The sequence below is a fragment of the Drosophila arizonae genome, chromosome 2 (assembly GCF_054131065.1).
Source record: "Drosophila arizonae isolate 15081-1271.41 chromosome 2, UAZ_ARI_1.0, whole genome shotgun sequence".
Taxonomy (NCBI): Eukaryota; Metazoa; Arthropoda; class Insecta; order Diptera; family Drosophilidae; genus Drosophila; species Drosophila arizonae.
The window spans coordinates 17,961,073-18,078,246 of record NC_142922.1 but is presented as its reverse complement, the minus strand read 5'-3'; the positions used below and the strand labels follow the sequence as shown (position 1 = coordinate 18,078,246).

General features: G+C 41.8%; 13 protein-coding genes, 5 long non-coding RNA genes and 2 other non-coding genes across 27 annotated transcripts; 6 read left to right on the top strand and 14 right to left on the bottom strand.

The window, feature by feature from the left end:
• Nucleotides 1–10,397: 10,397 nt before the first annotated feature.
• Nucleotides 10,398–10,801, bottom strand: LOC108621036 (uncharacterized). Its single transcript, XM_018018129.2, has one exon. The coding sequence runs from the start codon at nucleotides 10,718–10,720 to the stop codon at nucleotides 10,430–10,432; it is 291 nt and encodes a 96-aa protein (XP_017873618.1). The 5' UTR covers nucleotides 10,721–10,801; the 3' UTR covers nucleotides 10,398–10,429.
• A 17,491-nt stretch (nucleotides 10,802–28,292) lies between these two features.
• On the bottom strand, nucleotides 28,293–32,028 carry LOC149270478 (uncharacterized). Its single transcript, XR_016268493.1, has 4 exons — nucleotides 29,242–32,028; nucleotides 29,061–29,182; nucleotides 28,775–28,994; nucleotides 28,293–28,723 (listed from the first exon to the last, which is right to left on the bottom strand). It is a non-coding gene; the product is annotated as an uncharacterized LOC149270478 (long non-coding RNA).
• Nucleotides 32,029–44,001: 11,973 nt separating this feature from the next.
• LOC149270477 (uncharacterized) lies at nucleotides 44,002–45,183 on the bottom strand. The gene is made up of 2 exons (XR_016271273.1): nucleotides 44,643–45,183; nucleotides 44,002–44,564 (listed from the first exon to the last, which is right to left on the bottom strand). It is a non-coding gene; the product is annotated as an uncharacterized LOC149270477 (long non-coding RNA).
• Nucleotides 45,184–52,825: 7,642 nt separating this feature from the next.
• LOC108621027 (chymotrypsin-1) lies at nucleotides 52,826–54,042 on the top strand. Its single transcript, XM_018018117.2, has 2 exons — nucleotides 52,826–53,549; nucleotides 53,604–54,042. Exons 1-2 carry the CDS (start codon nucleotides 52,863–52,865, stop codon nucleotides 53,781–53,783), a joined length of 867 nt encoding a protein of 288 aa, XP_017873606.1. The 5' UTR covers nucleotides 52,826–52,862; the 3' UTR covers nucleotides 53,784–54,042.
• A 1,859-nt stretch (nucleotides 54,043–55,901) lies between these two features.
• Pglym87 (Phosphoglyceromutase 87) lies at nucleotides 55,902–57,281 on the bottom strand. The gene has a single exon (XM_018000084.2). It carries the CDS (start codon nucleotides 56,999–57,001, stop codon nucleotides 56,120–56,122), a length of 882 nt encoding a protein of 293 aa, XP_017855573.1. The 5' UTR covers nucleotides 57,002–57,281; the 3' UTR covers nucleotides 55,902–56,119.
• Nucleotides 57,282–59,255: 1,974 nt separating this feature from the next.
• On the bottom strand, nucleotides 59,256–61,280 carry LOC149270476 (uncharacterized). 2 transcript variants are annotated; one of them, XR_016270577.1, is made up of 3 exons: nucleotides 60,590–61,280; nucleotides 59,974–60,503; nucleotides 59,256–59,849 (listed from the first exon to the last, which is right to left on the bottom strand). It is a non-coding gene; the product is annotated as an uncharacterized LOC149270476 (long non-coding RNA). The 2 variants fall into 2 exon arrangements; XR_016270576.1 differs by having other exon boundaries at nucleotides 59,974–61,280.
• Nucleotides 61,281–64,746: 3,466 nt separating this feature from the next.
• On the top strand, nucleotides 64,747–65,859 carry LOC108608624 (chymotrypsin-1). Its single transcript, XM_018000085.2, has 3 exons — nucleotides 64,747–64,918; nucleotides 64,977–65,578; nucleotides 65,638–65,859. Exons 1-3 carry the CDS (start codon nucleotides 64,828–64,830, stop codon nucleotides 65,791–65,793), a joined length of 849 nt encoding a protein of 282 aa, XP_017855574.1. The 5' UTR covers nucleotides 64,747–64,827; the 3' UTR covers nucleotides 65,794–65,859.
• Nucleotides 65,860–65,964: 105 nt separating this feature from the next.
• On the bottom strand, nucleotides 65,965–68,937 carry LOC149270475 (uncharacterized). The gene is made up of 3 exons (XM_089476457.1): nucleotides 68,663–68,937; nucleotides 68,300–68,599; nucleotides 65,965–68,243 (listed from the first exon to the last, which is right to left on the bottom strand). The coding sequence occupies exons 1-3, from the start codon at nucleotides 68,691–68,693 to the stop codon at nucleotides 66,037–66,039; spliced, it is 2,538 nt and encodes an 845-aa protein (XP_089332583.1). The 5' UTR covers nucleotides 68,694–68,937; the 3' UTR covers nucleotides 65,965–66,036.
• A 1,373-nt stretch (nucleotides 68,938–70,310) lies between these two features.
• LOC108621011 (uncharacterized) lies at nucleotides 70,311–73,905 on the bottom strand. Of its 2 annotated transcripts, XR_016268556.1 has the most exons (3): nucleotides 72,624–73,905; nucleotides 71,037–72,567; nucleotides 70,844–70,980 (listed from the first exon to the last, which is right to left on the bottom strand). XR_016268556.1 is itself a non-coding variant. In XM_089462124.1 (2 exons), exons 1-2 carry the CDS (start codon nucleotides 71,107–71,109, stop codon nucleotides 70,343–70,345), a joined length of 711 nt encoding a protein of 236 aa, XP_089318250.1. In that variant the 5' UTR covers nucleotides 71,110–71,488; the 3' UTR covers nucleotides 70,311–70,342. The 2 variants fall into 2 exon arrangements, 1 of the variants encoding a protein (XP_089318250.1); XM_089462124.1 differs by lacking the exon at nucleotides 72,624–73,905 and having other exon boundaries at nucleotides 70,311–70,980; nucleotides 71,037–71,488.
• On the top strand, nucleotides 73,586–74,736 carry LOC108621004 (chymotrypsin-1). Its single transcript, XM_018018080.2, has 3 exons — nucleotides 73,586–73,702; nucleotides 73,761–74,353; nucleotides 74,414–74,736. The coding sequence occupies exons 1-3, from the start codon at nucleotides 73,612–73,614 to the stop codon at nucleotides 74,576–74,578; spliced, it is 849 nt and encodes a 282-aa protein (XP_017873569.2). The 5' UTR covers nucleotides 73,586–73,611; the 3' UTR covers nucleotides 74,579–74,736.
• Rsbp15 (Radial spoke binding protein 15) lies at nucleotides 74,608–76,311 on the bottom strand. The gene is made up of 4 exons (XM_018000083.2): nucleotides 75,953–76,311; nucleotides 75,334–75,893; nucleotides 75,252–75,269; nucleotides 74,608–75,196 (listed from the first exon to the last, which is right to left on the bottom strand). Exons 1-4 carry the CDS (start codon nucleotides 76,134–76,136, stop codon nucleotides 74,801–74,803), a joined length of 1,158 nt encoding a protein of 385 aa, XP_017855572.1. The 5' UTR covers nucleotides 76,137–76,311; the 3' UTR covers nucleotides 74,608–74,800.
• An 807-nt stretch (nucleotides 76,312–77,118) lies between these two features.
• LOC108608621 (short-chain specific acyl-CoA dehydrogenase, mitochondrial) lies at nucleotides 77,119–78,732 on the top strand. Of its 2 annotated transcripts, none has more exons than XM_089462095.1 (3): nucleotides 77,119–77,379; nucleotides 77,441–77,656; nucleotides 77,718–78,732. In XM_089462095.1, the coding sequence occupies exons 1-3, from the start codon at nucleotides 77,346–77,348 to the stop codon at nucleotides 78,689–78,691; spliced, it is 1,224 nt and encodes a 407-aa protein (XP_089318221.1). In that variant the 5' UTR covers nucleotides 77,119–77,345; the 3' UTR covers nucleotides 78,692–78,732. The 2 variants fall into 2 exon arrangements, with proteins under 2 accessions (XP_089318221.1, XP_089318218.1); XM_089462092.1 differs by having other exon boundaries at nucleotides 77,124–77,379; nucleotides 77,438–77,656.
• A 108-nt stretch (nucleotides 78,733–78,840) lies between these two features.
• Nucleotides 78,841–83,375, top strand: Cog1 (conserved oligomeric Golgi complex subunit 1). 2 transcript variants are annotated; one of them, XM_089462088.1, is made up of 6 exons: nucleotides 78,841–79,061; nucleotides 79,140–79,831; nucleotides 79,893–80,950; nucleotides 81,010–81,669; nucleotides 82,052–82,103; nucleotides 82,924–83,375. In XM_089462088.1, the coding sequence occupies exons 1-5, from the start codon at nucleotides 78,928–78,930 to the stop codon at nucleotides 82,067–82,069; spliced, it is 2,562 nt and encodes an 853-aa protein (XP_089318214.1). In that variant the 5' UTR covers nucleotides 78,841–78,927; the 3' UTR covers nucleotides 82,070–82,103; nucleotides 82,924–83,375. The 2 variants fall into 2 exon arrangements, with proteins under 2 accessions (XP_089318214.1, XP_017855567.1); XM_018000078.2 differs by lacking the exon at nucleotides 82,052–82,103 and having other exon boundaries at nucleotides 78,842–79,061.
• On the bottom strand, nucleotides 83,269–84,651 carry LOC149270474 (uncharacterized). Its single transcript, XM_089462132.1, has 2 exons — nucleotides 84,415–84,651; nucleotides 83,269–83,555 (listed from the first exon to the last, which is right to left on the bottom strand). The coding sequence occupies exons 1-2, from the start codon at nucleotides 84,493–84,495 to the stop codon at nucleotides 83,412–83,414; spliced, it is 225 nt and encodes a 74-aa protein (XP_089318258.1). The 5' UTR covers nucleotides 84,496–84,651; the 3' UTR covers nucleotides 83,269–83,411.
• A 5,073-nt stretch (nucleotides 84,652–89,724) lies between these two features.
• Nucleotides 89,725–89,796, bottom strand: TRNAT-UGU (transfer RNA threonine (anticodon UGU)). The gene has a single exon. It is a non-coding gene; the product is annotated as a tRNA-Thr (tRNA).
• A 1,076-nt stretch (nucleotides 89,797–90,872) lies between these two features.
• Nucleotides 90,873–91,503, bottom strand: LOC149270473 (uncharacterized). Its single transcript, XR_016268558.1, has 2 exons — nucleotides 91,355–91,503; nucleotides 90,873–91,288 (listed from the first exon to the last, which is right to left on the bottom strand). It is a non-coding gene; the product is annotated as an uncharacterized LOC149270473 (long non-coding RNA).
• A 7,768-nt stretch (nucleotides 91,504–99,271) lies between these two features.
• Adk1 (Adenosine kinase 1) lies at nucleotides 99,272–100,859 on the bottom strand. The gene has a single exon (XM_018000081.2). It carries the CDS (start codon nucleotides 100,682–100,684, stop codon nucleotides 99,449–99,451), a length of 1,236 nt encoding a protein of 411 aa, XP_017855570.1. The 5' UTR covers nucleotides 100,685–100,859; the 3' UTR covers nucleotides 99,272–99,448.
• A 2,028-nt stretch (nucleotides 100,860–102,887) lies between these two features.
• LOC149270472 (uncharacterized) lies at nucleotides 102,888–107,369 on the bottom strand. 4 transcript variants are annotated; one of them, XR_016269760.1, is made up of 5 exons: nucleotides 107,311–107,327; nucleotides 104,583–105,007; nucleotides 103,986–104,528; nucleotides 103,779–103,934; nucleotides 102,888–103,724 (listed from the first exon to the last, which is right to left on the bottom strand). It is a non-coding gene; the product is annotated as an uncharacterized LOC149270472 (long non-coding RNA). The 4 variants fall into 4 exon arrangements; XR_016269756.1 differs by having other exon boundaries at nucleotides 107,218–107,326; XR_016269759.1 differs by having other exon boundaries at nucleotides 107,231–107,326.
• On the top strand, nucleotides 104,915–106,975 carry eIF3d2 (eukaryotic translation initiation factor 3 subunit d2). Its single transcript, XM_018000079.2, has 2 exons — nucleotides 104,915–106,530; nucleotides 106,596–106,975. Exons 1-2 carry the CDS (start codon nucleotides 105,147–105,149, stop codon nucleotides 106,874–106,876), a joined length of 1,665 nt encoding a protein of 554 aa, XP_017855568.1. The 5' UTR covers nucleotides 104,915–105,146; the 3' UTR covers nucleotides 106,877–106,975.
• A 3,442-nt stretch (nucleotides 107,370–110,811) lies between the features above and the next one.
• On the bottom strand, nucleotides 110,812–110,883 carry TRNAT-UGU (transfer RNA threonine (anticodon UGU)). The gene has a single exon. It is a non-coding gene; the product is annotated as a tRNA-Thr (tRNA).
• Nucleotides 110,884–117,174: the final 6,291 nt, after the last annotated feature.

Genomic DNA, 117,174 nt, shown 5'->3' with positions numbered 1-117,174 from the left:
AAATGAAAGCAATAAATGATGTTTAATAATAAGAGTTTGGATATGTTTTATATAATAAATATAAATGATAAATTATAAACGACTTCAATTCACTCAAAAAATTATATTTATACCAAGGTGAATAGTTTAATTGCTTAAAAGAATTTAAAAGAGTTAGTTAGGTTTGAATACATAGAGCAGGGTGAGTTAGCTGATATAACGAAACAGTTATATTGTATCTACTTATATGTAGTATTCCGAGACAGATGGTACAAATTTCTAGACTCCTAAAGTTTGACTTGTTTTTAGGGGCTCTTCATGTTTGCATTTAGTTCTGCTGCACAAATAGGTATAGGAGTGTTAGGAATATATGCGCCAAGGACTCGAGCAGAAAGTGCACTTATATAACTCATATATGCATGCACACAGACACACACGCACACACACACACAGGCACATAGATACATGCAGATTTCAGACAAAAGAACTTGGCTTACAGCAGCCAACTGGCATATAATTTACATTGTTGCTTGTTTCCTCTTTGCCACGCCCTCAACTGCCCAATCGCCCCGCCAGCCCCGCCCATTGCGCTGTGCTGCAAACTTTTACATTGATAAATTTTAGTAATTCCTCTTTTCGCGTCGCTTTTGCTTGTCTCCTTTTTTTCTGCTTTTCAGTTTGCCGTTGTTTTCTCTTTTCTGTTCTCTGCTTTGTCTCGTTTTCCACGTTTTGGGGCAAGTTGTGGGTGCGCGAGGACTTTATGAATAAGTGCTAAAATGCCAGAGTCCAGGACCGCAATGGACCGGGCCATGTCATCCTGGTTAAACTGACGAGCAGAAGCATGCCATCTGCAAGGCTCCACCCAACCAGCCCGTTTTTTGTTGCCTTTTGTTGTTGTTATTGTTGTTGTTGTTGTTGCTGCTGCTCAGCCTGATGATTCATTGTGGAAAGTGGAGCCACAGCCGCCGCCGTCGCCAAATGAACAATATGTATTCGCTACCGCGTACACACACACACACACACACATCCACTCACACACAGAGACTTTGTCAACTCAATATATGAGATGTCTGCTCGTCCTGTTGATGAATTCCTTCTGCGATTTTTTCATGGCGATGCTAAAATTTTCATTAGTTAGTTTATTTAGTTTAAAGTCGAGTTTCTAGTTAGCTCTTGAGGTCTTTGAATTATTTATTTGAGCTGTGAGTTAAGCACGCCTTAAACCTTAAAGGAATTCGATTTACATGTCTTAGTCATACCATATATATTTAACTTTTGGTATACATTCATAGGCTGCTAGTATCTTTCGATGTAGTTATTAATCAACTTCAATGGATGTATCATACTTATAAGTATGATATTACTAACTAGATTTATATGCAGAAAGAGTCAATGCTAAGAAGAAATTTGTTGATATATTTTATTCTATATTATCTTATATCATATATTACATATATACCAGATAGACGCTTTGAATGTTATAGAGTTTATTTAGATAAAATGGAATTCGATATACATTTATATAATATATGAATTGACTGGATAAAAATGTGTGTAACATATTCACTACTTTTATCTTACAGCTCAAATAAGACCTGAGAGCAGGTTTCACTTCGCAGTTTTCATTACTATAAAGACTTTTCGCACTATATGATTTATACAAAAATCTCGATAATAAACTCAGAAGCAGACCAATAACATTTGCGTGGCAATTTCATTATGGAAGTCGTTAAATGCATTAAACCCAATCAAATGCAGCACATGCAACCAGATAGGCGATAAATTTAAGGGTTTGAAATGCCATATACCATATATAGAAACCATACGTATATATTTTTCTGTGTTTGTGTGTGTGTACTCCCTCAACATATAGCTCTATATATGAGAACTGTTTAACTGAAAACGCACTCACAAATGTATTTGTGCTCCACTCGAAATGTATTTCGAGCGCGCATGTCAAAAGGTCACCTGAACGAGAGTGAGTGTGTGTGAGTATGTGTGCATGTGTGTGAGGGTTAGTGTATGTGTGTGCGCTGTGCTTGGCTGTAATTACATGCGAGCCTCCCCTTTTTAGTATGAGCAACTAAAACGCCCAATTTTATTTATGTGTCTCGACCAAGCCCAAGTCCAACCCCATATAAAGCAAGGCTGCACTTAGAGAAAAGATTTTGATTAAAAAAAAAAAACATATTTTTGTTATATAAATTTACTACATCTTTAGAACAATTGGGAAATAAAATAAAAAATGATTTTAGCATTAAAATTCTGTAATTAATTATTTTATTTAGTTTTTTACGCTTTACCCATTTACATTTGGTTCAATTGGCTTTTCGCTAAGTGTATCTTTGTTTAACTTTCTCTCTCTCTTTCTATCTCTCTCTTGCTCTCTCTCAGTGCTCTGAGTGCATTGTCCAAGGCCCCATGAATTAAACATGTGCGATAAAAGGCTGACTGTTTGGAACTGCAACTGCAGAACATGTCACAAATCATTAGCACATATTCAAATCGGGTGCCAGAGGTCAGTCAAAGTGGGGCGTAGCTACCCCAGAAGCACATATACATATACTTAAATACACATGCAGATATACATATATAAGAAGCGCTTGAAGTCCCAGGCAACAATCAGAGCATTTCGCAAGCGAGGCGAAGAATACGAAAAAATTAATGCAAAATATTCAAATGCGAAATTTTGACCTTAAAAATGTTGCCTAATTGCGGCCACAGGCAGCAAGGTCAGAGGTCGCAGGCTGTACAATAGCCAAGAGATGCGAGCATTCAAATTGCAAACTATTTTTGCGGATGCTGCTCAGGTAAATTTCTGAAGATTCGAGTGTCCAGCTGACCCCGAGCTATAAGAAAATTAACCTTTGTGTCGCCGAGGATAAGCCTCACGGCGCATTCGCTGACAAGTTCAACCCCCTGGCTGGATCCTACCACGGCTACCCACTGGTCAGCTAGCAATCAATTTTTCCTTTTTGCGTAAATTTTCTGCTTGATTTTCTTGAAATTGTCCACAAATACTTCCAAAGGGTTCCTCTGGCTGCCACTCTACCTGGGAGAGCTAAGCGCCTCGTCTTGGGGTTGCTTTTGGCTTTGGTTCTGATTGTGATTTTGGGCCAATTTTATACGCATTGCCATCTGAATGTTTTTGCATACGCCGAGATTTGTTAGCGTGGGAATCACACCAGAAGGACCATTTGTCCAGTCTGAATATTTGTCAGCTTGCAACGGACTTTAATCCAATTTTAATGAAGCGCAACGCTTTGCGGTCTGCTGCACTTTTCTTATTCGCTCAGTTTCTGCTCCTTACTTATGCCTCACAATTTTCTCGATTTCATTTTGTGGAAAACTATTTTAAAAATATATTTTCCTTATGGCTCTTCGGCACATTCATATGTTGAGACGCAAGATTTTTTCGATAGCCAGAGTTTGTGAGTTTTTATCAGGGAAAAATTTAGTTTTGATGAAATGTGACCGAGCTGTGAGGAAATCAGTTATAATGTCACCGTTTACCGCTTGGTGATGTGAAATAAATTGTGAATTGATATTGTGAAACCCTACTATAAGCATAAATCATAAGAAAACTCTAGGTGGAGTTGCAAAGAGAGAGAGAGAGAGAGAGAGAGAGAGAGAGAGAGAGAGGAAGTGATGTCGACAAACTGCAGATATTACGCAATATTAGAATATCTAGCGTTTATGCATAGCTTTCCGACTAAGAGCTTATGTAAAATAATACGAACACACTTCCTAGAGCTCTAAATGAGTTTTTCTATGTTAATTCTTAACCGTCAGCTACCTACCCAAGGTGAGCCCAGCCAAGTCGCATAATGACTGCTATTTATGTTATGTAAAAGAACTCGAAAAGGTTAAGCATTGTAGACGAATCGAACGCATTTCACACATGGGCGCTAATGAATTTAATGAAGTCATTTTTCTTAAACCGATTAACAAAACTACTTACAACAACGGCGACTGCTCAGCGCCCCAACGATTCCTGGCTGACGTTGGCTGTGCCGCTGCCCCAAGCCTTTGCCACACGTCACTTAGAACAAGCGAGTTCATAATTTCGCATCATTAATCAAGCCGTAACAAAGAGATCTCGGCCTCTGAGGGTAAACTGATGCGCCGATTGACAGCTACCAAAGTGCCCGGACGAAAGTAATTGGAGAGCTCGTATTGAAGTTGGAGTCGGAGTTGGAGCTGGTGTTGGAGGTTTTGAGATTTGCTGCTGCGGTATTAAAAAACAATTGTTAATTATTAAATTTTAAATTTTACACACTTTGCCGCAAATGAGGCTCATCAGTGCATGGGGCAAAACAGCAGCAACAACAACAACAACAACTGTGGCACAACTTGCGGCCCAATCATCGACTGTGTTGTGGCCGACACCTCGCTGATGAGATCATTCATCAAACTTCCAGCTCCAGCTGGAAACATGAAACGAGCGGGTGAAATGAGTTGCCATTGTTGATTGAGAGCTGCCTGCCGAGACAACAGAAACACATTCGCCTCCAGTTGGAGACTCTTTTTGTTTTGCCTGCTTTAGTCTCTCCAGTGTGTGGCTCCCAACGCTTGACTTTGACTGCTTAATTATGGCAGTCAACGGTGGCTGCAACAACAACAACAACAGCAGCAGCAGCAAAGGCATCAAATGACTGCTTCAACTCTAAAGAGATCTACTGAGCCTTGAATGGCTTATGAATGTTTATTTAACAGTCAAGTCAAAACTTGAAGCTTGGGATAAAAATAGGCAATTTAATTATTGCTATAAAAATCTTTTGGGGATAATGCGCGAATGTATGTGATTTGTGTTTGAGTGAGTTAAAGCAAATATCTTACGATCAAAAGCCAATTTTGTAAGAGCAAAGTATTGACAATTTGAAAATTGTTTGAATAGATGTAGTGAATGCATTTCAGAATAAGTCTTAGCAGGTATTTGTTTGAGTCGGTCTAGTAAAGGTATTCCAATTGGCACTATAGAGCATTTATTTTTCTTTAACCTTTCATCTTTTGCAGAAGCCATGAAAGAAGCTATATAATGTATAACCAGAACAATGAAGTTCGATTTTGTCTGAAAATCTTAAGAAATCAAAAAATTTCATGGGAAAATATCATTTTGTAGCCATTATGGATATCCATTACTTTTGTTGTATGGAATTTCAAAAATATTATTATTTATTTATTTATTTTTTTTTTTTTTTTTTTTTTTTTTTTTTTTTTTTTTTAGCATTTAAACCAAGAGCCAAGGTAAATATTTAACTATGTTAATGTAAATTGTTAATATTTTTATTTATCCTCTCACATATTTAATGCCTGCAATAGAAGACATTTTATTCAAAAGATAAAATTAAATCTTGTTATAGAGGATAATATTTTTAGCAATAATAAAAGTCGAACTGAAATACAATACAATTCATATATAAATATGCTTCAATTCAATTCACTTATAAACTATTTAAAGCTTTCCCTCAATTTGACATTAGTAGGTCGATTATTGTTAAAAGGTAGGTCAGTCATTGTCTTAACATATTTGGTGTACTAATATTGTTCACTTTTCAACATAATTTCAGTTTCAATTTGTACTTAAAGCCCATTTAAAATCACTTATACTCTGGCAAAATCTGTGCTCTTTAGTTTCAATCAAGTCGGATTAGGCTAGCCACACACATTTGCTCCATTTTGAGGCACACTGCACACCGCTCACCCACACATTGGACGCAGCTCAAATGCCTGGCGAGTGCTAGGAGTGGAAATCTAATCGCAACAATGATTTCCTTGGCTTATGGCTATTTGCGTTGAGCATGGGAAAATCAATATGCAGTTGGCCAGGAAAATGTCTGAGCTGTCTGTTTGAGGCTGAGGCTGAGACTGAGACTGGGTCTCGAGTGCGCCGCAAAGACGGATTTACGTGAAGCGAGCTGAGAAGCTGGACATGGACCATAAGTCATCCGCATTGATAGCCATCAATCGCAGGCCGTTTTCCGTTTACGCGGCGCGAAGTGTAACTACAATTAGTCGGGGGCTGCAGAGACTGCTGCCAGCCTGCAGTGGAGCTCTCTGTTGGCCAAGTTGCCTTTTGGCTAACACATATGAAAATCTGTTTTGTGGGCTCGTTACTCCAACGCATTTTCCAAAACTTGGTCATTTTTCTTAGACACTGCACACCATGTGCAGGCGGCTGCCTAGGTAACCGCAGACTCAGTTCGCCCCAGTCCCCTCCGCCGCTTTCCTCACTCTGCCAACGTCGCTTTGTCAGTTTGTCAGTTTGGAGCTCCGTTCGGGTCTCCGCTCGTTGTCTTGTGCGCTGCTCAGAAGTCTGCGGCTCGTTGAACCTTTTTAACCGTTGCTTGGTCAAGACTTGTTAACCATATTAAAGTGTTCAATGATTAATTACACGCGTCCAAGATTAATTGAAATCAATCAAAGCTGAAGTTAACTAATGGCAACACGTTTGTAATCTCTTCCCCTTGCCTGCCCCACCAATGTCTCCCCCCCCCCCCCCCCTCTCAACCATGTGCACGCCTGGAATTTCATGCACGACTCCTACTCCCTGGCCAACACATTCGGTTTCATAGCCATTTTATTGGCCACATATGTATTTAGTTGGCTCTCTTCTAGCTTCGATTCCCATGCTTAATTACAATTAGAGGTCTGTGGGTTAGGCGTCTAATAGCACTCGGGCTGCCTTTGAGTCGAAACCTCGGCTATATTTCAACAAAAAGTAAAAGTAATGAACAGAATGAACTCGAATTTATGAATATAAATATATATAAAACAAGTAAGAACGTTGCAGTCGGGCGTTACCGACTGCGGAATACTCATTCACATCCCATCAACAATTTAGTAGTTAAGTTTCGTTCTAATACTGTAGAATATACAGGTTTTTCCGATTTGCCACGCCCCAACTGGGCGTAGACACCTCATTTTTGGTCAGTTTTTAGAAAGAGATAACGTTACCCTAACTGCAAAGTTTGAATGCTTACCCTAAAAAAATGTGAAAATTACAGGGTATTTTTCGATATGCCACGCCCCTAAAGAGGCGTAAAAATTATTTTTGGGGAATCGATAGAGGAGGCTACCAGTAACTCAACTATCCAAATTTGAAGCTTCTAGCTATTATACTTTAGGAGATATAAACTTTTGCGGTTTGCCACGCCCCCTGTGGGCGGACATATATCCGACAAAACTTTTTGGTCTTGGGTGATCAGTCCGAGTATATGTACAAAATTTGAGGTCTCTGCCATCAATAGTGTCCAAAATATAGGAGAATTTAAAAAATCACCATATCTTCATGTCCGATTTGCCACGCCCCCAACGGGCGTAGACTTATAATTTATCTTCAGACTTTATAGAATCATACCATTAGCTGACGTGCAAAATTTCAGCATTCTAGGTTTACAACTTTAGGAGATACAGTTTTATCCGATTTGCCACGCCCCCAATGGGCGTAGATATATCCGCCATAGCTCGTGATCTTGGGTGGTCAACGCGGATCTACATACCAAGTTTCAGCTTTCTAGCTCTTCAACAAACATGATTTCTGGTATATCGGAAAATGCATTTTCCGATTTGCCACGCCCCTAGTGGGCGGGAAAATTTTAACACTTTATAAATCGGAGATATACACGAGTATGTGTTCCAAATTTCAAGTCTCTAGCTTCAATAGCGCCGAAATAGATTGCGTTCATACGGACAGACGGACAGACGGACGGACGGACAGACGGACAGACGGACGGACAGCAAGACGGACATTGCACAAAACCAATATATGAATGAGTATAATGATTGAAATTCAAATAGGGCATACAAGACTTTATATAAGACAAGCTCTAACCTATCCACTTATTATTTATTTTATTTTATTTAGTAAACATCATCTATTGACTGAAATCTTATTTGCATTGAAAATACATAAGCTTTTAGTTCTTCCCATAATTATACAAAACTTTATTATTGCATATATGACTAGAATTATTTCATTTGCACACCTCTCTCTCTCTCTCTCTCTCTCTTTCTCTCTCTCTGTCACTCTTTTACCGTACACAACAACCGCAATGTAACACGTGTTCCACACACAAAAGCCTAAGCTCCAAAATCCTGTACTAATTAAATTTAATATTTTTGAGCTTAATCATGTGACACACACACACACACACACACACACACTCATTTACTAAGGTACAATCGGATGAGGGCAAGGCAATATCAATTGGCTGACAGTATGGTAAATTATGGATGATGCCCCTGGGGCGACAATCCGCATATCGGTTACCATGTGCCCGCACAGCGCACAGGGCACACGTGACACAGGAGCAGCGAGTGGCGGGCGCATCCTGGCCCAGTCCTGTGGCAGCCATAACCGATTCGCTTCCTTCCGCCAGCACGCCTCGGCACAAAAGGCGTCGCAGATGAGCGAAAGGCGAGCGGAAGCAGTCGGAGGACACGTTGAACCAGGACCCCGCACCCGCTACCCCTTTCTCGTCGGTGGCTCAAACCCACATGTGGTTAATTATAATTACGCAATTTTAATATCAAAACAAGCCACGGCACGAAAGTCAGGTTGTGGCCACCGGGCTTCGGGTTCAGGTTGAGCTCAGAGACAACCTACCTTTAACTAACTGCCGGCCGTAGTGGAGGGTTGTTGTTGGCGTTGAAAAGGCGCAAAATGATGAATGAAATGGGACGATATTCAATGACAACAACGACAAGCAACCCCCAATGGCACAAGCAACTCGACAGGTTCGGGCCGACCACCCCAGCCCCGCGCCCCCAGCCCACACCACCCGCCCCTGCTCACACCTCACGCATACTTTGAGCTTTGATTGAGCATATCCGGTGGGATTAATGTGGGGTAGATGCTTGCGGTTATTTATGCCCACAAGTCAACTCCTGCTACGCCTCGTCCAGCCAACCGCAAAATATTAGCTTTTATGATATTGATAGAAGCCGATGTCTATTGACAATTAAACAATAGCCAAAACAGGGGCCGGCACGCCCATTCGCTTCTTGTTGCCACAACAAGGCAGCAATATGAATACGAATCCGGGCACAAGCACCCATATGCCACACAGGGCAACTTGATAACCATCTAACATATAGAACGCCCGAATTGATGCAGAAATTAATATGCGCGACTCGACTCGGGTTTGGGTTTGGGCTTGGCTCTTGCCGCTTGCGGGATTTTTATTTGCGTTGATTTTTATGTTTATTAGCGGGATTAATACGTCGTTAATCTAATCAGCAGATATTCGCTCCATTGATGGGCATAATTTGTGCGTGGCTTGGGCTTAACGCATATGCTGCAAATTTAATTGCCAAACTGTCTCTATTTGAGTGAACCAGCTTGTCGCTCCGTTGGTTGGCAATACAGAGAACAATTGGGAGTGGGAACTTTAAGTGATGTTGAGGAGAGACAATTGATATATGTACATATTGCATGTATTAATATGAGTGGTAAGGGATTTGATATTGAAGAAAGCTGTATTCCCTGATATTTAGACTCCACTCATTCCAAATCTTCCTTGTCAAGCCCTGCGTTTGGAACGATCAGACATGTAAATATATATCGAATATTTATACATATATGTATGGATCAGGGGCAGAGGGAATGCGTATATGAAAATTTTCTATATGTATGTGGTTTAGGTCATTAGGGTTTAGCCCAAAGGTAATTTATGCGAAACACGCTGTTTACTTGAAGCAACAAACAAATTCATTTAAATACATATTTTGTTTGGAGGAGAACAGCACGCAATTGCTGGCAGAGCATCACAGAAATAACAAACAAAGGTGACAGCAAGACACAGTCAGAGGGAGAATGAGAGAGAGAGAGAGAGAGAGAGAGAGAAAGAGAGGGGGAGCTGAGAGCCAAAGGTCATCTAATATAAATTCAAATGATAATTATGACAATCGTACGTGATAATTGCAGAAAGTCAGAGAACTCCCACTCACACACAAGCGCCTCAACACACACCCACACACACACACACACATGCATACTTATTCATGCACTCTCCAGCACTCTCCGATAGCTCCCTAGATGATGGTCTGTCGTGTCTGCAAATGGTTTACAAAAAAGAACACAAAAAATAGAAGCTGCCGACGTGTGACAGCTCTGAAACATAAACAAACAGACGGCGGACAAAAATCATCTAATTAGCAGGCAGCGCGGCTGGGGACGGACTGCAGCCAGAGATTAATAAATAAATGGAGATTTGCTGTTATTTATTTTTAAACATATTCGGGAGCAGACAGCGCGGCAACAGGCACGCACAGCCGAAACCGGGTCAGCTGCAGCCCACGAGCGAGGTCAAGTTTGGCCAGCCAAATGGGGAATTTCACTTTCGAGAGATCGAAACTCAATAATTTAATTAGCAGCTCCTATTTTCGTAATGGATTGAGTAAAAAACACTTTCAACTTCGCTCAGTCTTCGTTTATTCAATGCACAATTTAACCGTAGAAGGGTCCTCCGAATCCACCAAAGCCGCCATAGCCGCCATAGCGCTGTCCATAGCCGTAGCGACCAAAGCCGCCTCCATAGCCTCCATAGCCTCCATAGCCTCCGTAGCCACCGTAGCGACCGAAGCCGCCGTAGCCGCCATAAGGACCACCAAAGCCTCCGAAGGGTCCGCCGAAGCCGAATTGACGCTTCTGACGCAGCTGCTCCTGCTCCTGGTCCTCGGCAAAGGCCAGTGATAGCAGGACTCCCAGAATGACGGCGAACAGGATAACCGCACGCATTTTAAGTTTTTGTTTTCGACTAACTTGTGTTTGAGACAAATTGAAAGATCGAACTGTGTCTAGATATGGGGCTGGTATACGCTTTTATAGGCTGCGCTTCTATCGTTTATCGCCTCGATATTAATGAAATTCAAGAACAATCTACAAAGAATTCCCCCAAACTGTTTACCGAAAATATAAAAACAAAAACAAACTTGTTTTTTACTTAACTCAACAACAACAAAAATAAAAAAAATAATAACAAATAAAAAACAAAAACAATCCACTTAATCTTTGCGGTTTTTTGTGATTTTAGTTTTGACAAGCATTGTGACGAAATAGATGAGTTTGAAAAAAAAAAAACGAGTTTGAGCTCGATTTCGATTTAAAGTCAGTGCCCAAAGTCAATGAGCTGATATTTATATTTGATTTCATTTCGGATTATGCAAACTAACCCATAATCAAAAACACCAAATACATTATAATGTGATAGATTTCTATATATACATATATAAGTGGTATATATAGATATATAGATTCTTTTGTTTTTTTTTGTTTTTTTTTTTTTGTTTGGCTTTTTAGGGGATTTTTTTGTAAGTTGTAGGGTAGTAATTTCTCAGCTGTCAATGGGCATGATATATATTATTTAATTAACTAAAATTGTGATATACTAATGTATATTAATGTACACAACTGAGAATTTTCCATTCTGATATCAGTTTATATATTGTTAACCAATTCTGAGGCTGCTCTGTCCCCGTTTACGCCAAGCCTCTAACTCGTTCTCCGAATATTAAGTTTCGTAAATGTAAATAAGTTCGAACCCTGTTTAAAATATATACATGCTTAAATAAGACATTAATTGGCGCTATAAATAATAATCGAATGGAAATTTCTAAGCAAATTTTGTGTGCACAGTTTATTCAAATTTGGGTGGAGAATCATCTAGCGAAACAAATCTGGGACAAAGGCCATTTCCTATGGAAATAGCAAGCAGCTTTGACTATCGTCATTGGGTAGTTCAAATAGATTGCAAATTATGAGTTTTTAAAAATTATTTGAAAAAAAAAAAAAAAAATTAAATAAATAAAAAAAAAATTAAAATAATAATAAATAAATAAAAAAATAAAATAAAATAAATAATAATAAAAATAAATTGAAATATTTTGTTGAAAATATTATAAATTATTTTATTTTAATTATTATTAATTTAAATTTAATTAATATTATAATAATTAATATATTAACTAGAATTTGAAGTGCTGATCAAACGTGCTTGAACTTTCATAAATAGCGCTAATTAATAGAATAGAGTATTTGCTCTTGAGATCAAACAGGTGTGAAATGTTGTTGCTGAGTGTAAAACAAAGTTGAGTTTTATTGCGGAAGCTGGACAGTTGTGTTAGGGAGGCAAAAACAAATTTATGTTTATCGCTGGAAATGCCCAGAATGATCAATGATAAGGCGGCAAGCAAAAGCATATTGGATTACCACAACTATAAGAAGAAGATAAAATAAAAGAAACCCCAATGAGTTTTAAAAGTTATTTCCTTTCCAATTTGGTTTTGATCTGCTTTGATCTTTAAATTTGTTTTTATTTGTAATTTTTTATTCTTTGCATTTGAGTTGTGGGTAGGCAAAACAAACTTCGAACTTGTAGAAAAATCGAATTCGCGCCATAAATCAGCAAAAGTTGGCGCGACGCAGCGGAAGCATCGATCGATTGTATTGTCAACGGAGCGACAGAGCAGATCATCATCATTATATTATCATCATGATCGTGCACATTAACAGCGTCTGGCTCTGACTTGCTGTGGCTTCCAAGTTCCACCCAGTGGCACATGTGCGCCGCAGACTTTGACTTCGACAACGCAATTTTCTTCTGGCGAGTTTTCACTTCGATTTCCAATATATATATGTGTGTGTGTGTGTGTGGTTGTGTGTGTTGTCATGTGATTTAAGGGTACCCGTAAATCACGACGCTTGTCTAATTTCGTCTCGCTTGAAATTCTCCGCATACTTGCCAGCTCAATGGAATTATTTCTTCATTTCGAGCCTGTCAAGTGCCTCCAGCACTCTGTCCCACATTTTCGCACATGATCGTCGCACTCTATGTGTGTATCTGCCATTCTCTCTCTCTCTCTCTCTCTCTCTTTCTCTCTGTCTCCATCTGTCTCCCTGTGTGTCTTTCCATGTATGCATATCGATACGGCTTGGTTTTGGCGCACCATTTATCGCATCTTTATCTGTCGCCTGCATTTGTATCTGTAACTGCATCTCCATCTGTGTCTGTGTCTGTGTTTGCTGATCGTACAACTGTTGGTTACTTACTTTGCATGCTCAAAGCTCAACCCCTCCACACCGCTCCTCTGTCAACAGTTGCCTCATTCGCTTATTGCAAGCGAGCGATCGATGATGCATGTTTTGCCGATCCTCGATCGAGCATAACATTTACAGACATATCAGCCAGATCAAGTCGCACACTAGCTCTGGCTCATGCCCAAGTTGTTGTTGCCGTCTTGTTGAAACCACCAAGCGATCGCTTGTCGATCGTCGAGTAAGCTGACAGAGCTACCAACTTGCTTGGACAAGTTCTGCGACAACTGAGACAAACTACGCCGCAGACGCGAAAAGTGAAAGTAGTTGATTACCCAGTCACTCAAATATTTTGATATTTTTGTTCTAACAATATCAAAATATAATACAATATTATAATAATAATATATAATAATAAGCATTAGGTTAGCTCGTTGTTTATTGTTCACTTTTACACTGTCAATCTATGGTTAATAACCTTCGCTGAACTCTATAAATATATAACTATTTATTACAGCAATCATATATGAACTATTTATGGCTTTGGCTCCAGGCGAGCTGTAAATTTGTGATTATTTTTCCCTTGCGGATGGCGCCACTTGCCCGACACGCCCCACGGCCAAGCCCACAGAGAGCCACACCTGAACAATAGGTGAAAATCCGAACCTGTCGTTACGCTGAAAGGGGCGCTGACAGGTAAAATGTCATGCGGACATCGAGCCATAAACCGTTTGGCATGTCATCAAAACAATGGGAGGCACCTGAAATCACGCAATGCGCACAGAAATTGAAGTTCCAATTTCATATTCTATCACGGTTTGTTTGCATGCATGTGTATGGGTTCAAGTATTACCTTTTCTGTGCTCTGTCGAGAGTTAATTTGGGAATGTCACGAGTTTGACAGGCATTCGAATGTGCTTTAACTAAGTTTTATGACACCAATTATTTGATTAAAGCTGGACTAGTTGACATTTCCAACTGTCAGTTACTAAGCAAATTAATTACCTTCAAGCGGAACTAGCTCACGCTTGAACTTATGCTAGTAGAGCTTGTATATGTCTGAATTTCTTGGCAACAGATTGAGGAACTCCTTCGAGCAATGCGCATTACGTACACTTTATTTGCTTTTATTTGGAGTTTATTTTTTGAACTAGTTCATTTTGCTTGATATTGTACTAGAGTTTATATGTGTGAATTTTCTCGTAAATTCTTAGGAAAAATTCTTGTCGTTTTCATTGCCTTTGTTCCGTCCGAAATGAAGATTTATGCATATTCCTTTAGGTAAATGCGAATTGCAAACATTTCGATACGCAAATAAACAAAACTGCGAATCATTTGAATTCTGAATTTCGCTGTCTTTGTTCGATCGCAAACTTTAATTTGGAAATTTCATTAGGATTATGGGGTAGATTTTCGCACATGCCCAACGCTGACCTACATAAACGCTCTACTTGGTCCGTCCACACAATAGACTCGATCCAGCGTCGGGCGCTGTGCCTCTCAGGTAACTCCTATGCAAACGCAGCTGGACACGAACTGGACTCATTCTTTGGGTGGTTGCGCTCCAGATCTTGTAGATCTCAACCGAAATGCATTTGGTGTGATTTTAGGGTCAGTTTTCGTGAGTTTGCGAATATTTGATGATCGGTTTCTTGTATGCAAAACATTGTTACAAATTTTTTAAGATTATCAAAGACTTTTTTGTGGGGTAAGAAACTGTTTTCCGTTTCTTTTTTTGTGCACGCAGTCATAATAAGGCGTAACGTGTTGTAAGGAATAGAAGCTGGGGTCGAAATAACCTCAATTAGGTCATGTTGACCTCTTGAGTATGTGTTCTGGGAAAAAGAAAACTCAAGAATAATAGCAAGGCAATAAAAAATTGAATTACAGGGATTTGTATATATATGATGTGTATATAAGAGAATGGACAATATTTGATTAAAAGTTTGAATTGAATTAAATTAGAGCATGATTTATTTTCATGTATCTCTATAGACTATCTGAATTATTATACATATTACATATAATTTGTACATGTTATTATAAGAATAGTAACATATTATTAAAGTTCTTATTTTATATTCCATATAGCTCAATAATCAAGTAAATTTTATTTTTTTGTGATTTGAGTTCTTTCTTAAATTTCTTATATGGCTAAATTTTTTCGTACACCTGGCCCTCGTGCTCTACATTTTGCCGCCAAAAATAAATTGCAGAGCTGACAGCTAAAAGAAAACCCCAAAATCCGTATTCAAATGCCGACTTCACGCCTAATCAGCGTCTAAGGCGCTGGACAAAGGCGACTCAGCATAATTTTTGAGACCAAAGGAAGAAAATTCGAAAATCCGAGCACAAAATGTAAAATTGTCAGGCAATCTTTTGGGTTGAAACTTCCCTTAGAAACATGAACTCTGTCAACAGTGATCTTTGACCTTTACGCCTGAGCAGCCAAATCGCCAGACATGCAAAATAATGCATATGAGAGCAGAACGGACTTCAGGGGTGCAACTGGACGAAGGGCGCGCGGCTGCAGAGTAAAGGCACAAAGAGAAAGTGATATGCATATATACATATATGCTCTGAAAGTAAAGTACAGTTTATATAGTTGCTATCTGTGGAGCAATATCAAATTTATTACGAATTTCCATCAGTTGGCCATAAAAATGATATCAAAGGGTAATTTCGAAAACCATTTCAATGAATTGCTGCCACGAACTAAGGGAAACTTTTCAACTAACCTCAGGTGATAGAGCTCATAAAAATAACACTTGAGATCTATCAATATTTATGGGCACCAGCCCTGAACCCTTTTAGCGTGGAGCTCCTGTGGATGGACGCCCCATATAGAAATCGCCACCTCAATAGGCGCGACTCAAGTGGAGTATGCCTGGCATTTTGGGCCGTAGAACTTCATAGATCTGTTGACAGAATACTTAGGGCACTGGCGTGGGCGTGGGCGTGGTCGTGGACGCTGTCTGGAAGCACGCGCCATCGACAGTTGCAGGCTGGGCCATAACTTTTCCAAGTTGTCAGAGCGTTTAGCTACTTAAGCACTTGAGATATCATTTTTGGACGTCTGCTCATTCTCTCTCTCTCTCTCAATCACTCGCTCTCTCTCTCTCTCTCTCTCTCTCTCCCTCTCTCCATCTTTCTTCTGCTCAGTCTTAATTGCATTGCTTTGATGCCACACATGTCACACACTCGAGAGTCAAGTTGGCGCTTCATTTCATTTTCGAAGGGAGTTTCGCTCTTGTTCTTCTCCTCGTTCTCAGCGTGTTAATTTTTGGTATTAGTAAATTTATTTGGTTTTTGGCAGAGATTTCGTCGCTGGAAAATTTATTAGCACATTAAGATAAAAATGTAGTCGTTTATGTCTTTGGCTCCATGGTTTGGATGCCTCTTCAGTTGCGGCACTCGTGCCGCTCGCTCCGCTTGCATTTGACATTAAATTTTATTGCCTTTTTTGCTGAACGTGGAAGGGCGAGAGGCGCGGGCGGGGCGTGGGGCGTGGGGCGAGGGCCGGCTCTGTGCCTAGGGGCTGGGCGTGGCATTATCGCATCATTTGCTCGTCATCTGCTCCTCCTCAAGCATTTGTGGAATCTTGTAGTTCCGTATTTTGAATAATGTCAAGCATCTTTATGCTAGATTTATTTGGGGCTTACAGCATTTTGGGCGCGTTCTGTGGGCCCAAAGTTGGATTGGCAGGTGCGGTTCGTCTGCGGCTATAGCTTGAGTGCGTTTCGATACAATAATGGTATTTTTGAATGCATCCACTTAATGGCAAACAAATTCGACAAATTTGTTCAGCCAAGGTGATTAGAGGTGGCCTTAGCTATCCCTGAGTGTTGGATTAGGCCGAAAGCACGCCATTCATATTCTGGAGTTGATTTCCATTGTTCAAGGAAATTGTTTAACCTTAAATTTATTATTATAACTTTAGCCAAATATGAGTAGCACCAGAGAGATATTTAGGAGTATTGAACTATTTCTGTTCTATTTTTATTTCTATATAGTGGAGTTTACATAATTTACGTTTACAAAGTAGTTAAAGTTAAAATATATACATATATATCTAGTTACAAAAAAATACCCTTAAAATCTCAGCTAATCAAATCTCCGAATTTATTTGTGCTAGAAGTAAAATGAATCTCAAGCTAAAAGGGACTTGATCCTAAAGTCTTTGAACTGGTACACTGAACCCACATTTATAATAACTATCATTCGAGTTCTTTTCTAGACTGTTCCCATTAAGCATAAACTGTGTGTCCTTTGCTTGTGAGAAACTGTGCTCTGCACTTACCTCCCCCGAGCTAAACACTCGAAATTCCCATAGAAGGATAACGCAGCAAGTTCCGCTTAGGAAGTCAAGCTTCCTGCAACGGTTGCAAGGCTGCGAGGGTGCGAGAGTGCGAGGCTGCGAGGGTGTGAGCACTCGAACTCCGCCCCGACTCTGCGGGAGGGGTGGCCCGGCTGACAAGTCCTGAGTCATTTGGCTGGGCTGATTTGCTTTGCTGGCTTGTTATCCTGTGCACTATGCCTGTCCGACCACAGATTGAGTGCATGACTGACCGAAACAGGACTGTGGGCTACCTTGACGAGCGGACTAACTGTCTGACTGACAATTAAGCGACACACAGCGGAAAATAGACGTCGCGACGTGGCATGCAACATCAAAGCTGCGGCCAGCTGTGGCAGGTTCGTTTGATTTTCCAGTTGTTCGTCACATGACAGCAGAGACAGAAACAGAGAAAGAGACAGAGATAGAGACAGTGCCGTGTGAAAAAGTGACTTGGTGATTTTTGTGTACCAACAGGAAGTTGACGCTGCACAGGAAATGTGATTTGTAGTTTTCATTTCTCCTTTTTTATTTCAACTATATTAAAAGTTTGTTTGTTTTAGCGTCGCGTCGCCTGAAGTGTCCTGCGCTGAGTGCCGCCCGTGTCCTGCGTCTGACACAGGTGAGCGTCCGCGTTGAGTTGCGCTTTTTTCCACAACATTTTCAACCGCTCTTAAAGTCAGGCTGCATGACGGGCCGCCATTTTGTTTTGGAAAAGTCAATGCTCCAGGTTGACGCGGTTTTATTTGACAACGCGTTCCACTTTCAGCAGCACAAAGCCAAGCCGTTGCCGACATGGATACTGATATTTATATATACTCTCAAAAAATATGCGACTTAATTGTAAGGTATATTGGGGATTTGAATGTTGAAATGTGAATCACATATATTATAAAATTGATTCATAAAATATATAAAGAGTTAAGCTACTAAGACGTTTTTTAATAAATCTTTAGCAATTTATATAATTTATTTATATATTCCAATTATTTTTCTTTAATCCTTACACTATATATAGGTGTTCAGACCTTTATATAGAACATATCATAGATTCTCTTTCAGTTATATTTTCTTGTAATCATTTTCTATTTAAGAAAGTGAAGTATCAACTGCAATTACTAGAGTATTACTTAGTCAGATATTATTGCCCAAGTTGCTCTATTTATAATTTTATTTACTTCAGGCATTTACAAGGTTCATTTATTGCTTATATTTCCTATTGCTTGCTCAGTCAGGGTATTTATAAGTTCGTCAGTTTTATAAATCTAGATTTATAAAATTTTTCATTTCCTTTGCTCCTTTTTTTTTTGGCGCATGTCCTTTTGCGGCTGCGGCTGCGGCCTCAAAGGCGGAAATGTCGGGCTCATGTGTCGCCGTGTGCTGCTGATGTTGTCTGACTGCGTATATGTATATGTGTCTATATATGTATGTGTATGTTTGTTGTTGTCACTGGCAGTTGCAATCAGCATTTTTGCAATGAGCAAAAGGCTGCCAGAAAATCATTTCTTCACATGAAAGCATAAATGTGTGTGTGTGTGTGTTTATCAAAAGAGTCAACTGTGCGCAACCTGGTTGCTCTGCGCTGAAATTTTCAATTTAATTTTCCTGTGCCTTTTCATGTTGTTTGCTTTGACTTCAGCTCCGCTGCCTGGCTCTCTATGTGCGCCTCTTTTTGACGCATGACAACGCGCCAGTGACAGGCGCATGTCCTTCTGCCCAGCAACGGCTGCACCTACACACAGCCTTCACTCCAGCTCATTCCCATTCTCGTCCTGGCATTCTCGTCCTCCTGCCGCCAGAGGAAACGCGCACGCTGCTCATTTGTCGCACATTTGGCTCGTCTGCTTTTACTTTTTCATTTTCTCTATTTCGTTCTTTTTTTTTTGCAAGAAATTGAAGTGTCAGAAATTTTGACATTCGAATTGTGCCTTATGACAGATCGACTCCAGGCCAGAGGTGGCACAGCAAAACGCATTAGCACAGAGCACAAACACCATATGGTTTATCTCTTTACAATTGCTCTGCACCTTGGCGGCGAGCAGTCTCTACGATTTCCATTTACATTATAAGAAACATTTCTTAAGACTCACGTACAGTTCCCATACATGAAAGATGCTGAAAATCCAAGACTGGAACTTTACGATCTGCTTAAAACTAAGGAATGGTTTAAGCCTTTAATTATTATATAAATATGGTGTAATAATTTACGTATTTGCTAAATGATGTTCCAGAAGGAATATATTTTAAAATATAGATCCATTATATGGTAAAGGTATCTGCATATGTTAGGCTTAAGACTGTGGATGAGAGCTTAACTTCAAATGTAATTCATTTTGAAAAGCTTAAAAAAGTAATGAAGAACCCCTCTGAATTACTTAAGTTTTTCTATACTTTGCAATTGATTTACTTTTTTATTTTTATTAATACATGACTTGCCTTGGGTTTTCCAATGAATTCACAATATTATTCAATTTGATGAAAATATTAGCTAAATAATTTACTTAAATAAATATGAAACGTGAGTTTAATACACAGAACAGGCAGTTATATCATTTACATACATAAGTAAAGATATTTCAAGCCTACGTGAAAGTCAAACCTTTATCCCTAGATCCAAGAACAACCCGCTAAACCGAAAAAAGGGGTTCGGCTGTGGGCCAGCGCGAAGCTAAAGAAAAATTATGAATTTATGCAGATCGTGTTGTAAGGGAGCGACAAGGATTCATTTCGTGTCATCAGTCAACTTGATGGTGTAATTATATGAAATTACAAAAACAACAACAACAACAGCAGCAGCAGGAGTAGCAGCAGAGCAACAGAGCAGCAGAGCAGCAGCAGCTGATAGCCAAGTTCAAGTGCTGTGCAGAGCCGTGGAAAGTGTTAATAATGATGATGCCGAAACTGGATGCTGCCGATGCTGGCTGCAGCCGAAACAGGATCTGCCTGCCGTACACAAATGCAAATAATTGACTGTTACGCGCCTGTTAGCCTGCTGTGGCCGGGCAGTTTATTAATTTACATGTCAAACGAAACTCGCGAAGGCGACATAGACAGAGAGAAAGAGAGAGAGAGAGAGATGGAGAAAGGAGAGGTGGAGAGAGAGTCACTGTTGGGTGTCAAAAGGTGAAATTTCAAACCAAAACACAGCTACAAACTGCATCAAGAAATTCATATCCGACAGATACTTTCCTGTTCCAGCGAAACTAACACATAACGAGATTTATCTTCATTAAAGTTGAACAAACGTTGTGTTTTCTTCATCTTCTTCTTCCTCATTTTATGGCCGGCAGCAGTTCCGGAAGTGCACTACCTGTAAATAGTTCCAGGTAAGGCGGTCCACCTCAAAGCGCTTGACAGCAACAAACAAACGCTGTGTTTGGCCAGCGCCAACAGCGCCAGGGCATTGCAGTTGCAACCGTCAGAGAGTCAGATAGTCGCACTCATAGATGCGAGCAAATTAGCAAGATCTTTGGAACAAAGACCCACCTCACAGTGACCCAAAGTTGTCACCAAATTGAGCTGCAGGTGTCAGCGGGCCTGGTCAAGATGTTACCATTAAAAAGCAAACAAACACGTCGCCCAGGCCGTTAAAAAGCCATTAAAAGCCATGAAAAAAACATTTGGACGGTCGCTGCTCTAGAAACAAAACAAAAACAAAACAAAACAAGTAAGAAAGCTCCAGTCGAGACTGCTCGACTAGGAGATACCCTGAACCCTCCAAGCTGATATTCTAATCATTCTGCACTTCTTTTATGCACACATACATACACATGCTTCCACACGCACGCATAAGCCTGCGCTCTGCTAACTGCGCAGTAAGCAGCGACTGCGCTTGGGCTGCGCTGCAGTGTAGGCAAAATTATGAGAATTTATTTGTTAAATAATTTCTTTTGTAGACATACGATCTTAATGAAACTTTTAGAGCGTAATCATATGGTGAATATGTGTGTATATTCCAAAGCCCAAGTCTCTAGTATTTGAAATACGCTTTTTACAAAAGTGATGGTGAGGGGGTGAATTTAAGAGTGGGGGGTAAATTTTAACAAAAACCGAAATTGTATAAATTGCATATAAGCATACATTAAAAATTTGGAGACTCTAGCAATAAGGGTGTAGAAGATATAATTTTATAACTGGTTTTCGATAAGGTTTTTTATCGATAAAAAAAGATCGGGATGAGTTATCGATTTTTAATGATAAACTTGATATGCGCGCTGTAATTACGAACATTTTTAAAAAAATTTGAAGTCTCTAGCTCTTATATCTTCTGAAATCGACGCGTTCATACATACGGACGGACGGACGGACGGACGGACGGACGGACGGACGGACGGACGGACGGACGGACAGACAGACGGACAGGGCCAAATCGACTCAGCTCGTCGCCCTGATCAAGAATATATATACTTTGTGGGGTCTGCCACGCCTCCTTCTGCCTGTTACATACTTTTAACAAAACCATTATACCCTGATTTCCCATTTTCAATGGGTTCAGGGTATAAAAAATGTATAAAGTTATAAATGAACAAACAATTTTATGAGCACCACGAGTCAACGCTTGAGGTCCACGATAAGTTCACTGAAATAGGTTTTGGAATACTTTTTTAAGTGCAGAAACGCCGGATGTCTGTGCGGATAATTAGTTATACGGAACTCGCGCGCCACTTGGGTTGGCCGCGCACTAAGAAACGCTTTGAAGGATGCCCGCAAAGACGGCATAGTAATAGTAGTATAGCACTCGCTTTAATTGTGCTACATTAGCTGAGAAAAGTCAAAGGTTTTGCCAACATAGAACGAATAATTTTAGATTGTGCGAAAATGGAAAATGCGAAAAACTTTCTAGCGAGAATATTCATCCATTAGCTGCTAACAAGGCTGACTCACTTTAGCACTCGATGGTTGGTTACATTTCAACAAAATGGCTTCTTGGCAACTCACGCAACACACACGGAAATGTTGCCCTTTCAAGCCTTGACCCTTTTTTGGCGGAACTGTTGCAATGTGAGGCGCACAAGCGACTGGAGCCATTTTGAAAATATTCGCGCAGCTTGACCTATGAGGACAACTGGGACTCGGACACTCCCCTGGCAGCAAGCCGGCCAAACGGGAATGGAGAGGAGAGTAGAGGAATGGAATGGAAAACTGCGCACTTTGGGAAGGGCGCGCAAAGCTAATTTGAATATAAAAATCATTAAAATTCAACGTGAAAACGTCTTAAGTTTCCTGCTGTTTGCAGGACGAGTGCTCAGAACTCGAATTCGTACTGGTTCGCTTACTGTGAGAAGAAATGCTCAAAAGTACGGTGCTGACCTCTGATCCCGTTGGGTGTCCCGAGCGCGTCCCAAAGGACATGCGAAAATTACGTGCGTGACTGACCAATGCGCTGACCAATGTCCAGTTTGTAAGCCGACCGCTGCACAATATCCTTTCGCGCAAAGGGATGCGCGCTCAACTCGTTGTCCTTCAACTGTCCCGTCTGAGGATGGGCAGCGACAGCTACTTGCCTACTGCCTCATGCTGGCGTCTTAATGATTAATAAAGTCTAATTTATGAAAATAATCTGTTTGCCTCTGCAATGGAGATTTGAAATGGCAGCCGCCTATTGTTGCGCCCCTTCGTATAGATGTATGTACGTATGGGCATTCAGATGTCTGCGCCCAACCCCACCAGGTGTAATTCGAATCGCAATTGCGTTGCATAACTTATCGGCCTGACAAACCAAAACAATGCCAACATCAATCAAAAGATTTCCCCGCGAAAGCTTTACAGAACAGCTTAGGCCTGTGTTTTGTATAATTAGCTAAAAAGGATTCATTATGTTCGAAATAGAATAGGATTACATAAACGCAATTTCGAGCCAGCTTTTGAACTTTGCAAAGGTGATGGAGATGAGAATAGGCGTGAGAGATAGAGTGAGCTTTGAGAAGATATTTTGGAATGGGACGGATAAGATATGTGGAGAAACATTTAAAATAATTAATTCAATGATGAAAGAGGGATGCAAAGTGAGTAAGTGAGAGAGAGAGAGACGGAGAGAGAGAGAGATGGGACAACATATTCTATATAAAGAATTGATCCTTTAAAAGTTGTATATCCAATATTAAAACTATTAATATATTGTAGTAATATTAGACATAAATATTTTTAATACAATCTAGTACATATAAATACAATATATTTTCTAAATATGTCTCTGTATATAATCTATATACATATTTCTAAAAATATATTCATATTTGATATCTACAAATATTATTCTTATTATTGTATGAAAAATGTAATTGAATTATATATTTATGGACTCCGTCACAAAGAGTTTACAACTCAAACACACGCACACACGTCAATTAAAATATAACGACCGACCTCGAAGATCTAATGGCACGTGGAGTCTGAGAAAATAAAAAACAAAAACACAAGCAAACCCAGAGATGAAAGTGCAAAAGTCAAACTAAATAAACAGCAGTCGGAGAGCCTGAGCATTCGGGCAGCCCGAATCGAGATCGGCAATGCAGATATAAATCAAACCAGGAGAATATCATGGCAGAGCGATAATATGGACCAACACACAAAGAGGAAGAAGGCGCTGAACAAGATCAACAAGATCAACCCTTCGGTGCAAACATTTTGATCTCGGGCATTAAAAAGCAAACAAAACAGCCCAAAACCAAACCCGATTTCAATGATAGCCCAAAAGGCACAAGGATGATGACGACGATGGTGCTGATGCGGATGCTGAGTGCCCTAATTTGTCGAGCTAACTCCGTTTCGAGCCTAAATGGGTTAAAGAGCCGACGAACCGCACACTCACACACTCACACACACACACGCACACTAAATGGTCCACTATGGAAGCGGAGGCTGTTGCACGCGCAGGGTCCCAGACCTTGGCCATAGGGTTCGATCGGGTGCAAGGGTTTTGGTCTCTTTGCGTCTTCAACTCGCCACGCCTGATCGGCTTAAGTGGCACATTGAAAGGATTACGAGATCTTGGCTGCCTCTTTGTTTGTTTTCTATTGCCAGCTACTGTCTCGCAACCCTCTCGCACAAAGGAAAGAAGCAACCTGGATGCTGTCATTGAGAGTTTCTTTTTTCTTTACACTCAACTAGCTCTTGAATGCTCATTGAGTTTTACGCAGCCGAATGAGACGATTAGCATAGCAATCCGATTGTGAGGATCTGCAATTGTTGGCATTGTCTATAAGGTTTTTAACACTCTCCCAGAGGGTTGTTGCCACTGTTGTGGGCGTGTGAGACAAGTTTCCCTTGCCCCTTGCCTCAGTCAACGCGACTCGAACCACGCTCAACGGGGCGCACCGTAGCATCAGCCCTTGCCAATTGTCACTATCTCTGTGGCCTATTAGACGAGCACTTGTCACGTTGTGCGAGTGTGTGAGTGAGTGCATATGTGTGTGTGTGTGTGTGTGAATTTCGAGTGCCATTGAAAAGGCGTTGAAGCGCGCAATTTTACGTGTTATTTTCGCTAAATTGCACTAATCGCTTAAACTTTTCAGCGATGAAACGAACGCAGTGCAGGGGGAAGGTGCAGCAACAGAGGGGTGAGGGCCGTAGAGGAGGCGGTCTGCTTAGTATTTGCTCATTGTCATTGCGGCTTATTAAATAAGTACCCATGGCAACGTCGACAACGACAACGGCTTAGAGCACATTTCAATTACATATTAAACAGAAATTAAATGTGGAAAAAAGTCTCAGTTAAGCTGTTCAACAAGCATTAGGAATTTTTGATTATGAGCCAATTTTATTATGCTTAAATTTGACGCACTCATGGTGAATCATGAAGTATTTGAATAATAAAGTCAATTAGATTTTGAGATAGTACATTTTAATATTTAATACAAAAGTTATCAAAATAAAGTTAGAAAAATTATGAAAACTTTTAATAGCAAATAAAAGTTTACAGCTATTTAAAAATATTAAATAAACTGAGGCAAAAACTGGAAAAGTATTTTATTTTAAATAAATACATGAATATATATATATATATATATTTTTTTTTTTTTATTGTTTTATATGTTATTTGCAATCTGTCTTGCATAAAAAAATAGGCAAATCTTTAAGCTATAATTATAAATAACCGGATGGTTAGATGAAGTCCAACGAGATCAATCCATATATTTACATATATATAATTTCAAGTATCATTTGCTTACTTTACCTCTTTGATATTCGTATTGCAATTTCTGCAGATTCAAATGTAAAAAATAAAATGAAAAAAAAAAAAAAAACTTCCAGACAAGCAAAATAATTCATATGCTATAAAGGGAGCCAGAATATACAGAGATCTGAGTACATATGCTATTTACCAGCTGTATGTATATTATATATACACATTTTTACTTATAAACACATATATTTATGTATTGCTGGCAGCCACTCAAGTGTTGTTGTTGTTGCTATTGCTGCAGACAGTTTGTTGATAAGAAGCATTTTGTTTCTTTTGAGCAACTGATAAGCCCCATTAAAAAAGAACGCTGGACCGAGGTCGATTGACCTGCTTTTAAGCGTCGACTTGTGCGCGTTCGTTTTTCATCAAAAGTGCTCTCCAACTGCCACGCTCCACCCCCTATAGCCAGCCGCACCGCCCCTCCCGACAGCAGCGCATATTTTGTTGTTTATGACAGCCCGTCAATTGTCTGTCTACAAATGTAAACAAAATTGCATAGCAAATGAAATGTTCAACCGAAATGCCTCCGCTCATAATTAGCAGCCAAATAGCACTCAAAGAATGTGTACAAGTACTCAAACTATAATAATATATGTATGCATATGTAATACATATTATGTACGACCATATGTCAGACTCTTGCCTGCCTTATCAGCGCGCTTTATTCATAATAATCGCAAATGGTTTATATAAGTCGCATAGATAGTAACGGCAAGTGTGATTGTTGTTGCTTTTGAGTTATTTTTTCTGGTATGCCTCGATTAACTCGATTCTATAAGTATAGCTCTATAAGTATAGCTGCTGCTGCTGCTGCTGTTCCATGCTGAACTTTTGGTCCTGATCTGTATGCAGCAAATGTCGATCTTTGGTGACATCAATTTTTAGGGTGAACAATTTCAATTAGGTTTACGCTGAACCGCGATTGAGATTAAAGACGCCAAAGAGCGCCGTCCAGCAGCTGCTTAGTTGAGCATGAACAGCAGCAAATCGATTGCGAAGTCGAGAATTTGCCATTGATAATTGCAATTGTTGTGCACGTTAATCAGGCAAACTAGACGTGCTACTATTTATAAACAAGCACTCTAACTAAATATTAAATTTGTCACACTTAACAAAGAATAAAATATCAAGTTGAATTAAATTTGATTCCTTAAGCCATATTTGAATACTTGTAAATTTATTTTACAAACATCTATAAAACATCTGGAATATCGAACTAGATTTCCTCCTTCCCACATTACTTTTCTCTTTGTGTAGCTGCGTTTTCAGCTGATTAGCACATACTATAGTTTTAAGAGCAACATTTCGCTGAGTGTAGCTGCGGTTTTCGCCAGTGTCCCACGCTGTGCAACAATGCCGCTCATTTTGAGTGGCTCGAACAATAGATACATATTCATATTAGATGCACATTAGCTGCCGCCAAACTGCCCTCCCTCGCCTTTTGCACGCGCTGTCACATTGAGGCACTCAGGAGCGGCTGCTGCAGGAGTCGCACGATCCCACGAGACCCAACTCCGAACCCAAAATGCAAACAAAGGTTGCTTTTTGTCTGCGGCAGTTGAGGCATAGATGGATGCTGCGCTTGCTGCTCTTCTCTATGGCCAACCGCAAATTGTCGCCAAGGAAGCTGTAAATGTTGTCTAACGTGCACCCTTGTTGTCCCACACACACACACACACACTCACACACATACTCTCACCGAGCTAACAAGATGCAAACTCTGAGATACAATGGGCTCGGGCTGGCCACAAAAATACCGTTTAATGAGCACAGCTTGAGGACTCCGTAGATCTTGTCAAAGGATATTGATATTAGCCGGCTGCCCATTATCTTGAAAATCTTTTCCTTAAGCCATTTCGGCAATAATTCTTCGGTACTTTATGCGCCGCTCGCTCTATACCTTACACACACTCTCTCTCTCTCTCTCCCCCCTCTCTCTTTTGTTTGACCGCAAGCTGTCCGTGTCGGGAGTTTCGATTGAATTACCGTTTCCTTCCGCTTCTCTAAGTCACATAAAATCTAAATAGTTTTGGGACACTCGGCTGAAGGACCCAAACAAAAAATGCAGCGATGGCAAGACTCAAAACGGACTGCTTACGATTCGATTAGATGATGTTGAATTGGTTTGGTATTCTAGATTCTATTGAAATGTGGACAAACTACAGAATATGCAAAAATTTGATTAGCTTGAGAGCCGTTACACTAAAAGGAGCTAAAAAGGAGAATAAACAGCCAATTGGAAATATTGGGGAAACAGAGATTAAGCAGAGAATAAGAAATTTAAATTATGTAAATTAAAAGAAAAATATTATAAATTAAAAATCTAAATAATTATTAATTAATTATTAAATTTTTAGTATTTGTTCATTTGCTTTCTTTTTATATATTTTTAACGCAATAGAAACAACTGAGATTATCAAACAAATAAGCTTTAATTTATGTAGAGTAGTGAGTGAGGTTTAGCCTCATTTTCGCATTTTTTCTGCTTTCCTTGCCAGACAAAAGGCGTAAAAGGATAATGCTTAGGACACTCGAGACTCATCATCTGTGCACTTCACATGGATGTATAATTTTATATGCAATGAATGAATCGCTATAACAAAGCCAATTGCAAACCAGCTTATAGATCCATTAAATGGATAAAAAGTTATGAATGGATAATTCAATATTTATAAAAAAATAAATGTAAAGCAGAAGAGAATAAATCGAATGACAAAATTTAAATATACATAAATTCAGATTAAATATATGCGAACTTCATTTGGAATTACAGTATAAAATTGAGTATAAATGGGGCGTAGCAGGAGGTGATAGATGGCTTGGGAAAGTGAATACCGAAATGAAGGTTCACATATTGTCAACCTTCTGGTCAGCACCTTTGTAGCTTTTGCTCTCCATTGATCTGGTCAATTTGTGAAAGATTTCACACCCAAGACGCGCACATCATTAATTACGGCCCTAATCCGTCAGCATCCATCAACAGCTGAAGCCTTTCGCTCGCCTCTCGGTGTCCAGTTGGCAATGTCCATCGGAATCTGTGCATCATTAGGCGCAACTTTCTCACACTCAGCCAGGACGCAGGATAATAATTAACCATGCCAAAATAGCGAAACTGACCATCAAGACCGTTGCATCAGTCAGTCAGAAACTATTATCTCTTTAATAGCCATAAACACACGCGCTGGCCCTGTAAGGGGATACTTTTCATTTCAGATGGATTCCGTCGGCTATTATGTACCTGGTTGAATATTTCATAATTTTCTGTCTGCTGTCCAGTTTGCAACCCTTTGGTATATTCTTATTCTTATTTTTATTTTTTACATACACACATCCTTTTTCTTTGCTTAAGCCCTTTGTTTCTCTCGCCATTGTCCGGTTCGGGCACTTTGCATAATCAATAATCCTTGACGCTGGCTCCTTTCACATTGTCGCATCGGCTGACCAGCGAGCCAACACGTCTGAAAAGATAAATTATGGTTTGTAGTCAAATTGAAGGCAAACAATCCGCACAAAGACGCACATACCGCACGGGAATTGTGCCTCGGCTCAGCCCAGGGATCTCTGGCGGCCAGCATACGGGGTAAGTCCAGCAGAGGCAGCTGCCTGCCCGTAGACTGGACACTGGTCAGAGCTGCGCTGCGCCGGCCTGAAGGGGTGGACTGTTAGCTCGCCTATGGCTCAGAACAGTCTATTTGTTTTTCTTACCCATTTGAATTTCTCTATTAATTTGATTACACTCGGCTGTTAAGCAACATAGTCAAAGTTAGCTGAAGAAGTAGGCAAGACTTTCACTGGAGCTAAGCAATGAATAAACTGTTATTCTATAAGAAATAACAATTGATGTTTCTGGTATATATTATTATAGTCAGTTATCAATAATTTATAGTAATAAACTTGGTATCTCTGTAATATATTATCATAGTCAATTGCTTATCCGATGATAAATTAGGGATGATCACATTGCTAAATAAACATTATTCGATAGAGTTGGTTCAGTTCCTAGACTATGGGAGCTGAGACATTGTATATATCCATTTATTTTGATGGCATTTGCTGATTCACAAAGTTTCCAGAGTATATAAGAAATATTTCATATTATGTATATATTTATGATCAACATATCATAACGTTTTCAGGAGGCAAACACTATCCTAAGTTTGCCAAGTCGCTGCTTCTAGGTGATCAATTGAGTGACCCGTAGTAAAATGCAAACATAATTACAGTTTTATTCAAATGGCCGAGGTCAGTTGACCTTTTGCTATTGCATCTCGTTGACTATTATCTCTGGGGTAACATTTGCTCGAGAAATGACCGTAAGCAAGTCCTAAGACAAACGAGCAGCTGTGCAAATGTCAAGACGTAAGTGTCAAAATGCTCATTAATAACAGAGTCCTTAACGCGGAATTGAAACCCAGGATGCGTTGCGTTGCGATGCGATGCGATGTGATGCGATGGGATGCGATGCAGATGCGGCTGTGCTGAAGGATAACGGGAGCTGAGCAAACACATTGGCAGCTAGCAAAAGATGGATCGATGAGAATGCAAAATTGTGAAAGTAGAGGCTAAGCCATCAAAGCAACTGGACAATGCGGAAACTTTGTCAAAGGATGTTTGCGCAAGTAAACATTGAGGCAACTATCCACAGGACATGCAGGACAATGTCTCTATGAAACGGTGTTAAATTGAAAAATTATGATAAATAGCATAATAGGAAGTTGCACAACAACAACAACAACAACTACAACAACAGCAACAGCACACATCGCAACACAGCAAACGTCCCACTGTGAGCAGTCGAGTAAGTAATATGCAAAAAGGACATAAATAGACGTCGGGCAGGACGTCTCAGGACATGCGGCAAGGGTTGCGGCTGCAAGACAATCGCGACGAGTCGAGTGTTGAGTGTTGAGTGCCGAGACCTGAGTGTTGCTAAAGTGTGCAGCGGCCTATAAAGAAAATCCTTTCGCCACGGGATATCATTTACGCAAACTCCAAGTTTGACCGATCCCCAGCCCGGCCGCATGGCAGGCCATACATGCCGCGTGTGTGTATCTCTGTGTGTGTGTGTGTGTTGGCACAGCTTTTGTTTATCTATCCGGCAATAGTTCACATAAGCTTATCTCCGTCCTCTGGCAGTCGTGCAAAATGTTTACGAAAACTTCACCAATTGCCCGGCTGGTCGAGGCGGGGGTTTGCTGCTGGCAGCCGGCAAAGGGTTAAGGGAATAGCGCCACGTCGTTGCCCAGCTTCGCTGCTACTTAAAGGATATTCACAGCTTAGCCGTGTAATGCGTTTGGCGACTGTCCTGTTTGCATTTTATTCGCCAGCGGGCGATAAATGTCACGTAAATTACATGCCCACATTTTCAGCTGCAGCTCGTCTTTCCAAATCGCAATTCCCTATATGCCAGGCGGCTATCAGTAAGTGCATTAATTTCCTTTATTGCGCTCATATCCTGCGGCGCGTATGGCATACTGTTCTTTTACTTAAGAAATGTCTGACTTGAGATATGAGTGTAATTGAGCAGAAATGAAAAGCGAAATAGGATATGAGGATTTTACTAGATGAAAGACTTAATCGACTAAGTAATCGAAGTTGGACTCCCTATTCTATATACGTTAATTGTAACTACATTACCTCTAACAAAGCCCTGGAATATCTAGCTTCAGACAAAGTTTTTACCCTATCTCAGATTTGTATGCCCAATCAAACTATTAACTGATCTTTAAGGCAGTCTTTACATGATCCACTCTCTCTCTCTATAAATAATTTAGACATCTACATGGAGATGGAGCCACAGCTGAAACGGGAACTGGAGCTGTGTCTGCGGCTGTAGTCCGTTGGCATGTGTCTATCCCCTTCATTTGCCGCCTAATCGCTGTTGACGCGCATAAATTTCAGCTTGCTGGAGGAGGCAATTAATTATAAGGGGTATCTAGTTAGAGAAGAGCGGCTGCCTGCATGGCGGGATCACCCTTTTCGGAATTTCCGCGTATTTATTTTGTCAACAAACGGATTAGGCTGCGTGGTAATACGATCGCCCCCGAATGCAGGCGAGGGTCCCCGTCCTCGTCGAAGCCGTAGCGCTGCGCGCTGTGATTCAGTTGAGGTGAGAAATTGATATATCCGAAGTGTTTCGAAATGTTCGAAAATGTTTCAATTGACAACTGTCAAAAGTCGGCGTGTCTTGCCGAGCACATGTCTAATTTTAGAAGCTGCGTCGCTCAAAGTTTCTCAGCAACCACCCCAGGAGCCGGCAGCTCCAATTAAAATTTAATTTTAAAGCAAACACTAATTGCGCTTTTTATTTTCCCTACTCGACCGACTCTATCCACGCCCCTGGCAAACCCCTATTTAAGGTATTGCGCTCGCCCTATTTCCAATTGAGCTGAGCTGCATGCTTGTTCGCCTGCTCTCCTGCTCGGCTGTCGCAGGTGGTTCATTTCATGGCGTTTCAGTGGTGCTTGCGTGCCAGGAGCCCAAACACACAGATTTTGTTGTGGCAGCCAAAGCAATTTTATAGTTTCCGGATCAAAAGATCACTTCCTGACAGGATGCTTGCAGGCTGCTCCTGCGAGTGGGCTTGTGGGAAAATATTTAGTCCTGGCTCGAAACAAATACTATTTATAGCTGGCCAATGATGTGCTTTGATATGGGTTGGCTTGAACATTACTAAATTGAAGCAGCTATGATTATGCTATAAACGAACTATGTAAATTATAATTGAACTACATGACTAGCATTTAGTAAGCTCCTTAAACAGCAGCAGTTCTGATTTGCCCTCAGCCTGGCCAAGCAGCAGAGCCTGGCACGCGATCAATGTAGACGTATTTACATACATTTCGGTTTCTGGGAACACTTGTGCTCAAAACCGCAAAACGAGCGCTAGAAGTGCACCCGCTGACCAGAGTCCGTGTCCATGTCCATCTCCTTGTCTCACCACGGGACAGCTGAAACCGAACACTGATGGTGGCGGTGCAGGAGTCGAGGCATATCCTGCTGGCAGCTACCTGCCAAGAAGCAGCACTTGACTGCCATTGTTTAACGTGATTTGTTTGGCTCTCAGTTGCGACTGCAATTAGGGCGCACGAAAGGCGAAGCCGCAGCATGTGCCCAGCGCCTGCAGGTAGCGCAAGGTGCAAATCTGATCACGGTTCAGCGGCTCAACCTTTGGCATATGCAACGATTTGCGGCACTTCCTGTGTTTCCATTCAATTGCGACATTTCGCTGAAACTCTAGACAAAATACTAATTAAGCATAAACTGACTAATTCCTTTTGTTGTTCTACTCCAGTCCGTCGCTCTCAAAATAGTCTTTAAGAAAAGTGTGGGAATTTCCAGCTAGAAATTCAAATTGGAAAACTGTGTACCACGCCGCGTTTTCTCGCGGTGTTCAAATTACGCTCATTGCAGAGCAGGCTGCGCACACCCGCGCACTGCTCTGAGGTGCCCCTCGGTGTCCGGGTGGAAAATGCATTTTTCCTGCTCGCCTGCTTGTAGTTGAATATCCTTGGGAAAGGCAAGCGCAGCAGTCTTTTCTCTTCATTGAGTCAGCATTGTTTTGTATGTTTCGTGCGCTAGGTAAATATTTAAATATTTTACGTGATTTTGGAGCAGTTGGATTTCCTGGCGACCCGGACACAGGATGTGTTTGCATAGGCAGGTTACGCTGTGACTCGAAACAGGTGTAGGAAGTGAAGTCTTCTTGGGATGAGCGAGCACTCTGATGACCTAAAACGAGAGCAAAAGTAACTAAGAGAGCTTACATATAGACTATAAATAAGAATTGGTTGACGATCTACGATTTGTCAGTTTTAGATTTTTCACCCGATCAACTCGAACGGAAAATACAATAATTTATAGAATATGTGCATAGAATAGCTAGTAGTTATAGAAAGAACAGAGTATAAAAAACATTCGACCAGAACTTGATCGATCGTTCTATCAATCTTTTCAACTCGATCAAGGTTCATTTGGTCCAGCTAGGCGCACTTCCCGTTTGGTAAACCTGACGTCACACCCTCTAACCTCGGTATGGTAAACATGTCAATAAATCATTAGATCTTGCGGCACTTGCACGTCATCCATCCACTCGAGTGTCAATAAAGAAACAGCTACAACAACAACAACAGCAGCGACTATGAAATCAATAGCCGGAAAATAGTTGACAAAGCAACCGTAAAACAAACACGCAACCAAAAATCCAACACCGAAAACACCAGAAATCACAAATTAGCTACACGAGTGTGAGAAACGAACCGGGAGAGAGAGAGAGAAGAGAAAACCCCCAAACGACCGTATTTAAATGAGTAGAGAAACCTCGACACATGGTAGTGTGCAGTGCTCAGTGAACATCTGGAGAGGCATTAAAAAAACGACAATCATATTCCTGTGGAGGATCTACGACAATTTGCCCGTGGAAGATCACAATTTATGGTGGAGACCCAATCGATTCCGAACAGCGCTTAACTATAAACGGGGGAATTCCTGCCCGAAGGCGTGTACTCCCTGCACTCGCTGGAATTTGTTACAGTACGAGAAAAACAGAGAGAAGAGGAGAGGAAAGCATTTCCGTGAGAAATATGTGACATTTTATTATATATGCATATGCAGTCACAGGGGCAGGATGAGGATGTGGGGACCTCAGCAGAACTTTTCCAATCAAATAAAAAACACACACAAATCCTTTGCTATCACGCCATGCTGTTGACTTATTTATGATTCTAATGAACTGTAAGCTGAGATAGGATCGAGTGTTATCTGCCGCGGACGCGCTCTGCTTCCCCGCCTGCTCCAGTTCGCAGTCGATAAGCGTGATGATGCTGTGGCTTATCGCCCAGATATGGATGCAGTTTCCAATTGAACAAATTTTATTTATTGCCCCCCCAAGCAACAAGTGACTCAATTTCCAAGAACCCGAGCTAAATCTAACTCGAGATAAGCTGGTACGCAGATAAAGATTACGAGTTAACTGTATCTGTTTATAGTCGCTGGAAACCTCTCACGAAACGAATGCAACCCTTTGGCGTTTGGTCAATTATGACTCAATAATGCTTTCAATATTTATATCAATTGTTATTAAATATTGTGTGCCAGCCCTAAAGGGTCGTTTATTGACCGCAAACCCTGCCAACAGGAGTTGGGCATTGGCAACTGTCGCTCCAGTTCCAGCACGAAACTCGACACCGTCAGGCAATCAAAGCCGCACAATGTGAGCGAATGATTGGGTTTCAGCAATTGCGACTTCGATTCGAGAGGGTTGCCTCGAAGGTGTTGAATAACCTGGTTCCGCTGTGGCGGAGCTACCTACTAAATGACACCCGATGTGGTCAATCGCGCATGCCTAATGCCTGCGATTTGCATTTCACAAGGAAGTAATTAACCGACTCGAGAAATGTAATGCTTAAGAAATCGTATAGTTAGCTTTGCATACTGAGGACCGGATGTGAAGCGTATCGCATGGAATTCGATTTGCATTAAAAGCAATAATGAAAGCCCTAAATGACAGACTCACAGATGTTATTCAGGAATGCAAACGAATCACTTAAGCAGTTTATATTTGTAAATTACAGCAGCATGACAACTGTGTGCGTGGCTCAAGAACTCATGTGCGATACGGGCGGACATAATTGGAATTCTTAGTTAACATTGCTGTCTGAGATAATGAGGAGCTCTAGTGAGAGTCGACTAGGCAAGACTTGCTCTTTTACATATTTTTTATTCCCAAATACTTTTGATTTCTTAAATAGCTCTCTCTCCCCCTCTCTCCTCATGCACTTTTCCACAATGATAACAAAAATGCATATCTATAATCTTTTCATCATTACAATTATAAGCATTTCATTGCTAAACGGAACCACAGCTTCTTATCTCAGACTTCCGCTAGTTAGCGTGCAAGATAGATTTTCCACATAGTTCCCACAACATTTTTCACCTCTGGTATTTACGAAATGATCAACGGAGACAAAAGTGTGCATACACTTAGTATGGCCCGCAGCCCATTGCTCATCTAAACTTGTGTCTCGTTCGACGACCCAGTTGCACTGCACTGCTCTATTATGATGTCAAATATTTGCATTCTGATAAACTTAGAAGATCTCGTTTGTTCTCTCTTTGTTTAGCTCGATTGTTTGGCTTTTACTGCATTACGCATACTCGCACTTCCTTCAGGCCGCAGAGCTCTGCGCTTTTGGGGGACTGTAAGTCTCTAAGTGAGTTCATTCATAAAAATAAATTTGGTGAGAAAGTCGGGGTGTATTGCGTAACGCAGTGCATATCTCTTTCATGAAATAGTTGGGACTTCAGCTAAGAAAATCTTGCCGCTAACTGCAAATAGACTTGAACAAATTTACACACGCCAGACTTTGCTTTAGAAACCGCTGATAACTGATAAATTTCTGGTTGTTTCTTGAGCAGCTGCTGCTGGACGCTTTCCCACCAAAAACGAGAAAACTTATTCTCGAAATACTCATATACATACGTATACAATATATGGTCTGTTGGCCTATACTCAAACGGGCCTTGGCCAAGTTCAAAGGTCATATTAAAATTTTAATGCCAAAAAAAAGGTTATTGAAATTGGTGCAGAAACGAGTTTTCTATGCCCAAAAAGCAGACTGACCCATGGGAAGTTTTCGTGCAGTTTGACCTTTGACACGAACCACCCCAGGAGTAAAGCCCGACCAGTTCGGCCAGAGAGCCGAAAAAATAACAATTGAACCCCTAAACTGCAAGCTCGAGCACTAGTTAAGCTGAGCAGCTAGTCGACTAGTCGCTGGCTTATTCATATGCATTCACTTAGCATTCACATTCACATTCACATTTATGAATGCGCGATCAGAGATCAATTGTTCAATTAGCTGCCGCAGAAGTTGTTTTTCTATACGCGAAGAGAGAATTATGAATGAAAGGCGAGTGCGCGTGCGGAGTGCGGAGTGCAAAGCCCCCCTTTGGGCCGCCTCCAAAGGGCAGCCAGCGGGTGACTGCCCCCTGTCCACACACTCTCTGCCCAGCACATACTTAATCATGTTAATGCCATTAAGCAGCTTAATCGACGGCGAGATCTAAGCGCTGGCGTCGATAATCAGCAGAGCCAGAGTCCAGAGTCGCAAGCCCCAGAGCTGGGAGACCACCCAACCGGCTAGTCGTACCCCGGCCTGGGCCTCATCTAATTAAAAACCAAAAGTGCAAGCGGCTTGTAAATGTCAAGCCGATTGCCGAAGAGTTCGCGGATCACGAACTTCCCAGCCAGTTGCCAGTTGCCAGTTTCCAGTTGCCAATTGCCAGTTGCAAAATCAAAATGCATTTAACCCAAGCCCCTCCCGCCAATCGCTGGCGACAATTAAATGAAAGCCGGCAGAGATCACAAAACAGAAATCGGAGTAGGGGAACAAATTATACTCGCTGAATAATATAATTGATGTTGTGCCGAATCAACCCCGCATATTGACATTTGCCTAGTTGACATTTTAATATATTTGTTTGCGAAACTTCATTCCATTTTGGTTTCTTTTTTTATTTTATTTTTTTTTTTTACTGCGGTTTTTGCTTATGTATAGCAACTTTTGCATAAAAAAACAACTGAAATATAACATTATTTGTTGGCCGCAATAATGGCCAAATTAAAAGGGGTTAAACATTTTGCTGATCTCCTCGTGGCTGCGCGCAGCATCTCTCGGACCGGTAAGCGACCTCATGTGAGCGCAGCTCTTGGGAAATATTAGATGGAAGTGTGGACACACTCGGGAGCAAAGGGTTCGGGGCACAAGGTTCAGGGTTCAGTGAGCGGCTTTAGAGGTGACCGGAGCAGATCACTTCGTAGCTTAAATAGTTTTAGCTGTACACAGTTTTCAGCCAAACTTCAATGATTTTTAATATTTATTTAAAATATATCGCTCTTTAAATATTTGTAGGATATATTTATTATTTCATATATTTATATTATATACTTAATATTTTTAAACATATATTTAAATTAATTTTAAAAAGTATAATAATAATAAACATATATTTTTATAAAATAATAATTCAATTATTATCGAGGCGGGTAATAAAAATGCTAAAGATAATTTAAAAATTTAGATTAAAATATAAAAAAAAAGTATTGTAATAAATATCTCAGATAAAATAAATATTTAGTTGCTTATAATATTCTACAACTATTTCAATATGATAAATATATGTAAACCCAGCAAATTCATCCTGGTCTAAATTAAAATTAATTCAATGCTGTTGCCCTTATTTTTGCTTTCATAGAAGATATACAAAACTATTATAAATCTCTCTGTGCCGCCTGGTGGTAAAAGGAGCCGAGATATCAAACAGAAGCCACAGCGTTAATCACCTGAACATAAAGATATCCACGCCTTGGCTGGCTCGAATGGCCAGAGGACAGTTTTGGTTGTTTCTTCGGTCATCTTTTCTTTTTTTTTTTTTATTGTGGCTCTAGCATCTGGCCTCGAGGACAATAAACCAATTTAAACGCCCACAAAATGAGCATGAAATTGCTTACGGAAGGAAGTTCGTGTGCCACAAAAACAAGGCCTAAAACAATTGTGGGCCACTACAACTAACATAGTTGTCCGAGCTAAAGAAATTTGTGGTAATAGATGCACAAATGGCAAAGGAAATATGCCCGGCATAAAAGGCTAAAATGACTCATAAATATGGCCAATTATTCTTGCTAACAGCCACAGCACACGCTGGGTTTGTGTGTGCGTGTGTGTGTGTGTGGGCGTGGCTGTGTGTTTTGTGTTGTGTCGTAGGTCGCTCTTCGCAGTCCTTTCGTCAGCACGTAAATCAAGTCAATGCTGGCTCAGTAGGTGTTGCCCATTGACCATTGTCCTGGCTTCCTGTGACTCTGCCAACTGCTGCTACTCCTGCTACTCCTGCTGATGCTGCTGTTACTCCTGCTGCTGCTGACAAAGACATCAAAACCATGCGCCCAAGGGCTTGCCAACTATTTGGTATGCCGTAACTTGGCCAACACCCACGTGGCAGCTGGTCTCGGCCAACTAATGCGGTAATTAGATAATGCCTCTAGCCCTGAGACACGAGCCCTGCCTCGACGGGTTAGAGATCTGCAATCTGCAACCGTAATGCGATACGTGAGACGGACCTACCGCGGCCCAGGCGCAACGCAGCTCGACATCATTGAGGTAGCTACTGCCACCCCTTTTTCTCTCGCGATGTATCAATTTCGTGATCCTTTTGCCAGCATCCTTTTGAAATCGAAAACCGCAAAACATTAGTAAACCCATTTCAGTTATTATTTTTCGCTCTGTTATCTTTTATTGTTCTCTAGCCGCAATTGTATTTTTATCAAGCAATTTGTGCAGTCAAAAAAAAAAAAAAAAAAACCAAAAAAGAGATGCCATGTCCCCGAAGGGGTTTGAGCCATATGATACTTTATTAGATGTTTTGATTAGCTTAAGTTTTTTATCGTTGACAATTTGCAGAGATTTGTAAAATTTCGGAGATTCGAACTAAATAATAGTACATATGTGATTAATAGGAAAGCTTTCTATTATCAATTGAGAAATATATTACAGTTTGAATCGGTGTAAGATGCATTAGTTTCTATCAACTTAAACCACAGTGAAAATGTCTCTTCAATAAAAGAGATCATAGATAGAGCTAGACTCTAAATATTTCATAAATATTTCACTAGTATCATCTACTCTAACCAAGCGAATGACAACTATGAGAGAGAGATAGAGCTTACTCCGCAGTAATCAATTGAATCTCAATGAAATTTGTTGAGTTTCCTTCAAGACTTTCACTCTCACAGCAGTTGCAGAGAAAACCCTAAAGACAACTAGAAATGACAGACTTTCCGTTACTTTCTCCAATTGCCACCTCATTAATTCCAAACATAGCCTTGCAGCATCCATCGAGGGCAACCCTTTGGCAACCCATCTGACCATTGGTCAAATGTCAGTTAGAAGCTCAATGCCAACTTATGTTTGCAAGCGGCAAAGGGCAGCTGTCGGCTTTAGGCAGTCGAACTGAAGCAAGACTCGAGATGCTGCGACCCCTGAGCGAGACCCTAGCAAAAATTAAGATCTTGTTTGGCAACTATGTCAAATACAATTAAAAGACACAGAGAAATATAAAGAGATCCGTACATAAATGCAATTTGATGGAAATGCCAGCGAAATGTCAATCAAGGAATTATGAGCACAGAAACTTAGGATCTGCGTTACAGCGAGAATTGAGGTATACATTTCAATCTTATGGTTCAATTGGCTTCCCCTACTTTTACATTTGGGAAGTTTCCTTTCTTACCATTCAGCGAAAATTCATTAAAAATTTTCACATTTTTTACTCAAAAAGAATTCAAGTTTTATCCCAAAGACATGAAAACAAGAAAAATTTGTAAAAAATCATGCAACGACATATATTCCCGAAATATATTCAATTGTCCATAGCTTTGACGGTCTATGCAAATGCAAGTAATGCCCGAGGTCAGCAGAGGTCAATGGCGGACCGTTATTGTTGTCTTTGGCCGAAGGGTTGGTCGTCTTATTTGTCCAGCTGCCGTCGCGAAGCTCAAAGATCTTCAGCTCTGATTTTTCATTAGAAAGTCATAAAAATGAAATCGCAATTGCCTCTGGCCGTCGAGGCTTATTATGCGTGACAGTCCACAAAGCATTCGTATAAGCATGACAATCGTATCGCCGCGCACATATCTTCTGAGACATCCACCATATGAGGCTTTGATTGCGCAATCAAATTCGAGGCAGATGTCCTGATGCCTCGGCCACTACTTCACACATCCCGATACTTGCCTAATTCAATTAGCACCAAATATCGATAGAGCTGGGAGGGGGGAAGAGCTCTTCAGCCCTTGTCCTAGGCGTTGGTGGTGGCGATTGCGCTCGTTTTTATGAGGCGTGTCTAAAGGGGCTGACAAAAGTCAGTTGGCACCTTCGATTGAATTGATATTTCGGCTGTCAGCTATGCGGAATATGGAGCTCTGCTTTACGCATCATATATATAGGCACTATAAAAGTGATTTTTGCTATAGAAATGAATATTATGTGATGCTAGGAGGGCAGTTAATTAGATAAATGTAAGTATATGTGAGCTATTCCATGGGACTTTGTCGAACAGCTATCATAAGTTGGGGCTGCAAGTGTAGTCTGTTAGGAGAGAGCTCTTGAGTGAATGAGGAGTAGTCGATGATGTATGCTAAAAATTATTTTTAGTGAGTTTATCATACAAAAACAACTTTGTTGAATATAAGATGTCAGATTAGATATATTTATGTGTATGTATATTTATTTATTAATCTATTCGATTTGATGCAATTAATTAAAAGTTATTTTCTTTACTGTCTTTTGTTAAAATTTATAGAGTAAATTTATCATATAAAATAAACTCAAATCAATCTATATCTAAATAGCAGATCTATGATATATGATGAATTTTATCCATATCCATTTACTATTTAATCTTAAAATTTTTTTTAATAGAAAAGAAATAAAGACTTGAAACTGATAAAAAATTTAAAAAATAAATACATATAGCAAAATATCTCTTAAGCGCTATCAAATATCAAATCTCACTATCAAATATCAAATCTCACTTCGCTTCACTTATCTCATTTTCTTCATTTTTTGCCCAAGAAAATCTCGTTTTAGGCGCGAAATGGATTTTCTTTATTCCTGCAAAATTATGAAAGAAAATGCGCGAAAATTTGTTTCAGATCGCTTCCGCAGATACGTATTGCTCTTATACGCTTATGCCTCGAGCTGTCAATAAATATTTATGCATTATGCGTAAACAAAAATAATAAAGTCAACTCAACAAAGGCGCAAAAAAATAATAATAACAATAAGGTAAACCGGAGACAAAGCAATTTCTGAAGTGTGCAAAGTAGGAAGAAGAAGAATATGAAGAAAACTGGGCGCTGCCCGACGACACGCGGCTTTTCTTTGCACATTTCCATACCCAACTCACAGAGTTTTCCATTTTCAGGAGCCGTCAATGAAAGAAAGCAAATGAGTTTTGGAAATGAGATGAAATATTCAAAGGGCGACGGCTGCTGCTGCTGCTGCAGCATATGCAAAAGCCAAAGATGCAAAAATATTGGCAAAGCCTAAGAAACTGGGTCAAAGGTCAGCAACAGTCACACACGTACACACGCACACGTACGCACAGCGATCTCTTTGGGGTGCAACAATTTTCTATGCCGTTGCATATGCAAAAAAAAAAAAAAAAAAAAAAAAATGCCCTAGTTCGGGCACGATCTTGATGTGCCGCTGCCCGCTGTCCCCCTTCTCCTCCTGCCGACCAGCCTGCTTTTCCGTTTTTCCGCTTTCCGCTTCTCCCTTGTTACGCTTGACATTATTTCTGCCCATTTTCAATGCATTTTTCGCTGCAAATAATTTGGATTTCGCATTTTATAGTTGCCTTTTTTTCGATTTTCCAACATTTTTGCTCAGCTTTTCCCAGTTTTCCCGCAGGGTAGGCGTAGTTGCGTTGGAAAAGTGCGCGAAATTCAACGCATTTACACAAATTTTTGGTTTTTGGCTGAAAGATCATTAATTATCATTTTTATCTGTTGCTGTGACTAATTCGATTTTTATGTGCTGAAATGAAATTCCTTTTCTTCTTCCTCCTTTTTTTTTTAGGGTGTGGAGGTGAAAATAGCTGTTGTTACATTTGCTATGCAAACAAAAAGTAGAGCCTGAAAAATGTTTTTAAAAATGTGTATTTATTTCATGTACATACATAGATGGAATTGGAGAAAAACATTTGGCAGAACTGCAAAGAGATTAAATAGATTAAGGAGGTTTACAACCTTTTATTGTAAATTATAAACAAAAGTTTTAAAAATATGTTGTCTTATGAAAATCTCTCATAGCCAGCCAATATATAAATATTCTTCTCTGAAAGATATAGACTTTAATATATGTATAATATATAATGAGCCCCTGCAGAAATAAAATTTCTCATTTAAATTTCATTAAAAAGTGTCAAAGAAAACAGGTATTTTGATGTTAACTGTTAAGTTTCTCAGGAATTATGCATTTGCAACGGTCAACTGTCCATCATTTGCCGGCTCTGGCTGCTGTTTCCCACCTTAACTGGACCAAACCGCTTGGCACCTCTGAACCCGAATCGCCTCTGACAACACTTCAGGGGCAATTAATAAAGAAAGTTCAAGATTTGAGGAAAAAAGTAAACACACTTCTGGTTCTTAACCCCAGATACATATGGGCCAAATGGACCAGCATCTCTGATCTCTCGAGATCTGCACCCTAAAAGCACTAGAGGGTCTCGACACTCATCCCTTTCTCTTTATGAACTCTTTAACGAAAATTAATTTTTTTCTCGTCTTTTCAACCCAAAAAGGAAATCTTTTTTGTGATGAATGAGTTGCAGCATCTTTGTGGCAAGGGTCGTAAAGGGCTATTTGTTGAGAGGAGAGAAGGTTCAAAGCGGTTCAAGGGGTAAACGGCGCTTGTGTATTGGCACAACAAGTTATTAATTATAGCTGTATGTGAACCTTTGCGGCAGCCCCTCGAGAGGGCAACTAAATATAGCAAAATGATTTCATTGAATGCGGAATTATCTGTTGCCAGCTTATGTCACAAAGTCTACAAATTCCGAATAATTCTTTTTATTTATTTTGTATATTTTTGGTAAATGTTTAATCTTTATAGATTTTCGCTGCTGCTGATAAACAGTTCGTATTTTTGACTGTAAAAATCTCAATATTTTATGGCTACTTCAAGAATAAATAAGCAGAAGCCCGGCGACAGAGAGGCACACGAGAAATTCATTGCTCAACGTGATAAGCGGCGCGGACTGATAAGCATATGCCACAAAAACAAAGATGCGACTAGAAACCGTTAGACGCTGGCAAATGCTGCGTGTGTGCTCCACTTGGCTGTCGCCTGCTCGCCTCCAACTAGAAATTTTCTCATCTCTCTTGCCTCAGCCTCGCTCTCGGCTTCTGCCTCTGCCTCTGCCTTTGTTTCTGCCACTGTCTCTGCAATTGGCCATCTCGCTCGCACACCCAACGAGGCGCCACACAATTGGAGCAGCTGAGGTCTTACAGTGCAAGTCCGAAGGTTAGAGTAGCACACAATTTGATTAGCAAATAAAAAATGAGCGCCAGCCGCTGCACTGCTCTGCACGCGCTCTCACTCACACGCACGTACACACAGCCAAAAGCACTCAAGCAAAAGGGGCGGCGCTCCGCGTGAGCAGGAGAGCGTGTGTGCGAGCGAGTGAGTGTGCGAGTGAGTGAATGAGTGAGTGAGCTGTGGCCTGCTGAGCACCTTAGCAGCGTTTGAGTTTCGTTAAATAATTCTTATTCGAGCTTAACAGTGAGTCGTTTACCAATTGGCTAAATTAACAGCAATAGGAAATGTTAATCAACAGCATTCTTGTTGCTTATGTTTTATAGGAAATAGAGAGTGCAGAATTATAGGAAATGAAAAAACATTCAACTTCATTTATATACATATGTATGTATATGTTAATATATGTGTATATATATAATAAATCATAGCGAATATTTAACAGAAAACTGTTGAATACCAAAAATAAAAGTTTCTTTGGTAGATCATAAATATTGTTCCTGATGCATAGATAAATTTGGATTTGGTGTCCTGCAGAGTGTCAAATTGTGAATGAAAAAATTGTGAAATTCCAATGCGAATTTTCTATTAATTAACAACCTTTCAGAGAGGCATTCGACCGGTATTCATGCAGCCCGCCTCCAGCTCGAAGCTGGGACTGAAATCTCGCCTCACCTCGCCAGGCGTTTGTGCCTGAAATAATTAATGATGTTGGCAACGCGGCGGCGTCTCAGCTTTCTGGCTGTGCAAATATTAGCAAATTATTTTAGTTTTAGAAAATCTCCACACAGCTGAACGAGATGGAGGGAGGAAGAGAGGTAAAGGAATCCTGCTCCTGCTCCTGCTTCGATTCCGGCTCCTGCTGCAGCATTCGCTGTTTACTGTCAGTTTTCTCAACTCTCAAGACAAAGTCGAGCATCCCCTGATGCCCGTCTGTGGGAGGGAGAGGTACGAGGGGCACTAATGATGTTGCTGTGTGGGTTTTCCATTCCATTTTCCATTTTCCCTTACCCGTTGCCCTTGCTGCCAGCAGCATCCATTCATTCACTCCTGCCCGGGACTAACTGACAATATTTGCACTTTTCCGTTTGGTTAAATGTCAACCCGGAGCCAAGGCTCTGTCGTCGGCCTTTAATTGTTCCTCTTGTCAACTACTTCGAGTAATTAAAAACACCTTTCAGCTCAGCTCAGCTCAGCTCAGCTCTGCTCGACTCAGCTCAAGCCAAAGATGTTCCACATTCTGTCTCCCTTCCTCTCCTTCTGCCTCTCTCTTTGTCTCTTCTGATGGCATTCTGTTTGATTAGCAAATTTGTCAAATTTGCCACAGAGAATCAATTTATCAAAGGCTGCTAATGATGGTCGATAGCATCAAAGATATGCGATCAATTACTCCAAGGACTACAAGGGACCTCGAGTCTAAAGACTGAAAGACTCTGATTTATTAAGAAAGCATAGCCGAACTTAACATATCAATGAATAATATATATCTTTGGAGAATAAAAATATATATAAATAAACTAGTTTAGAAAATAATATATGATTCAAAATCAAAGGAAAGGAAAGGAAAGGAAAATACTTTCCCAAATAATTTTCAGTCAAAAACGCATCTCAATCAAGTATTAAGCGAATTCATGAGAATTGCAAAGGAGAGCTGCAGCATTAAATTTTAAAAACTATTTGATTTTTTATGGCGTATATACCTATATCTATATATATAAACTGTAACTGCTATTATAACTACACACTCTATAAATATATATGTATAAACATAATAAAGTTATATTTAATCTACATAATCAATTATTTAACTGCTATATCATATTTACAGCTATATCTATTTGATGTATATGTATTCAGTAAGTGAAAAATGTTGTAAAAAAAAGTGCAAAAATATGTGGAATATATGTACGTATATATATTAACATATGGACATTTCTCCAGAAAAGTATACTTTTCTTGGCTTTTTGTTTAATTATCTTGAAAATGCATCAATTATAATTTGAGTATAAATAGTAAAAAAAAACATATATTTTAAATTTTTACATTATTTCTTTCACGCCAAATATGATTGAGAATCGCAAAGAAAGGCTAACAGAAATATGTTGTCTATCTATGTTAAGAATATAATATAGTTTACTGGCTTTCTCTCTCTCTCTCTCTCTTGCTCTAGCTCTCTCTCTCTCATCCTCCCACTCTATATACATACATATATATTTCTTTATTGTAGGCGCAAAAAGTTTTTAAACGCTTCTTAACGCTCGCTTGGCGCGTTCGCCAAATGCCTGAATAATTAAAACGCAGGACATATGTAAGCAGGATAATAACAATAACAGCCGCAACAACAACAACAACAATGGAAATAATAAACTTTTGCCACGATATGAATGGCAAAATGTTGGGATATATCACATATGCATATGCTTGGCTGGCGCCTGTTGCCAAAGGCAACCATTATGGCTAGATGATGAAGGGAGAAAAAGGCGAGAAGAGGAGTGGAAAGGAGAGGGGGATGTTGGAAGTCAAAGCGCGTAAAGGAGCGAAAGGATAAAAGCCGAATGTCAAAATATGGGCAATAAATGTGCTAAGCAGGCGCAGCAAGATGATACACTTGATACACACACACACACACACACACACACACACACACACACGCACACACGCACACGCATGCTGAGCTGATGAGTTAAATGGCAAATGCTAATGGAAATGTGACAGGCTGAAGGCAGCAGCTGCCTGAAGACCACACACACATGCAGCATACACACTCCCACACCCACACACACACACACTCACAAACTCAGAGAGACGCCACGTGAATTTAGTGGTTCCGGAAACTTGATGGCATTTGGGAGCGAGTTTTATTGCCGTCTTGAAAGTTTGCTTACGCTTGCGAGCATAAATGAAAAGACGCGAATTCAAATTCCTGCTGAAAGCCACCCAACAGGAGGTGAGTGTGTGTGTACGTGTGTGTGTTGTCTTTTATTGTGTGTGCCTGCTGTGTGTGTGTGTGCCAACTAAACGTGCCACAAAGCCAAGTCGCCACCCGTGCCTTAATCTAAATCAGCGCCGCTTGGCACTCCGAAGGAAGAATTTCGAATTTCTGGTGCCTTGGGACGGATTCGCCTAACTGGCGTGTAAATATGAATAGCAATAGCAATTCCCACGGAACATATGTTTGTTTATTCATTCCACTTGCTGTTTGCTGTTTGCTGTCGTTTGGAGACAAACAATTAAAATGTGGATGCGGCTTTAATTGAAAATTAATTGCAACTGTCTTCTGGCGGAGCGCAATTTCCACCTCCTCACGTTTTTCATTAATTCTAATATATTGTATGTATGGGCGCGTGTGTGTATGTGTCTAATTATGGCACAAGTTTGTGTTTTATATCTTGCTTTATAGGAAAAACAAAGATAATAATGTGAGAGAGCTGCCAGATGAGACGAAATGCAAATATAACTTATGAGAATTGCATAGAAGAGCGATACGTATTAAAATGTAAAAATGAGAATTTAGTAGACGAATATTTATATACATTGGGAGTAAAATTCACTGGATTACTAGTCCATATTCACATTAGTAACTCATGAGAATCGCATAGCAAGGTGATGTGTCATAGAATATATGTCAATTTAGGTTAACTTTTAGTGGCAAATGGATTGCACATGTATGTATGTAAATAAATGTATTATATATATAAGTTCAAGAAAATCGGAGTGAAATGTGATGCGATTACTAATGTGGAACTGAAAAGTCTAATGAACATAATTGAAATACTAACAAATATTGTAATGAATATAATAAACAAATACTAAAGAAATACTAAAAAATTTTATTGTCATTATAATAAACAAATACTAAAAAATACGATACAGAATTTGTATAAAAAATTATATTAAAATGTTAATCCAACTTGACATTGAGAAGGATATTTTAATAAATTGAATATTATACATATACTAGACTTGTTTTAAGAGACTTTATATTAACACATGAGAGCTGAAAAGAAGAGAAACTAAGCAGACGAATAAAATATAATGTACAATTGAATATATGTATCATAAATTAAAACTCATACGATCATTTTTAGTTTATAGAGATCGGAGTCAACTCAAGAGGACAAGAAACTTGTGCAAGTGAATAAGAACTCAATTAGAGAGTTTCAGTTTGATTAGTTTGCAGTGGGCATCAGCTATTAGTGCGAATCGAGCCATTCCATTGAGTGGGGTGAGTGCAAATGGAATTTAACCTCGAGCGGGGTGTGGGGCGCAATAAATGAGCAGCTATTGGCTACTGATTGTTGAACTCTTGAACTGCATCGGTACTTAATGGAAACGCAATCAAATAATTGCGCAAAGTGTGCCACAATCAAATATAGCAACAAATTAAGCAACGCCAACACCAAATCCAAAAACAACAACAACAACAGCAGCAGCAGAAGATGAAGAAGAAGAAACTAACTGTCAATGCGGTTTGCTTCTGCCTGCAAATCGATAAATCGACAAAACCGCAACAAAAATCCAAGAAGAAGAAGAAGAAGAAGCAGCTGAAAATAGTTAAGAGACGCGAAATAAGTTATCCGAATGCCCCCCACAACCGGCGTCTGGCTGCGTCCAGAGACCAAAGCGATAAGTTTACAATTGCTTATGACTTCAATTAATCTGTGGAAAGCGCCTACGCGCTGCAGTTCATGGGCGGAGCACAGGGGGGTGGACGAAGAAGAAGAGAAATTGAAATAGGAGAGAAAGAGAAAGAGAGACAGAGTCGAAGCTGAAATACGCTTACTGATAGGCAGCCGAATCGACCTAAGAAGGGTTTCCCTATGTCAAGTCGATTCGATAGGAAAATCAACTCAATTGCCCCTCGAATTCTCCTCCTACTCGCTCCCAGCTAATATATATAATTATTACTATTATATAAACTAAAATATATATATAAGATAAATTGAGAGAAGATATGATGTTTAGCTTTTTGTCTGTTCCAATTCTTTATTTTCCATTTTCCTTAAGGATTTTTATAAATAATAAAAATCATAAGAGAAAACATTGTTAATTGATCTGACTTGTTACCCCTATCCCAATATGATAATTTATTAATTATACCATTTATTAAAGTGACTCGATTTCCATTCACAAGCTGCACAAAAATATTAAAAACGTTAAAAAATTAATATTCAATATAACATTGAACTCTATTCTACTTTAAGCTTTTAGCTACACATAATATACTTTTGTGCAAAAATTCATCACTTGACTTATTTATTTAAATATATTATTATATGTAATATACATATATCTATTACCAAGCCGAATATCCCAATTTCCAGTGTTTCATTTTGTAGTCAATTTCAATTTTATATTATTTCCAATCTATAATAATTAAATAAATATATATGAATTATGCCAGTCGAATACTTACATATGTTTCGATATATTAAAAAAAAAAATATTGAAATTATTTATTATTATATTTATCAAACTAGTAGCAGAAAAAATGTATATACAAATTTTAAAAAATATATATTTAAAAATTTATATACAAAATTAAAAGTTTTTATTTATAAATATTGTATTTTATAATTTTGCAAGCTGCATTGCAAATCTGTTTATATATTCTCAAGCTAGGGTATTCGGCTGCATAGTTCACACACAGAAAATAACAAAAATTAAAAAAAAAAAAGAAAGGCTATACAGGCTAGAATTCTGCACGAAAATAGAAATTGGCAAGAGCTGCGTCTGCGTCTGCGTCTGCGTCTGAGTTTCAGTTTGAGTCTGCGGTTGAATCGGCTTGGGCCCTCGCCTCGTACAGTTGCAGGCGGGCACTGAGGCATCGCTCAGTTCTTCAGCTTAGCTCAGATGCAGACGCAGTCGCAGTTGCAGTTGCCGCCGCAGAACACAATTGACCTGAAATTTCATTGAAGATGCGCGCGGTCTGCGGCCAGGGCCACGGTCAGAGGCACAGTTAGAGGTGGGAGGGGCGGGCGGAGTTGTTGCTATTGTAGATGGGTGCAAAGCTTTGAAATCTATACAAAACGGTAAATTGCTTAGTCATTTGGCCAAGTTGCTGCGTTGATGATGCCACAGCCACAGCCATAGCCATAGACATAGCCATAGCCATAGCCTGGGTCTCAGCCTCAGAGACCTCGACAGGCGCTGCCCGCATCGATGATTGTAATCATGATCATTATAATTATTTGACTTTGGCATTATTATCAAAATGAAATCGCATGCTGAGTGCAATGCGACCCACACCACACCACACCACGCCCTGCACCGCCCAGCAACGCCTTGCCAAAGTCCATGCTCATGTCCAGCATGCAGCTCTCTGGCATTCTCTAGCTTCTCCTCTAGCTCCCTAGCTCTGAGCCCTATTTCACACACCCACGCGAACGATGCTCGTCTGCAGCGCCACCTCCACTTGCCCAGCTCCAGCTCCAGCTGCAGGTGAGCGGGCGAACAGGTAAGGGAACGTTGGTCAGGCTAAAGCTGAAATTGCTTTCTTATGAGCTGAACGCTGAGCACTTCCTATGGCCACTTCGACTTATTTCTTGGGTAATTTCGATGGGAATATAAGAAATTGTGGGAGAATGGAAGAGCCTATTGAGTTAGGATAGGGCGTCGTTTTATGTGCTAACTAAATTGAAATCAGGCCAACTGAAGTTGTCAACTCCTTTCGGTAAGAATGCCATTTTAACTAGCTTAGCTAATCATGCTCATTCTTGTAAGTGAATTGAGTATATTGGTTTTGTGCAATGTCTGTCTTGATAACCGCTCATCTATGGACTTTAAGACCAACTCAAGATCAGACAAATATAGCGCATATATGCCCACTGGGGGTGTGGCAAATCCGAAAAGCCTTTATCTTGCAATTGCGAAAGAGTATTCTGCAGTCGGTGGCACCCAATAGCAACATTCTTACTTGCTTTGATATCTGTATGCCTAGTCTAAGACACGCCTACCATATGATAAGCTAACTGAAAAGTTCTCAGATTTCTATACTATACCTAAGTTTAAATAGTCTTTATAGATACACATTTTGCTGAGGGGGGGGGGGGGGGGGGGTGTTCCGATACTGAGATACGCCTACTCACAGATGAAGATACGCAGTTGCTTAGATACACACAGAGATTGGCCAGGCTACCAATTTCTATATAGCTACATCATATATGTTTATGGTATATTCATGTTTATAGATAAGCATGCCACGCCTACTTCTAGATACTTTATATTTATACATAATAATAGATACGCTTGCTCCGAGCTGCTTATGTGTATCTTTATCTTTATCTTTATCAACAACGCACATATATTACATAAATATAAATTTCTTATAAAATATATTATTATATAGTCTATCTCCCTGAACTAAAGTCCAAGCATATTTGTTTTATTTCTGGCAGTCAATGTTAGATTTAACAATATTTTTTCTACTGCATCAACAAGACATTTATGGACTTAACTTTAGACCCAGTCCTCAGGCCATTGATAACATGTTTATTAATAAATACATTTATTTAAAGCACACTTTTTACTACAGATTTGATTGTGAATAATATGAAATAATTCGCTTTGCTATTGTATATAACATATGTATATATATATTATTAAACAATCTCTACATTCATGGCATATATCTACATGATTTTCCTTATAATTTGCAGCTCTAATTTAATTTGCGCTTGCAATTTTCATAATTCGAATTGATTTCGATCATAGCTTGCAAAAAACTGTTAACACTTTTTCGTTGTCTGCAAAAAAGTGTCTTTCAGTGACACAGGCAAAAAATACTCAGACAGAAAGTGTTTTTGTCGCGTCTGGCTTAGCTCTCTCGCGCTCTGAGGGAGATAGTTGTTTCTGTTTTCGTTTCCTCAAGTCAAACACTGATCGTTTGCTTGAGTTAAATGAAGTAACGGTAAGTTGCGTTTGTATGGGTAATCACGCGCGATTGCTGCGTTCTTTTTGTATGTATGTATGCGTGTATTTACATGCACACGAAGGCAAAAACATTTTCTGCTGAGTTTGTTAGTCAAAGTGTTTCTTGCTGAGAGCTTTGTGTGAGAGAAAATCGTGTTAGTTTTACGCGACACTCATGTGAGTGCGTCACACGAATGAGTCATCGCACTGCGTCTGAGCGAAACAGATGCTGAAGAAAAACAGAGAGTGACGCTCAGAGAGAGACGTGTCTACACAATTTTTTTTGAGTATGATGCGAGAAAGAGAATAAACGAAAAAACGCTCAACTCTCATTTGCAAGCTCTGATTTCGATATCGAAACGGAGCACATGAGCGAGTTAAGTGATTGCAGGTGTGTGCGAGAAATCCTTGGGAGGCTCATTTTCAATTTATGCAGAGACAAATCAAATTAGCCAAAGGAAAACGGAAAATGAGCTCAGATGCGGCACACACACACTCATGTGGGTATGCGTGTGTGTGTGTGGAGCCAGGTGCTCAAATTGCCACAGGTAGAAATAAGTCGCTGCAAGCCGAAATTCAGCTGCAATTGCAACTGCAACAGGAACCACAAGAGGTTAAGCGAGCAAAGTTCACGAACGTGGCACATGTGTGTGCGTGTGTGTGAGTCTGTGTTAGCTGCAACTGCATCTCAATTTCAACTGCAGCTGTGCAGTAGCGAGCTCCTATTTGGGGTCTCGGTCTCGGTCTCGGTCTCGGTCTCTGTGTGGCTGCCGCCGCTTCCAGTCGCTATTCCCAGTTCCAGCTCCAGTCTTCATTTTTTTCTTTAGCCACATTCACTGCGTTTGGAAAACTCTTGACCTTCTCACGCGTCTGCAAAGATTTTCATAATTGTAAGCGCCATTTCATTTATTTTGCTTCTCTTTTTTTGGGCAAGAGAAAAGTTGATTTTGAAATATGATTAGGCGCAACGGAACGTGTTTAAAGTTGGGAAAGTTGATCGATCCCTATATAGGCTCTTGACTGTCAAGTCTATATCCAACTTGATCTCAGCGAGATAAACTTGACTTTCATTGACTAAAGTGCAATAATATTTGATCTGATATTCTTAAGACTGCAACCCTGACCAGAATTATTATCGTATACTTTAGCTATGTTCAACATTTATCCAGATCTGCATAGCATTTATTTAAGTTCGCCTTATCTTGGGCAAATTTATGAAGATCGCGCTGCACTTGCAGGCAGCGCATTCATTGGATTCATTTAGTATAAAAGATAAGGCTCTATGGATTGCCAGATATTCGTAAAGCGCTGACTGACAAAATGCCAACATCGAAATATCAACTGCTCGTGCTGAATCTCTGCCTGGCTCTGCTCAAGACTCCCATAGTTGAGGCGGGCGAGCAATTGCCCTCCCAGCAGGAGCAGGGGCAGGAGCAGCAGCAGCAGCAGGATATCTTTCGCATCAATGGCGGACAGCTGATGAATCAGTCGGTGCCCTATCAGGTCTCCATGCAGATGCAGCGCCGCGGCGGCTGGCGTCACTTCTGCAGCGGCTCCATAGTCAGCGAGCAGCACGTCCTCACCGCCGCCCACTGCGTGGACAAGCTGGAGCTGCAGAGCTTCAGCGTGCTCGCTGGCGTGCTCAACTGGAGGCAGGCCGGCCAGCGGCACAGGATCGTGGCCAAGCACGTGCATCCCCAGTACACAATGAGTCCACGCATCATCTACGACATTGCCCTGCTGCAGGTCAGTCCGCCGTTTCAGCTGCAGCTCGCCGAGATATCCACAATACATTTGGGTGGCAGCGAGCGTATTGGCCGGCGCATACCTGTCCGGCTCACCGGCTGGGGCTCCACACTGCCCAGCAGCACGGGCGCTCAGCTGCCCGATCGGCTGCAGGTGCTCGACTATCAGACCATCTCGAATGAGGAATGCGCCAAGCGAGGCTTTCGCGTCACGCCCAACGAGATTTGCGCGCTGTCCGCGCCGGGCCGCGGCGCCTGCATGGTGAGTAACTGACTCGTTCCACTGAGATTCGCCCCAGCTAATGCGCATCTTCAGGGTGACTCGGGTGGTCCGCTGATCTTGGCCAGCGGAGGCAGCAGGCAGCAGCAGCTGGTGGGCATTGTGTCATATGGCAGCTCCACCTGTGCCCAGGGCAAACCTGATGTCTACACGCGCATCTCCAGCTATTTGCCCTACATCAGCGCGATCCTTAACCAGGACCTGCACAAACAATAAATTCCGCAACGACTTGCACTTTGTCTCATTTCGTTTACTTTTATTTGGTTTCTTGACTCATTTCTTCTTTTATTTTTGTTTTGGCTGCTAATTAAAAATCTTGTTCAATATTCGCCACAGTCGTTGGCCTGGCAGCATCTTCTGCCCGGCCTTAGGCCCAGCCCTGGCTCAGGGTCGGCTCTGGCCCTGGCTCTGGCTCTGGCTCGGCTCCAGCTTGTGGACCATGATAAATGAAAAAAGCAATTTATCGCACATTTAACTCAATTCAGTTTCTTTATGGGCAGCCGAAGCGAGCCGGCGAGGGGCAGCGGCTTCGAGCTGGGGGCACGCCTTACGGGCATTCAGCCAGCCAGCCAGCCAGCCAAGCGGACGGACGGACAGACAGACGGCCAGGCAACTAGTCAGACAGACAAAGTTTCGCTAACACGCACGCTTCACAGACTGCAGTCGGCTGCCCCCTTGGCCGGTTGCATGCCACATGCCGCTGCGTGGAACCGTGGCACGGCTCTTGTAATTCGATATTAGATTTTATGTGCGACAAATACGAAGTGCAAACATTTTTATGTTCCCTCAATTTCTATGCTGCATTCGTATTTGTAGTGGAACCAAAGCGAGAGATGGCCCAAGCAGCTCTCCTCTTCAGTTACATAATTAAGTTCCAAACAAATAATACGGAGCTCACGCTTTTCGATTTGACTGCAACAGATTGGCTAAAAGAGCCCCAGATCCAAGAGCTGAGCTTGCTTCCTGTAGGCAACTCAATTCATTCGCCTTGGAATGAATTAAGTCGAGCTTATCGCAGCCGAAATGTAAATTCTAATTCGTCTATTAATTCTTTTCATTCCATTTGTGTTTCGATGTAATCTATAACTATTTTAGCCCCATAAAGTCTTTGCTAGTTAAATTTATGAAGCCATCCCAATGAATGACGTCTTTTGACAACACGTCAACCAAACTCCCCGAAAGTTTTTATGGCACTTGGAGGCTAGGCTTGGCTTATTCGAATAACATTTCTATTTTAAGATGAGACTCGACTGCTGTTAACTAAAAAGTAGAAATATTTAAGCTGCTTAAATCATATCGAGGTGGCATATTAACTAGTTTTCGATGTTAAAAACTATACATAACTGAATATTTATATGGTTTGTTCTTAGCAGGAGGTATTAGTTATTTCTTGGCTAAAAAGCGAGGTAGACCAAATACCAAAATAAATTTATATAATTTTGCTGTATTTAAATTTCGATTTGAAAACTAAAATGACAAAAATTTAATATTTCTATCATGCGAGCTGTACACAAAATTGCCTTATAATTACTCTTACTCATATCAAGACTTTGTCTTCAAATATTCCTTTCAAAACGCATGCCTAATACTTATACTATACCAATAATGCATAATAGACTATAAACTCTTCTGAAGTTTTCCTAGTATGCTGAGTAATATTAAATATTTATATGGAACTCTGATAGTCCATGCCCAGTACCACCCCCAATCAAATAATATATATGGTCACACTGTCCGCATGACAAATCGTTCCAATTCGCTTCATTTCGAGTTCCAGTTCCAGTTAAAGCTGGTAATGCCTAGAAAATATATAGCGACTAAACAACTACGTACTTAGTTATGAATATGAATAAGAATACAAGTCTGCGCTATTGTGAGTGTGCAATGGAGCAAGAGGCGCGATATGGGGGTAAAGAAAGGCTGAGAGAAGGAGAGCTCAAGCGAGAGAGTGAGACTGGGAGATTGGGCTTGGGTATTTGTTAGACGCTCGTCGCTGACCGCATAAATTCATTTAGATCAATCAATTCAATTTGTTTGTCAATAAAGCCTAAATGAGTATTTCATTTAAACAAATTAAAATTCGACCCATTTGAATGTCGCGCAACAGAAATTCCAACTGAACCCGAACAACAACAATTAAAATTGACGTCGAAATGAGACTGGGATTGGGTCGAGAGACTGCAGACTGAAGCCAGAAATCTCTGTATGCATATACATATGTATATATATGCATCTGCATAAGTATATATACACACATACATATAGTTATGTATTGGTATATATATCTTTGGCTTGGCTGTGGTCTGGCAGCCTTTGTTGACTTTTCATTGTCAATTAAAATCAAATAAATTTATTTGCTGCTTGACATTCGCGTTTTTCGCTCACTCTCTCAATTCCGATTCCGATTTTGATTCGGATTCAGACACAAACACAGATTGTGCCCAGCATCTGTGCAAGTGCATTGGGCAATATATTGTTTTGACCTTCTTCTCGTATTTATGGCAATTTATTTAGCTGCGCTCTGCAGCAAATGCGTCGAACCCTAGAAATAACTACTTAGCCTTGCCCTGCTTGGCCACGGCTTCCATGGCCTTCTTGACTGTTTCGGGATCACCCAGAAATTTCATGGACGTCACCGGCGCCATGCTGGCGTCTAGCTCATAGATAAAGGGTATACCCGTCGGCAGGTTCAGCTCCATGATGGCCTGGTCGGAAATCTTGTCCAGATACTTGACGATTCCCCTCAGGCTGTTCCCGTGCGCGGCAATGATCAGCTTCTTGCCCTCCCTTATCTGGGGCACAATCACCTCGTTCCAGTAGGGCATGGTGCGCTCGATGGTCAGCTTCAGCGACTCGGTCTTGGGAAACTCCGCGGGCTTGGGGCCATCGCAGTATCTGGGATCCTTGGTTATGCACTCGTAGTACTGGTGATCCTGCTCCATGGGCGGCGGGGGCGTGTCGAAGCTGCGACGCCAGACCTTCACCTGGTCCTCGCCATACTTCTTGGCAGTGTCCGCCTTGTTGAGCCCCGTCAGACCGCCATAGTGGCGCTCGTTGAGGCGCCACGACTTCTGTATCGGTATGCCCTCCTGTCCACATTCCTTCAGTATGATATCGAGCGTTTTCTGCGCTCGCGACAGCACCGACGTATGCGCTATATCGAACTTCATTTTGGCATCCTTGATGGCCTTGCCCGCCGCAATCGCCTCCTTCTGTCCCTTCTCGCTCAGCTGGGCGTCGTACCAGCCGCAAAAGAGATTCTTCTGGTTCCACTCGGACTCACCGTGCCGCACCATCACCACCACGAACTTATCACAGCTACTCGAGCGCCGCAGCGGCTGCTGCATCGCCGCGCAGCTGCAGCCCTTCTGGTTGCCCCCGGAACAGGGGCTGAGGGAGTGACTGGCGCAAGCAAGTCTTGGTAGAACAATCATAGCTTCAAATTTATACAACTAGAAAATTGGACTAGGAAAATTTAGTGTTTGGTTTTCGCAAAGCTAAATCTGTAACTGAATAATCCCCATGAGCTTGGACGCCATGATAGCTAGATATATAGAAAATTGAGAGTGCATTGGAAATATGATTTTTTTTTCTGTTCGTGTTTAAATCTGAATATTGCAATATTTACAAAAGTATATAGATATTAACTATATTAATTTAAAATTATTAATTAAATATATGAATACTATTTCTTGTGGTATTATGAGGTCTATTGGTCAAATTACTAAATTTAAAAATTTTAATCATATATTACATAGAATCTTTATGAGCTTGGGCGCCATGATAACTAGATATATAGAAAACTGGGATTGAAATAAATTTGTAAATTATATAGGAAATCATTTTTATAGTATTATGAACTCTATTGCGCAAATAACTAATTTTAAAATTAAAATTGATATAATATATATTATTTCGTATGTCAAATAGAAAGCTCTAAAAATTTAGCAACCATTAAAAATTCGATATCTTAATTAATGAAATGAAACTATAAATATTATTTCGTACATTTAAAAGAAAGTTATAAATATTTAAATATAAATTATAGCTCTATCTTTAATATAGCGAATGTAATTGGTTTTCATGTAAGCGAAAGACCTGCTTGGATCGTTGCCAAATAGCTGAGAGAGCGTTGCATATGGGCGAGTAGAGTAAATCATTTTGTGCATAAAAGCGAACGACAGCTCAATGCAAACTGTCAAAGTGAAACGCGAGCAGAAAAGCTATTGGCTTGGAGTATGTGGCTCAGTCTATGTGGTTAGAGCAGGCGCAGGAGCCGCAGCTATAGCAGGAGCAGGAGCAGGAGCAGAAGCAGAAGCAGCCATAAAGAGCTTTTACGACCGCCACTAGGCGGCAGCTCAAATGATAAATTGTCTACAGTGGTCAGCTCTGGTGGTGCTGGCTACCAGAGATCGATGCACCACCAGCCAAATAGCCACATAGCCAAATGGCCAACAGTCTGAGCAACGCAGTCGGAGATTAGACAATTTGTAGAGGAGCTGCAGCCTGTTTGCCTTTGCCTGCAAGCGCCACTCTGCTGGCAGAGCCAAGCACGGGCCATCGGGCCATGTGGAATGCCAAGCGGCCGAGCCGAGCTGAGCTGAGCTGCGCTGCGCTGGTGCTCAGTCCGCTTTACAGTTGCCTCGTGTTAATTGAAAATTGTACGGTAATGTTGCTTATCGCCTGGCTATCAGGCGATGTCGTCGTCGTCGTCGTCGTCTCCCAAGTTTGAGGTCTGGGGCTTGCGTGTAGCATGGAGCCGTGCGGCATGCTTGGTGCCACACCTCGAGGCCTCACGCATTGGCAGAGGTGTTTGATAAACATCCAAAGTCATGTCTCAAGATTTTTGTGGGCTTTTTTCTCAGAGTGTGTGCGCTGTGTGTGTGTGTGTGTGCGTATGTCGCTTGCGGTGAAAATTTCTCAAACGCTTTTTGACAACTTTCATGTGAACGCACTTAACAAAATTTATCGCCTCGTGCATTATTTGTGGCTTTAATTGCTTATAGACGTTAAGAACTTGTCCTCCAGCTTCTTGTCGCCGCCAACACCTGCGCGCTGCGAGGGCAAGGCTTAGCCTTCTAAGCAGGGCCTTAACGCGTTGCCAGTTGACACGAAACGCGGCTTAAATGCTTTTACATATTGATTGATGGGGCGACTATTCAGAGTAATCAAGTCTATTACTGGAACAAGCCTCAACTTTTGTACTGTTTCAGTTCTTAGATGCACACACGTATTCATATATATGTATATGTGTATATGAGTGCCTATGCCCACTGAGAACTTCATTAATTTGCCGCTGCCAATTGCCTTGACGAAATTCCTGCTAAATTAAAGAGAGACAAAATCCACTTTGTATTCGCTGCTTTAGATCGTTCCCGATTTGGTTTTTATTGGACTCGTTGCAGTTAACGCCAGTAGGTTGCAAGGTACGCGGTGTTAACAAGATAAGCATCCTGTCGGATCCGCCCGGAACGCCATCATTATTATGACATTTTGGTTGATTGGCCGGCTCATGCGCGCGGCCTTGTTTGTCGGCCAACTTCTGCGGAATTGTGCGTGTGGCCGGCCGGGCTAAGAACTACACAAAAAAAAATATATATGTATATATATATATATATATATACTAGCTGGCCCGGCAAACGTTGCATTGCCCTCTATATTATTTCTAGGTAAAAAATTGTTGAAAGCTATGTTGTTCAGGCTGGGATACACTGATAAATTTATTAATCGGATTTTCATTCAAGCACCTTGTTGTAAACGACATTCTTCGTTTTTTGGTCGGGTGCAAGAACAAATAATGCGGATCGTTTGCCAACACGTGAGCATGCCACGTACAATTGACCATGAGAAAAACACGCATTTTCTAGATTGAGGCCACAAATAGTCAAAGATTGGCCCTGTGACTTGTTGATCGTCATGGCGAAGGCAAGACGAAGCGGGAATTGAATTCGTTTAAATTCAAAGGGCATATCTGTTGAGCTCATCGGAATCCTAGGAATAAGAACTTCCTCATCTTTAAATTTTCCTTTGAGTATCAACGCGTGAATCACATTGCTCATCAGTTTTCTTATCACCAAACGCGTTCCATTGCACAGTTTTGGTTGGTTTAAATTTCTAAGCATGCAAATCATGGAGAATTGCTCTTTTCATAGCTGTGTTCATTTCTTGACGCCGGTCAAGTTGTTCTTCCATATTGCCCATGAAGTATATTTGCAAGAATTTTTGCTGTGCATCTTCAATAGGTTGCAATGATCCAATACGATGGCAAATCTGGCCTTGAATCTTTAAATTCAAAGCCATAGTTATAGTTATATTTACAAACACTATTTACAGAAATCTAACAAACTACATTATTCAAAATTTTTTTTTGGCAGTCATAGAAAATAAAATTTTTAACGTAAATTACCTTAAATATCCGTCTCCAATATTTTCCGCCCCAAATTATGTCATTTGGAAACAGGCATTGTATTTTTGAGTGTTCGCTAGAAAATGTCGTGATTCTAGTGTTTCGCCATAAAGCAGGGAACGCAATGGCTATGGTGACCGCTAATGGCAATGTCACTTTACCACTAAGGCAGCACAAACCGGGCGTTTCACCAGCAAACTTCAATGCGCCACAATGCTAGCAAACAACGTCCATTGGACCAATGCAAACTAAACGATTCAAGCTGTAATCAATGGTGCAATCATATCGAAACGCTGCTCGATTCAAATCAATCCTTGAACCATTTCTTATTGCCATTTCACGGGCTGCCTCTCTTTGAGAAGCACGAATTAAGGCCCTTCTTCCCTGGGTACTAACGCGGAGCCTTTCTCGGGCGATTTCTCGCTCTTCGTCAGATAATTGACTCGCGCTATTCCGTTGCCTAATTGCATTATGGGTCCGCCGGGAAAGATTAGATCTTCTAGGACGCGGCATTTTTATTAATAGTAATACTGCCCTCGCACAAAACCATATAAAACAATCGAGAAATATAAATATAAATAATTTACACAAATTTATGTTTGAGACAAACAAATACCTGAACTTTCGAGATATTTAGCTTTTGTAAAAGTCCAAAAATACAATTTTTAATAATTAACTTTTTTTTTTTTTATTTCGAATTTTGAATTTTGAATTTTTTATTTATTTTTGATTGTTAGGTTTTAATCTTTTGATTTTTTTTTTAATTTTTGCAGATTTTTGATTTGAAATATTTATAAAGTTTAAAAGTCCGAAAATATAAAAAGCCAAAAATACACTTTTTAATAATTACCTTTTTTTTTTTTTTAATTTCGAATTTTTAATTTTTTATTTATTTTTTGAATCTTTTGATTTTTTGCAGATTTTTGATTTGAAATATTTTTCCTTTTGATTTGAAATTTTTTTTTTTTTTTTTTTTTTTTTTTTTTTTTTTTTGAATAGTCAGGTCTGCTCGAGGTCAGGAGACCGTAGACTGACTGACTACATTTGTTTATTTACTTCTACACTATTGTCAAAACTGTCACTGTTACCAAGCCTACTGGGTATAAAAAAAATTTGAACATTTGGGGAAAAAACCGCGTTTTTCAAGTATTCGGCAAATTTTTTCAGTATTTTTAAGACCCTATACTAAACTCGTTGCGGAGACAAATCCAACAAATCAAAAACCATGAAAATTGGTTCAGCCCAAATCAAGTTATAAGCAGTCATCACTTTTACACAACTTTCTTTTATATATATAGATATATATATATATTCAGCAACTGCAATTTTTATGGCCCGACCGCTGGCTTCAATGTGATTTATATGCGGCTTCTTAAAGCAACGCCGCTCGTTTTATGACCCGCCGTGGCAGAGCTCACAACTGGCTGAACCTTCACAAGACAGTAGCCCCTTTGAGGCCTGAGCCTTTAATTGTGAATTGCCCCGAAATGGTCGTTACCTTAGGATTTGTATAACCCATAAAACAAAAGGCGTCAGGCATATGCAAATGTAATTTAAATACCTCGACCTTCTCCCTAGCTAAAGCTTCTCCTTAGCTAAGCTTCCATGCTAAGCCTTAAGTTTTTGGCAATAAAATGAAATGAGAATTATTTGAGTCAATCAATTAGCACAGCAAATAGTTTATATCTAAGCCAATTAGCAATCGTAATATGCAAATGCTTCCAGCCACAATTATAGATAATAAATTAGCCCTCTGCTTGGCCTTGGCTTGGCTAGCAGCAGCAGCAGTAGATGCATTTTCTACATGCCTGTGTGTCAGCGCGATTCCAAATAAATTTTCCACCTGTTGTTGCAGCAATTAATTTTCCCCACTCGTTGCGACAATTCCGCGAGACAACAACAAGTTGCAGTTAATGCCACGGCATGGAAGTTTTGGAATAAATGTGGAGTGGAATAAATTAATTGCATGTTTTGCATAATCAGTAAATTGGTCGTTTATTTTAGTGCTTAATTTGCCAGGCAGTCGCCCAGGTAATTCCCCCCCAACAAAATCTTTGCATGAACTATAAATTATGAGTGCAGTGTAGCGGACTCTGTCTCCCTCTCCCCCTCTCCCGATCTCTCTCTCTCTCTCTCTCTCTCTCTCTCTCTCTCTCTCTCTAAGCGTGCCTTCAATGTGGCCACATGAAATACATTTTTATTTGCAAATCAGATAAGAGATCTTGGATCAGAGCGAGCAGCTTGAACCATTTGTAGATATGCATGCATCCAGCACACGGACAGAGGATATTTATCGGCTGCGTGTGCTTGTTACCTAATTGATGACAACAGGTAGGCGCTTCTGTCAACCCGGTGAGAGAATATGATTGCAGCCGCTCATCTGCGAGATATCTCTTACGATTATCTGGCACGCACACCCAAAACAGCAGGCGGCAACAGTTGTCCCACTGTGCGCGCCCAGAGCCAGAGCCAGAGCCTGAGATTGGTTTATAAAGAGAAATGCTGGCTGAATGTGATACCTAATGCAAGTTTGTTATGCAGTGTTTCTGCTCATGGCCTGGCCAAAGCTATTATAATTAGAGCCAATGTATAAATATAGATATTCTAGATAACTATCAACGGATAAGTCGACGACATATGCCGCCAAGCAAAAAGTTTCTCTCCCTCTCTCCCTCTCTCCCTCTCTCTCTCTATCTCTGCTTTTTCACAGCCTTCCTACTAAATGTAATATATATTTTAAAATATATAAATCGCCGTTGCTATATTATATGGCTAAACTTGAGATGAGTGATTTATAAAATATACATACATAGACACAGACAATACATACATATGTATATACAAAATACTTAAATACATAAAATGCTTAAAAAATACTTTAAATCAGAAACTTACTCAACGAGATGGCTCGTCTCATTAATTGCATATTTAAAAACTATTTTCTGGCTGTTTATATTAAATAATCGACATTAAAAAATAAATAATTAAATTATTTCAAGTTAAATAAATATATTTAAAATTTTTAAATATAATGTATATAAATAAAGTAGAATAAATAAAATATTTATGTTTTACTATTCTTCCGTCTCTGTTATCACATCCTATATTATCGAATATCATATTACATATATATGTTTTTTATTGTACATTATTATAGATATTTAACTTTTTATCGTACGATTGAAAGAAATATCTCAACAAAACTCACAGGCAAAGAAGTTTTGAAACTAAAATACATTTATACAATTATAATATAATTTTCAAGTGATGACTTTTTGATTATGTATATTACATAAGATCAATCAAATCATGTTATTCACATATTAACTTCAGACAAACAGCTCTTAGTATCTCAATATATGGTCGAGCCCGAGGCTTTGCTTGTGCATAAATCGCGCATTCTTCGCTTGCCAGCAATTGAATAGCATTTGAAATGGCTGTGGAGAACACTCAATTGCAGTTCTGATTGCATTGCATGCGCTTTCGGAGAGTTGCTTAGCAAATGCATTAATCATGCCAAGCGCTTTGTTGCTGCCACTTCTTGTGGGTCTCATTTTGGGTGGCATTCGACAGAGAGGAAGAGAATGCGAGAGACGGAGAAGTGGGAGGAGTGGGAGGAAGGACAGGCAGTTGAAGCTGTTTCCTCAATTCTTGGGAATGGCACCAACAGAGACTCGGCAGAGAGGTCTGTAGTCGAGAGCAACACCTACAACCAAATTGAAACGACAAGCACAAGTGGCACAAGAGAAACACAGAGAGAGGTAGAGAGAGAGAGAGAGGAGAGCAACCTGTGTGTGGCTGCAGCTTGATCTGGTTGCAGTTTTAATCAATGAATAATTTAAATATTCCGATTAAACAAGCTGCTGGCCTGGCAGCGGACATTTCTTTTAATTCATTGCAGCCAGCGGGAAGGGCAGCAATTGGAGCGCACTGGGAGCGCAGTGGAGCCCAATCAACACCTTTTTGGCCACAGACTATCTTCGTTTTTTATTTTTTTTGTGGCTCACATGTTCGATGCAAATCAAGTTGGCAACGTCTGGGCGGGCACAGGACACAGACTTGGGCTATCTCGCCGTCGATCCCGATGCCTGCCAAATGTCAGTTCCGGCCTGATTGCAAGCCAGCTAATGAATCATTTTGCTCAGCTCTACAGCTGCCCCTCTGCACGCCCTGTCCCCCTGTCCCACTGTCCGTCTGCCGGTGTGTGGCGCGAATTAATTATGCACACCTCTTCGTTTTCTGGGTAGGCGCATGTTGAGGTCTTGATCTTTGGACTACTGTGTTAATTGTTGGCTCTGGTTTTTGGCGCTCACTACGAACCGATTTGAACCCGAAATGGCTTTATTATGCCCTCCTTTTCGTCTCTTTAGCCAGGATGAAGCCAGACTCTGCCTGGCTTGGCGTCTGCCTTCAGTTAATTGGACCACCCTGCCCCGAAGCCGCGTGACGCGAAAGGATTTGAATCAGGGCCTTTGCTTCATATCGTATTCTCAGCTGTCAGGCTTAATTTGCATGCGAGCCTCGGCAGCTCTGACCTGACAGATTAATCCACGTGTTAGACTGGGGACTCTCATTGAATGAACTCTTTAGAGTTCAGATTCCACATGAGCTCTAACTATGTGGACTACGCCAGCTTTGCCAGGTTTTACCTAGCACGCAATGTTCTACATTTGAGCAGCTTATCGTTTTCGATGGAACGACCTTGTTACCTATTCATAGTTGATCAGACCGCCCACAGCTAGCGCCGCGTTTGGCATTCGATAAAATTCTAATGAGTGCTGAGTGCAACATATAAAAGCACAACAATCCCCCATCGCAGCCAGACAGTGCACAGTTCTAATCCAAAGCCTCAACATGGTCAATCAATGGAGCTATGTCTTCGTGCTCGTTTTGCTGGCGTCGCTGCAGTCCTCACTTGGAAAGCCCATGGGCACAGTTATCGATTGTAAGTAGCAGTAGATCACCTAGAGCAGGACTTAGTTAACCCCCATTGCAAATCCAAGTGGATGCCTACTTTGAGGACGCGGATGGCAGTTCGCAGGAGCGCGTAGTGGGCGGCTACGATGTGCCCGATGATGAGTATGTGCCCTACCAGGTCTCGATGCAGTTTCTCACGAAGAGCGGGAAAATGCGCCACTTCTGCGGTGGCTCCCTGATCGCCCCCAACAGAGTCCTAACGGCGGCCCACTGTGTCAATGGACAGAATGCGAGCAGGATTAGTGTGGTGGCAGGCATTCGGGACCTCAACGACGACAGCGGCCAGCGAGCCCAAGTGCAATCGTACGAGATGAACGAGAACTACGAGGAGCTAGTGACCAGCGATATAGCTATACTGAAAATCGATCCACCCTTCGAGATAGACGACAAACGCGTCAGCACCATTGATGTGAGCAGCAGTGACCTGGTCGGAGCCGATCAGGAGGTAATGCTGACGGGCTGGGGATCTGTATTTCATTTTGGCACCGGACCCTTTTCCAAGTATCCAACCATACTGCAGAAGCTGTCCTACAAGACGCTAGACAATGCCAAGTGCAAGGAGACCATGACGCAGCTGACGGACACGGAGATTTGTGCTCTGGAAAGGTTTGGCAAGGGCGCCTGCAATGTGAGTGGAAAGCTGTAGCTCGGCATTATCGGCATTAATGCAAATCTCTTTCTATTCAGGGTGACTCGGGCGGACCTTTGGTCATGGCTAACGGCGATTCCCTTAAGCAGGTCGGCGTCGTCTCCTACGGCACCGCTTTCTGCGCCTCCAACAGTCCCGATGTCTACACTCGCGTCTCCATGTTTAATACTTGGATAAAGGAGCGCATGGCCTAGACCGGAAATTCCGATTTACTACAACTGCATTTGCACATATATGAAAATAAATTCGAATTCATCAAATGACACACGCATTAATTCAAGCAGTTGAAACAGCGGCAAGCAGTTCATACAATAGTCGAGTATTTCCTTGCATACTTTCAGGCTGAAACGACAATTTCCGACAAACAGCTTATAATTTAAATTTATTCGAATGTTTTTATTGTTATTTGTAAATTATTTCATTACCTAATAATACATTTAATACCCTAGGTAGTCACCATATACTTTAAATGGATTACGGCGCTGGCTTACTGCTAAAATGATGGGTCTATTCCCGCTTCTTGCGTGAACTACGTAGCCTTCGACTGGCTGCTCAGGGTCCTCTGCTTCTATGTCGTTGGTCTCTCCACTGTCGTTTTCATCCTGGTATTCTTCGTCCTCCACATTTTCGACGTCATTCTCTTTCGTTTGTTCTTCGTATGCATCAACATTTACATCTACATCTGCATCTGCTTCTGCATCAGCATCAGCATCAGCATCAGCATCAGCATCAGCATCCGCATCTGCATCTGCATCTGCATCTGCATCTGCATCTGCATCTGCATCTGCATCTGCATTTGCATCTGCATCTGCATTTGCATCTGTATTTGCATCTGCATCTGCATCTGCATTTGCATCTGCATCTGCATCTGCATCTGCATCTGCATCTGCATCTGCATCTGCATCTGCATCTCCATCTCCATCTCCATCCGCATCTCTATCATGGTTCTGTGACTCTTGAGGTTGTGCCGCATCTTCTTCGGAATCCTCTACACGTTCATATTCCAATTCTTCTTCTTCGCTGTTATGCTCCTCATCCACTGTTGTCTTCCCATTTTGTTGCTCATCTAGTGTAAGTAGGCTCGAAGTAAAGGCTTCTGTTGCTGTCGTTAGTAGTGGAGTAGGCATCGTAGTAGGTGCTGTTGTGGTTGTCGGTGGTGTGGTAGGCGTCGTAGTAGGTGCTCCTGTTGTGGTTGTCGGTGGTGTGGTAGATGTCGTAGTAGGTGCTCCTGTTGTGGTTGTCGGTGGTGTGGTAGGCGTCGTAGTAGGTGCTCCTGTTGTGGTTGTCGGTGGTGTGGTAGGTGTCGTAGTAGGTGCTCCTGTTGTGGTTGTCGGTGGTGTGGTAGATGTCGTAGTGGGTGCTCCTGGTGTGGTTGTCGGTGGTGTGGTAGGCGTCGTAGTAGGTGCTCCTGTTGTGGTTGTCGGTGGTGTGGTAGGCGTCGTAGTAGGTGCTCCTGTTGTGGTTGTTGGTGGTGTGGTAGATGTCGTAGTAGGTGCTACTGTTGTGGTTGTCGGTGGTGTGGTAGGCGTCGTAGTAGGTGCTACTGTTGTGGTTGTCGGTGGTGTGGTAGGCGTCGTAGTAGGTGCTCCTGTTGTGGTTGTCGGTGGTGTGGTAGATGTCGTAGTGGGTGCTCCTGTTGTGGTTGTCGGTGGTGTGGTAGGCGTCGTAGTAGGTGCTACTGTTGTGGTTGTCGGTGGTGTGGTAGGCGTCGTAGTAGGTGCTCCTGTTGTGGTTGTCGGTGGTGTGGTAGATGTCGTAGTAGGTGATCCTGTTGTGGTTGTCGGTAGTGTGGTAGGTATCGTAGTAGGAGGCCAAGTACCGACTTGCCATGTTGGCCTTGGAGGCCAAGTGGGTGGCCATATTGGCCTTGGAGGCCAATTCGGTTTCCATGTTGGCCTTGGAGGCCAATTGGGCTTATGAGGTTTGTGTGGCCTATGGGGCTTGTGAGGCTTATGGGGCTTATGGGGCTTATGGGGCTTATGGGGCTTATGGGGCTTATGGGGCTTGTGGGGCTTATGGGGCTTATGGGGCTTATGGGGCTTATGGGGCTTATGGGGCTTATGGGGCTCATGGGGCTTATGGGGCTTATGGGGCTTATGGGGCTTATTGGGCTTATGGGGCTTATGAGGCTTGGGGGGCGGCCCAGATGGATGTCCTTCTTTATGATGGTGATGATGATGGTGGTGTTCTCCTTGAGGTCCCTTGTGTGGAGGCACAGGATATGGGTAAATTATTTGCGGTGGGTGGTGATGGGATGGAGGTGGCACAGACCACACAGGTGACGCCGGCTTTCCAGGGAGTCCTGCGGGTCCTGGTGGGCCTTGGGAGCCAGGAGACCCAGGCGAGCCAGGAGATCCAGAGGAACCTGGTGGTCCTAGAGCGCCTTGAGGTCCTGGTATACCAGGTGTTCCTGGTGAACCTTGAGGTCCCTGGGAGCCTTGGGGGCCAGGAGGTCCTTGAGCTCCTTGGGAGCCTGGAGCTCCGGGTGGACCCAGCGGCCCTTGTGGCCCCTGTGGTCCCTGAATTCCTTGTGGACCAGCAGGACCCTTATCGCCCCTTGCGCCCGTGTCTCCTTTATCACCCTTCAGGCCATCATCACCCTTATCACCCTTGTCGCCTGGACGTCCTGGTTTTCCGGTCATGCCTGTGCAATTCGATCGTCAGTTAATAAAGTAGAGAGCAGAATTGAGCAACAATTACCTGGGAGTCCGGGAGGACCCGGTGGACCGGGGGGGCCAGGCGGACAATTACATTTAGGTGGCGGATGATGATGATGATGATGTGGACGCGGCGGCGGCGGTGGGAAAAAAACTGGCGGCGGCGGTGGCGGTGGTGGATGATAGTGGGCAGGCCTTTTGATAATCACATTTGGTGGAGATGGCGCTGGAGCAGGAGCAGGTGCAGGAGCGGAAGCTGGCACTTGAAGTGTAATATGTCTTCCAACACCGTTGCTGTTATGATTACGGGTGGGCACACTCGATCCACCAACTATTGCCAAATCTGGAATGGCATGGGGAGGCAAATTTAATTTTAAGGATCAAATATTTAGAAGCCTTAACTCACAGAGACAGAGGAGCGCAGCGATCTGCAGCATGGCTAGAACTTATTTGCTGGGGACAACATATAATTGATTTCTTTTATACCAGTAGAACGGTTCTACCACACAAATTTGCTAATCAAATAACTTTCAAATGCCCAAACCTGAACAAACCGTTATTGAAATATAGAGCAAACCATTTTTACTTAATAGTTTTTTTTTATGATCTTATCAGCGATGGATGAATATAAATAGTATAAATGTTTTGGCTGATTTGGCTAGCTAAAACAACGAAAGAAAAAACTCGTTTCTTACGCTCACGCAAGAAATGAGAATTAAGTTGCAAGGCTATAATGACTGCAAATGGACCCAGAACAGGCAATTCAAATATTTCTGTCCACACTCTACAAGTTCATCAAAAATAATATGCTAAATAGATGTTCTTGCAGATCATTGGGTGCGCCAAAGAGCGTAAGAATTTGAGTTCAGAATTTATAACATAACATAATAGCGTAGAAAACAAGTAAGAAAGCTCTAGTCGAGACTGCTCGACTGCGAGATCCCCTGAACCCTTGGAGTAATAGCTATTTCAATTTGGTGAATTTAGGGGTGGGGGGTAAATTTTAACAAAACCGAAATTGTATAAATTGCATATAAGCATACATTAAAAATTTGGAGACTCTAGCAATAAAGGTGTAGAAGATATAATTTTATAACTGGTTTTCGTTACGGTTTTTTATCGATTAAAAAAGATCGGGATGAGTTATCGATTTTTAATGATAAACTTGATATGCGCGCTGTAATTACGGACATTTAAAAAAAAATTTGAAGTCTCTAGCTCTTATATCTTCTGAAATCGACGTGTTCATACATACGAACAGACGGACAGACGGACGGACAGACAGACGGACAGGGCCAAATCAACTCAGCTCGTCACCCTGATCAAAAATATATATACTTTGTGGGGTCTGCCGCGCCTCCTTCTGCCTGTTACATACATTTCAACAAAACCATTATACCCTGATTTCCCATTGAAAATGGGTTAAGGGTATAAAAATGGCACATTACTGTTAAAATTTCTTTTTGTTTTGTTTTTGAGCTTTTTGATTTGTTTGGAACACAATACCCTAATTGGATTTTATCGGCTGCAAATGGACAAAATGTTTCTTTTTTTTTTCAATAAGAGCCGGCGCATGAATGGGTAATAAGCATTATAATATATTGTATAATATTAGATAATAATAAATAGAAATATTTAAAATAGGTACGGTCGGACAGACAGACTAAGCAAGACTAGTTTAAAGTGCTCGCCACACTAGGGGATATTAAGTGGACACTACATATATTATTTGGGACACTACAATCATCGGTATCTCTCTATCACATTTAACATTTAATGTTATAAAGAAAGTTTCTGCAGGAGACAAATTATTCAATAAATAGGTTCCCATAGTAAAAGCCATACTGAGATCGGCACGCCAATACATACAAACAAACAACCTTGTCATCCACTTTAGACAACATATATATATAGTTTTGGGTCTGCCTTGCTGCTTCTTGAATACAAAATCATTAAACTGTGAATATAATCTAATCATTTTTAGCAGTTTTCAAGCTAACATCGTTGATTTCATTGCACAGTTCAAATTTCAACCAAAGCAGATATCAATTTATTAGAAAGTAAATATTTTTACATATACTGTAAGTTACACAGCTCCATATTTTACATCACACAACCTTACGCATGTTGCTCTGCTTTCGCTTGAATCGTCAATCGGTACTATATCTCTGTCCACTGGCAGATCGAGCAGTTCAGGATTGTCATCGGTACGGGATGAGCCATCTAACTGTTCCTTTTCACCGCTAAGTCCGGGATCTCCTTTTAATACACGGATCTCTTCTGCCTCCTCAATAGGGACAGCTTGACCATTGATATCTCTGCGCCGTCGACGAAAACCTGGTGGTCCCATTGCACCCGTGTTACCCTTATCGCCCTTAGCGCCCGGAGCACCCTGAACGCCTGCATCACCCTTGTATCCCATTGGGCCCTGAACGCCTGGTTGACCGGGAATACCATCTCTACCGGGTGTTCCATTGCGACTTCGAGGCCCAGGTGGACCCGGCGGACCTGGCCGACCCGGCGGGCAAAAGCAACCACCTTGCGGATAGGGCGGATAGGGTGAATAGAGATAGGAGGGTGGGGAAAAGTATCCAGATTCTTTGCGACGTCCACTAGATGAGCTAGAGCTACGGTCTGGAATCTCTATAGAAATTGTCCGACCAACATCGTTATCGTTGTGTTTTTTCGCAGAGAGAATGCTGCTGCTGGCCACTAGGATCAGACCTATGGAATGAAATTTCATTTAACACCATTTCAATGGATGTAATATCCGGTCTTACCTATACAGAGAAGCGTTGTGAGTCGGGTCATCTCCAAATTACATATGTCATCATGGACATTATGCGATGCCATTTATACGCAACTCTTCCATTCTGACACGTTAATTTAACGACGAATATGTATGCTAATGAAGTTACCTTTAAACTAAAGTATTTTAAGACCAGATCAGAGAGTCTAGATTCTATGAAACCGTTGTGTTTATACTGTTGATCTTATGGTTGTGGTAAATCAGCAAATATGTAATATATGTGCATATATAAACACGTATCTCTGAAAGTATTTGTGACAACGTTCATATATTAAATTAAATTATTTAATTTTTAAGCCGAGAAATAATAAATATTAGATTGTTCGAGCTATGAAAGCTGTCTACTTAACTCTCACACGTAGCCTGACTGCTTGCTAGGAAAATTTGTATCATGGAGCATGTCGCACAAGAAGATACCCTTTAGAGTTTACCCAAACCTATAAGTGCTCATATATATTTATTAATATTTCATTTATTTCAATTTTGGATACCAATGTACACCCTTTCAAAAACGAAACAGAAACTCTTACCTTAATGCTAAAGTTGTGGATTTTTATAAATATTCGAGTGCCATTATCAGGCTCCGAAAATTATATCCTTAAATTTCCTCTTATAAACAAAGCTATTCACTGTAAGTCCCCTACTGATATAGACCCATTAATACATACGGAAAGGCTGATAGACTGGCACACAGAGTCAGCTCATCGTCTACATTAGACAAATTTACAAAATTATTTAAACTCTGAACACATTTTCATTTTGTTCGGTGTATAATAATTTTTAGAGACAGCAGTTACAGGCAACCATTATTTTATTAACAAGTATTTTAAATAAAATTTCCACAGTTCAATATTTTTCCTCACACAACTTGACGCATGTTGCTCTGCTTTCCCTTGAGCCCGCTAATTGGTCTGCCTCGTCAATTGCCCCTAAGTCTTTGTCCACAGACAGATCGAGCAGTTCAGGTTGGTCATCGCTAAGCTGTTGGTCAGAAGTTGAGCGATTGGGTTGTTCCCTTTCATCGCCTAGTCCAGGATCGTCTTCTAATATGGGGAGCTCTTTCGTGCTCTCAGGCGACTTAAAATCTATATTCTCGGTTAGAGTGAGAATTTGTGCATTATCATCTCTGCGTCGGCGACGAAAACTTATTCCTGGTGGTCCAATGTCACCCATCACGCCCTTTTCCCCCTTAACTCCTGGTTGACCAGTAGGGCCGGTATCACCCTTGATTCCCATTGGACCCTGAACGCCTGGCTGACCGGGAATACCAGGTCTACCGGGAATCCCAGGAGGACTTGCAGGCCCAGGTGGACCCGGCGGGCCCGGCGGGCAATAACAGCTCGGATAGGGTGAATAGTGATAAGAAGGGGGCGAAAAGTATCCGGACACATCTTGGCGACGTCCTTTAGATTTGCTACGGCTTGGAATCTCTATAGAAATTGTTCGACCAACATCGTCATAGTTGTGTTTTTTTGCAGAGATAATGACCACTAGGATCAGACCTAGGGAATAAAAGATAATTTAACTCAAATTTATTTGATTTATTATCCGGTTTTACCTAGGCAGAGGAGCGTTGTGAGCCGAATCATCTCCAAATCATTTATGTCACCATGGACATTATGCGATGCCATTTATATGCAGCTCCTCCGTCATCACATGTTAATTTTATTATAATTATTCATTCCAGTGAAATAACTTCTAGGCTTAAGTTTTTGAAGATGCTATCTAGTTTGAAACCGTTACCATCGTATTGTTGTTTTCTTATGAGTTTGAAGCTGTGTAGGTATGTTAAAGCATTCGCACGTTTCTATGATAATATTTTTCAATAATTAAAAAACGAAATTATATAATTTCTAAAGTGTAAACCATGATCAAATGTATGATTACTCGAGTTATGAAAATACAGGTTCAGTCATAGCTATATTTAACTCCAAGAAAATATGTAGAACGATTAACGAATCAACTTATCTGAAACTGTGCCAACTTGACTCGGCTTCTTGTGCTTTTGCATAATGACGGGTTTTGTTATTCACCAATTTGATGAGAAGCCGGTTGACAAAATGCCATGCTATTGTTCTAGTCCAATCAACTCAATCAGAGCGTAGATTTTCATTGACCCAATTCAGAGCGTCGCGAAGAACAAAATCAAAAGCTGAGCGAAAGTAATTTCTCAAATGAATTGGATAGATCAACTGGAGCTAACTGCCCTGGGAACTACTCTCTAATAAATGATTACAGATATATAATATATGCCTTAATTATGCAGTCAGTTATGGTTTGCTCTCCTAGAAATTCGTTTAGTTCCAGAAAAAGAAAAAATTCCCTAACGAGCCGCGAATTAGTTAGCCTCCAAAGTTTATCAGCTAATTGTCGTTTTCTGGGTTAGGGCGATGCATATGAGGCATATGCCAATTACCGGCATGAAGGCTCATTACATTTTGAATTTCAAGATCAAAACTAATGGCATAACTCTGCCTTATCTATGTTAATTTTTAGCGCAATGGGTCTCGCGTCGAATCCAATAAATAGGCTGAGGCATAGGCCAAATGGTATGCATAACCCAAGCAAACATGGCTCTTATTGAACTCATTCTGTGGACAGCTCTGGCCCTAGGCACCGCCTCGGCACGTCACAACTGTAAGTAGGAATATTGATGGGATGGACAGAAGATATATTTGCATGTACTCTCCAACAGCTCGTCAGCCCAATGACTCTGCGCCCTCTCGTATCGTGGGCGGCTCCGATGTGCCACAAGGCGAATATGTGCCCTACCAAGTGTCGATGCAGTACCGAACCCGTGACGGCCACGCCCACTTCTGTGGCGGATCGATCATAGCTCCCGATCGCATACTCACAGCGGCCCACTGCTGCGACGGTATGAATGTAACGCGCATGTCTGTCGTCGCGGGCATACGCAATCTGGATGATAAGGGCGGATCACGCTCTCGGGTGGTCTCCTTTGTCATACACCCCGATTACAGGCCGCTGCAGACCAGCGATATCGCAGTGCTGACAATCGACCCGCCACTGGTCTACAACAATATCAGCGTGGCCCCCATTGAATTTTCCTCCGATACGTTTGTGGGCGGCGGAGTCCCTGTGACCTTAACCGGCTGGGGCTTGCGGCTGCCGGCCCCTTTTCCCTTCCTGGACAACCTGAACTATCCGAATACACTGCAGCGCATGAGCTACAGAACGATTACGAACCAAGAGTGCCGCGAACGGGGCATGGAAGATGTGACGGATACCGAGATATGTGCCAGAGGCATCTTTAGGGGCGCCTGTTCGGTGAGCAAATCAAAAAGTTTAACATCTAGAGGTATGTGAAAATTCCATTCCTAATTGCAGGGCGACTCGGGTGGCCCCTTGGTTCGCGACGACAATGGATTCAAGCAGGTCGGAGTCGTCTCCTATGGACTGGTTGTGTGCGGCCTCTTTATCTCCCCGGATGTCTACACCAGAGTCTCCACCTTCAGGAACTGGATACAAGCGGGCATAGCGAACAGCAAATGATTCGATTGAAATATTCAAAACAGGTTGAGTTCGTCTGAGCTGAGTTGCCATTTAATTGTGTTCGTTCAGTTGGTTATTCTCGAGACGTTTTAAATATATGCAATTTCACGTTGAACTAATTTACAAGCTTAAAGATCACGAATTCGTAAATTTGAAAGGACGCGGGGAGCATCTGTCGGTTGTTAAATAAGAGAACATAACGAAAGAAAAAAATACTTAATACTATTCAGCAGGAGGTGCTTCTTCTGCAGCTGGTGGTGCTTCCTCTGCAGCTGGTGGTGGGGCTGGCTCTTCAGCTGGTGGTGGTGGTGGTGCTGCCTCTTCAGCCGGTGGTGGTGGTGGCTCTGCTGCTGCAGCCGGCTCCGCCTCAGATACCGGAGCTGGAGCTGGAGCTGCTTCGGCAGCTTGCTCTGGCGGTGGCGCGTCTTCACCTGGCGGTGCTGGCTCTGGAGAAGATTCGTCTGGTTTGGCAGCCTCTCCCTCAATCTCCACTTGGGATGGAACGGCTGTGGCTTGAGCTGTGCCGACAGCAGTGGATGTTGCTGTAGCCGCAGTAGCCTGCTCCGCGCTATCGTCTCTGTCAGTTGGCGTTTCCTTCTCCTGGCAAGGATCTTCAATCTACAAATATATACAGGTTAGGACCAGAGCATCGCCTAAGCTATACAACACTTACCGGCTTAATGGCCTGGCGCTGTAATTCAGGATTCGAGTATTAGGCTGTGGTCTACGCATAAAATTGTCAAGTGAAAACCCACCGATAGAACGTAACGGAAGAAGCGCTGTATCACGCGAGCAGCTCTGTCCAGGCGCATGAACTCGTCGTCGTCCTTGTCCTGCAGCATACAGGTGCACAGGCACACGTGCTGGTCCATCATGCGGCGCACCAGGTAGCCACGATAGGCGGCTTGTATGGTGGTGGCCGCCTTGTTGCGCATCAGTTCCTCAAGGCGCTTCAGCTCGCGGTCGCGGAAGTATTGGTAGAGCAGCTCGGTGCCCTGGGACTCTTTGCCTGCGGCCATGTAGGCGTCCACGAAGCGCTTGTAGGCACTCGCGATTGCTGGCCGCGAGGCGTCCAGCTCCTCCTCGGTGAATTTGCACTTGCGTATGAGCTCCTCCAACATGTCAATGTCGGCGAATTTAATGGTCTCCTTGCCGCGTCGCATCTCGCAGCGACGTTTCTCCAGGAAGTTGCGGAAGCAATCCTCCATTACCTGGGCCATCTCATCCGATTTCTCCTTGGTCAGATCACAAATGCACAAGTCGGATATAATGCTGTCCACCTGGCGTAGAGCGCGCTCCAAAATGGTCTTGGCCACTGCAGAGCAACCCTCGTTAGCAGCTATGACTAAATTCATATAACTACATAGAACTCACCCAAGGCCTTCTCTCGAGTGACAATCACCGAGTGCAAGTAGTCGATGATGAATTGACAGAGGCACTCCTTGGTCGGCTGGCAGCGGAGCACTTCTCGGGTAATGTCGGAGAGCAGCTCCGGCAGGCCTTCGGGCACATTGATTGCCTGCTGCCGCAATTTGCCGCGTTGAATTAAATAATTCATATTGCTATCATATATTTAGTTGGTCTTTGCTAAAATTATAAAAGAAACCCGTCAAAATAATTTTGGAACTGTTTGGGGCGGCAATTGTGTTCAGATCTACAGATTATCCTTAACTCAAAAACAAATATATCATATTATAAATACTACTTTGAAGGGAAGCAAAGTCTACTGAGCTCCATCTGCAGATGCAGGAAAAATGATTTTATAGTAGAGCAGATGAAAATCGGTTTTTGATCCATGAAAAATACTACAAGAACCTTATATTCATATAGCTACATTGTTTTTTAACTATAATGCGTTTGCAAAAGTGGGTGTGTTTTATTTCGCCAGCGCAAGTCATTAAATTGCACTTGAATTTGCAATCCAAATTTAATTCTCAGCTGCGGGTAGCGACAATAGCACTAAATCGTTGAACCGCTTTCCATTTCTGCTAGTAGCTGAACTTTCTACCCAGTAGAGCTCATTTGTAAAGCGCTGCGCGACTAGCCGATACCCTAAGCAAAAACAACATTTGAGTTTGAACTCAGGCTGTGTGGGGCGTGGTATATACCCGTTGACTTTCTCAACACGGGAACCTTAAGAACTAACATATGCAAACTTGAAAATCTACTTGAAGTACGCTCAATGTATTTTAAGTAGATCAGGGGCATTGTAAAAGACTTTTCACTCACAAACAGGGGATTTTTCATCCATCAAATTTAACATTTCCTAAAACTTAAACCATAACTAGTTGCATTTTCCTTGTTTGGTTTGATTCTTGACTAAATTGTGAGGTTAGCTACTTAGCTCGGAGACTAAACGTTAGCTCTTCGTTAATAAATATTATCATGCCTAATACTAACTTCTTCAAATCTCCAGTTATCTCAAGTTTTTCTTTTGCCTTACCTTACATACTTGTAATAATTCCATGTTTACTTTGAACTGTAAAAATGCAAGCATTCCATTATGCATTCATTCACATCAGCTGATCATTCCATTGGGAACTGCTTGCCGTGGCTGTTCGTTCCCTCGCTCAAAAGTTGCAGCGCCGTCTTTGTTCGCGTGGGCTGACGTCAGAGCTTTGAAATTGCATATAAACGTTTTTATGGCATGCTGATTGTTTTCGATTGCTCATCGGGTTTCAGTGCGCGACGAACCTTTCCGCAAAGCAGACAGCGTGCAAAAGCTTTTCCGGATAGCACGAGCAAAAGCGGCTAAAGCTTTCTCACCATGCAAAAGCTGTGTAGAAGCGTATGGGCGCTTGGTAATAGATACATTTACATATATTAAAGACAATAACAATAAGCTTTGCCACTTTGTAGTAGGTCAACGAACTGCCAGAGGCGGCAACAGAGGCATCGCTTGCCTGGCCGCCCTCTCAGAGACCCATCAAATCCTGCAAAAGACCTGCCGTGACTTTGCCAATGCGGAACTGGCGCCCCATGCGAGACGTCACGATCGTGAGCATCTGTACCCAGTTGAACAGGTGAGACGCCTCGGCGAACTGGGCCTCATGTCGGTCACGGTGCAGGAGGAGTACGGTGAGCACTGCACCCAGAGATTGGGCAGAGCCAGAGCCTGACTGTCAACGACTACTTGCAGGTGGCACCGGTCTGGATTACCAAGCCTATGCAATAGGCATGGAGGAAGTGGCGCGTGGTGATGCGGCCGTGTCGATTGTGATGGGCGTGAACAATCTCTATCTGGGTGCAGTGCAGCAGCATGGCACCGAGGCGCAGAAGCAACAGTTCCTGGTACCCTACACCCAAGGTCAACACATTGCCTTCTATGCGCTGTCGGAGCCGGGCAGCGGCTCAGATGCCAGCGCCGCCAGTACCACTGCAAAGCTGAATGCTGGAGGGGTTTACCTGCTGAATGGCACAAAGGCGTGGATATCAAACTCCAAGGAGGCCAGCGGTGGCATCATCTTTGCCACTATTGATAAAAGCCTCAAGCACAAGGGCATAACAGCTTTTCTGACCGAAAAGAACGTGCCTGGCCTGGCTATAGCGAAAAACGAGAACAAGATGGGCATGTGCGCCAGCTCCACGTGCCAGTTGACGCTCGACGATGTGTGTGTGCCACAGTCTCAGGTGCTGGGATCGCCTGGAGGCGGGTTTAGGATTGCCATGGAGTCCCTCGACTGCGGTCGCATAGGCATTGCCGCTCAGTCAACGGGAATAGCGCAAGCGGCTCTCGAGCTGGCGCTCGACTATGCAGAGAAGCGTGTGGCCTTCGGGCAGCGCTTGTCCCGACTGCAGATGATTCAACAGAAGCTGGCGGACATGGCACTGCGCGTGGAGACGGCACGGCTGCTCACTTGGCGAGCAGCATGGCTGAAGGATAACGGAATGTCTATTACCAAAGAGGCAGCCATGGCCAAGCTGCACGCTTCCGAGACGGCCACCTACTGCGCGCATCAGTGCATCCAAATCCTGGGCGGCATGGGATATACAACAGATCTGCCAGCAGAGATGTATTACAGAAATGCCCGCGTGACGGAAATCTACGAGGGCACCTCAGAGATACAGCGTATTGTCATTGCCAATTGTGTTTTGCAAAGCATTTCCAATTAGTGTAAATAAGTAAATAATAAAACGAATTTTTGTTTGCGCAATCTGCATTTAAAACTGTTGCCGGTGTTAAATAATCGTATTACCACCACAAATAATCGCTCGTCAAACAGCTGTTAGCATATGCGGTGTAATCGGACGACCACCACAACGGCTGCGACTTGCACAATAATCGTTATCGCCATTATCGAATTAAGAAAGCCGAAAGAACTTTACAATTTGTGGATAATCTGAAATCAATGAGCACCGATCTATTGCAATTAGATGTGGACACGCTGTTTGAGCAGCACAGCGTGTCCGAGATCGATGCTGTGCAGAAGAAAATCCAAACAGTTGTGGAGAATAAGCGAGAAGAGCTGCGCACCATGGTCGGGTAAGCTGTGTGATGTGGCACATAGAGAGCCAGTGCAACGTAATTAAATAGGAATTAATCTCTTAACTGCAACTGCAGCGAACGCTATCGGGACCTGCTCAAGGCTGCCGACACCATAGCTGCCATGCAGGCGTCGGCAGGCACGCTCATCGAGCAGGTCCACTGCATCCAGGGCAATTGTCGCAGCCTCAACGAACAGCAACTGCTGGGCTTCAAGACCACGCCCGCCGAAACCGAAGTGCTGCTACATAAGCGGGCGGTGAGCAAACAATTGTCCAATTACTATAGCACCATGGTCCAGATCAAACTGCTGAGCAGCCTGCCAGAGCTGATCTGGACGCACCTTGACCAGGAGGAGTTCTATGCAGCCACAGAGCTGTTCATATTCAGTAGACACATTAGCACGGGCTTACAGCTGGATGCGAAGAATACGCTGATGCAGCGGCTGCCAGTGGCACAGAAGCAATGGGAAATCTTGCGACCATTCCATATAACCATCAAACAGGCGGTGCTCGGAGTGCTGGAGCGAGAGCAGCTCAGCGCCGAAATGGCGGTGGACTGCATGTTGAGTCTGCTGTTGCTGGACAAATGCGACTTGGGTCAGGTGCTTCAAACGTTTCTGCAGCTACGTTCCACAGCATACTTTAACTGCCTGCAGAGTCAAAACAGCGAAGGCGAAAAGGACAAGCCGAGGCGTGTCAAGGAGCGCATCCTAGCAAGCTTGCACATACTAAACGGCACCATTGAGCTCCTAGATACCTGCCTACTAGGTTAGTGAGAGATATTTTCAATACTTATATTTTTCTGACATATATTTTCTTTGTCTTTCAGCTAATGGCCTGTTCTTCAAACGCTTAGCGGAGTGCGTGGCGCCTACTGCAGCGCCCAGCATCAATCGCATGGATAGCAGCGATCGAGAGTTGGCGCATCTGCTACCCGACATTATAGCCGGCTATAAGCCGCAGTTTGAGACGCCAAAGCTATTGCCCGCACAGCTGTGCGATGCACTGCAGCAGTGGATGTCGAAAATTGACAGCTTGGCGGACAAGCATCTGCAGCCCATATTTGGGCTGGTCAGCAGCATGCAGACCATACAGGATATCAAACTGGCAGCGGGCAGCACGGCCAAGCGCGACTATGCCCAGCTGGAGCAGCAGCTAGAGCTACCGCAAGCACAGTTGGACTTCTACAAGCTGAAGTATATGCCGCTGATCAATGCGCGCATTCGTGAGATAATACGCAGTAGCTGGGTGGAGGCAATGCAGCAAGCCTACGACGAGGTGGTCAAGCTCGTGGAGAACAGCAGTCCACCCGCACCACTGCAAATCTGGCGAGAGCAGAGCGATGATCTTCCGTTGAGTCTGGCTGCCGCTCTCAGCGATCAGCCGAAGCGCTTGGCCAATCGCACCAAGGGCTACGAGGCGCCCACCATTACGCTTTGCGCCCAGTTCGATGCGCAGCTGGCAGCCATTGTACAGGAGCTGAATGTGCTGCTCCAAGAGCAAACAGCCCGAGGCGAGGATAAATTGGCGTTGATCAATTTTCTGCGCGAAACGGCGGAGCAGCAGATGACGAGCTACCTGACTCAATTGAGGGCGCTGCGTCTGAAGCAGCGTCAGGCTCTGTTGCAGGCGCTCCGCAATACGCTAGCCCTGGTCGAGCTGTGCCCCCATCTGAAGCTCTGCTTCTGCCAGCCCAGCAGCTGGCGTCAATGGGTGGGCAATCAGACAGCAGCCGGCGCCGAGCATTGGCAACGTTTGTGTGCACTGATCGAAGAGGAACTGATGCAGCTCTGGCAGCTGGTTGTCGATGATATTCTGGCCACGCACAGCTGCGCGGATAAGCTGCCACAGACCATAACACACGATGTCGTCCTAAGGGACTTTGCTGTAAGTAAAGTAACCTAATCCACGTTTTCGAACCAAGTCTCACTCTACTTCTTCAACAGCTGTGGCAAACGCAGACTCTGGAGCAGCGCGACGAGGAGCACGATCAGAGTGTCCAGTCCACCATACGCATACCCTGCCAGCCACGTCTCTCGCTCCAGACTTACTTGCATCAATTGATTGAAGTCCTGAACACAGCCGTACCCCAAACGCTACCCTCCAAAGTGCTTCAGGCTTTCAATCAGAAGCTGCTCGGACAACTCTTGACCCACTACGAGCATCTGTCGGCCGCAGAGAGCACTAAAAGCAGCCAGAATATTGCGCTGCAGCTGTACTTCGATCTGAAGTTTCTGGAGCGTGTGTTTGGCGTGAATCGCGAGGAGCGCAGTCTCTACGAACAGTTCCATGTGCTGCAGCGCAGCCTGCGCGACTGCATCGATCCGTTTGATTTCGAGCTGTTCGCCGAGCACATAACGACGCATGTTTCCCGCGCCACGGCTCGATTGCATGGCGAACTGGGCGTCCTCACACCTCCGCAGGATAACACGCCGACTGCCAACGCTAGCTCTATATCTCATGAGGCCGATCCCAATGTGCTTTGTCTAAGCTCCTCCGGCTCCACTTCGCTTTGGTTCCCATTGTTGCCTATTGTTATGCCGCAGGCGGCATCAACGACCACTCTTCCTGTTGAGCGCAAGCCTCCTGCCACGGAGGTGGATAAGGTGAGTTTTCCAATGGCTTTGCTTTTACCAAAGTCATTCTATTTAGATCTCTTAATATTATAGTAATGCATTTTTATGTGCAGCCTTTAATATCTGGGTAGTGGTCCGAGTATTATGCATTGGGATGTTGTTCATATCCCTTCATTGCATATAATTATCGTGTATTGACACATCCACTCAGTACGTCTATTATTTGCATAGTTGATATATGATATCCTATAGTGTGTTGGTAATATGACGAATTACTTTTACTGATATCTGTTTAAATATATGGGTGTGCCTGGGAGAGTATAAAATCTTCGGTACTTCGAAGAATAATGTTATATATTGTATTTAACAAATATTCTTTACTATTTTATAAACATATATATTTTTATTTTAGGAGCTCTTTGAATTGTAGTTAATTTCCAAATTTCTCATCGTTTATCATTTGGGTAGGCATTGTGTGCTAAGCTGTGTTTGTTCTATATGTTTAGCATGATTGTTGTTGGTTCCTTAAATGGTTTATAAAGAGAATAATATAGGGATGCAAGTTTAGTCCATAAATTATTCTTAAATTATGCGTGTTGAATCTTGTGTTAACTGCTTTGCATGAGAAGTGTTGTATGCACTGCTTGCTGTTCACTGCTTTTGACCGTTGCCGCACAGCGAAGACACAAACCAGCTGCCGCACTTGAAGTTAACTTTTCTATTAATATGTGTTTCTTTTATGCATTATTGTTGTCAATGCTTGATTTCTTTTTTTGCATCTTCATTATGTTGGACCTTAATTAGACAGGCCAATTTCAGCAATTAACAATAAATAAAGCAAAAGACCATTAAATAAATTATAATTAGCAGTAGCCACAGCTGTAATGGCATTCGCAATCGCCGTCCGCGCAAAAGTTTTTCCCGTTTCCAAAATGGCAGAAATCTGAAATCGAAATCAAAAACTTGCAACTGCCACACACCTGGGTTATTGGCGTGCGCGTGTGTCTGGCTGACTGTCTGCAGCTTAAATGGTAATTAATGAATTGGCCCATTATTGAAATCAAATCGTTGGGCAAATGTTAATTTATAGCCGCGCTGACTTTGTTGGTTATGTGAGCGCAGTTAGTCGCATGTTTCACCATATAAATTGAGCTCTAATTATGTCCAAGTTTATTGCCCTGGCCCATAAATCTTTGCACAGTGCCGCAAATTAATAGATTAATCAACCCAAAACTGCCACAACACATTAATAACCCATATGTACGCCTGTATATCTCTCTGTAGGCGGCAACGACACCAACCCGCAAGCCCGGCGCACGCAGGACCGATGCGAGCAGCAAATCCAAGTCGAGCGCCGCCTCGTTCTTCGGCATGTCCCAGGAGTGGTTCCGTTAGAGCCGTTTGCCATCAATGCCACAGCGAGTGCTCACAGCACCAGATGAGCCTAATGAAGTGGGCAAGTGGAGTGCACGAAACGCGCTCATCCAACCGGAAATCCAATGCAGCAGCAGCAGCAACTGTCATTGCTGTCTATTCAGTTGTGTAATGACTGTGTGCTGGGTGTGTCAGCGTGTGTGTGTGTGTTAACTGTTCCATTCCAAGCGTTTACGATCCACAAAATGTTCAGTATGCAGTATGCAGTTAAATATCGTTATTCAACTACTGTTTCTTCATTTATAAGCTCCCCTTTGAATACATCTTAAAAATATAGTGGCATATTTATTCTTATATTGTAAGTTAATGCGCTTTGTATTTCGGCACACCCCCGAGGGCTATTTTTTGCCTCCCTTCTTGCCGCCACCGCCTGCCTTTTGATCCGCTCCCTTCTTGCCACCTTTGTCAGCCGCAGGAATCGGTGGTTTGTTTTTACCGCCGCCTCCGCCACCGCCACCGCCTCCGCCTCCACCGCCTTTTTTCTGTTAACCAGCAGCATAAAATGGATTGCCAAAGAAAAAGTAAGAAGTAATAATAGTGCACATAATAATAAAGATTCACTGAGAATTGCTGCGGGGTGAGTACATAAATGACATGATAAGTAAACTGGGAAAGGTAAAGTATTTAATCCAATCCAATCCTCTATTTAAAATGTAGTAAAGTCTTGTGAATAAAATGTATAATATATACGTTATTATAATCTTTTTTTCTGAGTTTAATGAATCGTCTAAATGATTAGATTTGGACTATGATGAAATTATTAGGAAAATTTCATTGAGTTGAGTTTTAGTTCTTGGTAGAAAATTAACTTGGGAATAATAATGGAAAATTAGTAATGAAATATTGAAATATATATATGATGTTAACACTGTATCGAATTGATTTGCTATTCTCCTAGCAATAATTAAATTTTAATATTATCACTGCGGCTTAATCGAACCGATTTCCTATCATTCTAGCAGTTCTGACTAATCTCAACTGCTGACTTCATTTTGAAATTTTCAACTCTTTAAGTTTTAGTTAGCTATTTGCAAATTTCGTTAGCTTAAATCTTACTTAGCTGTTTCAATTCGGATCCCTCAATAGGTCTATCTACTTAAAAATAATATTAAAGGTTATGCATAAGAAACATTCTGAAATTGCTGAAAGTCAATATATACTCAATAAATGTTATGAATAATTTTTTTTTCGCTTTCCACAAATCTGTTATATTGAATGAATAGTTTATGCATAACTGTTTAGTATTTGCGATTTTTGGGAAATGTCGATTGGGTCTACAGCTAATTCACATTTTTAGACTCACAATTAAAACGTTAGTTGCATAACACAAATATTGCTTACATTGCCGCCGCCGCCACCACCAGAAGAGCCACCGCCGCCACCTCCACCACCGCCTCCACCGCCGCCCTTGTTTTTGCCCATTTGAGCAACTTTCTTTGCGTTAAATTATTTAATTTGTTCGACTTGTTGGCGAACAACTTTCGCCGCAAGCAAATTGCAACTAATAAGCGCTCGACGCAAAAAAAGAGAGACAAAATGCAAAATGCATAAATAATTTTGCAGTCTAGAGAAATACGAACTAAACCATGAAACCAAAACAAAATGCAAAAGCGCAAAAAAAAAAAATAAAAAAAAAAAAAAAAAAAAAAAAATGAAAATAAAATAAAACATAAAACGAATCATTGAAAAGCCAAAGGAAATGGGGAGTGGCAGAGGGGCGGTGTGGCGGTGTGGCGCACCCAGCGCGACCTCCGATGGACGCCAATGCAGCCACAAAAGCAACAATGGCCAACAGCTCTCTCCTCCCTCCTCTCTTTCTCTTTCTCTATCTCGCTCTCCCGTTCACTTAACTGATTTAGTTATCGACCTCCCCTTCAGCCACGCCCCCGGGGACATCGTTTGTGTTTGTGTTTGCGCTCGACGAAACGAGTGGATTATTTTGTAGTTCTTTCTATTTGGCATTTCGTTTTCCGCCTTCCTTCCCCAAGTGGGCGACACCCCCTCGATGGCGCCAATGACATTGACATTGGGCTCTTCCGCATAGCCGCTGGCACCTCGCACCTCGCACCGCGCACCTTGGGGGCCTAATAAAAATGCAGCGAAAGTTTCGAAAGCTCTGAAGCGCAGCAGACGAAGGTTGGCTACAACAATTTCTAGCAAAACTTTCGGCGATGATTGCGTATACTTAATATCTAGCTTTTGTGGCTGCTGCGTGTGGCCAGTGTGTGAATAACTCGGGAAATATTGAGAAATAGCTTCAGTTTATTTAAAGCAGGAATTTTCTCTACCCCAATTGGATATTCTATGCAAAGGAATTTTCTTGAATTCTGAAATATTTTCAGAATTTTCAGCATATTTTTCATCACAAGAATAAACGAGACTGTTATAATTTTTCAGTATTATTGCTTCCGCAAAATTCTAGCTTGTTAATTGAATTGAATGATGATCTCTGCTCACTCTGGTTTTTAAATTCCCCCTCAAGATAAAAATGTAAACTTTGATGCAACGCAAATGCTCAAAAAATGTCTTAAAATATGCTTTGCATAGTAAATTGCTCAGCCATCTGCATAAATGGTGTCTGCAGTCGGCATTTTAATGGCTTTGTGAGATACACTTTGACTTAAACCTGCAAAGGTCCTGGCATCTACAAGTAATTCAATTAAATTTACATGCGTGCGCACAAACAGGCGCTCCAGAGGCAGTGCGGCTGCAGGTGGGCGGAGTGTGTGGGCGACGGCGGCGTGGGGCAGCAGAAGGTGACCAATTTAATAAATTTTCCACGTGCCTGCATGCTGCCCGGGCAGCTCGGCAACAATAGGACAAAGCTGTGTGGCAGAGTCGGATTTCTTCATATGCTAATTGCATGTGAGCTGGCATCCAGTTGCTATGACGTTGACGTCAGCAGCTGACACCCGAATTAGGGTGCCCCAAACTCAATGCATAGCTAATGAGCGAGCATCTCATTCGGTCTAGTCGACTCAGTCGCCACGTGCTCCACGCTGGTGGCTAATTAAGTGCGATGTTTAAGCTGGTCAGTTGCTAAGTGAAACTGATCTGCAGCACGTTGAAGGAACTATGCTTCACTCCTCCCCTTGGGCCGTTGGCCAGCTCGGAGTCTCATTCCGTTTCATTCGTGTCGCTGCGCTCTGTGTGGCCTTGGCTCGCCGTGCACTCAGTTAATTCAACAAGTTGGAATCTGTTCATGGCTTATAAGCAATGAACATAAAACCAAATTAAAAGCGAAAAGTATAAAATAAGCTCATCAAATTACATACATGAGCCAGCGGGACGGTAGTTGAATGCCTTCCTCGAAACAAAGTCGTATCGCTGGGCCATTTGCAGCAGGTGCAGCTGGTAAGATAAACTGAAAGCCGCCCATTCGAGAGAGAGAGGCAAAAAATAAATGTAACCCAGCTATATATAAAGGATGGACAGACAGACGAACTGTGGAAACGTGGGCGTGACCCGTGGGCGTAACTGTGCTGACTAAATACATATATAAGAGCTGGTGCAGCACGAGCAGCAGGAGCAGGAGCAGGGGCAGCAAGTGCAGTAGCCAACGCTTGGGCCGGCCACCGGAAAAGTGCGGAACTTTAATTAAGTTTTGGTTCTCCCAGCTGACTGACATCTTGAATTACAAATGAAAAACTTGTGTGCAAACTACAGGAAAACCTAAAGCAAAAAAAAAAAAAAAAAGGAGAAATATATGTATGTATATATAAGAGAAAAACCTAAAAGGAAAAACTGGCAGCATAATAACACAGCGAGCTAAAGGTGGAATGGCAGCGGACAAGAATGCGAATAACTTGCGTTTGGACAGACAAACCGACTGGCAGCCAGAAGAAGAAAGTGCGAGAGGGACAGCCTGAGCGACCCGGAGACAGAGCTGAACAGAGAGAATTACTGAGAACCTAAGCAGGCCAAAATACATAGTAGCATTGCCCCAGCTAGTTAGCCATTATAAAATCAGCTAACAGTTGCTAGCGGAAAGCAAAGCAGCAAAAACGCAATGATGTCGCCGTACACTGTGACAAAAATCACAGTAGGTACATGTACTTCTGGGAAATGCCGTGAATGGAACAAACGTACAACAGTAGCCGGCTGAATGGAAAATTTTATATTCATGCCGCAAGGAAATGATTACAGCTGAACCATTTCAAGCACCAAGTAGTCGGCGCAAAGATACCCTACATTAAATATGGAGAATCTGAAATAAATTGAACTACTTACCATGAAAGCAGTCTCTGATATTATTTATAATATTTTTAGTATTTTTTAAGTATTTACTTTTGTTCGACTTCAGAGATGATTTGGGGAAAAATCATTATCGAATCTAAATATTCTATAGAATATCTTATTAAAAACAAGTGATAATAAATCATGTAAATTACTTTATCGTAGGCACCCCAGTTATAGCTCCATTGCAGGGTATTTTTAGCTGACTAACTTGTCAAATGAATGAATGGGGATTATCGCTGGTCTGAGCCATTGGATAGACCGCATTGGAACTTCATCATCAGCGACTTTGCTGGCAGCTGGCACTGCACTCGGTGCTCCAATTGCAGCTTGATTTTGTGCTCTGGCTGTGCGGTGGGGCGCGGGAAGCGTCGAGGAAAAGGGGAGCTCGGCGCAGGCAACCAGGAAACAGATGTTTGCAAATATCTTGAGAAAAGTTTTGGCTGAGGTATTTAAATAAAGGTGCGCTTCAACAACTTTTTCGACAGCCGCAAAATTAACAAAAAAAGAAAAAATCAAAGGGAAGAAAATATACGAAATGCGCAGCAAAAATAAGAGGAAATAAAATTGAAAATGTGCGGAAAAAGGAAAAGCGAAACCAAAGCTATTCAATTGCATCATTGAATTGCCAGATTATTCCAAGGCAGAGACTTGACTCTAATGGAAATTCAAAGGATATGCCAGTCAAGATCTGAGCTCCTAATAGCTGTCACAGTATATGTACGAACATATCTCTCTCTATATACTATTTGAATATCTGTTCTTATCTAAGTGAGCAATGTAATGGGCTATGCGATAGTTGTCTGTGATTATTATAGAAATGCACAAAGCCTGGGGACATAGAGATAGATGCGGAGGATAATGGACATTGAGATTGAAGTAACAATGTAAATTAATTATTAATTAAGATGCATTCCAGTTTAATTGAAAATGAAAGCTGCTTCAAGTAAATTAATTATAATTGAATAGGTTTTGTACTATATAATTATTTATTACTCCTTCAACTCTTTCACCCTACCTTATTCCTTTTATATGAAATATGATGTTATTCCTATTTTGATATCCTAACTAAACAAATTTTTATACGAATTGTCTTCAATGCCTAACAACAAATGATGCGCCCGAAAAACAATAGCGACACAAGATTTGATTCACGTTTGCCATGAAAAAGACGTCATGTTGCATAAATCAAAGACCCAATGGAAAAATTTGTATGTGTTTATTTATGGTTAAAGACTTTCAAACTCATGTCTGTCTGTCTCTCTCTCTCTCTCTCTCTCTCTCTCTGCGGGGTAAATAGAAATTGGCATTTTGAGACTTGGGGATGCCCCACACATCGTTCAAGTGGCTCAGTGTCGGAGCAGTGCATCAAAACATTTTATTTAGTCATAAAAATCGCGTGCGTTTAATTCAACAATTGCATGGGTGAGATTTGCTCGCCCGCAGTTCAGGCAGATGTTGAGCTGGTGGGCGGGTGAGGCGAGTAAGGGGGTGTGGCGCGGCTGGGTCGTAGGGAAAATCACATTAAATCACGGCGTGAAAGCATAAAAGGCGCTTCGCACGAAATTAAAGGTAAATAAAATGTTTATGAGTGGAAAGCAATCGTTCATATGATTTCACATTTGATTGAATAACATTTACACACGCTAACGCCAGCTTCTGATTTCTAGAGAGGGCTCTGCTATCGCATTGCTATATACATACATGCATGCGTGTATGTGCGTGTGTGTGTGTGTGTGTGTGTGCGTCCATATCCAGGCACTTGCTTCTTTGCCAAAGATGGGCAATAAATTCAAACATGTGCACATAAATTTTTATTTCGATTTGCTGAGCCGCCCACGCACCCGCACCCGCACCCGCACAAGGCCACGCCCAATTCCGCCCAGTGGCTCAATTTTATGAACTGCGAATATGGACGTCACGGAAAGACCTTTTGCTCCGTACGCCCGCCCATCTGCCAGCAGGATGCGGTTGTAGCTGGCAGGATGCTGCCTGCCTGCCTGCCAGCCTGAATGTCTGCTTGGGGCGCTGCATGTGGTGCAGTGGTGCGCCAGTGGCATTCGGCATCACAAATTATTGCATCCGTTCGTTGCTTGGGATTACGTTAAGCGATGTTGTTGTCTGTCAATTGACTTGTCATGTCCCACCGAAGGCGCCTCTGCTATGCGCTCTGCGCTCTGCGCTCTGTCTCCATTCAGATTTCTCGAGATATTCCACTAAAAGACAAATTTGTGAGGCCACCTCTTGATCTAATTTTTGGTCATGGTCGACCTAGCAAACGAATGATGATTCAATTTAAATAAAAGAATGCACCGTCTATTCATCTCATATTGCTGAAGCTTTCGCTGAATTTACTGACTCCAATCAGTTCCCAAGCTCCCTTTTTATTTATTTCTATAAAAAAGTCGCCCCTAATGCCTCCTGTGAGAATTGAACTCACGGCCCCTGGTTTACAAGACCAGTGCTCTGCCACTGAGCTAAAGAGGCCGACGATTGGGATCGCACAGCTCTGGCATAAGAGAGAAAACCCATCATTAGCTAAGTGCTGGCACAGATCATCAAAGCAGATATTAATTAGTTAAGTGAAACTTCTTGATAAGAGTACAGAGCGTCAAATTCAGCAGCGCACACGCAGCGAAGCTGCTTCACATGCGATATTTGATAAGAGCGAGGGAGTGCTCGAGGCGCAACTGCTCGACTAGATGATACCCCTGGCTGTGTTGGCAGACCAAACATTGAGCGTCCACTGTCTATGTATATAGCCAACAGCTTCAGCACCCACACAGACACAGGCACACGCTCTTCCTACTGAGCAGTTTAGGCAGATCTGCTCTTGGAGGGAGTGTATGCGCTTTGCGATGGGATGTTAATGGCTGAATATATTTTTACCTAAATGCATTTTCTTTGTTTATTCTTGGTTTATAGAGATTGTAATGTTTTTCTTTTTTTCTTGCTTTTTGTTCTACGGATCTCAAGTTACGTGTTAAGATCAAAGTCAAATTATCAGCTGTGCATCGCTAGTAAGCCAAATCAACTCGACGCGTCGTGCAGATCAAAAAGATATCCTGAACTTGCATTATCTTTATTTTGCATATGCATTTAAAATAAAAGACTCCATGAGTAATACATTCCATACAAATATGCTATATTCCTAATTGAATTTATAGTAAATGGAGTATAGCTTAAAATCAAAATATTTCCATTTTAAATGTGTCTTGAAAGTAAAGTTGCATATAGTTTTCGGTAATTGAATCATTTTGATGATGGTAACATTAACATTATCTTCGTTGAATTGGGTGGGCCTTTGATTGCCTTTGTCCGAGCGGCTCTTAAATAAGCTTCTAAACATATACACCTTGCACCTCGTATTATCCGTTTCTATCGATGCGTAATTGCGTGGGCCACTGAGCCGCAACGTTTCATGTATGCATGTGCATGTGCGTCAGCGTATGCGTGTGTGTGCGTGTGTGTGTGGTTGTGTGTGTCTGCGTGCATTTCCCTTGCTTTAGTAAATTGCCAAATCAATTGGCTGTGAGCAATACCCCACCCACATGAAGCACCTGTGTATTTTGACAGCCACCCACCCGGCATCAGCCAGAGCTTTTCATTAGCTAACTGTCGAGGTGTAAAACATTTTCCCATTTGCGGCATATCAATTTCGCCTGTTGCATGTGACTGAAGGGTAGCAATTAGAGCAGGAGCAGTGCGAGCACTGGGTAGGGGCTGGGGATTGCATTGAATTGACTGCTAACATGAATGCACGTAGTAATTGACAAATATATAAACGACTTTTCCGCGCATTTTCCTCTCGGGCCATTCAAACGTAATTGGAGTATCGCATTCAGTTAATGAATTCACATCTGATTGAATTGAATTTGTGTGATAACGGTAAACACACCTGTCCCAGCATCACACCCAACTGCATTGATAAGCATCCATTAGGAGATACCTGACATCAGGCATTCAGATGCAGCAGATACTAAAAAAACTCATTCGATTTGTATGCAACGACGTCGATACACAAATTAAGGAAAGATTTACTCACGTTTCTTTAGATGAGACCAGAAAAGAAATAAGATATGAAAAATTGTAAATCTATCATTCTTCTGACTTGAATTTCATATGACGAACGGCTAAGCTGCTCAAGTATTCAAATAAAATTTAATAAGAAATACTCTAATGTATTATTTTGCCTTGAATACCAAAATCTAAGCTACTGAGTTTTAGTTGTCTTGATTAATATATTAACTGATTATTTATTTATTTTTTATTATTATTAATTTATTTATTTATTTAATTTATTTTTGTTCTATTTTCTTATGATATATCTTAAGGAAATGAATTTATTATGTTGTTAATATTATCTGAAAACTCCTTTCAGCTATAAATAGCTATATAGCTATACATATTCATATATTTCAGACTATTCAATTATATTTTTTAGTTCATTTAAGCTTAACTTTAGTTTTGTTTATACGTCCTTTCCAAACAAATAAATAATATGAGAGCTAAAACTGAAACTCCATAACTCGATAACAAACGTTGTATATCATAGTTTCGTGTATGAGAATTCTATAAAAAATCGTATTATACCTCGCCAAATGAAGTTTTTAATACCTAATATTGAATAATATCGAAAAGTTAAAAAAAAAATAATTTTCAAATACAAAGATGTTGTATTCACCTCTAGTGGATAGATAATCAGCAGTAGCAGTTATAGTAGCAGCGACTGCTTGGAGAAAGAGTGAAAAAGGGAGAATGAGAGAGAGAGAGAGAGAGAGAGCAACCAAGGGAGCTACAGATAGTAAGTAAGAGAGAGATAGAGTGCTTGGAGGCAACAGAGCCCGTAGCCAGACTTAACAAGTATTTATCGTGTTTTTCAATATTTTTAATGTCAGTTTAAATACTTGATGCGATTATTTTTCCAGCGATTTTGTTTTGCATACACCCCAAATGCTACGCCGCGAACAGCGCCTGGGGGCACGCTCCAAACTTTTCAAGTGCCAAACACACGCAAAGTTTTTCCGAACATGCAGCGAGAGACATAAAACTTTTATGCAAGTTATTAAAAGTGCAATGTTCGTGGGATGGCAAGGGGCACGACGCAACGGATGAGCTTCAACGTCAAACGAGTTGGTGGAACAAAACATAAAAAAAAAGAAGGCCAGCAGGCCGATTAAAGCTGTAGCCGAAGTTTCAATGCCCTTGCAGTTGAATGACTTGGAAATATTGCTCTATAATATAACATTTTTTGTCGACTGTTTAATCCTATAAAAACAAAGACTTTTTATATGAAGTTTTTGGCAAATGAAAACGCTTTCAATTGCTGAGCTTGTTTATCTTGATTGGCCGGAGATTATCGTAAAAAGTGTCTGCAATAAAGAAGTAGATGAATATGAAATGAGACTCTATACTGACTTTCCAGTTTAGCATTCATTTATTTATTTATTTAGAGACTGAAAATAATTTAAAATTAATGCTAACTTATAGAGTGAATCACTGGCTGCAGAGGCCTGTGGCTGCTTCAGTATTTACTTTATGGAAGAGCAGTAGATCAAAGATGCTGATTGATGCAACTAAGATGCCCCTCTGCTTGCCGATACCCTAAGAAATGGTCTGTCATTACTCATTATCAGATTTTCAATATGGATTGTACTCTGGATAGGAGGGGACGTTGGGTAAAATATTTGAATGAGATAAACGAAGTAGTTCGAGCAATGTAAAACTATTTAAGTTAATATCTGAAACTTAATTCAGACTATGACTATGCCGAATCGGCAGTATACATATGTATGCTTGAATACTGTATCTCTCTTAATGTATTATACAAGGCCTTACTTTTCTATCATCGCATTCAGCTTGTGATTTATATATCCGGCTATTTACATTAAAGACAATCTACACTCTGTTCACCCATTCATGGCGTATGCAGGGTATCAGAAATAAAGACGAAAAAATGACTCATCTGGCATTCAATAAATCTTAACGCGTTTTTGCTGCCAGATGGCCGCCAGTTGCAAGCCTCGAGCTGTGCTACAGACGGCCCTCTAAATAATGACCGCGCAACGGCGCCAGTTTGTACATTGTTATCTGCTCAGGGCGAGAGCCAGAGAGTGAGAGAGATAGATAGATAGAGAGAGAGAGGGAGACAGGTTTGAGGCTGGTTGCAAGGTGCACGCCGGCTAAAAGTAGTCTTGCATTCATTATTCAAACGCATTAACTGAAGCTGAAGTTGGCCGGAACGAGTGCACGACAATCTCATGATATCCTTGACTTGGCATAACTTTTGCGCCAAGACGGCAGAGCGAGTCCAAGCCTCGTCCCAGCACACACACACACACACGCACCGTTGGCGCCGCCGGCTGCACACAGAGTGGTGGCAAAAGTTGCCTTGCTGCACTCGAACAATAACAGAGCCAAGTATTTAAATGCAAATTAGCCCCAAATGATGCAATCATAATGCGGGGCTACTTGCCTCAGGCAATTGCTGCAACTCCCTTGGATGCCCATGGATGGCCATGGATGCAGTGCTCGTCCCTCGACTCTAATGCCCATGCCCGTACCCGTACCCGTGCCCGTTCCCGTTCCCCTTTTTAGTTTTTAATTTCAACTTGGCGCTCATTTAGCACAATTTGGCAGGTTTTCCTACGTTTGCTGCCGCTGCTGCTCCTGCTCCAGGCCGAAATTAATTTCCACCTTTTTTCCCCAGTTGTTAAGCGAAGTTTTAGTGTCCGGTTGCCCGGACGGCCGGAACGTGGCGCAGGGGGGTATGCTCGTTATGAGTCCGGAAGATAAATGCATTTCAACACATGTTGTTGAAAGTTAATTTTCCGAAAACGCAGCTCATTTCTGCTAAGTGCGCATTTGGATTTCTTTTGCTGCCATTTTCCTTGTTCCCTTCATTTTTCTTTGGCCCATCCTTTAATGCGCGCAAATGTGTTTTTGATACCAGCGACTGTTCCTGCAGCTCTACTTCCCGGGAAACTGCAGTTACTTGCGCAGCTATGAATTGCTGTCCAATTATTTTATTTTTGCCTCCTGCTTAGTTTGTTACGTCCCGGCTAAGAACAGACTCTTACCTTGACTTTTGCTGCATTCTGATGAATTCTATTATTTCTTAATTGGCAACACATACTATTTTTAATATCGTTGTACTAACCGCTTAACTAAATAGCATAGGTAACTAATGAATATCTACCTAATAATCTTGTTTAAGCATTTGTTATATATATTTTGTGCACATCTTCCCACACTCTACTCCTGTTTAACTTAAGCGATTGGCCAGCCGCTTAACCAAGTGCGGCTAAAAGCCCCAAAAGCCAGAGAACACATGCCAAATGACTGTCCTGAGACTTGAAGCAATGAGCTAAGAGCAGAGGACAAGTGTGCGAGCTGACCTCAAGACACTGACTGGAAACTTGAGTCTTATAAACGGCATCAAATTTAAGTGCTGTTGATATTCCTAATTAACACACACACACTTGCACACATACAAACATAGATGAATTGATGCTGTGCATGTGGCTATAAAAGCAATTTGCAAAATTAGAAAAAAGAACCTAGACAATGCGCAAGTTGAGCATGCTTAGCTTCATATAGTTTTTCTGTGTGTGTGTATGTGTGTGTGTGTTCCTTGGCGTATTTCGAATGAGGACATTTTACTATTTACACAAAATTATTGTAGTAGCTACATGTTCAAGCGATTGTCTGCTTTTTATATGAGTGCCAGGGGAGTTTTTGAAGCTGCCACAGTAACAGGGGGCGTATGCGCAACGTGTGTGACAACAGTGTGTGGAGCACTTTAAACTTTGGCAACTGTCTGCTCGAAATCTGAATCTGGCACTGAACGCTTCAGAACACACTTTAAAGTCCATTAGCGTCGAGTGGCTGGACAGGCAGCAAGGCGGCTACACTCGAATGTGTAACACGAGGCGTATGCGCAATTTGCAATTTGATTTGAGTCATGCTCTTGCCCTGCAATTGCAGCTCAATCTGTCAATATATTATGTACATGTATACACAGATATGGGCGTATACACATCTTTTCAGTCCACTTACAAAAGCACAAGATTTGTTTGTCGTCGCCATTGTTGTTTTTATTTGCATTCCTATTTTATTATTTTATTTTATTTTATTTTATTTTAAGTCAGTGAAGCAAGGAGATTGTATTTTGCATATATTTGGTGCTTTGTGTCAATCGTCTGACATCGAAATCTCATTCTTCTCTTGTCAGCCAAAAATATAAACAAAATGGCGTTGCAAAAACTTGTCAAAAGTAAAAACCCATTCCGCAACCCTCTTACAGCAGAGCAAAAAACATTTCACATTTTTTTTTTTTTTTTATCTACTCTTTTATGGTTTTGAATGCTGTTTGCTTTTATTGGCACAAACAAGACGTAGCCCTGACAAAAAATATCCAAGAAATATAATATTGCTGCAAATTATCGCACTACATTGCTTATGGAAAGCTTTTATAGTTTTTGTGATGGAGCTCCGACAAGTAAATACATAATTTATTATTAAAGAGCGGACCGTATTCAAAGAAAAATTTTTATCAATTTTTAACAATGATACGGCAATAAAAATCCTGTAACGGTAATTTTTTTTAGCTTTTAATTGGAAAATGTAAAATTCTGTCTGCAGAGCATAGAAAAAAACAAAAGAAAAGTAATTGTATAGTATTGTTTTATTTATTACTGTTTTTGCTTGCTGGAATAAAATGTAATATATTTTAAAATAATTTAATTTGCTTTGCAAAAATGTCTAAAGTAAATGGATATAATACATGAGAGAGATAAATATAAATACTATGTATTTAAATTTGAAATCAGCTTACATCAAATGTTCTGTTTTCCATATCTGTGGTTATATGTCTATATCGGAATTTATTTAGTGAGAACCGAATCATCCACTCGTAAGCATTTCATGAGAATTTCTGCGTCCACTTACAATCATTACGAATCTCACTTTCATTCAGTGTCACCCGGCACTACGTTAAGCAACGGTTATCTATCTGCCTCTCTTTCTTTCTCTCTCTCTCTCTCTAAATTTCATTTGACAATGAGAACATAAATCAAAATTGATGCATCAATTAGCCTTTCATAAATACTACTACTCCAACAGCAGAAGACTCTTCTGTTAGAGTTTTCTGTTAGACTCTGCTGTTAAGCTCTGCTTTTAGATTCTGCTGGACCACACTGTTAAGAGAATCACTGAGGCTGCTCCATTCTACTGTTAGACACTGCTGTTAGATTCTGCTGTTATACACTGTTATTGGTCACTGCTGTTATTCACTGCTGCAAGGCATTTCTACTGCTGCTGTTAACATCGCAGCATTACGTCATATTATACATATATCAGCGATAGCACATATACAATCACAAGTCACTTAGAGGGTAACCCCTAGCCTGCATTATCTGCTCGAAGAGCAGCTTGTTGCTGTCATTATTATTTAATTAAAACTAATTACAGTTCCAACTCCTAAAGCGATGGCCACCACACTCCATATTTGATTTTCTCTCTTATATAATCAATTACATTCATTACCGATGACTCACACACTCTCACACTCGTGCACACACACTTTTATGTGGTATCTAATTGAAACATTGTTATGGCTGTGGCAGTCAAGTTGAAGTACTTAAATAATACGCATATCGCATTTGGATTTGGAACAAGGCAATCGAATTAAGTTAATTCAATTTTATAGCGCCTAACAAGCAGCTCAGTGTACGTGCGGGGGTGTGACTGTGTGTGGCGGATCCTTTTGAATGTCGTTGGCTTCTTTAAGACGAATGTAATATATTTGGAATCCTGAGTGTCATCGGGGTTGAGTCACTAACAAATTTCCACCAATGAAAAAACAATGGAAACACAATTTGCCATTATGCCGGAAATCTTCGATAATTTCAAATAATCCACAAACACAGAGAGAGAGAGACAGAGACAGAGAGAGAGAGAGTGAGACAGAGAGAGGGAGAGAGAGAGAGTGAGAGAGTGAGACAGAGAGAGAGAGAGATAATGCTTGAATGGAAGTGCTGAATCAATGCTGGGCTCGCGGCAATGTCTCAGACAATCAGCACCACGGACAAGCAACAACAACAACGAGAACAACAAGCGGAAGCCAAGGACATAAAGTGTCTGTGGTCTTTGCGGGTCCTCGCAGGACTTGACTGAATGAGCGACTGTAACGGCGACGCGCTGCTTGCACTGGGTTAATGTCATTGCGACATTAGAGGCGACTGTGGAGTGAGGGCAATGATGTTGCCTGGTTGTGTCAGCATTGGCATTGAGAGGCCAAGAGCAGCGGCTCACAAAGTAAGTAGAAAACTTTTGCCATTTCTTGCAAAACACACTCACTCACACACATAACTTTAACATTTACTGTCAATTGCTGTTGTTGTTGTTGTTGTTGCTGGAACAAAGTTACAAGCAGCATTTGAAACTTATCGCCGTCAAAGTCAAAGTCGCCGCAGCCGGTGCGTATGAGTAATTTTATGAACTCCACCTGAATGCAATTGTTGGCTCTGCGCTTTGGCCTGAGTCGGGCAATTTAGTGTTAACATTTTCATTAAATGTTTATAACTTTTTTCTTTTATTACGTCTTAGAACGCAATATATAATAAAATGAAAAAAAGGAAATATCAAATAAAATAAAATGCATAGACAATATAATAAATCCCATGTCTTACATTCTGATATTCTGTTTACCAATTGGACTGCCATAAAGAATCTGCGTGTCGGCTCGCATAAGTTGGAACGACTTGTTGGATTTCAGCTAAGTGTGAAGGAATATTAGCTTGAAGATGTGCACATGACAAATCTGAAAACTTTTCCAGCCACTTGCTACAAAGAAGTTTTATTTAAATTTGTTTGCCACAAGAAACTTTTGCAGTCGCCTGCTGCAATGCTGCATATGAGTGTAAGCGTGTGTGTGTGTGGGTGTGATAGTGTTTTTTGGTTCGCCAAGTGCGGAAGGGGGAGCTGAACTTGTGACTTGAGGCAGCATTGTTTGATTGTGGCTTAGACGTTTCCTTTATGCCGCTGCACATTTTTGCCAGCTAATTGTGTGTGTCCTGGCCAAGTGGAAGGATGCGACAAGAAATGGCTAAGCCATTGAGCACACACTGCTAAAGAAATGCACAAAGAAGAGGAGAAGCGCGCATCAAGTCATAAATCACAATGGATACATGCATAAATTATGGCCTGGAGCTGGGAGAGCTGGAGAGCTGGAGAGCTGCAGAGCTGGAGCTGTGCTGCGCTTGCAAGAAATCAAATTGGACCAAAAAAAGGGTTGGGAAAAGAAAACAGAGAAAGAGAGAGCAAGAGCGAGAGAGACAGAGCGAGGGGGAACGAGCAGAATGAAGCGATGTTTAAGGATTTAACGAGAAAAAATTGCTGTCACGCAGATGCTGGACGCATCGTTTTAATCAGTCGGGCGACGGACACAACCTCCCCCTCCCCCGTTCGCCCGTTCCCCCTCTCTCACTCTCCCTTTGACTCCGCCTGCTGCGCTTCACAGTTTGCCGCTTCAGCTTCAGTTGCTACTCGTAATATTTTGTCCGGACCAAAGTCAACAGTCGGCACTTGGGATTGCGTGGCAGCAAGAAGACAAAGCCCGACAAGTAACGCACTGCGAAGTGAGGGGTGGGGGGCTGTTTAACAAGGGGGGCGGTAAATTTACATTGGCGCTGCAAAGTATGCAACGCATATTTTTATTCCACTTCTGTTTGCCCGGTGCTCGGCTCAGTGGACCAAACATACCCAATACCGCAGACCCACACCAAAGCGGAGTTTTCGCATTTACCCGATTCGCGCTTTATTTGTACCCGACCGCAGCATATAAAAGAGGTATATATGTACAGATATATACAATAAATACATCGACGTGTGCAGGCGCTGCCTTGACTAATGCCAAAGGCGATTCGTGTGCCATGTCAAAGCCTATTGTTTAATTATTGGATTTATTGGATGTTAATATACTTTTATTTCATAATTTGTTTTACTGCCACAAACGATGTCAAAGGCGGAAAGCATTTTCAATTAATTCATAATTAATTAACTTTTTGCCGAGATTTAAATTCACGCTTAATTTGAATAAAATCTGTCGAGGTAAGGCTCGATGGAATTTGACGGTATCTCAAATGCAGGATTCGTTGAATTTGGGCAGCTTCTCGATTTGGACGCCAACGATGCGCAGGACCTGCTGGGAGGCGAAAATGCCAGCGCGTATGCAATAGTCGACCGGCATGTGCTGCACCAGCTGCGAGAGGTAGCCGCCCACAAAGGCGTCGCCGCAGCCGTTGGTGTCGACGACCGTCTTCTTATCGATGGGCGGCACGGGATACTGGAGCACCTTGTCGTTGTCCTGGAAGCAGAGCACCGGACAGACGGCATCGGTGATCAGGACAATGCGCGGCCGACAGTTATCCTTGGGCAGGCTTTGCAGCCGCCGCCCCACCTCGAAGATGTCCGTGGTGTTCCAATCGTGCGTGTTGGAGTAGGCCAAGGCCTCCTGTTTGTTGCCAATGATCATGTCGCAGTAGGGCAAGATCTCGTCCAGATGATTCTTGTGCGACTGGAGCACGAATACGGCGCTGAAATTGAGCACAAAGTAGCGGTTCGTCTGGCTCGAGAGCTTGGCGATGCGGAGCACGCTCTCCGGGCAGACGGCTATGAAGAAGCCGGTGGCATAGAAATACTTGGCATTATCCAGGAGGCACACATTCTCCTCAATATCCAGCCACTCCGTGGTGAAGAGAGCCGCGGCGCCGAGATTGGCCACCACGGAGCGATCAGTGCCCGACAGGATGACTGCGCAGGTGCCAGTCGGCACATCATCCTTGATTTGGTAGCGGGTCTCGACGCCATCGGCTAGCGCTCTCTTGGCTATCGTGTCGCCAAACTTATCCCGACCCACAGCCCCGAAGAACGCCGACCGAAAAGGCTTGCCCACGATCCACTGGAAGATGCGCATCGAGTTCTGGCAGGCGCCGCCCGCCGCATAATGCACAAACTCCTGGTTCGTCAGCTCCTCGAACAGCGGCATGTGGCTCTCCTCGGCTATGATGGCTGCATTTGAGCGCAGGTCATACTTCTCGATCAGCAGCGTGTCCTCCACGGTGGTGGTGATGTCCAGCAGCGGATTGCCAAAGCCAACAAGCACGCACTCCGGTAGATCCATTGGTTCCTTCGAGCCGCCCTTGATTGTTGCGTAAATGTCCTTCGAGGTCTTGCCAATGGCAGTTGTTCCCATCAAACTACTGCCCCCCTTGATGAGATAGCTGCTCCAGTGCTTGCCCTGCTTGGCTGCTGGTGCCCTACGCAATCCGCGCCAAACTAGATTGTTCACGAAGAATCCGCGCAAACATCTCATTGTCCTACCTTCTCACATCAACAAAACAATATTTAGCACATTTCTTTTTTTACGAAATCAAAAGCGGAAAGAAAACACGAATTTGGATCTACCGAGCGAGCTGCCAGCCAACAGACGATTAAAACACTTCTAACCCAGCACTGATGGAAAATACAAATGTTTCCTTTTGGGTAGGAAAAACCCTTTTAAAAAGCTAACTGGATAGATTTGTATATTTATATTCATATATACGCAAAAATATATAATGAGATAATGGAGCGAAGGTATAACTTCTAAAATTTCTTGCTCTAGAAAAAGTTTTAATAATCTTTGCATTGCACTAAGTCCCTAGTTTACTATATATAACAAGTATGAAGGCTCTATTCGGGACTGCTCGACTAGGAGATACCCTGAGTCTCCAAGCAGATATTCGAATCATTCTGCACTTCTTTTATGCACACATACATACAGATGCATCCACAGGCAAGTATAAGCCTGCGCTCTGCCAACTGCGCATTAAGCAGCGACTGCGCTTGGGCTGCGCTGCAGTGTGGGCAATATTATGAGAAATTATTTGTTGAATAATTTCATTTGAAGACGGACTATCTTAATGAAACTTTCAGATCGTAATCATAATGCTTAAATGTGTGTATATTTCAAATAGTTTTTTTGAAATTTGGTGCGCGGTATCCAAAATCTGTAAATTTAAAAATCATCGTATATATTAAATATATATCGACAATGATTCTGAAGCCCCCAGGTCTAATAGTATTCAAATGAAGCTGAAAACGAAATAAATTTAACGATTAATCTCGATATCGGTATCGATATCGGTTACTGCGTATGGTATACACGAGTATGCATGCAAAATTTCAGCTCTCTAGCTCTTATATCTTCTGAGATCGACTATATACATATATATATATCTTCTATGAGAGGAATATATATATTTTGTGGGGTCTGTTACGCCTCCTTCTGCCTGTTACATAGTTTTCACAAAAAGATCATTGAGTGAAGCTATAATTCAATAGATTTTATTTGATAATTCCCTCTAGTGAAACTGTTATATAGGGTAAAAGGTATTCTCTTAGTTGATTTTACTTCGCTTAAAAATTTTATTCATGTTTATTCACATTTCTTTTTATTCAAATTTTCTACAGGTTCTGGCGCACTTTAATTAAATTGATTAACAAATTTTCAGCACATTTCTAACTTCCACTTAAATTGCCTACAGGGTATATCCTAGTCGTGGCTGTGCTATGCAGCAGCTTTAATTACCCGCATAAATCAATCATGTTATATTAATGGTCGGTCCATTTAATATGCTATTAATTACATTTGCATTTTGTCGTGCATTTTTATATGTAATTTAAGTGCCATTACGACGCGCACGTAGTCCAAGCGGGCGGGGCGGGACGGGGCGGTGCGGTGTGGGCTCTGCTGGTGGTTGGGTGTTTCTGGCTGCCGACGAGGTGTGAGCAGTTTTATTTTCATTCGCTTAAGGGGGCCAGTGTGGAGTGGGGTGGGTAGGTGGATGGGCTGTTGGTATTGCTGGTGGGGCAGGGAATCGGACGTCATAATAAAAATGTACGTCTTGTCAGCTGGCAGCGCGTTGCGCTTGACGAGCTGAGGACGCAGTTGCGGCCACCCGGAACGTCCTTGCCACGAGTGGGGGCTGTTTGCCGGTTGGAAACAATGGCATTTGCAGTGCTTTGCACAAGTTGCCTCGCATAAATATTAATTTTTATGCAACAAAAGCAGCCGCAGCAACAGCAGCAGTAGCAGTAGCCGTGCAGCCGTACAGCAATGCAACTGAATGGAACAACAACAACAACAATGGCAATAGCAGCAGCAGCTAAAATAACAATAGCAACAAGCGTCGCTTATCGCCTGCAAGCACCGCAAAGAATGCAAGCGGTTTTTCACTTTGCTGCTGTTTCAGTTATGCAGATACCCTGTGCCTAGTTAAGCACTTGAAATGAAACAGGCCGTACTCGCCTTGGAAGAAATTTGAGCTCCAATAAGTTGAAGAAAAAAAAAAAAAAACATATATTTTTATTTTTATTTTTTAATAGACAAATAAAGTAAATAAGTAATTTATAAAATTCTTATTATAATTAAAAATACAATTATAACTAACATTAAATATATCAAATCTCTGATACAAAAACTAAATTAAATTAAATTTCTTTGAATTTTCTTTTCTTTTTAAGAAGTAATTATCACTTAAATATTTTACCAATACTTAAATTAAAAATATATATATATATATAAATGTACATAATAAATCCCAAAAATCCAGCTAAATTATAAAAATGAAAATCATCTAAGTCAAACTCTTTCCACATTTATATTCCAAGTCTGTCAACTTAAGGAATTCAAAGTTGATGGGAGATTTCCAGGATATGAGTGTGCTGTTAATACCTGTTCTTAGATTGTCGCTTCCTGGGTAAGGAATTGCTTATGTGCGAACATTATTCTTCGTCGGGTGCCTTTAGTAGACCGCAGCAGCAGAGGCGATGGGGGCGGAGGCGGCGAAGCCAGTGAAGAAGTAGGCAACAGCAGTTGTTCGAGAAGCCGAGGATGGGGGCGTCTGACGCTGATCTGTAGCTGGAGCTCGACCGCAGCGGCAATGCAGCTGCATAATGTGGCATGTGGTTAGCATTAAAAATGATATGCAACAAGAGCTGCAGCTGCAGCTGCTGGGGCGCGGGACTTGGGGTTGGCGGTTGCATTTTGAGGTGCCGGCAGTCACTGACAGCCGCATGGCAATTATAATCCACACAAACAGACGCGAGCAGCCGCTGAGCCACTCATACCCACCGAAACACTGGCACGCACAGCCAGCCGAGTGTATGTGGCTTAAGTGTGTTAACTGTAGCTCAGGGTGTCAAGCGGGCGGGGTGGGATTTAGGGTGCACACTGGGTGTACGTAAGCAGCAGCAGCAGCAGCGGCAGCAGCAGCGGCAGCAGCTGCCACTGGCACACAATGAACACATCAACATGACACTGTCGGCCTGACAAAAGCTTAGCAGCCAGCTGAGTGCCAGTCAGCCCCAAGCTAAAACAAAAAAAAAAAATAAAATAAAAAAATACAGAAAAAAGTAGAAAATACCAAAAAGCAAAAATGAAAACAAGAGACCAAGTCCATTCGCATATGTGCAGCACATGACTTCAGCTCCCTCCAGCTCCAGCTCACCCGCCTTCTGGGAGACATTCACACGCCTGACGCGTTTTTGATATCCGCTTCCGCTTACGCCTGCGCCGCTGCCTGGGCAACTGAGATTGTTAGGTAACAAGCTTTTTATGTGATTACCTTTACCTTCTGTTAGTTTTACTATAATTTGGCCTTTACTTTTAACGAGATTGTTGCCAGATTCTCATACACGACAGCACGAGTACATCCTCTGGAACTGAAACTGAAACTGAAGCTGAAGCTGAAACGTGCCGCATTCAAGCATAAAATGCAGGATGTTCCTGTCCACCACCGCTCGCCCTCGCATTGCCATTCACATTCATTCGGATGAGCTTGAGTACTCGGATGCGTGTACGACTACCTGTACTCGCATTTCCATTGTGCTGCATCTGCTGCTCATTTCCCCATAAGAGCACAATGCCAAAAGTACCCTAGTTATAACAATAAATGCGCAGCTTTCGGGCTTTCAAAAGGGATTAGGTTCGAGCATACAGTGACTGTACTTAGTATTTAACTAGGCCTTTCCATACAAATGACTTGAGATTCTGTTTCAGAACATGCGACGACTCGGGCTTTATTAAAACATTAAATTCGAAATTTATAATACAAATCCGCTGTGATACATTGTAGGCTCTATATGCTTTCTGGATTGTCAGCTCTTAAAAACACCTAAAAAACGATAGTCTTAGTTTTAGATTTCATCAAAAAACGCATTCTACTTGCCGGCAATGAGTGATCCAAGTTAACCATGGGTAGGAACAGGCGGCATACCATAAGGAAGATGCTTATTCCTATAGTGATTGTATTTACCGACCACCGAAAGATTTTCAGGTAATCGACCATTGTTTTTCCTTTCCATTGATTGCTATACGAAATTAAAAATTTTCTTTCGATCTCAATATGCAAGCATTCTCTCGGCTCTGTTGATTTTTCATTAGATGTTACAAAAGTGTATGAAGTGCGAAAATATATCGATTGGAATGTCAAATATAGGCATGGAAATCGAGCTCTATTTTATTCATTGAATTCTCTCGGCGATCCAAGTAGGCTATTCAATTTGAAAAAATTTCATGCTTTGCTTTTCCTTTCACTAGTCCCCATATTAATTTTCGCCATTTCACACTCGGAAAACGTGTTGAAAAGACTTTCTAAATAAAAAAACAAATAAAAATTAATTAAATCTACAATCGAAATTGAATTTTTTTTTAATTTTTTCTTTTGTGCAAGAATCGCGAATTGAGCTTTGTTTAGAAATATCGATTTGAATAGAGTTTGCATTGGTTAATCATGTCGCACTACGCGCCGTTCATCAAGCCCTACATCGAGTACAATCAGTTCGGCTGGGGACCCTGCGATGTGTCGGATATGGAGGTGCCGTATCAGCCCTTCTGCAAGAGCGACCGCCTGGGCAAGATCAGCGACTGGATGCTGCCGGTGCAGGAGAAGAAGTACACTAACAAGTACGCCTCGACCTTTGGCAGCAACAACAGCCAGTACGCGTACTTCCACGAGGACGACGACGCCACCTTTCACCTGGTGGATGGGGGCAATCCGCGCGCCCTTAAGCCCTATCAGCGCAATCGCTATCGCCCCAATCAGCGCAACAATGTGCGCCTCCATGGCCGGAATGTGCGTGGCAATGCGATGACTGGTGTGGGTCAGAGTGGTGTCGGTGGCGCTGGTGGTGCCGGTGCGGGCAACAAGTACGGCAAGGGGCGCGACATGCGGCGCGGCTATGCGGGTCGCCGCTTCATGCGCAACGCCCCGGTTCGTCTGCGCGAGAGCTCCGTGCTTGTGCGCTCCGACTGGATCTCGATAGAGGAGATCGACTTCCCCCGGCTGCTCAAGCTCTCGCTGCCCAACATTAAGGATGGCATCGACATCGTCACCTGCGGCGCCCTGGAGTACTACGACAAGCAGTGCGACCGCATCAACGTGAAGAACGAGCGGCCGCTGCAGAAGGTCGATCGCATCATCAATGTACCGGGCACCATAGACGACCCGGTCATCCGGCGCCTGTCCAAGACGATGGGCAACGTGTTCGCCACCGATGACATCATCGCCACGCTGATGTGCTGCACGCGCTCCAACTACTCCTGGGACATTGTCATCGAGAAGCTGGGCACTAAGGTCTTTCTGGACAAGCGCGACAATGCGCAGTTCGATCTGCTGACGGTGAACGAGACGGCCCTGGAGCCGCCGCAGGATAGCGAGGGCTCCATCAATTCGCCGCAGAGCCTCTCCCTGGAGGCCACACTCATCAATCACAACTTCAGCCAGCAGGTGCTCAAGATTGGCGACCAGGAGCCGAAGCACAAGTTCGAGGAGCCAAACCCCTTCGAAGAGCCCGGCGTGGAGCTAGCCTCCGTCGCCTATCGCTACAAGCAGTGGCAACTGGGCGACGATGTCGTCCTCATTGCTCGCTGCAAGCACAACGGCGTCATCAAGTCGCCCAGTGGTGAGCTGCAGTTCGTCTCTATCAAGGCGCTCAACGAGTGGGACTCGAAGGCGGCCAACAGTGTCGAGTGGCGCCAAAAGCTGGACAGCCAGCGCGGAGCCGTGCTCGCCTCGGAGCTCCGCAACAATGCCTGCAAGCTGGCCAAGTGGACCGTGGAGGCGGTTCTCGCCGGCTCCGATCAGCTCAAGCTGGGCTATGTCTCGCGCGTGAATCGTAAGCCAACCGAATCTCTCAATCTTAAATAGTCTATATATATATATATACAATCTTAATTGCAGGCAACGATCATCTGCGCCACGTTATTCTGGGCCTGCAGCAGTTCAAGCCTCAGGAATTCGCCACACAAATCAATCTGAATATGGACAATGCTTGGGGCGTGCTGCGCTGCCTGGTCGACATTGTGCTCAAGCAGCCGGATGGCAAATATCTGATCATGAAGGACCCCAACAAGCCCATGATTCGCCTGTACGACATACCCGAAAATGCATTCGACTCGGACGGCAACGAGGATGAGGAGACTAGCGAGGACAGACCTTTCCTAAAGTCCATGGCCAATTAAATTTACGATTTGCTTCGATTTTGCATACACATGCATATATTTATATTGTATAAATAGCTTTTCGCTTGGAAAATAAATCAATGTTAGGCACAGCGAAAATTCCTGGTTTATGAATAGAGTCCAGTCCGAAATAGAAGTAAGATTCGACTTGCAAGGCAATGTTGGATTATTGTCATGCCTTGCACCCATTGAAAATGATAATCAGGGCGTGATGGTTATGTTAAATGTATGTAACAGGCAGAAGGAGGCGTAGCAAGCTCCATAAAGTATTTTCTATGTAAGTATTTCTTCCAAGAGTGTCGTATAAGTCTTTACTCCAAGTATTTTCTCTAAATATTTACCCTAAATATTTACTCTAAATATTTTCTGCTAGTATTCCCTTAATTCTCTGCTCATTGGATACACACACCTTCACTTCAGCTCACACGACTGACCTTCACCCGGCCTCTGACGACTGCAGTAATGCTGCAGCTGCTGCCCTTTATATAGGGCTTCTTCCACTCATACACTTAGTCTCGCTCAAATGTTGAGCCCGGTGCCTGAGAGAGATCGTTGCAGTCGAGCTTCAAGTGACCAATGGGAGCTCTCTCTGCTGCTGCAAGCATTCGAGCTTCGTTTTACTCAAATATAAGTATCAAATGAATACTGCTGCATACATATAGACCACTTAAATGATCTTCTGCGGTTCTTTGTAGTAATTTGTTTGATGGCTACGCTTCTATAAGCTAAATCAGTGAATAAAAAAAGTTGTATTATTTAACCAACTGAATCTCTTCAACCCAGCATAGCATAAAGGGTCTAAAAATATTTGTATGTATATTCATTCATTCGAAATGCCACTAATCAATGGATAGTGTTTAGGATATTTGAATACCACGTTTGAATATATGCAGATGTATATTCAGTTTTCTGTTATTGTTACTGCTGTGAGCGGCTGGCTTGACTGATAGCGCCCCTCGAGCTGTGAATCCAGATAAATGACCTCCTGACAGCAGCAAACAACAGGAATGGCAAATGCGCTTGACTGGTGCAGAACAATGGATATAAATACAATTTAAATTGAGTTTTTGACCAAGCGGACACAGACACACACACACACACACACACGCACAACATAACATATGTTGCCTTGTGCACATGTGTAGAGCTCTGCATTCCCCTCCACAGATACCGACATGCTGGAGCCCCCCGAGATGTGACAAGAGTCACAGTTATTTGATGATAACATGTCCGCATCAATCATTGCGGTTCTGCATGCAAAGAAATACGAAATGAAACCAAGCTAAATAAATGTACACTGTCAAGTGTAGTTGTGTGTGTGTTTGTGTATTTGAATGACATTTGACATTCTCACACACACACACCTACACACCTACACACAAACACCCACTCACAGACACAGCGAGTAATTGAGCTCAGGACATTCGACTGCTGTGCAGCTCCGCTCTGCCTTAGGCAACAATAAATCACAAACTGGCATCAATCAATGCAAATTTCGTAGCAATTTCATTAGACAGAAGTAAAAGAATTGAGCTGTGTGGAAATTTCAATTGAATTTCACTATTTAATTTGGCGCCAAATCAAATCGCACTCAAATTAACAGCCTAATTGATAGCCAGCCCTTGGGAGCGCAGCTTTTGTGCCGTAAACTAAATTGCCGAATTCAACTCTCGATAAAGGGAGGAAAGAAAGAATAACATAAACACAAGCATTTAATTGAGCGACCGGCTTGTTGTTGTTATTCAATTTCATTTCAAATATTTAATTGTTTGTGAAAATGCCCATTGGCAAAAACAAAATTTTATTCGTTTTGTAATTACAAAACTGATTTAGTAGCTGTCAGATATTTTAATTAATCTTTCTGCAGTTAATTAGTATTGTGCTTCACATTCAACAGAATTTGGCTGTGATTTTTATTATATTAACATGACATTATTATATTAAATTTATATTATACAGCTATGCTGATTGAGTACGTAATTTGAATAAAATAATAATAGTCAGTGCGTCTTATGCATGACACAAATAACTGAATAAATTTGCAGTCAAGTGCGATTGGCTATTGCAATTGAAGTTTGCAGCAGACACTTGGCTGTGCGTATACTAAGCATACGCACTGTTAGCCCGAACAATCTCAGAACAGGCAATCATAAAGCTAACTTAGCCCGCAGCGGCTCTGGGCAAAATCAGACAATTTCCAATGGACTCTCTCAGCACTAGCGAGGCCATATTAAGCATACGCAGTGCTGGCTTTTGTTTGAGAGAGGGAAGGGCATATGAAACAAAATGTATAAAAAGTAACAGTAAAAAGACATAAGTGTTATTCAATTAAAACATTTTGTTTGCTAAATCAACATATCCGGGGCAACTGCAAAATGACTTTTGTTGATGGTTGCAAGCTTAGTTGTGTGAGTGTGTGTGTGTGTGTGTGTGTGTGTGGCTGCCCCATAGCAAAGTTGCGCGCTTGGTTAGCTGCCCCCAGCCGCCCCGCCCCGCTCTGTTGGCCATGGCAGGACTGCTGCATTTCAAGGTCTGCGCTTGGCTAACCACGCCGTTGAAAGGCGTTTAACAAACTGCGCACTTGGCACTGCGGCCTGTGGCAGCTCCGAAGCCAGCTCAAGTGCCGCCTCAATGCGAAACTTTGTGTGCATTTTAACGCACAGGCAGGTCCAAAGCAGGGGCTGCGCCACTCAACTGCCGGCATTTGCATATGGAACCGCAAGCTCGACGCCTGACGCCCGACGCCCGACGTCGACCCACAGCGGGCGAGCGGCGGCGCCGGAGTGCGGCATGAAAAGTTATGCGTTGAATGAGGGCGACAAATTGCAAATTAAACTCTTTTGCATTTTACACACATGAAACTAGTTGTACAAAATAAAAATGAAAATAAAAATGCGCACAACAACTTTTGCCCACAACTGTAAATTGAATTTGATTTGAATTCAGCCAACAGCCACACGCGCAGCCCTCCTGACTGCAGGAATTTAAGCCAGGGGCCATTTAACCGTTTAAGCAACAAATCTCTAAAATGTCAAAATCAAGCTGCCTACCCCAGCCCCCGGCCCACAACTCAGCTAAAGCCCAGGAAAAAAAAAAAAAAAGCCCTTTGGCGTACTGCTCCGGCTAAATTTGAAAAAGAGTTTCGAATCAGTTGAATGTAAACTTTCTGAATATCTCTCTCTCTCTCTCTCTCTCTCTCTCTCTCTCTCTCTCTCCCTCTCTCTCTCTCTCTCTCTGTTTCGCTGGCATTTGCTTTGCCTTTGGCATATTTAATTTGGCGACTTCTGTCAGCTTTTCGCTCTGCATCTTTTATTTTTATTTTTTTCGTATTTTCTGCCCAAGACATTGGCCCTGCCAATTTGTCCATGCGCTCCCAACTTTCCAAACGCAGCTCATTTAAATATAATTTGTCACAAAAAAACAACTTTTTTCCTTCCCAAAAGGTCAGCTGCAAAAGTAGGAGGTGTAGCTGCGCTGGGCGTGGCACTTGGCCTTGGTGAATTGTTGATAGACATTGGAAGCAATGGCCACCAATTGATACGGAAAGTGGCTTAAGGTATTTGACGGTTTTGCCTAATGATTGATATTGCTTAAAAGCTTAGCTTAAAATAAAGTTAATAATAGCTAAGGGATTTTGATAAAGATTTGTATTTCTATATATAAATTGTCCCATATAAATAAAAAAAAAAAATTAAAAAATAATAAATAAATACATACATACTTATATAAAGTTGTAAAATTTACAACAGTGAATTGCATTTAAATAACAAAAGATTAATTAATTCTAAATACATAATAACCTTCATTTCAAGTATATATTAATTACATTTTATATATATAAATTTGTAGATTTTATATAAATTTTATGTTTTATATCTATCCATAAAAGAATTGTTAAATGAAAAAGCGATGTAGCTGCTTCTTCGTCTTCTCTCTGCCTCCTGTGAGAATTGAACTCACGACCCCTGGTTTACAAGACCAGTGCTCTGCCACTGAGCTAAAGAGGCTTCTTGTCAATGCTCGTCGAATAGCGCGACAAATTCTCACTGCGCTGACAATCGATCAGCGATCGCTGATATAAATACTTATAAGTGATACGAGCTCTGAAACAATTGTTTGAACAGTTGTTTTCCAAGATAGCATGCAGCATATGTAACTAAAGAGAAAACATGCGCTTGCCATTTAAGGAAATTAACGAAGATAACGGGGCGGCATTTATTGAACACGAATGTTTCATAAATTGCAAATGAACCTTAAATATCAGCCATGATTGATTGAAGCTTCAGCTGAGACATAAATTGAAATTCAAGTATGAAATAGTTTAAATTAAAAAATTGATTAACTTTTAACTGCCGATCATCTATCGATTGATATATTGATAATTTAAAAAAAAAAAGAAACAAAAAATAATAAAAAAAATTAAATAAAATAAAAAATAAATAAAAATAAAAAAATTAATATATTAGCTCTATCCAAAAACCGAATAGCCAAACTGTAAATGAATATAATTTAATTGCCTTTGAAAATGTAAAAAATCATCTTCAATCAAATACGTTTAGTTTTTGGTTGTCTTTTCGCTTTTTTCATCACTCTCTTAGCTAGTCTTATATTCAGGCGCAGCTGAGATTGGCAAGCCGCACGATGTCCGCAGTGCAGAGCTGACAGGCGATTTTTACCGTCCGTTTGCAAATCTGTAACAATAGTGATAATTTTCCTTAACCAACCCAAAAAGGGAGCAAAATGAAACTTTGCACAACATTTTGATAAAGTTTTTTGGGACGCTCAAATTTCATGTTCAACGCGCAAAGTTTTCAAAAATGTTGAAAAATATTACAACAAAAAGAAAATGTGAATATAATTCGACAAGCGCGTGCAGTAGGCGGAGAGGTGGTAAGGTGAAGGGAGGGTCGTTGGTTGCGCCAGCTCAGCTGCTTAAATCATTCATATTCAGTTACACCCTCTGCGAAATCATTGCACTGACACTCGGCACAATGGCTGCAAAAAGTTTTCAGCCAATGGGCGGGCGCCCATTGCATGATGGCCTAAGAATTATCGCCCGCCCGGCCAGGAAATCATTCCTGCTTTCCGGCTGCGTCTCCGGCAGATTTTCCAGCTAACGGCAGTTCGCAGCTTCTTATGGCCACAAAACATTTTTCATAGCTGCCGTCGCTGCTGCTCCTACTGCTCCTGCTCCTGCTCCTGCTGTTGCTTTTGGTGCTGCTGCAGTTGGGACCTCCAGCTGGCAATTGAGTAACTTCTGTTCTACACATTTCTAATTCATTTTTCCCTCAACTACGTTCACCTTCTCTCTTCTTCGCGCGCTCTCTCGCTCTGCCCTCTAGCTGCATTTGGCTAGGCTTCCGGTTCTGTCTGCATTGGCCCATTGACTGGCTTTCAACTGGTTTTGACTGGGGGTCAGACAGCTAGCCAGATGGTCTGAACGTTCGCAAATCTCAAATGAAATTCATTGAATACTTGTCAAAATATTCCATTCGCAGTTCGCTCAATGCTCGTAATTGGATTTTTGTTCGTGCCACATGTGCACTCTGCACTTTTGAATAATTTTACACGCAATTTTCGAGATTCTTTGAGTTTCAGCTTAACTGTTTTTAGTCTGTTTTTTATTGTCTGAATTGGGCACTGTTGCCCTCTTTCAACTGCAGATCCGCTCAGCCATCGAGTGCCAATATTGCAACCCAGACGTAATTGAGCTTAAACTGTGCCAAAGTTACGAAACGACAGCGGAAATAGATTTTTATTGCAGCTCAATACTCGAAGGGTCTAAAAATATATCTCTTTATCCCAAAAATTCGCTCAAGTCAACTGAATATAAAGCGAAAAACTTTGCTGACCAAATATATGTAGGTATAGCAAATATAAAAATTCTCAATGTTTGCATTGAAATTCCATCTGACTTATCCACATTATAAGTTCAACTTCGCTGATGTCGCCAGTAATTTTCCACGAAAATCAAATTATGAAGGCCAATTCCAATGTCGCTGTCCCCCATTTATTTAGTGTGCAGAAGATCAAACAAGGTTTGCTTTAGATTCCACATCATCTGATATGGTGATTATGCCGAGCAGGTTTTGCAGATGTTTTACTTTTTCTCGCTTTTCTTGTGTTGCGTGTGGGTGCTGCAAATTGAGGTAAAGCAAAATCAACAAGTTGCTGAACTTCAACGCACACCATTGGAATATTTTAAGCTCGACGGGCTCTTAACTGCTTAAAGTTTTCAACATAAATATTAAGTATACGCAGGACAAATAAAGCAAAAATACACAAGTCGAAGGGATGAAGCAGAAGGAAAAGCAAATTCAACTGAGGTAAAAAAGGTAAAACCAAAGAAAGTTGTTTTTCAGTTGTTTTTTTGTGTTGCTGTTGCTTTTGCTTTTCTTTTTCGTCTGTCTTTTTCTCGTCTTCTTTTTTTTTTTGCTGTTTGGTTATTTTGTGCATTTTGCCAAAAGCATGAAAATCGATTACCTGTGCGAAATGGAAAATACCCAGGTAAATGCTCAAGTATGTACGAAGACGTATGTGTGCGTGCCTGCTCGTGTGTGTGTGTGTGTGTATGTGTGTGAGTGTATTTGTGGCGAAGCGCATCAAATGTTTCTGGCTTATTGGGGGCCAGAAAGCTGATTGTTTTTCCAGTAAGTAGACTTTGCATAAACGAATATGTGAATACATTTGAGCAGAACAACATTCAAATTACGAATATACAAAAATACACAGCTGTATATACATATATGTATATACACACACATATCGAAATATATTACATTGAATTGCTACGCCCTCGCGCAGAGGTGTCTGAAATGTATGCAAATGCTAGTGAAGGCAGAGGCAGAGGCAGGGGCAGAGGCAGAGGCAGAGGCAGCAGCAGAGCTTAAATGCCTTTTGATTTCCCTTCTTTTGTTCCTTCTGCCACGGCCAACAATTGGCAGCTCCATTGCCAGCGTTGCCAGCTCCTTGGCAAATCACAATAAATAACGGCACTCGCAGCTGGCAGCCCGACAACAATCCATCAGATACAACTCGCTGATACCGACATTGGGCTCCAAGTGCAACTGGCTGAAACAGAAAACAAAAAATTGTTCGCAGGGAGACAATTTGAAATGATTTTGTTCAATTGGTTGCCATCGACTCGTCCTTTATCTTTCCACTCTATCTTGGCCAGCTGCCCACTTGCCCACTTGGCTTATATTGCCATTATACGCTGCTAAAGAGCACGTTCGCATTGTCTAGAAGTTGGCCTCGTCTCCGAGTTGAACGAGTTACCTCTTAAGAGCAAATGTTTTATCTCTCGCTGATTTATAACTTGGATTTGAGCTGGTTAGAAGAACTTTATTTAATTTAAGTGTGAGCAAATATCCAAAGAAACTCTGCTGGCATATAATATTTGTATTACTTTCGTTGCTTCATGAATCCTTGAGTGTTCGATATTTTCTCTGATTGGCATTTAAATTTAGATTTTATATGGATCACAATTTATATGATGCTGCTTTGTCTACATCCTAGAGCTTTTCTTTAATATTTATACACTTTCTATAAGAGAATCAAAATCTTAAAATCACATATTTTAATATTTTTTATTTGAATATTACTTAGCTGAAATTCCTTTTATATATTTCTTTCAGTATATATGAATCTTAAATAAAATGCTGTGGCTTTTCAATAAATACATTTAGTTTACAGCAGCTATAAAATTCGTCTTTATTTATCATTGCCAATCTACCTTTGAGTTAGGGCATTGCTTCTTCAGTGCATTTAAATTGGCATTGTTGTTTTTTATTTCATTTGCAACAAATTAGGTTTTATCCAGCCATCCTGGCCCCATCCTCTCGCCCACGGGCCAAGCAGCTGATGCAATGACAAAGTTCCGGACGGATAGATGTTGGCTGGCTGGCTGTTGGTCTTGGCCAAAGTCTACGTACTGGTCACAATGTTAACGCAGCACAAGGAGCCGGACACTTGCGACGTATTTGCTCAAAGTTTCCTACAAAATTAAATTCCATTCGACCCAATCTTCAATCCTTACCTCACTGCTGTGCCGAGCACGAATTTCCCCTACGAGGGGAAGGTGTGAGGCATAAAGGCAACTGTATCGTGCATGCTGTGTATGGGTGTGTGAGTGTGTGTGGGCACACTCAATCCTGTTGCCATTGGCCAGTGTCAAGAAGAAGATCAAGTGCAACACTTGTTGGCGTCACAAAAATGCATCTCAAGTTGATTTTGATAAAGTTACGCGAGCGATGTGAACAGCTCTTGGCAGCTGCACAGATTTCTTTTACAGCCCGCCCCAGCTCTGGCCCCTCCCTGCACTCGTTGGTTTTTACTGCGATTGGTAATGGAAAAGGGTTTTCTAGGTGCTTGTAATAGTATTTCTGCAATTTGTCCACTCAGCATTGGTTTTTGTTCTCTTGCGAGCACCTCTTCCATTTGTATAAAATAATATGCAATTTTGAAAGATTGCACATCGTGTGCCAGGACTCGGTAGCTGTAAATAGTTCGACATTTTAATATCCTAAAGGGAGCAGAACTTTATAAAGAGATGCAAAGATTCAAAAAAGAAATTTTGCATATATAAAAAGTAAAAGAATATTTAAATAGGCTTTGCGGTTAGTATATGATTTATATTTAGCATATAAACTAACAAGTCAGAGCAGTCTAGTCGAGCTCGACTCAGAGATCATTCTACTCATTATTATCAGTAATATATATTTAAGAGCAGCGTCGTGAGGTAATGTATGTCTGTCTCTCTGTCTGACTCCGTGTCTATCTCATAGTTTATCTCTCATCTGTCACTCTCTCTGTCTGTCATCTCTCTCTGTGAGCAAGAGATGAAGAAGAACTGCAGAAGATCATTTATATGTATGCAGTAGTATTCATTTGGTATTTACATGTGAGTAAAACGAAGCTGAATGCTCGCAGTAGCAGAGAGAGCTCCCATTGGTCACTTGAAGCTCGGCTGCAACGATCTCTCTCAGGCACCGGGCTCAACATTTGAGCGAGACTAAGTGTATGAGTGAAAAAAGCCCTATATAAAGGGCAGCAGCTGTAACATTTCTTCAGTCGTCCCTTGGGGGTCAGTCGAGCAGTGCTGTAAAGGGAAATAAACTGATCGATCAGCTGAGCATTGAAGACGCGAGGAAATACTTGAAGGAAATACTTAGAGGAAATACTTAGAGGAAATACTTGTAGGAAATACTTGAGGAAAATATTTAGAGCAAAGACATAGAGAAAATATTTAGTGGAAATACTTAGAAGAGACACTCACCCATTGTCAAGGGGTTCATTGCATAAAATTTCACATATTGATATAATTTTAGTCTAATATCTCTCCTCTCTTACTATGCAACACTAAACTTAAGATCTGCTCACACCGATAGTGGCCTGATTTATATATCAAGAAATTCTAATCAGAATGCTTTAATATGCTCATAAATCTTCGGCGTGTGTAAACAAAACTTGATAAATGTTATATTAATTTAAACAATGTTTCATTTACGTTTCGCTCAACGCGAATGCAGCCTTCAGCTTGGTACTTGGTGTGGAGCAAGCTGCAATTAGACTTGAACTAATTTCCGATTCATAAAAAAGCTTGAATAACGTGCACAACATGAATACCTTCAACCTATGAACCTATGAAGCTACGAGTATGTTGCTATTTATTTTGGTCGCCCCAGCCATAAAACTTATCTCGTGTCCTGGCTGCCGTCTCGCAAATATATCATATTTAATGTGTCTGAATTTTGTGCTGCTGTCCTTAGTCTGGTCCTGCTGCTGCTGCTCCTCCTGCTGCTGCTGCTGCTTCGTCTACTCGCTCGCCTTTTTATACGAATTTTTTGCAGCATTTTTAGTTTAGTTTTGTTACTCATTTTTGTTGTTTTTTTTTTTTATTTATTCTTGCGGCAGTTACTTCCGCGCTTTAATGTCCACCATAAACTCTGCTTTGCGCTCCTTGGCAAAACAAAATGCTGCCACGACTTGCTTCCTCTTCGGCTGTGCAGACCCACCCGCCATACGCCACCACTCGCCCACCGACCCGCCCATCGACCCGCTCACTTGGCCGCCCATTTATGTCTCTGTCGACGCATGAATGAGTGTGTCAAGTGGCGGGCGTTTAATGAGCCGATTTGAATTAAATTTTATGTGCACAAGCGCATTAAAAGCCAAAACTCGTGCTAAGTACAAGACGTCCGGGCACTACAAAATAATACGCATACGCATACTCAAATATATGTACATATGTAGGTGACATACATAGCAACACACACAAACACACTCGACACACTTAA

Excerpts from the sequence above, each read along its gene's own strand:
- LOC149270474 (XM_089462132.1), bottom strand. The coding sequence starts at position 84,495 with ATGGGCAAAAACAAGGGCGGCGGTGGAGGCGGTGGTGGAGGTGGCGGC. Across the intron at positions 83,556-84,414 it reads GTGGTGGCGGCGGCGGCAAT|AAAAAAGGCGGTGGAGGCGG; the intron begins GTAAGCAATATT and ends GCTGGTTAACAG.
- LOC108608621 (XM_089462092.1), top strand. The coding sequence starts at position 77,346 with ATGCAAAAGCTGTGTAGAAGCGTATGGGCGCTTG. Across the intron at positions 77,380-77,437 it reads TAGAAGCGTATGGGCGCTTG|TAGGTCAACGAACTGCCAGA; the intron begins GTAATAGATACA and ends GCCACTTTGTAG. Across the intron at positions 77,657-77,717 it reads CACGGTGCAGGAGGAGTACG|GTGGCACCGGTCTGGATTAC; the intron begins GTGAGCACTGCA and ends GACTACTTGCAG.
- Adk1 (XM_018000081.2), bottom strand. The coding sequence starts at position 100,684 with ATGAGATGTTTGCGCGGATTCTTCGTGAACAATCTAGTTTGGCGCGGA.
- LOC108621027 (XM_018018117.2), top strand. The coding sequence starts at position 52,863 with ATGCCAACATCGAAATATCAACTGCTCGTGCTGAATCTCTGCCTGGCT. Across the intron at positions 53,550-53,603 it reads CGGGCCGCGGCGCCTGCATG|GGTGACTCGGGTGGTCCGCT; the intron begins GTGAGTAACTGA and ends GCGCATCTTCAG.
- Pglym87 (XM_018000084.2), bottom strand. The coding sequence starts at position 57,001 with ATGATTGTTCTACCAAGACTTGCTTGCGCCAGTCACTCCCTCAGCCCC.
- eIF3d2 (XM_018000079.2), top strand. The coding sequence starts at position 105,147 with ATGTCGCACTACGCGCCGTTCATCAAGCCCTACATCGAGTACAATCAG. Across the intron at positions 106,531-106,595 it reads CTATGTCTCGCGCGTGAATC|GCAACGATCATCTGCGCCAC; the intron begins GTAAGCCAACCG and ends TCTTAATTGCAG.
- LOC108621011 (XM_089462124.1), bottom strand. The coding sequence starts at position 71,109 with ATGGCATCGCATAATGTCCATGATGACATATGTAATTTGGAGATGACC. Across the intron at positions 70,981-71,036 it reads CACAACGCTTCTCTGTATAG|GTCTGATCCTAGTGGCCAGC; the intron begins GTAAGACCGGAT and ends TTCATTCCATAG.
- LOC108621036 (XM_018018129.2), bottom strand. The coding sequence starts at position 10,720 with ATGCGTGCGGTTATCCTGTTCGCCGTCATTCTGGGAGTCCTGCTATCA.
- LOC108608624 (XM_018000085.2), top strand. The coding sequence starts at position 64,828 with ATGGTCAATCAATGGAGCTATGTCTTCGTGCTCGTTTTGCTGGCGTCG. Across the intron at positions 64,919-64,976 it reads CATGGGCACAGTTATCGATT|TGGATGCCTACTTTGAGGAC; the intron begins GTAAGTAGCAGT and ends TGCAAATCCAAG. Across the intron at positions 65,579-65,637 it reads TTGGCAAGGGCGCCTGCAAT|GGTGACTCGGGCGGACCTTT; the intron begins GTGAGTGGAAAG and ends CTTTCTATTCAG.
- Cog1 (XM_018000078.2), top strand. The coding sequence starts at position 78,928 with ATGAGCACCGATCTATTGCAATTAGATGTGGACACGCTGTTTGAGCAG. Across the intron at positions 79,062-79,139 it reads GAGCTGCGCACCATGGTCGG|CGAACGCTATCGGGACCTGC; the intron begins GTAAGCTGTGTG and ends CTGCAACTGCAG. Across the intron at positions 79,832-79,892 it reads CCTAGATACCTGCCTACTAG|CTAATGGCCTGTTCTTCAAA; the intron begins GTTAGTGAGAGA and ends TTTGTCTTTCAG.
- Rsbp15 (XM_018000083.2), bottom strand. The coding sequence starts at position 76,136 with ATGAATTATTTAATTCAACGCGGCAAATTGCGGCAGCAGGCAATCAAT. Across the intron at positions 75,894-75,952 it reads CACTCGAGAGAAGGCCTTGG|TGGCCAAGACCATTTTGGAG; the intron begins GTGAGTTCTATG and ends GTTGCTCTGCAG.
- LOC108621004 (XM_018018080.2), top strand. The coding sequence starts at position 73,612 with ATGGTATGCATAACCCAAGCAAACATGGCTCTTATTGAACTCATTCTG. Across the intron at positions 73,703-73,760 it reads CGCCTCGGCACGTCACAACT|CTCGTCAGCCCAATGACTCT; the intron begins GTAAGTAGGAAT and ends ACTCTCCAACAG. Across the intron at positions 74,354-74,413 it reads TCTTTAGGGGCGCCTGTTCG|GGCGACTCGGGTGGCCCCTT; the intron begins GTGAGCAAATCA and ends TCCTAATTGCAG.
- LOC149270475 (XM_089476457.1), bottom strand. The coding sequence starts at position 68,693 with ATGCTGCAGATCGCTGCGCTCCTCTGTCTCT. Across the intron at positions 68,600-68,662 it reads CGCTGCGCTCCTCTGTCTCT|ATTTGGCAATAGTTGGTGGA; the intron begins GTGAGTTAAGGC and ends ATGCCATTCCAG. Across the intron at positions 68,244-68,299 it reads GGGTCCTCCCGGACTCCCAG|GCATGACCGGAAAACCAGGA; the intron begins GTAATTGTTGCT and ends CGAATTGCACAG.